The sequence below is a fragment of the Tinamus guttatus genome, unplaced genomic scaffold (genome assembly GCF_059628265.1).
Source record: "Tinamus guttatus ecotype Peru unplaced genomic scaffold, ASM5962826v1 Tinamus_guttatus_pri_ptg000370l, whole genome shotgun sequence".
Classification (NCBI taxonomy): domain Eukaryota; kingdom Metazoa; phylum Chordata; class Aves; order Tinamiformes; family Tinamidae; genus Tinamus; species Tinamus guttatus.
The window spans coordinates 53319-197497 of NW_028288904.1; the positions used below are offsets into that span (position 1 = coordinate 53319).

The 144179-nt window shown below is 44.0% G+C and overlaps 4 protein-coding genes and 1 pseudogene across 4 annotated transcripts; all 5 read right to left on the minus strand.

Annotated features, from left to right (window-relative positions):
• Positions 1–4205: 4205 nt before the first annotated feature.
• On the minus strand, positions 4206–5293 carry LOC148593579 (uncharacterized). The gene is made up of 2 exons (XM_088530389.1): positions 4366–5293; positions 4206–4255 (listed from the first exon to the last, which is right to left on the minus strand). The coding sequence occupies exons 1-2, from the start codon at positions 5291–5293 to the stop codon at positions 4206–4208; spliced, it is 978 nt and encodes a 325-aa protein (XP_088386515.1).
• A 3444-nt stretch (positions 5294–8737) lies between these two features.
• LOC148593580 (endogenous retrovirus group K member 24 Gag polyprotein-like) lies at positions 8738–10456 on the minus strand. Its single transcript, XM_088530390.1, has one exon. It carries the CDS (start codon positions 10454–10456, stop codon positions 8738–8740), a length of 1719 nt encoding a protein of 572 aa, XP_088386516.1.
• Positions 10457–11006: 550 nt separating this feature from the next.
• Positions 11007–12094, minus strand: LOC148593581 (uncharacterized). Its single transcript, XM_088530391.1, has 2 exons — positions 11167–12094; positions 11007–11056 (listed from the first exon to the last, which is right to left on the minus strand). Exons 1-2 carry the CDS (start codon positions 12092–12094, stop codon positions 11007–11009), a joined length of 978 nt encoding a protein of 325 aa, XP_088386517.1.
• Positions 12095–15538: 3444 nt separating this feature from the next.
• On the minus strand, positions 15539–17257 carry LOC148593582 (endogenous retrovirus group K member 24 Gag polyprotein-like). Its single transcript, XM_088530392.1, has one exon. It carries the CDS (start codon positions 17255–17257, stop codon positions 15539–15541), a length of 1719 nt encoding a protein of 572 aa, XP_088386518.1.
• A 4881-nt stretch (positions 17258–22138) lies between these two features.
• LOC104578076 (E3 ubiquitin-protein ligase RNF180-like) lies at positions 22139–98671 on the minus strand (annotated as a pseudogene).
• Between the last annotated feature and the right edge of the window lie 45508 nt (positions 98672–144179).

Sequence of the window (144179 nt, forward strand, 5' to 3'; positions counted from 1 at the left end):
AGCAGCCCCAGGCTGATCCATCTCCTTTGCGATGGGCAGCAGTGCTCATACAGACCTTACTTCACTAGTGCTACCCAGGGACCACTTTATCTCTTTATAACACTAAAATGAAGATTATTGATTTATTTTTTTGTATTTCAGTGTGTGATCTTTTATGTCCATAACATTGTAGGTGCCAAAGGAAAAGCACACACACATACAGAAACCCTGTTTTGCCCGGAGCCTGGGGACACTGAGCTGGCACTTCTGTGTGCAGCTGCACAGACTGCTGCTGTAACATGGCCAACCCAGTGTCCACCTGGGGTCTGGATGCTGCCCATCTTGTCTGCTCTGAAACCGCTCTTAGGCATTTCCTGCTCTTTTCCTGGGAATGGAAGCTCTGGGATGTGCGCTCGTGTTGATGCACACACTGCCACGACTCTAAGCAAAGCTGAGCAGCCCTTGCCAGCGCTGCTCCCGCGGATGCGCTACCCACTCCGCAGCGCTCGGAGCCGCAAGCACTTCCAGGGCACAAGTGCTACTTTAAGGGCACCACTTTTTCTTTTTGTGACAAACAATTGTATTACTGATAGGAAATAAATGCTTCAATTTGGTGCTGCACACAGGGTTTGAGCTAGGACAGCACATTGCTTCCCTAGACAGACAAAACACTACCTAATGACAGAAAATATGCAAATACTGGTAAAAAACAAGATGAATGCCTCTCCTCCTCAAATGATCTATGCAAAACAAAGGAGCTTGTCTTTAAAGGGAAATCAGAATGTACTGCTATGGCACATTAATGCTAGTGTTTTAATTTTGCTGCTATATCATTTCATTCATATGTTCTAGTAATCTAAGGTCTCTAAGAACTACTGTAATACTGATAATGAAAATAATAATAATGATAATAATAATAATAAATCTACCAAAGAGCACAGTGTGTTTGCTTGTACATGACCTATCTTGGCTGAAGACCTAGTCCCTTGAAATTTTTAGTAAAAGGGAGCCGAGTCAGAGCTGGGTTTTGCCCTTTGGCCAACATCTGGGACCGTTTTGAAAGCTCATCGATCTGCAGTGTATTCAGTCCCATTTATTTCTATTTTCAGTGTTGTCTGGTAATTCCCCTGGTAATTCAGGAGTCTTCATTATTTTTTTCATAATTTTTCCATATTTTTTCCAGCTGACTTCTGAAATAATCATGGAGCATTATGGATTTAATGGCACCCCTAGGGTGCCTTGGGAGAAGCAGGAATGACAGGGACAAGGCACGCAGGGATGACGCAGCAGCCATGGGTTCTGAGCATCTCTGCCCGGGCTTTGGGAAAGAGTTGCAAGCTGGACTATTAAATGCTGCCTTGAGGCTGGCAAGAGGAATCAGTTTCAGTCTGAAAGTATATAACGACCACAAAGCAACATGCTCACCTAAAAAAAAGCAGGTATTTATGCTGCAACTTTTTTTTTTCCTGAAAAGGGAGATACAACGATTCTTCCCCTTGCCTGAGCTAGAGTCCCTGTCACAAACAGCCTTATTTTAACTTTGTCTCCTGGTATTTAATGGATTGCAACAAGCAGGGGCCTTTCTTCCTCCTGCGGCATCCTCCAAAGCTGCCAGGCAAGTGACCTTGAAATACATTGACAAGGAGCGTGGCCAGTTATATAATCAAATTCTGGCAACTCTGGAATGAAATAGAAGGAAATATATAGGCTTTGCTATACATTACCTGAACTGTAATTCTACAAAAATGAAGTAAGAAGAAACTTTTTGCTTGGGAGCCTCTTTTGTTCAGTTTTGTTGTGATCTTTGTCTCATATGTTTATTTCTCTGGCTCTTGGTTTCTGGCAAGATTTCGCCAATGTGAATGAAATGCAATGTGCCAGATAAATTATGAAAGGGATGCTGGTTATCGGAGAAATTTGAGGCGAACCCTTTGGAGGCAAAAACAGTGAAAATGCAGGCAAAGAGATAGAGAGAGCAGAACAGGCTATTTCTGTAGAAAGAGATGCAGGGAGAGAAGAGAAAAACAAGAAACGAGTACCTGAGAACAACACCAGATAGTAATTCTACATGATCTCCTTGGGGCAGAAATAAAGAAGTTTTAAAGTTATTTTGAAAGGAAAAGCTTAGCAATAACAAAACAGAGATTTTAGAGAGAACATAAACATTTTTGTAAATCCTGTTGGGTCAGTTCCAGCAAGCTTGCAAGTTTACTAGGAAACAAATGTCTGTGCAACATATTAGCAGAGGAGATGCTGAGGAAGAGGTTTCTTTTGCTTTCAAAAATGTAGTCATTACTGAGCCTGTCTGCGCTTGTCACACTCGGCATGTAGCTCCTGGCTATGGATGGTGTGAAACAACATGCTTGAGCTAGCGAAAAAGGCAAAATGGTTTAATCTGTTTCAACTTGCATTTTCCCTAAGTGTTGCAACAGCCACTTTGGGTATGCCCTGGGGGTGCCAAGGAGGATTTCTGTGAACTTGCTGGTACTGAAGAACGGTTGTGTTCCTAAAATCTGAGAGTCAAGGAGAGGCTAAATCAAATAATGAGATATATTCCCACGTTCCCTATTCCCTTTACGATGTGTATTTACATATATAAATAGCATACATAACATGAACTTATATGGAAATAGTCGGGGGAGCACTTCAGGTAGCCAGACAAGTGACTGGTTCAAATTTCTCCAGATGTGGCCGCCAAGATGCAGGGTTTGATGACAAGAAAAGTGAAAAAAAAAGGCCAAGAAAAGTGAAAAAAAAGGCCTATATATACAACTAGATATTTTTTATGTTTAGGTCTATGAGAATAAATAGTCCAAACATAATATCATTTATAAAATAATGGCTAATGCCATCAGCACTTATTATTATGAGAAAAAAAAACTATTTTCAAAAATAATCAGAATTACAAATCTTTAAATTATAAAAATTATTTATGAAATTATCATTCTGAAAAGAGCAAGGCTAACAGTTTCTCATTATGAAAGCATCAATATGGGTTATTTATCTTTAGCATTAGCATTGTCAAGATAGCAGAGAATGAGTACAATAAATATATATAAATATGCCTTAATTTCTTTTTGGCATAAAAACAAACCTAAACAGTGAATGAAAAATAAAAAGGACCACAAATAAATTCTCCTATAAATATGTATAAAATGAGCCAAGATAAACAAAGGTCATGAAGAACAAAGACTCTTAATAATGAAAAAATACTTTTAAGAACTAATGTTGTCTTTATGAGATTATTTAAATTCTGTATTACTAATATGTCCCATTACAAATTTTATAAATGACTGCGCAGTAAAATATTAGAAAAATATACATCATAAATTGATACATGGTTTATAGCAAGGTGAAGATTAAATTCTAAAAGGAGAACATGGCTATGAATAAAAGTGCAGTAGGATCAGCTATGCAAATGAACACACTATGTAGTGCTGAGGAGCTGTAAGACAGGAGTGACAGAAGAGAGCTCCAGCCAAATGAATGCTAATGGATTTACTGTTAGTCCGCAATCTCAATGATGACCCGCACACTCAACCTGGTGGGTTGAAAAGCAAGCTTTTATTAGCCAGACAGCAGCGGACCTCTTACAGTTTGCCTGAAATCCTCCCCATCTTGGGAAAAGTTCGTGTTTTTATAGACAGCTGCAACTCCTGCATACGTTATTTGCAGTTACCAGTTCTTCACAGCTGATATCTTATATCATGGTTGCAGCAAGAGCAGGGTGACTCAACATAAGTAGCAAGCTATGTTCACAGAAGCAAATAGTGAAATTAGGTACCTAGTCACCTCAACCTTATTAACCTCTTATATGGCCCCTCTTTGCACAGGGTCCTACATTTGCCCACTGGCTGTTGTCCCCTGTCGGAGAGAGGGAGACTGCAGACACCCGTTGGTCATCAACAGAACTCGTTTATTAGTCGTTTTAGCTTGCTTCTTATACATTTTGGTTGTTTACTCGACCGGTATTTTGGTTGTTTATTCGAAAGATAACTTCTGTCTGGCCAGCCCAGATTACGGTAGATAAGCAAGCAGCTTCTTCATTCTTCCGGTACCAAACCGGTTCCTGTTTGCCTTTGTTTTGTGCAGCTGCATCAACTTCTTTATCTCAAGGAAACTCTGTCCTTTGTCTTACTTAAGCCCTCCGTATCAGCTCTGCCTGGCTATGTCCTTTTTCCATTAACCAGGTTTGAACAATGCTCTCTACACTTCCCCTGTTTTCTTTATGAGCTAAGAGGCTCATACGGCCTTCGACGGCTCGCATTAGCATCTGCTGCAGACAGCGAAACATACAAGGCATAATAAGCAAAAGTAACACTATCATAAGAACCATAGTAACCAGACCTCTTAGTGCTGAAGTGACCCAAGGACCTAGACCAAAACCTTTAAGCCAATCCTCAAAACCAAAACCAGAGGACACTTGTAGTTGATTAGTGAGATCTCTTAGGTTTTGGAGGCTACGGTGAATCGATTCAGAATGGTCGGAGAGATTCATGCAGCACATCCCCTTAAAGTCCTCACACCCATGCCCGTGGGCCAAGAGCAGAAAATCAATGGCAGCACGATTTTGCAAAGTAGCATGTCGGACAGAGTCCACATCCATTAAGAGATCAGAAATTGCTCGGGATGTGTCGTTTGTTTGTTTCGCAAGCCAACATCCCATCTTTCTGAGAGTAGTGAGGGCCTGTGCTGCTGCGACCCCGGGCGCCAGGATGGATGCTGCAATTACCTCTCCCTTGGACCAGAACTTTGCCTCAGAATCACATTCCTTTTGAAATTGGTGAGAGTAAATCCCTCTTTTAACTCTTCCAAATTTACGATGCAGGTCGAGGATCATGGAAGTATTGGGGGTGAGGAGCGTTAATCGCCCTAGGGTGCAGGGACCCCCTATCATCCTGGAAGGTATGCCCTGCCAGGCCCTATCACCGCAAATCAGAAAGATTCCCGATGGCAATTGCAGTGGGGCATTATTTGATTTTGATATATTGCTAGAGGTGTAATTACACCATAAGGTTTCGTTCCCCCAGGATGCAGAAACATTCACGGGTAATATTTGGTTCATGCCGGTCCCTCGTAACACACTAGTCCAATTGAACTTAACGCAGACGTCTGCATGCAAGGAGCCTAAGATTTCCAACTCTTGGGGTTCTAGGGGAGCCCGGGGCAGGTGCGGGATCCAAGTATCCCAATCATCCATCACCTTCTTCCCTTCGCTACTCGCATTTAAGGAGCCAACCTCCCTCGGGATTGGCCATTGTTCTAAAGGGACTCCCACTAAACACGTTGAGAAAGGGTTACCGGGTGTGGACATGCTTAGGCATATTGAATCCTGCCCAGTCCGATTAGCCAATGTTACCCATACATTTGCTTTAGGCTGGGGGCGTACATAAATTGCGAAATTACTACAACAACAATAGTAAAGTATTAGTAGCAGAAGCATTGTTAGTCGTCGTCTTGTCTTCCTCCTTCTTCACTGTCGACCGCTTCTTCCTCAGACGGGGTGCTCGTTTTTTCCAAGTGTCGATTCAGAGCGGGCTTGGTCCACCGGGCTGGTACCCAGACGGTTCCTGTTGGTGTGGAAACGCAGAGGTAACCCCTTCCCCAATAAAGCACCTTAGCGGCTTCCTGCCAAATGCCTGTACGTGGGTCCCTGTACCTGACCCATACTGCCTGATCTTTCTCTTTGTCTTCCTGGGGGGGCCGGTGCAAAACAGCGGCAGGGGCCCCACCTTCACCAAACACACACAGATGGTTGACCACATACATTGCCTTGCTGAGTCGGGTTTGGGGGTCTAATTCCTCATCTTGCTTGAGAAGGTACCGTTTTAAGGTTTGATTTGCTCTTTCTACTATAGCTTGGCCTGTTGGGGAGTGGGGGATTCCAGTGGCATGTTTCACCCCCCAATTCTCCAACCAAGTTCTTAGCTTTTGGCTGACATAAGCGGGTCCGTTATCTGTTTTAATCATTTTTGGAACTCCCATGACAGCGAAACAGCTAGAGAGGTGTCTTATGACATGAAGCGCCCTCTCTCCCGTTTGTGCTGTAGCCCAGATGTACCTGCTGTACGTGTCAATTGTTACATGCAAATATTTTAGCCTCCCAAAAGTAGCAAAGTGAGTGACATCCATTTGCCACACTTCATTAAATTGGGTACCTCTTGGGTTAACACCACACCCTAATCCTACACCCCCATTGTGTTGACTGCAGACCGGACAGGCTCTGACTATGGCTCTAGCACTGGCTATGCTGATGGAGAATTGCCGTGCCAGACCCTTCGCATTTTGATGATACCTATCGTGGGCCTCCCTGGCCAAAACCATTTTTTGTTGCCCTACGTCGAGGGCCGACATTACTAGTCTATCTGCTAATGCATTGCCCTCTCCCAGTCCAAGGTCCCATTTATGGCTTCGTATATGCAGAACCGCGTATGGCGAGGTTCTGGAGCGCAGGGCCCTTTTCAATTGTAGAAGCAGCTGGTATAGTCTCTGGTTGTTAACTTCCTTAATTGATGCATCTTCAATCCGGGCAACCACTCCCACTACATAAAGAGAGTCCGAGACCACATTCAGCGGTCCCAAAAGGTGGGTTACTGCCCACACGACAGCCAATAGTTCAAGAGTCTGTAAACTGTCCGTTGATTCCGCTTCCAGTATCTGTTGCTCCCAGCGGCCCATCCTTTTCCATACAATAGCAGCCTTTCGAGATTTCTTTCCGGCATCAGTAAACGCTGTCGTGGCATCGGGGATTGGTCTATCCTCCCTCAAAGGTTTCGTTATCCAGTCCCACTCCCCCAGCCATTGTAATGCTTTTGGCTGCAGAGGGCTTGTTTGCACCTTGGAACTGCTTCCTAGGAGTGCTACTGCCAATTCCTGAGAGTTGAGCAGATACCAGTCGAGGGTGGCCTTCTCCATGGGTATATTTATTGTTGCAGGATCCTGTCCATCTATTTCGTTGACATGTAGGCGACCCCTTTTTATTAGTTCTGCTACGTCTTCAATTTTTGTTGTTAATGTTTTTCTATGTTGTAAGGGTAGGGCCAGCCATTCCAACACCCCTAGTTCCCCCGTTTTCTTTAATTGAGTCAGTGCACCAAGTAGGTGATCGTGATTAAACCATATAGTGAGATCAATAGGTGCAAGTTGACGACGGCATACAAAGCCTTCCGACACGCGTTGGCTAATGAGGCGCGTTGCCGTCACCTGTTCTTCTGTCAAGTGGACCGGCGTGCAAGGATCTACGCCTTTTAGCAGGGGTTGCAGCTTCCGCAAAAGGTGATTGGGAATGCCAACGACGGGCCTTAGCCATTGTAGGTCACCAAGTAAACGTTGTGCTTCGTTAAGTGTGGTGACCTTTGTGTCGATTTGCAGTTTCAACGGTCGTATACACTGCTTCGTTATGGCCCAGCCCAAGTATTTCCAGGGAGGATCGCGTTGTATTTTTTCTTGTGCAATCACTAGTGATTGCCGGGCGAGCATATCAGTAATGAACTGCAGTTGTTTGTCTGTGAACTGGTGCGCTTGTGCGAACAAAATGTCATCCATATAATGATAAATTAGAGTTTCTGCCATAGCTCGGCGGATTGGTTGAAGAGCCGCATCCACAAATAACTGACAGATGGTAGGGGAATTGCGCATACCCTGTGGTAAAACTGTCCATTCATATCTTTTATCTGGCTCGCCCCTGTTTATGGCAGGGAGCGTGAAGGCAAATCGCTTGGAATCTCGAGGATGTAACCGTATAGTATAGAAACAGTCCTTGAGGTCTATTATCAGAACGTCCCACCCCTCAGGAATCATGGCTGGGTTTGGAAGTCCAGGCTGCAATGCCCCCATCGGTTCCATTTGGGCGTTAACAGCCCGTAAATCGTGGAGCAAGCGATATTTGCCCGATTTTTTCTTGATCACAAATATGGGCGAGTTCCAGGGACTCGTTGAGAGTTGTAAATGTCCTTGTTTAAACTGTTCTTCTACAAGCAAATGGGCCTGCTCCAACTTTTCCCGTTTCAACGGCCATTGCTTAACCACCACCGGATCATCCGATTTCCAGGTTAGTGGCAACGGGAATGACCAAGCAATGGCATTCAGATTAAAGGGTGTTCGTTGGTTAGTATAACCCCCAGTTGAGCCAGTATATCCCTGCCGATTAGACATTGTACGGACTGGGGTAGCGGAACTACAGAGAGCGCCGCCCTGACGTGGTTGTTTTCCAACGATATTCCTACCAAGGGGGTTTTTCTGGCTAGTGTAAGGCCGCCTACTCCCGTAATGGTATGACCTGATGCCAAGGTAGGCCAGCGACTGGGCCAGCTTCCAGGAGAGATAAGGCTTGTATCGGCTCCGGTATCCAATAGGGCTGCGATTTTTATCGTTTCCCCCTTAAATGTTATCCGCACCTCCTTTTTGGGCCGTTCCGATAGATCGACAGTGAGGAGCGTGAGCCCTGTGGAGCCAAAAGCTCGGTCACCCCGGGGTTGTTCATCTTTGGGGGAAATTTCCGCCGCTAAATGGGGTATTGGAATCAGTTGCCCGATTCTTTGTCCTTTATCAATTGTAATGGGTGGAAAGGGTGTGTATACCATCAGGCATATTTCTCCGGTATAATCGGCATCGATGACTCCAGGTAACACAAACAACCCCAACATCGAGGTAGACGAGCGTCCTAGGAGCAAGGCACCGGTGGGCCTGCCTGCTACGAGCAGCGGTCCTCTTATTCCGGTAGGAACCTTTTCCGGGCGATCAGTGTAGAGTGTTGTCTTTACATCTGCTGCCACGTCCAAACCGAGGGATCCTGGGGTTGCGGGCTGCAGACCGTAGGAAGCGCTGTTTGCTGCTTTCTGGCTACTTGTGTCTGGGCGCGGCCAGTCGCGCTGGGTCTCCCGTTTCCCGATAGCTTACGACAGGCTCCGCTGGAGTGAGAGCTGGCTTGGCATTGAGGACACCATACTTCAGGAGCTCGGCACTCTCGTCGGATGTGCCCCCGTTTGCCACATCGATAGCATTTCAGGCCAGGAGCAGAATTCTGCTTATTTTTCATGAGCCCCCCCGAAGCCTGGAGAGGGGCCAAAGCTGCCAGAACTTGAGTCTGCATACAGGCAGCCTGTTCCTTTAAGCCTTCCCCCAGTCCCTTGATTGCATCCACCAAAAATGCCTGATTTCCCGAGGGCATGGTGGCGGCCCGTTCTAAGAGTTCTTCTATGCTCCACCCTCCTGGCAGGGTCCCAATCAATTGTTTAATCTTCTCGTTCCCATTTTGAATGGCACATTGTTTTAACAGTGCTCCCTTCATCCAGGTGGGAACCCCGGCTCTATCTATAGCCGCCGCCACCTTATCTATAAATGTCCCCAGTGGCTCCTCCCTACCCTGTTTGATCCCCATATACGGTGGCGCTCCCCCCGGCTCTCTAACACGATCTAGCGCTGCCCGGAACAACCTCATGGCTTCTCGCGCCTTATCAGGTCCTATAAGGATCTGGGCTTCCGTACGTACGTACGGTCCTACCCCCAAAAGTTCGTCCATTGTTACCCCATGGAGGGGATCCCCGGGTTGCCGATTGACCGCAACTGCATCATGGGCCAACGTCTGCCAGTGAGCCCCGTGGAGCATCTGCTGATGTGCCGTCAATATGAGCCGCTGTAGGGCTCGTAAATCGTTTGGTAACAAGATGGTCGTATCAAACATATAGTCCAGCATTTGCTTTACGGGTTCACTTTTTGATCCATATTGTCTAACTGTATCTCGTAATTGAATCAACATTTTCCAGTCCATCGGAGTATACTCCGCCCTCATCTGTTGATTTCCCTGCGGGTCTACAAAGGGTGTATACAACACCGGGCAAGCCAGCATTCTTAACTCCCCTAACTCTGGATCCCCCTCTTCTGCAGCGTGTTTGGCTAATTCCTGCCATGCTTCGCCCCGTTTTCTGGTGAACTCACTCCATGCTCCCTCCAAGGGGCGAGCGCTAAGGACGGCAGCGGAGGCTGCGCCTTTTGGAGACATATTCGAATTCAAAGTGGCGGAATCGAGATCGGGAGGGGCCGACGGTGGCGGCCGCTCCACGCTCCCTTTTTCTTCCTCACTCTCCTTCGGCTCGCCCTTCTGAGGGATGATAAATGTACGTGTCCCAGGAGCTAAGGGCTCGTCCCCGTATTCATAGCGAGCATTATTATGCTGCGCGGCAAGCGCATGACTAGCCGCTCTTTTCTCCGATTCCCGCCGTAAAAGAGCGTTGTGTACGGCTCGTCCCTGCTTTTTCGCGCTTTTGTCCTCATCTATAGTTGCCGCCCATAAAAGCTCCCCAAGTTTTCGCCACTCCGTGAGCTCATGTACTGTATGTGGGTTCTTAAAGCATCCCTTGTTAAGACCCCACTCAAGCAAACCTGGCAATTCCTTTTTCCAATCCTTTGTTTCATACCCCTCCACATTGCACTGTTGCAACGTGCGCATAAATAATTCATACGCCACTTGCCTATCCATTTTTATCGCTAGCAGTTACTTTTTCTCCAGGCTTCGGTGGCGCGTACGGCCCCTTACTCACCGATGTGGCCAAGGGGGGTGTCGTTCCTCTCCGCTCCAATGGCGGCTTCGGCACCGTCCCGGCTGCGCTGCGGAACCCGACTCTCTAATACTTCTCTCCTTCGTGGCGATCACGTCGGGGTCACCATTTGTCGGAGAGAGGGAGACTGCAGACACCCGTTGGTCATCAACAGAACTCGTTTATTAGTCGTTTTAGCTTGCTTCTTATACATTTTGGTTGTTTACTCGACCGGTATTTTGGTTGTTTATTCGAAAGATAACTTCTGTCTGGCCAGCCCAGATTACGGTAGATAAGCAAGCAGCTTCTTCATTCTTCCGGTACCAAACCGGTTCCTGTTTGCCTTTGTTTTGTGCAGCTGCATCAACTTCTTTATCTCAAGGAAACTCTGTCCTTTGTCTTACTTAAGCCCTCCGTATCAGCTCTGCCTGGCTATGTCCTTTTTCCATTAACCAGGTTTGAACAATGCTCTCTACACTTCCCCTGTTTTCTTTATGAGCTAAGAGGCTCATACGGCCTTCGACGGCTCGCATTAGCATCTGCTGCAGACAGCGAAACATACAAGGCATAATAAGCAAAAGTAACACTATCATAAGAACCATAGTAACCAGACCTCTTAGTGCTGAAGTGACCCAAGGACCTAGACCAAAACCTTTAAGCCAATCCTCAAAACCAAAACCAGAGGACACTTGTAGTTGATTAGTGAGATCTCTTAGGTTTTGGAGGCTACGGTGAATCGATTCAGAATGGTCGGAGAGATTCATGCAGCACATCCCCTTAAAGTCCTCACACCCATGCCCGTGGGCCAAGAGCAGAAAATCAATGGCAGCACGATTTTGCAAAGTAGCATGTCGGACAGAGTCCACATCCATTAAGAGATCAGAAATTGCTCGGGATGTGTCGTTTGTTTGTTTCGCAAGCCAACATCCCATCTTTCTGAGAGTAGTGAGGGCCTGTGCTGCTGCGACCCCGGGCGCCAGGATGGATGCTGCAATTACCTCTCCCTTGGACCAGAACTTTGCCTCAGAATCACATTCCTTTTGAAATTGGTGAGAGTAAATCCCTCTTTTAACTCTTCCAAATTTACGATGCAGGTCGAGGATCATGGAAGTATTGGGGGTGAGGAGCGTTAATCGCCCTAGGGTGCAGGGACCCCCTATCATCCTGGAAGGTATGCCCTGCCAGGCCCTATCACCGCAAATCAGAAAGATTCCCGATGGCAATTGCAGTGGGGCATTATTTGATTTTGATATATTGCTAGAGGTGTAATTACACCATAAGGTTTCGTTCCCCCAGGATGCAGAAACATTCACGGGTAATATTTGGTTCATGCCGGTCCCTCGTAACACACTAGTCCAATTGAACTTAACGCAGACGTCTGCATGCAAGGAGCCTAAGATTTCCAACTCTTGGGGTTCTAGGGGAGCCCGGGGCAGGTGCGGGATCCAAGTATCCCAATCATCCATCACCTTCTTCCCTTCGCTACTCGCATTTAAGGAGCCAACCTCCCTCGGGATTGGCCATTGTTCTAAAGGGACTCCCACTAAACACGTTGAGAAAGGGTTACCGGGTGTGGACATGCTTAGGCATATTGAATCCTGCCCAGTCCGATTAGCCAATGTTACCCATACATTTGCTTTAGGCTGGGGGCGTACATAAATTGCGAAATTACTACAACAACAATAGTAAAGTATTAGTAGCAGAAGCATTGTTAGTCGTCGTCTTGTCTTCCTCCTTCTTCACTGTCGACCGCTTCTTCCTCAGACGGGGTGCTCGTTTTTTCCAAGTGTCGATTCAGAGCGGGCTTGGTCCACCGGGCTGGTACCCAGACGGTTCCTGTTGGTGTGGAAACGCAGAGGTAACCCCTTCCCCAATAAAGCACCTTAGCGGCTTCCTGCCAAATGCCTGTACGTGGGTCCCTGTACCTGACCCATACTGCCTGATCTTTCTCTTTGTCTTCCTGGGGGGGCCGGTGCAAAACAGCGGCAGGGGCCCCACCTTCACCAAACACACACAGATGGTTGACCACATACATTGCCTTGCTGAGTCGGGTTTGGGGGTCTAATTCCTCATCTTGCTTGAGAAGGTACCGTTTTAAGGTTTGATTTGCTCTTTCTACTATAGCTTGGCCTGTTGGGGAGTGGGGGATTCCAGTGGCATGTTTCACCCCCCAATTCTCCAACCAAGTTCTTAGCTTTTGGCTGACATAAGCGGGTCCGTTATCTGTTTTAATCATTTTTGGAACTCCCATGACAGCGAAACAGCTAGAGAGGTGTCTTATGACATGAAGCGCCCTCTCTCCCGTTTGTGCTGTAGCCCAGATGTACCTGCTGTACGTGTCAATTGTTACATGCAAATATTTTAGCCTCCCAAAAGTAGCAAAGTGAGTGACATCCATTTGCCACACTTCATTAAATTGGGTACCTCTTGGGTTAACACCACACCCTAATCCTACACCCCCATTGTGTTGACTGCAGACCGGACAGGCTCTGACTATGGCTCTAGCACTGGCTATGCTGATGGAGAATTGCCGTGCCAGACCCTTCGCATTTTGATGATACCTATCGTGGGCCTCCCTGGCCAAAACCATTTTTTGTTGCCCTACGTCGAGGGCCGACATTACTAGTCTATCTGCTAATGCATTGCCCTCTCCCAGTCCAAGGTCCCATTTATGGCTTCGTATATGCAGAACCGCGTATGGCGAGGTTCTGGAGCGCAGGGCCCTTTTCAATTGTAGAAGCAGCTGGTATAGTCTCTGGTTGTTAACTTCCTTAATTGATGCATCTTCAATCCGGGCAACCACTCCCACTACATAAAGAGAGTCCGAGACCACATTCAGCGGTCCCGAAAGGTGGGTTACTGCCCACACGACAGCCAATAGTTCAAGAGTCTGTAAACTGTCCGTTGATTCCGCTTCCAGTATCTGTTGCTCCCAGCGGCCCATCCTTTTCCATACAATAGCAGCCTTTCGAGATTTCTTTCCGGCATCAGTAAACGCTGTCGTGGCATCGGGGATTGGTCTATCCTCCCTCAAAGGTTTCGTTATCCAGTCCCACTCCCCCAGCCATTGTAATGCTTTTGGCTGCAGAGGGCTTGTTTGCACCTTGGAACTGCTTCCTAGGAGTGCTACTGCCAATTCCTGAGAGTTGAGCAGATACCAGTCGAGGGTGGCCTTCTCCATGGGTATATTTATTGTTGCAGGATCCTGTCCATCTATTTCGTTGACATGTAGGCGACCCCTTTTTATTAGTTCTGCTACGTCTTCAATTTTTGTTGTTAATGTTTTTCTATGTTGTAAGGGTAGGGCCAGCCATTCCAACACCCCTAGTTCCCCCGTTTTCTTTAATTGAGTCAGTGCACCAAGTAGGTGATCGTGATTAAACCATATAGTGAGATCAATAGGTGCAAGTTGACGACGGCATACAAAGCCTTCCGACACGCGTTGGCTAATGAGGCGCGTTGCCGTCACCTGTTCTTCTGTCAAGTGGACCGGCGTGCAAGGATCTACGCCTTTTAGCAGGGGTTGCAGCTTCCGCAAAAGGTGATTGGGAATGCCAACGACGGGCCTTAGCCATTGTAGGTCACCAAGTAAACGTTGTGCTTCGTTAAGTGTGGTGACCTTTGTGTCGATTTGCAGTTTCAACGGTCGTATACACTGCTTCGTTATGGCCCAGCCCAAGTATTTCCAGGGAGGATCGCGTTGTATTTTTTCTTGTGCAATCACTAGTGATTGCCGGGCGAGCATATCAGTAATGAACTGCAGTTGTTTGTCTGTGAACTGGTGCGCTTGTGCGAACAAAATGTCATCCATATAATGATAAATTAGAGTTTCTGCCATAGCTCGGCGGATTGGTTGAAGAGCCGCATCCACAAATAACTGACAGATGGTAGGGGAATTGCGCATACCCTGTGGTAAAACTGTCCATTCATATCTTTTATCTGGCTCGCCCCTGTTTATGGCAGGGAGCGTGAAGGCAAATCGCTTGGAATCTCGAGGATGTAACCGTATAGTATAGAAACAGTCCTTGAGGTCTATTATCAGAACGTCCCACCCCTCAGGAATCATGGCTGGGTTTGGAAGTCCAGGCTGCAATGCCCCCATCGGTTCCATTTGGGCGTTAACAGCCCGTAAATCGTGGAGCAAGCGATATTTGCCCGATTTTTTCTTGATCACAAATATGGGCGAGTTCCAGGGACTCGTTGAGAGTTGTAAATGTCCTTGTTTAAACTGTTCTTCTACAAGCAAATGGGCCTGCTCCAACTTTTCCCGTTTCAACGGCCATTGCTTAACCACCACCGGATCATCCGATTTCCAGGTTAGTGGCAACGGGAATGACCAAGCAATGGCATTCAGATTAAAGGGTGTTCGTTGGTTAGTATAACCCCCAGTTGAGCCAGTATATCCCTGCCGATTAGACATTGTACGGACTGGGGTAGCGGAACTACAGAGAGCGCCGCCCTGACGTGGTTGTTTTCCAACGATATTCCTACCAAGGGGGTTTTTCTGGCTAGTGTAAGGCCGCCTACTCCCGTAATGGTATGACCTGATGCCAAGGTAGGCCAGCGACTGGGCCAGCTTCCAGGAGAGATAAGGCTTGTATCGGCTCCGGTATCCAATAGGGCTGCGATTTTTATCGTTTCCCCCTTAAATGTTATCCGCACCTCCTTTTTGGGCCGTTCCGATAGATCGACAGTGAGGAGCGTGAGCCCTGTGGAGCCAAAAGCTCGGTCACCCCGGGGTTGTTCATCTTTGGGGGAAATTTCCGCCGCTAAATGGGGTATTGGAATCAGTTGCCCGATTCTTTGTCCTTTATCAATTGTAATGGGTGGAAAGGGTGTGTATACCATCAGGCATATTTCTCCGGTATAATCGGCATCGATGACTCCAGGTAACACAAACAACCCCAACATCGAGGTAGACGAGCGTCCTAGGAGCAAGGCACCGGTGGGCCTGCCTGCTACGAGCAGCGGTCCTCTTATTCCGGTAGGAACCTTTTCCGGGCGATCAGTGTAGAGTGTTGTCTTTACATCTGCTGCCACGTCCAAACCGAGGGATCCTGGGGTTGCGGGCTGCAGACCGTAGGAAGCGCTGTTTGCTGCTTTCTGGCTACTTGTGTCTGGGCGCGGCCAGTCGCGCTGGGTCTCCCGTTTCCCGATAGCTTACGACAGGCTCCGCTGGAGTGAGAGCTGGCTTGGCATTGAGGACACCATACTTCAGGAGCTCGGCACTCTCGTCGGATGTGCCCCCGTTTGCCACATCGATAGCATTTCAGGCCAGGAGCAGAATTCTGCTTATTTTTCATGAGCCCCCCCGAAGCCTGGAGAGGGGCCAAAGCTGCCAGAACTTGAGTCTGCATACAGGCAGCCTGTTCCTTTAAGCCTTCCCCCAGTCCCTTGATTGCATCCACCAAAAATGCCTGATTTCCCGAGGGCATGGTGGCGGCCCGTTCTAAGAGTTCTTCTATGCTCCACCCTCCTGGCAGGGTCCCAATCAATTGTTTAATCTTCTCGTTCCCATTTTGAATGGCACATTGTTTTAACAGTGCTCCCTTCATCCAGGTGGGAACCCCGGCTCTATCTATAGCCGCCGCCACCTTATCTATAAATGTCCCCAGTGGCTCCTCCCTACCCTGTTTGATCCCCATATACGGTGGCGCTCCCCCCGGCTCTCTAACACGATCTAGCGCTGCCCGGAACAACCTCATGGCTTCTCGCGCCTTATCAGGTCCTATAAGGATCTGGGCTTCCGTACGTACGTACGGTCCTACCCCCAAAAGTTCGTCCATTGTTACCCCATGGAGGGGATCCCCGGGTTGCCGATTGACCGCAACTGCATCATGGGCCAACGTCTGCCAGTGAGCCCCGTGGAGCATCTGCTGATGTGCCGTCAATATGAGCCGCTGTAGGGCTCGTAAATCGTTTGGTAACAAGATGGTCGTATCAAACATATAGTCCAGCATTTGCTTTACGGGTTCACTTTTTGATCCATATTGTCTAACTGTATCTCGTAATTGAATCAACATTTTCCAGTCCATCGGAGTATACTCCGCCCTCATCTGTTGATTTCCCTGCGGGTCTACAAAGGGTGTATACAACACCGGGCAAGCCAGCATTCTTAACTCCCCTAACTCTGGATCCCCCTCTTCTGCAGCGTGTTTGGCTAATTCCTGCCATGCTTCGCCCCGTTTTCTGGTGAACTCACTCCATGCTCCCTCCAAGGGGCGAGCGCTAAGGACGGCAGCGGAGGCTGCGCCTTTTGGAGACATATTCGAATTCAAAGTGGCGGAATCGAGATCGGGAGGGGCCGACGGTGGCGGCCGCTCCACGCTCCCTTTTTCTTCCTCACTCTCCTTCGGCTCGCCCTTCTGAGGGATGATAAATGTACGTGTCCCAGGAGCTAAGGGCTCGTCCCCGTATTCATAGCGAGCATTATTATGCTGCGCGGCAAGCGCATGACTAGCCGCTCTTTTCTCCGATTCCCGCCGTAAAAGAGCGTTGTGTACGGCTCGTCCCTGCTTTTTCGCGCTTTTGTCCTCATCTATAGTTGCCGCCCATAAAAGCTCCCCAAGTTTTCGCCACTCCGTGAGCTCATGTACTGTATGTGGGTTCTTAAAGCATCCCTTGTTAAGACCCCACTCAAGCAAACCTGGCAATTCCTTTTTCCAATCCTTTGTTTCATACCCCTCCACATTGCACTGTTGCAACGTGCGCATAAATAATTCATACGCCACTTGCCTATCCATTTTTATCGCTAGCAGTTACTTTTTCTCCAGGCTTCGGTGGCGCGTACGGCCCCTTACTCACCGATGTGGCCAAGGGGGGTGTCGTTCCTCTCCGCTCCAATGGCGGCTTCGGCACCGTCCCGGCTGCGCTGCGGAACCCGACTCTCTAATACTTCTCTCCTTCGTGGCGATCACGTCGGGGTCACCATTTGTCGGAGAGAGGGAGACTGCAGACACCCGTTGGTCATCAACAGAACTCGTTTATTAGTCGTTTTAGCTTGCTTCTTATACATTTTGGTTGTTTACTCGACCGGTATTTTGGTTGTTTATTCGAAAGATAACTTCTGTCTGGCCAGCCCAGATTACGGTAGATAAGCAAGCAGCTTCTTCATTCTTCCGGTACCAAACCGGTTCCTGTTTGCCTTTGTTTTGTGCAGCTGCATCAACTTCTTTATCTCAAGGAAACTCTGTCCTTTGTCTTACTTAAGCCCTCCGTATCAGCTCTGCCTGGCTATGTCCTTTTTCCATTAACCAGGTTTGAACAATGCTCTCTACACTCCCCTACCTCAAACCATTGAGGTAATACTCTTCTCCTGGGAGCAGGTCATAGTACGTCCTCGTGACCATTATTTTTGCCTCTGAAATTGTACTAGCGATATGAGTGCAGAAGCATTTTAAGATGCAAGGGATAATGATCATAAAAATAATTAATATTACGGGACCAGCTATTGCGGACATTAGGGTGGTGAGCCATGGGGACAAGTCATACCACGACTGGAACAGATTCTGTTCTTGTGTCCCGTTGTAATATTTTTCTTTTAGATTTCTGCTCACCATGGCTAATGTTTCCCTAATGACTCCTGACTGGTTTGCATAAAAGCAGCATGTTTCTCCAAGAGCTACACATAGGCCTCCTTGCTTCATAAAGAGAAGGTCTAGTCCCCTTCTATTTTGGAGGACTGTTTCAGCTAAAGAGTCCACTTGATTTTCCAATCTTCCCACTGTCTCTTCCATATAACCCATATCTTGGTCTACTCGTGAGCTTAAGTCCTGCAATCCCTGTTTTTGAATGATTAACGCAGAAGCCCCGACCGCGGTGGAGTCAGCTATTCCTGCCCCAACCAGTAATGGAATTAAGATAGGGGCAGCTCTTTTCTCTCTCCCATGATGGTGTTCAATGTAGCTCAGGTGGGCCCTTCCGTTATCCCCACCATACGAATACACTTGGGGTAGAACATATACTAATACACAGAAATCAGGCCCTGCGCCCAAGGATTCAAGTTGCTGGGTGTTTACACAGTCAGTCAGCCCGCTCACACAGGCCCACCACGCCCCTGTTGGGGCCTCATAATACCTGGTTCTCGTAACATTAACTCTTAGTGTTCGGTTACAATTTTTCTGGTACAAGGCGGGTATCTCTCACCCTGCAGCGATCAAGCATAGTCCTGCTCCCTGCACATCCCCAAGGGTCAATCTGGGGTGATCCCATGTACACTTGTCTGAGTGCTTCCTGGGAGTAGGTGCTCCTTCAGTAGCTACGCCTATATAGTAAGGGGGTCTCGGATCTAGGCATAGCCAGGAATCTTTCTCAAAAGTAGGGGAATGCCTCTGTATTGTTATGGAGACCCCTGGGTCAGGCCCGTGGACATACAGCCGTAGTCCCCACGCCCTGCCCGTATCCCAGGTTGTTCCGTATTGGCCCCAATACTGGGGTTTAAAAAGGATTGGTTTGCAGGTTCCGGGTATACTGCATTTACCCTTCAGACCCCGCTCTATTCTTATGAAGGGGTCATGATGCCCCCAGGAGGATTCTGTTTCACAACCCCATTTGGCACAGTGAAACTGGCCATCCCCTTGACACCCAGGATTTCCTGTAGCAGGACATACGTAGTATTGTACCTCCTGTAGTAATTCCTCCCCCAAAATGGGGAACACATCCCTGAGCCGCCGCTGCTGCCATGACCCCCTGTTTGGTACCCTGTTCCTCCCGTTGCCGAGGCTCGTCATATGGGTTTCCCTATTTTGCATAAATCAATTGTTATTTCAGGGGCGTCACTAGTGTTTATTGGATTGTGCTTCCTATTTACAGTATCCCTAATTTCCCATTTCCAGTTAATGGGGCAATAAGGACTGTGGTCATATCTTAACCCCAAAGCTTGCATACACACTGTTAAAATTAACCAGGCTCCCCATATCTGTCTACTCATTTTCTCCATATTGTGACCCTTAGTGGGTTACTAGGGTCCTTGGAAATAGTCCACTTATCTGACTCTAGATTCGGTTGAGGAGGAGTTGGTTTCACGTGGGAGTGATGAATCCATGCAGTTTTTCCGGCGACCTTTACCGCTGTTGGAGTGTGAAGTATCACTTGGTGTGGCCCTGTCCACCAAGGTTCCAATGATGCTGTTCGGAACCTTTTGATGTACACCAAGTCCTCCGGTTGGTATGGGTGAGCTGGCTCTTGTATAGGCTTCTGGCTCTCATAGTGATCTCGCAAGCCTCGGTGTATTTGCTCTCGTACCTTTTGTAATGCCTGGAGGAACACTGGAGAGCTGTTAGTAATGCTCATGGTTTTGGGGAACTAAGGCGGGGGTCTCCCACAGAGTATTTCATAGGGGGATAGTCCTATCTTATATGGGGTGCACTGTGCTCGTAAAAGAGCCATTGGGAGTAAATCGAATCAGTTAGCCCCTGTTTCAATATTCCATTTAGTAAGTGTTTCCTTTAAGGTACAGTTCATTCTTTCTACCTTTCCTGAACTCTGGGGGTGGTAGATACACCTCAATTTCCAGGTGATTTCCAAGGCTTTTGCTACTAACTGTGTAGTAAACCAAACCGAGGAATTAATTATTTCTTGCATGAGCTTTTTCGCAGTTATAGCGGCGGTTTCTGCTTTTGTTGGGTAAGCCTCCACCCATCCCGAGTATGTGTCCACGAATATCAGTAGATACGTATATCCTAACTTTCCGGGTTTTATCTCGGTAAAGTCTAGTTCCCAGGGAACCCCTGGTGCGTCCCCCACTTCTTTAGTCCCCTGGTTTGGTGAGGATATTTTTGGATTCACTTGAGCACATGTAGCACATCAGGCAGAGATCCTCTCCAACTTCTGACACGGACCTGGCATCCAGAGGTGAGGTCATACCAACTCAAGTGCCTTTTTAGGGGAGAGGTGCATGCTGGAGTGCAAGTCTCATAGCCAGGTTTCTGCCATCTGTTCGGATAAACACAGTATTCCTCCTGGCAGCTACCACCATCCTGCATCTCCCTCTTCCCCTTGATGGTCCTTTAGATAAATCTTTCTCAGCTTCAGTATATTCGGGGGGTGTTTCAGGCCATTGGGTCTGAGGCATTAATGTTAATATTTGTAGTGGCCCCACTGGCTGTTGAGCCACCTGTTTTGCTTCTCTATCGGCTAGAGCGTTGCCCTGTATCTGGGGACTATTTCCCTTTTGGTGTGCTGGCCAATGGATAATGGCTACTGCTTGGGGAGGCCCACAGAGCTTCCAGTAGGGCTGAGATCTCTTCTTGATTTTTTATGCCTTTTCCTTCTGATGTTAATAGCCCCCTTTCTTTGTATATCTGCCCATGCACATGGGCAGTGGCAAAGACGTACCGGCTATCAGTATAGATGTTTACCGCCTTTCCTCTTGCCCACCGTAGTGCTCGTGTCAGAGCAATGAGTTCAGCTCTTTGTGCCGAACTACCACACGGGAACAATTGGGCCCATATTACTCGGCCTTCTTGTGTTACCACTGTGGCCCCTGCATACCGGACTCCGTCTTTTACGTAACTGCTGCCATCCGTCCGGTGGCACCCTGTACCCTAGTTGTTTCTTGGGACAGGGGGCCTAATGGTTCTTTAAGTTATTGAGTGTGATGCTCCGGTTCCAATAAGGAACGACACAGGTTGCCCCCAAATCTTCAAAGTTACCCTGGGCTCTTAGGGCTGCCAGAGCCCCGGCCCCGTCAGTTGTTTTCTTTTTTCATAAATAGAATTTCTCGCAAGTTTGGTGGCTCATTTCGGTAAGGACACTCATTTTTCCAATGTCCTTTCTTTTTACAAATCATGCACTGATCTCAGTCAAGAATGGATCGTCTGGGGTGGTTCCCCATGTTATCCTTCCTTTCCCTTCCTTGGGGAAGCTTCCTATCTATAGGACGATGGGGTGGAGTGGCTTGTAAAGCTGCCACTGTTGCTATCGTTGCCTTGGTGATTTTTTTTTCTTCAAGGCATCCTCAGGTGTTTCCCGACTATGAAATACTTTCTGAGCAATTTCTACTAGCTCGGTTCTAGTTTTTCCTGCAAACCCATCTTGTTTTTGTATCTTTTTTCTTATGTCTGGAGTTGATTGAGACACAAAGGCCAGATTTATAGCTTTTTGGTTTGCAGGGTCCTCTGGATCAATAGGGGTATAAATTCGATATGCCTCTAGCAGGCGTTCCAAGAATGCAGTTGGGGATTCAGAGGATCCCTGTTTAACTTCTGCTACTTTTGAAAAATTCGTAGGTTTTCTGGCTGGTAGGTTTTTTTGAAATCCTTGTGTCAGAAACTGCTGATGCAACTCAGTGGACCTTCACCCATCCACTGTATGGTAATCTCACTCTGGCCGTTGGAGGGGCACACGTTCATCTTGAACGTTTCTACGACCATGTTCGGTCAGGTCTTCTATACCTGGTATCAATTCTCTAGCTCCTCTTAATATTCTCTCCCTCTCTTTCAAAGTAAATAGAGCATGGAAGAGCTGCTGACAACCATCCCATGTGGGTTGATAACTATACATTACAAATTTAAGAAGGGATATCATGCTCCCACAATCTTTTGAGAAGGGAGGGTTTTGTTGCTTCCAGTTATACAGGTCCGTGGTGGAGAAGGGCGCGCTCCCACTTCCTCCAGGGACCTGCCTTAGCGGTAAAACTGATACCAGGGAGCTGGTGGAGTCAGGAGGGATGGTTTCACCAGTTCCCACCGGGCCATAAGTTTGACCCCTTCTGATGTGGGTGGAGATAAAGGGTCATCCTGGACAGGACCACCGTGTTGAACCAGCATCACAGGGGGGCTTTGTGCTTCTTGGGGGCTATAGGGTGGTAAAAACGGATCTTCGGGTGGCTCCTGGAGAACAGGGAATTTTGGCATGGATGGCACAGATGGAATGGGGGGCTTCTTTCCCCCCCATTCTCATTGCTAGTACTTTGTGCCCATTTCCACATTTTTACCATACACATTTGTAGCCAAATGGGGGGGTTCTTTTAGGATATAATTCCACGGAACGATATAAGGTATCTGATCGGGGTGGCCAGGATCCCCCATAACGATAAAAAGTACTCTTCGGACTACGTCAGGGTCGAAAGGCCCCTCGGGAGGCCAACCCACTCCAAAAGTTGGCCATTCACTTTTACAAAAAGATTTTCAATTTATCTGCCTTAATATTAAACCCATAATTTAGGAGCGTCCATCTCCTAAAATTTTGAAAATTTGACAAAAAACAATCAAGGGGTCCTTCGGGAACAAAACTCGATTGTCCCATTCTGTATGGATCAAAGCAATATAGAACACAACACAAATGACACAAATAACAATTAGCATGATAACTGATACAAATAACAATGACCACGATACTACTGCGGAACGTTCCAACCTATTCCAACCTTTTACCCAGGGTACCGCAGTGGGGTCCCACGCGTGCCGGAGGTGGGGAGTTATTGTCTCGTTAGACCTCCCACAGTCCACCACACCAGAAATCGGGGCACCCCTTAACCTCCTGAATCGTACGATACCTTACCTCGAGGTTTTTCGAGATCTGGGGACCTGGAACGTCATCAGGTAGCGCTCCCCCCTGGACCTTGGAGTTCCCCTAAGCTTGTGAGGTGCCGCCCGGTCATCAAGGGAAGGCGGAATCCGGGGACCTGGAACATCATCAGGTAGCGCTCCCCCTGGAAGGGTTCCCCCGGCGAAGTCGAGCGGCCCTTCCCAACCAGGGAGGGCCTGGCGATTACTGAGCTCCCGGACGAACCCCCAAAATGTTAGTCTGTAATCTCAATAATCACCCGCACACTCAACCTGGTGGGTTGAAAAGCAAGCTTTTATTAGCCAGCCGGCCTCTTACAGTTTGCCTGAGATCCACCCCGTCTTGGGAAAAGTTTGTGTTTTTATAGACAGCTGCGACTCCTTCATACCTTATTTGCAGTTACCAGTTCTTCACGGCTGATATCTTATATCATGGTTGCAGCAAGAGCAGGGTGACTCAGCATAAGTAGCAAGCTATGTTCACAGAAGCAGAGAGCATAAAGCAAGAGCACGGTGACTCGGCATAAGTAGCAAGCTGAAGAACTGGTAGTGGTAGTCACTTGAAGTGACTTAATGCCTGAGATCTGCACAGAATAGCCGTGGAGTAGCACTGGATCTGAAATTTTGTATTTTATCCAGTTTGAACCTGGAAACATTACTACATCTGAGCAATATTGGAAAGCTCATGGTAAGAAACCCTTGGCATCCCTCTGCCTCTTTACTACTGAATTCTTGGGAGAATTAATTTATTTTCTGACCTATGAAAATGAATGTTGCCAATATAGGTTTAAAGAAGGCATCTGAATTAATTAATGCCTGAAATATCTACTTATTCAGCAGTTAAAAGCAATGTTTGTACCTGGATGGGCAAAAGACTGCAGCATTCTGTAATATTCTTTTTTATGGATGCTGGCACTTTCAAATTGAAATATCACTGCCTATAATGACAAATGTCTTTATTATAGGTATTTGTTAGTAACACTGCTGTGGCGCTATGGTCCCTAGAACTTACTATTTAAATGCCTTATTTAGTTATCACTCAGCTCGAGCTGTGTAGTACATTCACGCTATGTATAAAATATTTCTGACAAATTATTAAACTCAGATAAGTTATTTCCTCTGATATGCAACACTCCTACCACTGAAATCTGCCAATCAGTGGTAGATTTCTGTATTCTTGGCTGTTTGTAGCTGTCTTTGCCATAGTGTAGTAGTGCATCTGCTGTGCTCGGTATTCCTGAGGGGACTCTGGGGATCACAAGTTAATTTTAATTAAGTCATCTGAATCCAAAAGAGACATTAAAAATGATCACAGATTATAGTAAAATATTTATGACTGTTAAGAGGTTGACACTGAAGTTTGATTGTAATCCCCAATCACTTAACCTTCCCTAACAACAGGTTCTATTGATGGTCATAGGTATCAGCAGTAAGTGCAGATGAATTTGCTTTGAATTTTATATTATGAATATAGGTAACTCAGAGAATAGCTAAGAAAATTCCTCAGGAAGTGCAAGTGACTGAAGGTAGCTCCAAAAGTGGATAACAGCAGCAAGCTGCAACCTATTCATTTGATGTACATGGTTATGGACTCTTTCCATATATACTCAAATTCTGGCTAAATTCTTCTCAGTCTTCTAGGATTTAGTACAATCTTTTAAAACCCTTTACCTTTCCTTTTGTAAACGTAACACAGCATACACACATGGAAAAGTCTGACTTTTCGAAGCTCACAAATAAAATCCCAGTTATCCTTAGATTTTGAGAAGTGGTTTCCTGCATGTGAACGTACTCCCCTATTTCAGTCACCTGCAGAGTAATCTCCTGTCATCCAGTCAAGCCTTTTGCCTAAGGACAAGGTTGTCTGGAACTGTTGCAGCTTGGAGCGGGTCAGGAATGCCAGACAGCAACTTCATAGAAGCTGGAACTGACTTCGTTTATTTCGCGTTACGTATCACAGTATATAGCAATTTGCATAGCAACATCTGGGTAGAGCATCAGTAATTGGTTACAAGCATTAACGTGCTAACATATCATAGGTTGCTAAGCCGTATCCAAGGGCCTAACCGCAAGATTTAAAAACAGTATCTCAGCCCTAGGAACTTCCTCAAGTACAGGAGGTACTTCCTTAAAAGTTGTTTACCGAAATTCAGTGATTCTGCACGTCAGCCTTTTCAGTCCAGGTTAAGGACGGTCAAAGGCACCCCCCTGTACAATGTCCCCCTACATGGAACTGTATCTATTACTCTGCAAAACTAGCTCTGTTTTAATATCTCAGAGCTGCTCTCAGTCAGTTCTGCAGTACACTGTCACTGGAATGTGTAATTTATTTGTATATGCTATAACAAGAAGAAATACTAGATTGGAATTCCATCTGCTTAGATGTATTTTGTAGCTTTGCTGGTATTGTCAGTTGCTCTTAAGTATATGTATATATAGATAGAGAATGGAAGCTAGGTGGATTTGGAACTATTGGTACTAATCAAGGCCAAAACAAATTGTTTTGGTAATCTGTTCAGATTTCTGGGATAATACACCTTTTTCATATCCTTCTTTTTCTACTTAAAATTATAAAACCATTTATAAAACACCTGATTTTGAAACAGCTTTTGAGCATTAAGGAAACATTTGTTGCAAATAAGTAAAATGTGCTTTTTTTTAACCTTTTCTTAAAAGTCATTCACCCAGTTGACACAGAATTAGATGGTTGAATAACCACTGTAAGAGCAGAAAGCAATCTGGGAGATCTGAGAACCAGTGCAATACTAGAAGCTGCTCGTGCTAATGTAGCTTAATTCAGGTCATCATTTAGAACATATTGTTAATAGTACAAAATGTCTCAACTATTTTACTATTTAAACTTAGAAATATGTCTTAATTCTTAAGTTTGAAGTAATCCTTCCAAGATATTTGAGTAAGAACAAATCAAGAAATTTGGGATTTGTAACACAAGAGCAATGGAAGCGTTCCAAGTTAGTTAGTTTAGAGGAAAAAAAAAAAAAAAGAGCCTCTGAAAGAATCAGAAAGCTAAAAACAGCAAAAATTTCTAAGAGTAAGGTTTAATGCTGGATATATCAAGGAATATACTGGAAATATCAGCATGTTAAATGTAAACTAAGCATATAAGATTTACTGGTTTAAGAACCTAACTGCTTGGGGTTATGTTTGAACTACATACTTGTACATATATAAGCACACATAGGCTTAGAAAAAAAAATATTTGATTGATATTTATAGCTTAGATGATTGTTACAGAAACTCCTTTTAATACATCACTTAAAAGGTCTGTTTTTCCTTATTCTATTTCATGTCCTTGTGTGTGTGTGCAGGAATCAAGCCTATTGTGTTTGAAGACCAACTATGATAAGAGCAAAGAACAATACTTAAAGTACAGTGGTACTTTAATGAGATAAACTAGCTTGGGTGAAATGCTAGTCGTAGTCTCAAAGGCAGCATATATTTATAGTTATTTCCACTCCCCAACCAAATAAGAACCAAATTGAGAACATATTTTTCTTAACATATATAAAATCTTCATCATACTAAATCTGCAGAGCGATTGGTTTTGCCAAATATATTTTAAATCAAAATGCTATAGAACTGTTTTAAAAATGAAAATGCCTAAAAATCTACAAATACAGTCAGCTTTGTTGCGGTTGCACTCTCTGTTTTCCTGTCATTATTTTCCTAGATAATGATTACTGTTTATTAAAAGCATTTTTTATCTGGTGGCCAAATGGCTTTAGTTTTATATTGGTTATATTATTATTTTACAATGAAAGGGACTAATCATGGGATTTGGCTTTTCCATCCACCCATGTATAGGATATTTAAAACATCTATAGCAGTCATTAAATCAGCATGCTTACTTAATTTTCTAAGAATTATTCACCATGTAATGGTATGTATGGATGCAAATCTTTGCAGCATTGTCTGCAGTATTGCAGTTATTTGGACAATTTTTGCATACATCCTTTCTTATTTACATGCCTAACCTCAAATCTTAAGTCTTTAAAACAAGCAAATGTATTATATAATCAAATGTTTATGGAAAAAAAATACCTTACAGGAAATATCTTTATTTTTTGTTATGACTGAATACCTATATGTATATAACAATATTAGTTGTCCCAGAAAGTTAAAACTTTTCACGGTTTCAATTAATGCTGATAATGGTGTCACAAGCCATGTGCCATATGTGTACAATGCACAATGTCTGCTTCTTTACAAAACTCATTCCTCATTCTTATATGATACCAGTTTAAAAGGGGTAGAAACATATCACATAGAGTGTATGTTTTCTTTACAAAATAAAGGGAGTACTTATCTGGGAAATATTTATTTTTTATTTTGAAAAAAAAGCCTTCAAAAGAATGACATTTTCATATTGTGGGCTATTGAGTAATAAATTCATCAGTTAGCTTGATTTTCCAAACGAGTCACATATTGATTTAGTTAGCACTGAAATGACAGGTCATATGTAGTCCAGATTTTCCATTCAGCAAGGCAAGTGACCACAACTATGTCAGAATAACCAGATACCTTTCCTTTTTTTAGTGTCTTAATGTACATGATCAGTTCTGGCCCAAGTTCTGGGCTGCTGGCAAGAAGCCTAACAGCTGCAGCCTCCAATACTTTTATATTGTAGGCTATTTGGTGAAAGTATGATCTTCTTAATCTTATTTTAAGTTTGTGTTGAGCAATGTCTGGCTTGCTCTAAGTTTAGCTTTTACTGCATTGTTCCAAATGGTTCATTAATTTAATTTATTCCTCTGTTATTCAGCATTTGTCTTCTTAACTTCTATATTTCCTCAAGTAGCAACAGTAGAATTTGGATTTGATCCGAGATGCAGAATGAGGGCACAGAATTCTAATTCTGCAAATTCAAGGACAATATCTGAAGTAAAATAGGGTCTACCTGCTTGACATTAAGGATGAATTGCCTAATATATGTTCTGATATATTTACATACCATTTCATAGAATACTTCATACCCATGAAGCATTATTTCCATAAAATACAACCTTATGGTGACTGCTAAATTATGGGAGTACACTGGTTTATGATTCAATTCTTTTCCCTTTTGTCCCCATCAGTTTTCAAATGCTTCCACTTCTTGCCATTCCTATCCATCTTAATTCTAATTAATATTCCTGCCATCCTGCAGAAGATTAGAAAACAGAGATATCAAGTTTGTTTTTTAAACCATCTTAGTTTTCTACTAAACTTCATCTATGAAAATACTATTTTTGCATGTTCAAATTAAGGACAGCTATTTGTAACCACAATCTTTCCATCCTATTTGCATGCAAAATGTATATGTTCAGTCTGGAAGTTATTTAAGAAGGTGGCTCCAAGCAATTTCAAATTATTTTTCCAGCAAAAGACAATACTTGTAAAAAAATACATAAATTCTTTTGCAACCTCACAGTTCAAAACAATTTGAAAAAGGCATTAAGTGCTTATTTCATAGGCACTTATGGCAAATGCCATAAGGCATTTCTGTATGAACATGTTCGTTAGATAAATATGATGACTCCGATTTTTCAGGGAAAATATTCAGGGATGCAGCAGTACAGAAATATCCCAGATGTTTGATAAAGAAGCTACACAGACACTTTCCGTAGCTGTTATTAATCATTTGAATCTATTGGAGTAGTTCATAGCTTCACAAATGTCTTTCAGAATGAGCTGAATAAGAACACTAAACTGTTATGTAGAGTTAAGATTATTGTGATGAGTGAAAAATATCTTTATTATTATATATAATAGATATTGCTAGTTTATGGGGAGTGGTTCCTAAGGTAGAGGCTACGGGCCCGCCTAATTCTGGGAATAAAGGAGAAATGCTCGGAGAGCTGCAGCCACTGAATTTCCACTTTTCCCACAGTAGTCACCTGGAGCCTGTTGTTCTGGCTGGATCGCCCTGTCGCCTGGCCCTGCTCCCTGCCATTTGCATGTGTGCCTAGTGTCAAGTGCTCCTGCACACGGCCAGCCTTGCCAGCCCTGCTCCATGCAAGGAATTCTGCATTAGAAGGGGAAAGGATTGCAGCAATACCAGGTGCGGGGGAGGCGGTGATACAGAAAAAGGGCTACTGAGAGGACAGATTTGTCCCATATGGCCCGTACAAATAGGAAACAGATTTTTTAGTTTAATGGGGGTTTTACTCAGTTAAGAATACTATTTCTGTTTTCACTTAGTATTTATAAAGCCTGCATTCTGAACACAAAGAGTTAATTCTACCACATATTCTCATTAATTCCTTATAAAACTGGAATTGGCCAATTCACCATGGTATAAGGAACAAGAAACAGTGAGTAATCTAAAGAGAAACAAATGTTAATCCATGAAAACACAATGAAATGAAATAGGCCAGAGACCAACAGGAGTTCTTTCCATGCTTGCTTCAAAGTGTCTGACTTTGAGGGCCTCCGTGTGATGAGGACCATCTTTAGAAATTAAGGAAAGGTAGGACTTTGCAAAGGAGGGTGGCATTGGAAGTGGGCCAGAGGTTTTATTTAGAATCAGCTCACTAGGTGCATAAAGTGAAATGTTAAAGTCATCCACAATGAGAATTTATAGAAAAACATTCTTACAAAATAACGTAGGAGTGGGTGAATACTGTGCCAGTGTATTATCTAACTAAAGGAAAGCTTTAAGTAAGAGCGACATCGAATTTATCTTTAAGCTGTAAGCGAGTCTGAAGGAAGTTTTAGACTATCTGATCATACCTCTGCATCCTTGTAAGCCAGGAGGCTTTTGTAGAGAGATTTCAAAACTATTTAATTTCTGTTCATCACTGAAGAGTCCAGCAACAAGAACGAGAGCCCTGCAGCAGAGACTCGTGCCACAGGAGCACAGCTGGGGCGGCAGGTGAAAGCAAGTACGCCAGTCTTGCTACCCCCTGAGGTGAACGAGCAGCTTGTCTTCATCACTGGGCACTGCAGAGGAGTCTGCTGGGACGAACGGCTGAAGCTTTCTCAATGTGAGTGATGAGGTAAGATTTAAGAACCTCTACCTTCATTGTAAATCTACCTCTAAAAGCTCCTACTTTATTGTTAAGGTCAGTTCATCTCAATTTTCAACTTTTTGTGCATAGCATTTATCCAGGCTTTGTCAGACTTCTATCAGGCTTTATCCAAAGAGTTGAGTATAGGAAATATTCAAAAAATACCAATCAAAAAACCCAAAATAAACAAAAAGACAACAAAATTTTCATAGAAAACCATTCTGGAACAAACTCGTCATGTCAAATTTAAAATCTCATTTTTCATGTAGGAGAATATCTGAGGTGCTTGAGAGAGAAATCCAGTAGGTTTAAACAAAAAGACCTATGAGTTAGACATGATGGTGGAGTGCAGGCAGGACTGCTCTGAGGACCCAATGAATAAAAAATGACAGAACATTAATATGCCAGAGCAACCTGAGGAAACCTTCACAAATTTTCAGACAGCAATTAAATCATTTAAGCTAATTATTTTTTTCTTCTTGAGCTGGTTTTCTGCTACTATTGCTGAAGCCATCAGCATTCAACTTATTTGTGGCTGTTGTGGCATCGATTGCTGCTTTTCATCAGATCGAGATTTGTGTTGGAAAGTGTAGGAAATCAAGGCCAGATTCAGCAAAACACTTGAGCTTCTAGTTAACTGTTAGCATATCTTTGTATTTGCAGATTTCACTGCTGGAAGATGCTTCTCTAAAACTTGACATTTTAGTAATCTTGATTTTAAGTGCTTGGTAATTCCTGTTACTGGATGGTGGTTAGAATCACTGCTTTTCCTTTCAAGAAAAAAAAAATTAAAGGAATCACAGTTGCTATTGTATTTGAAGATTTTTTTAGACTATAATTACATTCATTACATTTGAAATAGTTATTTGCCTGCCTTTCAGATCTATCCATTATACAATGTCCAAAGCATGACTCATTTCAAAAAAGGTTTTGTGTTCGTCATGTATTAGCTTGCACTGCTTTATTCTTGCAGTGTTTCTCAAAGAAGTAGCTCAACGGTCTTTACAAGCATCCTGTTTTACAGCCAAAAATATTGGTGCAAAAGAGTTGCCTGACTCACAGAGCAGAGCACTGATGATGACAACTGAGGCTTTTTCACTCTTAGGCTTGTGTAATGACTTGATTACTTACAATTGATTGAAAGGTGAGATGTGCAGTTAAACTCATCTTTCAAGTAAGCAAACACTCAAAAATGATAAATCACACTGTAATTTACATTGTGTTGCCTGAAGCAAATTGCTATGTGCACTATTTAAAGGCTTAAACATTTTGACTACTAAGAATACTTGGCTAAGCAATATGTGGAGGAACGTTGCTAATGGAAATCTTCCAGAGCTCTCTTCCTTTCCAGAGGGTCATAGACAAAATCCTGAAGAACCTTTTGATATTAAGTTTTCCATAAAGAGGTATGTGCTCAAGCAACTTTTTATTTATTTATTTATTAGTCAATAAAGAACTACACAAACTACATTTGTGTAATTGGATGTCCAGTGATTTAAATGATAATTTAACAATAGTTTAGTTACTGTTGCCAAAATATTTTGTTGGATTAACAGTGTAATACTTGAATACCATCTTTTGCTTGTATAACTGCCTCTCATTTGAGGAGCTCTAAGTGCTTTGTACATTTACTCACTGTAGGCAAATGGAAGGTTTGAAGGATTACACCTCGCTATTAAAGATTAAAAATAGTTGGAATTTAAACCTGTAAATCACACTGAAAATAGTGCGCTCGAGGAATAACAGATTAGGGAAGAAAAGAACTCAGATATCTTGGTTCATGCCATTGTTATCATTATCCTGTATTCCTGTCTTAAAAAATGTGCCAGTAGAGTTTGGTAACCTAATGGCATTGTAATTTATTTTGTGTAGTTCAGAAACTAAATCACCGTCTAGATGATGAATAAAAATGAGTTTGTGTGTCTCTTTTTAATTCTTCTTTGAATATAATACAAAACCATCAAATGGGTCTGTAACATTAGTTGATTGTCTGTAACATTACTTCCTCCCAAACATGCTCTGCTTCATAAGATGCAAAAGAAAATGAACATATTCTTCCTTCCCAGAAAGTCTGATCCCAGTTCTTGCAGCAGCAGTTTCAGTTTTGGCAGCAGAAACACATACATTAGCTCGCTTGAGCCATCTTCAAGGCACATGCGCTCCTACCTCATCTGTTCCCAATTGGAACGTTTTGTCTTTCAGGCATGATCAGATGCCATGCTAGCACTGGTAATTAATTTGGGAATCAAGTACATCCCAAGGGATTTAAAATCTTCGTGGATTAAGGAGAGTCCTTTGTGAGCTTTGGTTATTTTCCCACTTTGGCTGTAAGTCTAAACAATATTTCTTGGATAGCAACTTAATTATACGAAGAGCTGATATCCCCAGCAGAGGGATTTTTTAGGCAGGTTGGGATTACATAAGAATTTTTAAAAATATTATTTTTCACTTGTTCATTTGAATAGGACAGATTTTTATGTCAATATCCAACATCATTTTTTTTGGAGAGATAATACAGTGTGGCTACATGCAGATTTCCCTGCTGCTCAAACTGAATTCCATTCTCTAGAAGAGAAATAGTGGAGTACAGTGCAAGATGAGCATTTTAATACGCATTTATTATGACAGAGTAAAACCTATTTTATCTAATTATTTTTTCATGCTTGTATGAATATCAAATGACCTAATATGATCTTTCTATTGGTGGCATTTACTTTTTCTGCTTCACTCTCTTGTTTGAGGATAAAAGATTACACATGCAATATATCTAAGTGATTGTCTTATTACATTTTTTATGCCTTATTGGAAACATAGAAAATTTCATCTGAAGAAAATGTTTGATGGAAACTAAAATAATGTATTATTAAGATATCTTTGCAAAAAGTTGTAATTACTGCAGTTTTGTCATCCTAAAACCAAACTGCAAACCTTAAATAAGCCATCACTAATATGGTATCATATAGTGATGTGTATCACTTGGACGCATTGATTGATGTATCACATTGATCAATCAAAATAGTTTTATTTCACTTTTAAATTAATATAGGGATATGGAGGGCACGAGGCTGAAGGATTCTTTCCAAATTCTATACAGGAACAGGATGAATATTTCATAACATAGCTGAGCGATGGCAGCACCGTTGATGGCTCTAGAGGAATAGCTGGTTAGGATATGCCATGGAACTGGATTTTAGAATATTTTACAATCTCAAAAAACTATTTGGTCAAGTACAAACAAGATACTGCCTGCTGCTGCAGGAAGTGGTAATAGATAAATTCAAAGTTTCAAACAATCCTACCTGTTTCTGAGTAGTAGCATTTTTCAGGTATCATAAGCAAGGGTGAATGAAGGACTGCACTTCCCCACTCATACACTTCCAAGTGTGCACAAAGCCCCTTTCCCTGCCAGAGCAAACTGCTCAGTCTCTTCCTGGATTTGTGCTGCTGTCAGTGGTGCATCCATGTGGACTAAGAACACCAGCACTGGGTGCTCTCCATGCCCTGGACAGGGTAAGTAAGTGCCCCACGTCACCCCACAAGGATTTACTGCAGAAGCCATTCCCTGGAGACTACCAAAACAAATCAAACATTGCTAGTAAGAAAAGAGGTAACCATAGTAATAAAAAAAAAATCAGTAAATCCCTGCTGCACCCCAAAGAATAGAGTAACAATCGTTGATTGAAAAAAATATTAAAATTTAATTCCACCAAGAAAAATCTATGAAATGAATGCAAAATATTACAAACAACTGAAATTTTCTTGGAAACATTTTAGTACCACTGTAAATAAGACAAGATTGCAGAACAGGATCAACAGAAATTGTTAACCAAAAAACTGCTTACAAAGGACCTACTCTTGCTCCCACAGATATCTACATCATTTCACTGGCAGGATTCAATGAAAAAACAAGTTTGAGCCTTCAAATTCTTACTGTATTTTTATAAAAGTATTTATTCGAAATGCCATACAAAATCGTTATCCTGACTAAATTTAGGAAAATGTAGCCTCGATTATCAATTCTTGCTGTAAATGTATAAAAAGGGCCAATATTACATTGGATTTTTGACTCTCCTTGTTTTTTTTTCACAATAAATCCATGCTATTAAAAATGAAAGAAGCAAATCTATTTCTATTAGTGATTAGTGATTTCTATTAGTGAATTAGTGATATCTATATTATGTTTCTTATGTCTCAATATATTCCGGAATATTAAGGATATTTATTAGATATCCCAAATTGAATTATTTTAAATTATTTACAAAGTTTCGGACTATCAGTATATAAGTTAAGATTAAAGAGAGACAAACAAAAAATGCAGCTAGAATCCCAGTCCTGGTAGAGATGAAAAAAATGTTTAAAATTTTTGATAATTTTTGAGCATATGGTGTTACATCAAAACATGAAACTATGAAACTATAAGGTATGAAACTATGAAACTATAAAGTATGAAACATGAAACTATAAGGATGGAAGGTCCCTTCCAACCTTAAGCATTCTGTGATTCTGTGACAATAAAAAAACTAGCATTTTAAAGACTTGTTTATATCAATATAAAGAAGAAATTTGCCATAAGCTTTATTACAACCTTAAACTTATAATATGCTATGTCTAATGCCACCAGTAACAGAGCCAATCTCTTCTATGTGAAGTAACTGGATATACTGAATTTACATAAAAATTATTTCTCTCATGATCATGCCCACAGCATGATTGTGAGTTTAAATTATTACATTTCCTTTAAGTCTGTGTGCATTAAAGAAATGATGCTGAAAAGTATTTACTTAATGTAGCTAGACTGGTAATTTTTACTTCTGCACATATATTCTCAAAGAGATAAAGAAATTATTTTTGCAGCCTACAAGGAAAACTAAGTAGCAGCCTGACTGCTGTTTTTCAGGTTAGATGGAAGTCTCTAGTCCTGATCCCTTCGTAGCCTATAGGAGCCTGAGCTCACTGGCCTTGCTTCAGCACAGAAGCATGAGAACATGCTCAATGTTCAGCACACTGATAAAAGCGCTGATCTCACTCTGTGCCATCGCAGTTGGCAGATGGCATCTTCCACAACACATTTATTTGTTCTCTGCTTGAGCAAGGGAGTACAACACCTACAGAGAAACCACAGGTCTTCCACACAAATCTTCATACCAAGGAGCTACATACATACGTGCACATGCTTCTCTAGACCAAACTGCAGTGCTCATTGTTGAGTTATGCCCCTTCCTTGCACTTTCATGAAAAATAAGCTCTTTAACTGACGTGTGCTGGTCTTTGGCACTTGCTGTCTGCGAGGATGGACCAAATGCTGAACCGGCTGCAGTTCAGTACTGTAACTCTGCGATCTTTACATACACAAACTATAAAGTGCTTTAGAATCAGTTTACATAAAAGGTGCAAATAAATACTGTGTTCTCTTGAATGATTTCCTTAGAGACACACAGTACTGATGAGCCCACACTTGGGGTATCCTCAAATTGTTACAGTAATTAAAGAAAGGTATAAATTCCATACGGACATGCACAGGCTGAATTAAAACCAAAGAACACTTATTTCTCCTGTATTTACTGAGGTTAATGGCATCATGGCCACTCCGTTAGTTCTGTGTCTTCCTAAAGGTAAAAAAGGGAATAGTGCTACTCTGGAAACCTGGCAAAAAGGGTCCCCTTAATGTGCAGAACTTGGGATGATTAGTTGATTTACTATAATTGTCATTTGTTGAAAAGATGAACTGTTAGTAAACTGCGTGGTATCATTTCTCTTCTGGGTTAGCAAGCTCAGAATATTGGGCACTGAGTGCAGTGATCCCCAGAGCAGAATGGGGACAGGTGTATCAATTGGCAAAATTTCCTTGAATTTGGATTATGCCATAAAAAGAGCTCTGACAAATGTCTATATAATGTGCAGTGCAGCACTCCTGTGCTTATACTCTACTATCCCCAAAAGATCCGACTATAAATGGAGAGCATCTTCTTCATTTTGTATATATGAGGAACTAAAGCATCCGTGAGATGATTTGCTTAAGGTTGCAAAGTGCCAATAGTTAACCCCCCAGATGACCCCATGGATCATGTTCTGTTGCAATGGACAGAACTTCCCTAAGAACAAACAATACTGTTTATTTCTACATAATAATTATCTTATACATTAGGTGCAAAACTCTCACTGAATTAAGTATGATCTCATGTTATATTTGGAACCATATTCAAATACTTTGTCACAAATAGCAGAACTATCAAGCAGATACCCCTACAGCATGCTTGATGCAGTCTATTACAATTCTTAATGATCAAAATGCAATGTCAAACATTTTTGCCTTTTTTAGATTGTTTTTATTCACTTTATCATGGTTCACATGACTGCTCTTTTCTTGAACTGTAATGAATACAAACTAAAAAGGGAAAAAGAAATAACAAAGAAAACAGAACACCATAAATCCTATTACCCAGTTGACAGAATAAATGTAGATTATCACCATGTCCATATCAAACCGCCATCCACGGCTATCATCCTCAAAGTCCATGTAGTCCATCCTGTGAGCAGCATGGGGGAAATGCCTCCTTGTTATAGTAGCTGAGCGTCTTTGAAAACCTGCTGCAAAACAGAACAGCATATAAAGAACCTTATAAAAGCAATTACACTGAGTACCGAATAAGAAGTTAACCTCTCCCAATCATTTACAGAACAAGGGGAAACAGGCAACTTACACCTCACTGCTGGCTTTCCTCACTTTATCAGGCAAGAAGCTCTCTGGGGATTTGACTTTCCAAGATCTAAAAGCAAACAACTTCTGCTCCCTCAACTGAAATTGTTTTTTTGGATTTAGTGCTATACTAATGTTATATGCTTGTGTCTCCAAATCTACGAACACGTCTCTCTTGGTGCCCACTTCCACTGAATTTGAATCTGTAATCTGAAAGTAAAAGGCTTCATATACTGTAATTAATATCTTGTCGTTAATCTCTGGATTCCCTGAGCCTACGCATCTGAATTCTTCATTGGTATAGTCACATCCCTATGCATACACAAAAACCTAATGACCACACAGGTCAACAGTGCAAAAACATTTGAAATCCTATTGAATTAATTGAATGTTGTATTTGAACTTTTTTTCAAAACACTCTTGAGACCAGGATCTGCTTGCTTTAATATTATTTGAACTTGCGCTGATCGATGGCCAAGCATGTTTCTCTAGATACATACCAGATGATTAAAACTTGGTTTCAAAATACTGTTTGTATGCTGATAATTCTCTAAATATAAATTGGAGCGCTGTAAACACACACTTTCAAGTAAATGTAAAAATCTAGTGTAAAAAGCAAAATTCAACATACTTAATATAATAAATTTAAATACACACTTTTCTACTCTTAAACTCTTCTATCGTGAAACCGATTTGGTGGATCTAACTGAGGAACCCAGAAAAGAATTAATCATCCAGCATGCCACTACGAAAGCCAGTTCTAAATAATAAGCTTTTTAATAAATGGCTCATTAGATTTTATGTTTTTATTTTTAAATGGAATTAAGCTGCAAATTCCTGTATTATTTTCTTCTTAGCTGCATTATTATTGTAAGTATTTAGGATAATCCTTCTGGCAAGACAGAAGCAGAGAAGATGACTACAGAGACTGCCACAGTGGGCCAGGGCAGTGGTCTGCTCCATCCACCAGTCTCTCTCTAATAGCAAGTAGCAGATGATATGGAGAGATGCAAAGAATCCTCTTTGGAAGAGTCACATGAGAATCTGATCCAGAGGAAAACTAATTTTAATCTCCAAAACAAGAGGCTTGATTTTGCACTAAAACTGAGGGTTTGTGTGTACTGTTACTCTTCTTTTTTAGAGAGCTACATTTGCAAGGCTACTCTTCATAACTTTGCAATCCTAGCTTGAATCCTATAAAGCCCTTAGCCTCAAAGATCTCCTAGGCAGGTCATGGGCTAGTTGTTCAGAAAAAGTATTTCATTCATTTAATTGCTTTCTCTTCTAAATGTCTTCACATATTTTTTGGACTTTTGCCAGGAGGAAAGAAAATCACTGGGTAACAGGACCCTACCTATTCTGACTGGCAAGTTTCATTAATTGAATTCATTAAATTAATTCATAATTTCATTAATTCCTTCTCAGTTGAGCATAATGACTGTTTCTTTGTATTATTATTATTTCTTTTGAATTATATTTTGTTCAGAATTTGTATGGCACAAATTTTTCTATGCCTTCCAAGAATAAACTTTTTCTCTTTAGTATCCTATTTAAGATAAATTGTAAGGGACCTTTTGACTCCCAATAAAATAATTCAACTAATTCTCCTGTGTTCATTTAATGGCTGATTTGCAGTGTGACTAGACTACTGACACACAGATTTTCATTGGAGAACCAGTGCTAGTTAGATATCATGATAACTTATTTGGATGAATTTTATTTTTAATGAAAATAGGGATCAGTTTGTCATGTACAAGTATTAAGTTTCTAGGTGTGTATTTATCAGAGTTGCTCTATTGCTATTTATCTTATTTTGGAGAGTATATATGAAATCTTCATGCCAATGAAGAGACTGGTGAAATTTTGTGATGGTTTTCAATGACTCCAAGTTGGCTAAGATTTGCCTGCAGCTAAAAAACCTATGGTGACTCTACAATAAAAAATGCAGGTTTTATAGAGTTTTAGGTTGGAATACCACAAATTTTATGCAGGTGCACAAGCATGATACAGACTTTTAATGTTATGTTTTCAGTTATGTTAATTTAAAACAATATCTTTGCTTACTGAAAAATAACATTAGTAATTCTGTAAATTAATACTGGTCTTCTTTAATATTCTTTTCCTGCTATGAAGATGTAATTTATGTGAAAAATACTCTTTAAAAAAACCTATCTCAACTTCAAAACTCATTTCTTCTTAATTTCTTTTGTAACACTTGTCAAATATTGTCAAATATAAGTCTGAATTTATATTATTGTGTTCTTTTTTAAATTTAAATTGCAAATTATGTTAAATTTTATCACTTATGTTATAAAGTGACCTTTGCTTTTTACACATGAATTCTGGTCTATATTATCCCCTCTGGAGAGTCTCAGTCAAGACTTCTATCTGTGTTTTTTTTATTTATTTCTATATTTTTAGCAAATATAGCAATTTAACAAAATGCTATTTTTGCGACGTTTTCAGATCATCTTCCAATCACAGAATTATGTAAATATTTAGGTACAGTAGGTAAGACTTGATAGTCCTCACCTCCTAAAGGACTTGGACAAAAATTATCTGTGGTTTGTAGCTTTGTGTAATTCACCTTAAGCAAACCTGCATTCAATTTATCTTAGATTTGACTTTGTAATGTAATCATTCTACATTTAAGAACAGCAGTTTCAATATAGCAAACTAGTTATTCTATAATTGCTCTTGATATAGAAAGCCCCAGAAATACTGCTGGCACTGTACTCAAGATATGAATGCAATCAGGAACTGCTTACTGTACAATATGTGTAATCTCTGTGGCTTTTCTAAGCATAACTTAAGCAATTTAAAGTTGATAGCCAATAATGTGGATTTTAATACCATTATTGAAATAGTCTCTCTTCTACCATCTATAAATTGATTAAGCTTTGGTTGAAAATGTCAGTAGTACAACTAGGTATAAATGGAATTCTGGAAATTATATTTTATATGACTTTCTTATGCATGCCTGTGTTGCCACTCTGGACATGAATTTCCAGTCAAATCACATGCATAAACATGCACAATGCCAGCAGAGTCTGGCAGACTTAGTGGAAATCTATAACTGAAAAACAAAACAAAACAAAAAACAAGGCTGTGAGAAAATTATCCTTTTACACTGATAAATGAGTACAAATCAAAAAGGATTTTCACCAAATCATGAATAGGCACATTGCTGCGTGTGTCTGTGCTGAAGTTTTGCAAGCTGCTGTTAAGATGCTAACAATATTCAAAATAAGATCACAAGTATTTTAAAATATTCCCCTATTTTACAAATTGACTGATTTTGCTATGACCAAAGGTGAGCTATGGGATATAAAATTTAGCTCTAAAAAAGTGCCTGAACGAATAATACACAAGCTACAATACCACTTACATTGTAAGTGCTCATGTAAGATCAAGTTCCCTAAAGGTAAGTTTATCAGTTCTACCCAGGTCATTTTGACCTGACTGCTTCTTCCCGATACAGCCAGAAGCAGACAGACAGATCTATTGAAAGAGTGTAAGAAAAAAGCCAAGTACAGACTGACACCTTCCCATATGTGTCTGTGCAGAAACAAGCATTTAGGCCCCCTGTGATTTGGAAGCTGTGCTCAGAGCACTCTGTTAAAAACTCACTGATGATCCTTCTTCCTGTAAATTTGTCCAATTGCATCTTTATCCTCTTACACGTCTGGCACTCAAAATACTCAATGGCAATGAGCTTCTTAATTTAACTAAGTGCTTTGTGGAAAACAAACAAACAAACAAACAACAACAACAAACTCCTTTTGTATACATGCAGCCTATTGTCTTCATTGGCAATATTCCTTGGTGTGTCTAGATTAACATTTCCATTTGGATCAGAATGCATGCTGTTGAACCAGATCTCATATTGCCCACACTTATTGCACTTCTGCCATGTGGTGGAATGGTCTCAAAGCAAATAAATTAAGCTAATTTCAGGTGAAACTAAACCAGATGATAAGCTCCAGGAGCTCAGGCAATGTGCTCCACTAATGGCCTTTCATAACTTTACAGACCACTTCAATCTGCCTCCTGTAATACACTTTCCCAACTAAAATGCTGTAGATTCCTTTCGTATAGAAAAGCTTCCATACCCCCAAATCATCCCTTCAAAAAGATGCTTCACTCTATTTTTCTTTGGGATAATGTAATCAAAACCCTATGTAAAACCAAAGATGTGAGCTAATCAAAAATCTAGCCAATGACATAATGTCTCCCATTTTGTTATGTTCCTGATAATTCTACTTACTTTTCTGACTACGGCTGTGCATTGCATGATTTCAGAAAACCAAGCAAATCCCACATCTTTTAAGTGGTCATAGCTAATTTACACCTCCTCATTGTGAATATTATATATATATGGAGCCAAAAAAGATAATTCTTGGCTGACAAGTTTGTCGTTACTATCATCAGTGAGCTGAATAATTTGTTATCATTAGTCAACTTTAGCAGCTCATTCATCTCTTTTCCTAACCACAGATGCTGGAATGCAGTGGGATTCCCATGACAACTCACTGTCATTTGCTAGATGTTCTTTTCCATTGTATTTTCCATCACATATTTCATCTTTTGCCTTAGTCTGGTTTTATGTTTATGTACCTTGCTGAAAGAGGCTGTTATTTGCTGATGGGTCAGCATCCCTGCTTCCCACATGAAGTTTCCCACTGTTTGTCCTGTCCCTGTTTCAAGAACATGGTGTTTCTACATGGCTTTCACAGGGGAGGTATTATCCCAGGCTTCCTGCATGTCTACCAGCCTTCTCCAGTATGTGTGTAAGCTGTTTCGTTTTCGGCTTATGCTAATATAATAGTTAAATTGCAAGATTTGCTACTTAAAATGAACTGTGAGTCTTGTATTTTCAACAACAGAAAGGAGCATATATTACCAGAGAGATTTCTGAGACACGGCAGTCATCTTGTATGAATGTCTGCATGTCACCCTGATTCCCAATCTCATATTTCAATCCCTAACCCAGTCTGAAACCCTCCACCAAACTCAAGTACCAAAGGCATCTAATTCCTTCCCAAAGCTAAGGCTGCTCAAACCAGTCACTGTCCTTCTCAGAGACACATGTTCAGCTTTTTCTCCTTCTCCTGACCCCAAATCTCCCTACTCTCCTACTTCATATATCTCAGCTACAGAAACCTCTTGTTTCAGAGGTCAAAATCTCATTCTTTTCTACAGCCCTCAACTTCCAAACTCCTCTTTCCCTGGGATCCACACTAGAATTTCCTGTTTTCCTACACTCAACCATCCACCCTCCTGTTTCAAGGCTTTTTTCATTGCAATGCCCATCTTCCAGATCTCATCGCCCATCCTGCCCCTATTCTCTCACCTTCCCTCTGCTCTTTTTGGGTACTTTTCAGTGCTTGCCCTTTTGGCAACTATCTGCCAGCACCTCAGATCCGCATGTGACTAAGCTTGCATGATGGCCTGGAACATCTCCCCACCTCCTTTTTCCTCCCCCTGCAAAATCAGAAATCCTACTTTTTGCTAGAAGTTGGCCTTTAAAAAAAAACTTGATGTAAACTTAACCTGGACATAAGCCTCACCATAAACCATTTTTCTATTCACTCTCCTGCCTGTTTTGTTGGCTGCAAGGCCTTTGGAGTTTAAATGTTGAAATTTGGAACAGTCCCAGACAGATAAATTGTGTCTGAGCAGTTATGGACACATGCAGCAAACTGGATCTGTTGAACTCGATGTGTGTGTGACTGTGATCAGGGTAAGGGCAGCTTACGTGGAAGTGCACAGTGAGTGCTTTTCAGGGTGTCCAACAACAAGTCAAGGCTCTAAAAAAGCAACTTATTGCTGTGAAAATTCAAAAAAGACCTGCCCCAAAGACTTAAGTATAGGACACAAGGTCTGATTTCCCTTTTTAGAAGTGAGAGTGGTTTAGGAGCTGCTGTTCTTCATTGTTATAATTAGGTTTTTTTTCCCCTTTCTTTTTTTTTTGATATTTTTGTAAGGCATTTGACATAAGAAGCTATTGTGAAGCTCTGGAAGAACAATGCAAAAATCCCAAAATGTGATGATGCCACTAGCTGACATACGTTTCATCAGTTGAAGCAAGCGGTTCCTAAAAATTTTAGCCTTAAAGAATCAGTTCTGAGGCAAATACTGCTTCTTGCTGACCAATGTCAACGTAACTACTCGAGCCACCAGTATTCTCTTCTCAAACTCTGTAAATCCTACATGGATGTGGGAATAGAACATACAAAATGAACCAGAAATCACTTCATACTGCTCTATCTGCAATAATTTTTTTCAAGGTCAGAAGTAGGACTATCCTTTTTCCTTTTTTTTTTTTTTTAGCTATTCTCTGCCTTTTTTACAGCTATAGATAAACCCATATGTTTTAAAGCTTATATAGAACACATACAACACACAAAAGCCCTGCTTGAATTTAACATTAATTTGGTCATTATCATTAATCACTACAATAACCTCTCTCAGGCTTTCAAGAGAGAAAGGAGGCAACTTCTCACTTGAAGTTTGCTTTTTGAGATATTGAAAATTGCATTCAATCAAAGTTACAAATGTTTAAAATTTACATAAAATACTTACAGTTTTGTACTAGGCAAGAAATGAAGATGAGATATTTTTCCATTCACACAAAACAAATTGGAACTCAGTGGGGATTATTATTTACAATTAAAATTTTTGCAAAGCAAGTGTTCCTACCATTAGTTTGAATTCAAAGATATAAATTATGAGAGAGTGCCTCTTTCATTAATTAACAATATTCTGAATATTAAATAAATAACCAAATAAGAATTTGCAAAGACTGATTTCATTGACTAACAGTTCAGCAGTTACTGATTAAAACACAAACCATAAAGCTAGCTAGCGTATCTCATCAAAGAAACAGGTTACTAAAAAGGATAAAAAAAAGGAAAAGAAAGCTTTACAAAAGCACATTAAATGCATGCAAGTACATTTTTATATTCGGTGTTTCACATAATTAAGATATTGCAGATTAATTAAATATGAAATTGCATTTACCAAATTTATGAAAACTATTCAACTCCTACTGTGCCAAGTCTTCCTCACAAATTCCCAGCAAAGCTAGAACAACTTGTGTGTTCTATCTTGGGCTGTTTATTTCCCTGGAAGTAAATGAAGCACCAGGACTGTGGGAGGGCAGAATAAGCTTAGAAAGCACACTCTTCCTCTGTCCAGACATCTGTGATTATTCTATAATTATCGATACTCGAATATAAGATACTTGGCTAGTCAGAGTGCTGGGATGCATATTAAAACTGGATGCATACTAAAACTGGGGCAACCTTCAAGTCATGAAGGAATTAGATGGACAGTCTGTAAATAGATTCTTTTTTAAAAATGATCAAATGCTTTTTTGCTTCTTTGCTTTTTCTTCTATTTTTTTATTCTTTTTCTACCTTCCCCTAAACTATAACACACTAAACGCCAAATGGGCAGGACATCATATAATAGTTCTAAAAAATGATTTATAGCAAACCCTGTTCTCCTACCTTAAAACTGGATCACTTGCCTCATTCTATTAATTTTCTCATCACATTTTTTATCTGTTACACATTTCTTTCCACTGTCTCTCCACTGACTAAAGTGCTTAATTTTCTTTATGGTCCTTTGTTCATCCTCGGAACTCTTCATTTTCAGTACCCTCTTTCATTTCCCTTATCACTGAACACTTCTATAAATCATGTTGCAAAAGCATTATTTTTCTTCAAGTTTGCCATCTTCCTAGCTGGCCAAATACTGTATTTCAGCTGTCATAAATTCTTGTTGAAATATTCTTTTGTATGATACTTTCGTATCATATTACTGTAGTGACATCACATCCTATTAGTTTCATTCCTCCCCTATAACTGCTCCCTAGCTACTTACTGGCCTTCTGGTTTCTGTGGTTCAGACAAAATGCATAAAGGCAAAAAACTATTGACATTTATAGGTTAGCTTTATACAATAAGTTAAATAGACTGAATAAGGATAAAATAGTTATTAAAAGGAAGAGCACACTGATGGTTTCTGGCCTGAATGCTACTTGGCATACTGCTCAATCCTCTTTAGACACTTGTTTCTTGAATTGCATGATTCAATATAATATTGCAGATCATTTAATAAAAAGCTCCAAAGAGTTTTGCTCTATACTACTGTATAGTAGGATGTGTTCAGAGCAGCACAGCTGGGCTCCTTAGGGCTGCTTCAGTACAAACGGCTCAACCATGGAGGGTATTTCAGGGCTAAGTTGGTACAAAAGTGTCTGACATAACCTCTGCCTTTCAAATATAATTAGTTCAAAGCTTAACTAACATTCATAACTTAAATTACATTTTCAAGGTTTACCATTTTTATGTCCAGAGCACTAAACCCACATAACATATTCTGGTAATATGGAAAAGCTTGAACCATATTAAATTTGAAAACAGCAGCCAGGTTTTCAGTGACCTTTACGCCTGTGGGCTGTGTGCAGGACAAAAGACCATGCTTTTCCAGCAGGACCACACCATTTGGTTTTTGACAGTGCAGCACTGTCGAATCAGTTATCCTCACAGTCAAATCTCTGCACTTTTCTGTTCTCTCTTTTAAGCAGCGTAATCATGTCCCTTTTCACTCCAGTCGCTCTACTAGTGGAACTTACCCCTTTCAGCTCTTTTCTTCTTCCCATTCTGCATATTTTGCCTTCTGCAACTCCATTCCAGCTCTCTCCTGCTCAAATTCTCTTCCTTCAAATTCCTCCCTGTGAGGGGGTTATATGCTACCCTTCTGAGATATCTGGATCCTGCAGTCTAAATTACTTTTGTGAGACAACTTGCCTGATTTCCAGGTAGTACACAGCTTAATTGGCATGAAATTTCTAGATTTCTCCTTTAATCCATTCTGTTTGTATGAAGTTCAAGACCAGGAGTCCTCAAACTTTTTAAACAGGGGGCCGGTTCACTGTCCCTCAGACACTGTCGGGGGCCAGACTATAGTTTGGAAAAAAATGAACGAATTCCTATGCACACTGGACATATTTTATTTGTAGTAGTGCACAGAAAACAGGAAAAAGAATGCAATATTTAAAATGAAGAACAATTGTAATCAACAAAAACAAATAATATTTCAATGTGAACTATGGGCCTGCTTTTGGCTAATGAGATGGTCAATGTTAGGTTCCATATTTGTCACTGCTAGTCGTAGCAAGTGATGCAAGTGTTCATCAGTTAGTCTGGATCTGATTGGAGATTTCAGATGTTTCATTCGGGAAAAAGTCTGCTCACAGACATAGGTGCTGCCAAAGACGGTTGCAATTTTGAGTGCATGGTTCCTGAGATTATGATATGTCTCTGAGGGGAGAGATGCATAGAAATTAGTAAGGCTGCTTGATTTGAATGCATCTTTCAGCGAGTCACAAGTCTGTAGTTCGGCCAATTCCATTTGGTAAATCGGATCAACAGTTTCAATGTCGACAGAAAATGGGTTCCGGAAAAGCTGTACGTCCTGTTCATGGAGACGAAGCTCTTTAAATCTAATTTGAAACTCCTTTTGCAACATTTCTAGTACATCCATACATGTTTTGTTTGGGAATGCAACTGCTGGTTTTTCTGCAGACAGGTTTTGAGTTGTGGGGAGATGGCAGAAGTTTTCCTCCTTTACTTGGTTAATGAGCAGGTCTAATTTGACTTGAAATGCTTTCACATGTGAATACATATCACAGATGAGCTTCCCCTTTCCTTGAAGTTGGACATTGAAACTGTTGAGTAGCTCTGTTACATCTGTCAGAAACGCAAGGTGCCATTTCCATTCTGCATCTTTGAGCTCTGGTACTTCCTTGTTTTTAGAAAGCATAAAATCATAAACCTGTGGAAGTAAGTCATAAAATCGTTTCAAAACTCTCCCTCAACTCAGCCAACGGACTTCTGTGTGGCACAGAATATCTTCATAGGCAACATTTAGCTCAGACAGAAATTCCTGAAACTATGGTTTAGTGCATGAGCTCTAATGAAGTTAACACAAGAAACTACAATTTTCACGACAGCGTCCAGCTTCAGTGATTTACAACACAGTGCTTGTTGGTGGATGATGCAGTGTATGGCTATTGGATGTGAATGGTTGCGTTTGTCCATCTCTTTGTTAATGCGTGCAACCACTCCTTTCATGGACCCCACCGTGCTAGGAGCACCATCAGTTGTCACACTGAATAGTTTACCCCAGTCCAGCTCCAAATCATTCATAGTTTGGCAAACTTTCTCATAGATATCCTCTCCTGTAGTTGTTCCTTTGATGCTTTTCAGTGCAGCAAGCTCCTCTGTGACTTCGAAAGAATCATTTGTCCCACGAATGAAAATTAGAAGTTGTGCAGAATCACGAACATCATTGCTTTCGTCAAGTGCCAATGAGAAATAGCAAAGTTTTCTTGAGGAGTTTTGCAACTGTAGATTCAAATTTTCCCCCATTTCTTCAATCCTTCGTGTAATTGTAGGTCCCAAAAAACTCACTGTACTAAATAAATCCGCCTTCTCTGGACACATCTCTTTGGCAACAGAAAGAAGGCATTCTTTAACAAATTCTCCCTCTATGAATGCTCTGCAAGTGCGCGCTATGAGCTTGGCAACTTGATAGCTTGCTCAAAGTGATGATATATTGAGCTGCTTTTGCTTCACAGAAGTATTTTGCTGAGGTGTCAATCCATGTTTCAGTCTTAATATTTTATCTTTTCTCACTTGTCCGACCAAAGAATCATATTTATCTTTATGTTGAGTTTCGTAGTGTCGACGCAAATTGTATTCCTTGAACACAGACACTGAATTCTGGCATATCAGACAAACAGCTCTTTCTTTGTACTCCGTGGAAAAATAATCAGAAGTCCACTTTTCTTGGAATACCCTGCACTCGGAGTCAATTTGTCTTTTTTTTGACATGATGGTGCGCGCGCTTCCCACCGGTGCTGGCTTGCTTGTCCTGCCTGGGAGCTGGAGGGAGGGAGGGAGAGACGGGGGAGCCGCCCACCTCGCTGATGCCGCCGCCCCCCTCCTCAGCCCCGGCCGCGCAGTCCGGAAAAGGGTGGCCAGAAGGGACCGAAGGAACTTTGCCGCGCCGGGGCTCTGGCGATTCGCCCGAGTTGGCTGGACCTCGTAGTCCAGAGGCTGCCGACTGAGCTTGCCCGGCAGAGGAGATGCCCGCGCCTCTCGCCTGCCGCGCATCGCGGAGGAGGAGGAGGAGGACGAGGAGGAGGACGAGGACGAGGACGGGGCGGCGGCGGCGCGGTTTGTAGCCGAGAGGCGCCCCCTGGAGGGGGCAGGTCGAGGACGAGGCGCTGGTTTCAGCCCAGTCCCGGCGGGTGCTTGGGGGCTGCGGAGGCCGGCGCGCGGATTAAGTGGCAGGAAGTCATCTGCGGCTGCTTGGTTCCCCCCCCAACCCCCGGCGGGGGGATTCTGTAAATACCGGTGGGCCGGATTGAGGACCCTGGGGGGCCGTATCCGGCCCACGGGCCGTAGTTTGAGGACCCCTGCTCAAGACCATAGCTTTTCATATATATGAAATGCATCTTCCTATGACATTATAACACATACATGAAACACGCCATATATACAATGCAATAGATTACAACAAAACAGTAAGCTCAGCATCAACATCTAAACTGCCCTTAGAGAAAAAGAAACATTTTTTTTCCTGCCAACAGCTTCCACCCCTGGGCAGTACCAAAGAACATCTGGCAGTTCTCAAACCTCTCAAGTCTGTTCATTTTTGATAGCTCATAGCATTCCTTGTTATTTTCAGTATCAAATCATGATGCTCTGTGCGACTCTGTGTTTTATAAGCAGCAGACCAGATTTATCAAATTTGATCAATAAAAAGGCCAGTGTAGACACATAAAGAGGCTATAAGAAGAATGCTGATTTTTTTTTCCACATGCTTTTATAGAAGCAATCTATATTGTTCTTATGAACAGGAAAAATAGATTTCTTAGCAAGATTCAGCACTACAGAAAGCGACTAGATCAGTAAACACAGATGAGACCTGGTGAAGAAAAGCCTCCTTAGACTGAAAATGGGGAACTTGGATAAACAGTGAATCATACATTTCACTCCTCTAGCCAAATGTTTTTCTGTTAACAATCATTTAAAATCATGGCAATGTTTAACTACTAAAGTCTGCTTCCTTCATATAATAAATAGAAAATAAGTTAAAACTAGAAAGAAAAAGAAAACCCTCTTATTCCATTTTGTATGTATAAAAGGATAATATCTATGAGAATAATTCCAACTATTTTTTAAGACCTCTTTCATAAAAGATTGATTCTGGATTTTTTTTGTGTGTTTCTTTCTTGACCACAATTAGAAATGGTAACTTTTCTTCCAGGGTAATTTTCTTCACTCCACTATGCAGATGAACCATTATAAACTTTCCAAACAAAAAAATGCACATAACATTATCTTGATAATATGCACAAAACTAAAGACTAAAGATTAAAAAAAGGTTACACAGCCAAATTTCCATTTTAAAATTTGCAGCTTATCTTTTGATTCAGAGCTTAAGGAGAAATTTTAACTTAGCTCTACTCTAGTAGTCATCCATCTCTGATGATTAGTTAGACATTTATTTTCACATACTGTACTCAAGTGTGCGTGGAGATTAGAGAAAAATAGAAAAAATACCCATTTAAATCTGAAAATTAAATTCTTCATGTCTGAAATGATATGGAAATTATTTTCTTACCTTCAAAAACTCTTAAAGTTTTCTTGCAGCTCGGTAGAGGCCATTTTGCAGAACTTGATTTTTGAAAACTTTCTTTTAATTTCAAATATTCCGTAGGAAAAAAAGATTTGGTAGAGTTGTTCAGTTCTAAAAAAATTAATGGGCAAGAATATTAATTAAGCATATTAATGCTGCAATTACAGCAATAATTTTACAATGTTAATTCTACAAAATGAAGTACCTCATCTTCTGTGTAATACTTTTTTGATTGTTACATACCTTGAGATCGCCTCAAATTTTTGAAAATCACACAAAAAGAAATATGTCCAGATATAGCACAAACAAGTCTTAAACATGCTCTTCTAATTCTCTACCTCCAGACTAAGATATTTAGCAAAGATAATGTGAAACACTATGTGAATGAAGTATGTTATAAATAGGGTATTTAAATTACAAAACAATGAATATCTCTATGAATGAATGAATCTGTGATATTAATTTTTTGTTCATGCTGTTCTTTGCTTTAACACCATCAGTCAATAGCAGCTGACAATAATGGAAAGAGATGGAAAAGTCTGAAAAAAAATTATACTGTGGATTAACAGGAATTAATACTTAACATACTCTTAGAAAGATTAATGACACAGTGGAATATGTGAGGAAACAGATAGATGGACTGCAAGACAAAAATGGCAAAATGAACCTATCCATAATCATTTATCTATGGAAAATAGATTTAAAAGATGAACATATTATCCTATCACAGAGAAGTGATTTGATGATAACAGTTAACAAATTAACAGGAAAAAAAAATAACCCTAATTTTAGTTGCTTGAATGAACATTTTCCCTTCCAACTATCACGGCTCCATATAAATATAATAGTGGTTGTTTTCACAAGTCGTTGTGTATCTTAAAAAGAGAAAGAAAAGAAAGGGCCTTCATAGATCTTTGAAAGGGCTTATATATTATTACTATAATTATTATTACTTTCGTGCATTTTTGCATATCTCTTTCATAATCAATGTTTATTATTTTTTAAGAGATGGATCCTCTGACAAATCTGAGAAAGGTGAAGTTTTTGTGAAAGGAGAAAAAGAAAGACTGACAGAGAGCTACTGAGCCCTTTTGTTGCAGTGGCTCTTGCTATGTAAGAGGAAGGGGTTACCAGACTCAAAGTCAAAAAAAAAACCTGCTCTTACTCTGAAGTCTTCCAATGTACCCTTCTGTATTTCACTATGTCTAAATGCAGATAGAATTGGTCACACAGCATGCAGAAAGTGGGAAATGCCCAAAAGCTTCTACCTCATTTTGTGAGAACAGTGCTACTGCACCTACACAAAGCCAGTCAGTGAAGGGAGTGGGGCCATTTATTCTAAATATATCTGAAACAAATTCAGTACTTTTTTCACTAGTGGTTTTCAATTTCTATGGAAGAGCTCTATATGGCATTGAATTTATTCTGATTAAGTACTATCAGGATTCAGAGATATAGTCTCTGGTAAGACTCTGCTCGCCTCTTGCAGGATCAACGCAGAGTGTTTTAGTTTTCTTTTAATGGCTATAAAAATTAACTCAATTCCTTGAAATTGACTTTCCAAATTTATCCACTAAAATCTCTGGTGAGGAATCTAATTCCTTTTTTTCAGCAAAGGCAGTGATGACAACTCTACAGGCTTTTGCAAGGTTGCTTGGTTAGGCTTTCAGATCGGCCAGACTAAGTGACCTTTCCGTAGGGGACCCCTTCCCTGTTGTGTGGCCAACTTACTGTGCACAAATAGTACCCTCACTCTGGTTTTTAGAAGTGGTGGGTTTATTACATATGGGTGCCAGATCTGGCACTCCTCAGAAATATTTTACATGAATCAAAACCACTTGTTTCAAAGTGCACAAGCCCATCCCAGGCTCATTCTTTTACCTAGTATGAGAGATATTTAAAAGATAAGAGTTTCCTGGAAATAGATTGCTGTAACCAGATCAATTTTTGTCCTTTTTCTCAGGTGAGTCCCTGGCACTCTGTCATCTGACCAGAAGTGCATTTATCCTGAGGGGAAGGGCCTTCTGTCCTTTAAGGCAAACGGGAATGTGCCGCAGGCACTGCCAGAGCAATGTGTCTGCACTGGGACTCATGCTCCTGGGGGTAGTAGAAAAGGCTCCCTTGATATGGGCAACAGGCCAGATTAAGCTTCCTCATGAGTCACATTTGTCTTCAGAGCTCTGGACTTGGCACTTTTTTCTTTATAATGAACCTTTTCCTTTATAATTGGTCGTTAATGGATTTTTTGGCCTTCATCTTTTTTTTGCATTCAATTTGCAAAACTGTACAAGCTAAAAATTGACCTTCTGAACACATCCTTGTTTTTATATATATATATATGCTTATAAAATAAAATACGAAAGGAAAGTAAAAGAAAGCATCCAGAACAGATTAGTTAAGGAAACAAGACAGCCAGGCTGTAACATTAGTGGTAAACGTAAAGAACGCCAGCAATTCTGCTTCATTGGTTGCACAGAACAACAGCAGTGACTTTACACAACTTTTAAAAGGCTTAATAAATCTCACCAGTAAAAAATATCAACTTACATTTATATTAGTCCTGCACTACTTGTATTCCCTAATATGTTGATTTTATTAATTTTTCTAAGGGTATGATATCATCATCAATATTCCTTGGTTGAAATATACATCTTATAAGCTGTTCAACATGCTATGCATTGGCAAATTAAAAGTATTTTTCTTAATAGATATATAGTAAAACAAAGTCAATTTAGTGTATCTATTTTCAAATATATTGCTAAGCCAAGTATATACTGCCATAAACTATATAGCAATATGCAAATAGCTGTGGTTAGGTCATATGGATTTCTCTGATCTGACGTTGTTAATTCTACATACATATCGTATACTTGCTATGACTCTCTATTTTTGGCACTGTATTTACAGTTTAGCCATACAAATCCATTTATCTCAATAAAACTACATGCCTTCTTAAGTACTCAATTGCTACAAATAATCCTAGAAATAGTTCACTTAGCTGATAGCACTTCAGAGTTGTTATAAAGGTTTGCAAATACATTTTAGCAAGCATCCTTATCCTCTTTCTGCTCTCCCAGTGATACTTTAGCGCAGAAACCCTGTTAAATAGCTTTTCTTTATTCAAAGCCCTACAGCAGTTAAAAGCCTCAAAGCCCTACAGCAGCTAAAAGCCATTCTCTAGTAGTGAAACGCACTTCATCTGTACATCGAATCCAAAGTAGCATTGAGCATTAAGAAAATGAAGTGAGAACAGCTTGAAACCTCTACATACCAGGCAGGCATGGTGCTGCGAGTGCTCAGGCATCAGTTTCACATGCAGTTTTTCTGCCACAGTGCTAGTTTAGTCAGTCCTTACCCATGGCCATTGCTCCTGCCACCCGCAGCACTCAAATGAACCTTGCTAGGGAAACTAGTATGGCTGAAAAATGCCTCTTTCCCACTCCAAGTTCTTTTTCAGACAGTTCAGTTCCTCGAGTTAGTTTGTCATATAATTATACAACATTGTGCTCTTCAAATGAAGAGTCTGTGCATGATTAGAAATAGAAGCTGGGTAGCTCTGCTGCTCAGTGCAAAATCGTAACTTAATTCCACATTATCTGCATCCCCAACCTGTCATCACCACAGCACTATCCCTGTTTAAGCAGGATGTCTGCATGATCTCTGCAGCATTCAAAAATAAACACGTGTTCCCTCTGGCTGAGTCATTTCCATTATTTCGTGACCATCGATGCAGAGTTTAAGAAGTGCTGTAATCTGCCTGATTCCATATATCATAGTGAAACTTTATCCACAGTGTCGTAATTTACCTTTTTAAGCTGTAAGTATAAAGACTGACCCATGATGTTCCATGTATAGTATCAAAAGGACGACTTAACCTTTCTTATTCCTACATCCTTTCTGACCTCAAACAACAAACCCTACCACAAAAGTTTTCCTACTGCAAGAAGTCAGGAGTACTAAAGATGAGAGTGTAAGAGGGGAGGAGGGCAGAATTTTAAAACAATATTACTTAGAACTCTATAATTTTGTCAGCTTTTATTTTTACCTACAGCTAACAAAGTCCTAAAACCAAGAAAAGAAAAATTTTTGTCATTAATTTATTAATTTTAAAATGCCTTTTTAGTGAGGTAGTTTGAGGAAGTGCATGTTTATAATGTTTGGAGTTTGTGATTATTTAGTAAGAGTAAATATGAATTTAGTATGAATTCAGCAAAGAAATATGAAATATCAAAACTTCACCTGAAAAATCATTTTTTTTAAAATATACCTCCAGAGTAATTTCTTAACGTTTATGAAGGCCTGCATGTAATAGTTCTAGGAAAAAATAAATGGAAAGAAACCCCCACGATAGGTAAAAAGACCAAATTATGCTCTGCATGGATTGTGGATTTACCCTAGTACATATTCTTTATTATTTCTTTGGGCAGGAGAATATTTTTTGTAGCAGGGAGTTACTATGCTTTCAGCTACATATTTATTCAGACCAGAAATACACAAAGAAAGAGTTATAAGTATTTTTCTATACTGTAAAAAGTTTAATGTTTATACCTGCTTGGAAAAAGACTCTGGCAATTGTAGTGCGACACAGTGGGCATGGAGTGCTGGCTGGATTGTCTTTGGCAAGTGTCCTCAAGCAAGGTTCACAGAAGATGTGGTGGCAGGGATAGCACATGTAAGGATTGAAATAAAGATCCAGGCACACTGCACACAGATAGCTTGCTTGGTCTCCTCTGAATTCATGCTCATCATCTGTGTGCAGGTTATCATTTGCAGTCTGCAAGAAGAGAGAGAGCACATTTCTTCACAGCTCAGCTTATAACTATTTTGGATAAATCAATCAGCAAGAAGGTGGCTTTAAATACAGCTGAAGAAGTCAGTACACTGTGTGATATTCTTAACTTTTAAAACACATTACTTTCAATGAGATAATGAAACATATGGACAAGACAGGAATGTCACAACAAGCATTGAGGAGGTGGAGAACAAAAGTCAGTAAAAGAAAGTACAAGAAACAGTAAAAAAAAAGAAAAAAAAACCCAAAAAGCTTGACCCAAACTATAATATTATAAGATTTCTTATTTTAAAACAAATTTTAACAATTTGTAATTTCATTATCAAAATATCTGGCAATTTTCCTAAGAAAGGCAAAATGAACAAACAAACAGCCCTAAGTTCTTCTGCCTTTGAAAGGTAATTTGTGAAGAGTATGTTTCTGCAAGAGTCACGGTTTAGAACAAACCACAGCTTTATCACTAGAGTGGAGAACCTGAACCTTAATGTAGAAAGGAAACCCTTCTAGATTTTCCTTCTAGGAAACCCTAACAACCTGACAAATGCTTGGTTTTGCTAGCATTTGTGCTATGAATTTTCTTGAAGTGATGTATTTGTAGGGAGGTGTAACTGGAATTCCATATTGTGTACATGCCATTTGAGTATAAAAATGTTTATATAGTACTACCAGATTCCTACTTTGTTCTTGTAAAATAATTAAACCTTTCCATGCAATTTGAAGATCTTATACTGATGGCACCCAAAGTTTCTGGCTTAGGAAAAGTGTATTTTCTTCATTTCTATGGGAACAAAACAAGAAACAAATTTACTTGGCTCTGTTTCCTCTAATTCTACACTGTTTCATAGCTAACAGAACCCAACATATCCAATGGGATCCAATAGACTCACAAGGAGACACCCAAGAGAGGGGAGGGTGTCAGACTGCTGTGTCAAAATTCTTCTCAGATGCCCCTTATTCTAAACTTTCCAAACCTACCTAGTGGTTCCCCATTTAAGCATCTTAATTCCAAGCTGCCTTATAGTATCAGTGACTTCTTGTAGGCTCCAATACCCACACTTAACCCCCTATGCTCAACTACTTGCTCAACCACTACCCCATACCCACCTCCTTGCCAGGCCTGCAGAAGTCCTTATAGACACCTATAACCAACACTAAGCACACCTCATGACTCACCGCTACCCAATATATACTGCTCAGGGCCAGAGCAGCTGCATGATTAGCATCTAATCTGCATAATCACCAGCTACCTGTTAGACAGACCACTTTTGACACTTGTAGGCCATGGCAGACTATCACTGCTACTTATATACCAAATATTCAAAATATTTTGTGGCTATTCAGAGACATGGGAGTCTCTATGTCTGTCTCAGGGATAATTATGTTTATGGCTTTCTGCTTTGGATTTTTGCTCTCTCTCATTACAGTCAATCCTCTGCTATCTGGGTTACTGAACACAGCAAATAAGTCCTAACAGTATTATTATTAAAAAATAAGCCCTAACAGCCTTCTCCTGAGGACTGTTCTGCCATTCAGAGGGACCTAGACAGGATGGAGAGTTGGGCAGAGAGGAACCTCCTGAGGTTCAACAAGGACAAGTGCAGGGTCCTGCACCTGGGGAGGAATAACCCCAGGCACCAGGACAGATTCGGGGTTGACCTGCTGGAAAGCAGCTCTGCAGAGAGGGATTTGGGAGTCCTGGTTGACAACAAGTTAACCATGAGGCAGCAGTGTGCCCTTGTGGCCAAGAAGCCCAATGGGATCCTGGCCTGCATCAGGAGGACCGTTGCCAGCAGGTCGAGGGAGGGGATCCTGCCCCTCTGCTCAGCTCTGGTGAGGCCGCACCTGGAGTATTGGGAGCAGTTCTGGGCTCCCCAGTACAAGAGGGACATGGAGCTTCTAGAGAGGGTCCAGTGGAGAGCCACAAAGATGATTAAGGGACTGGAGCATTTGTCGTATGAGGAAAGACTAAGCGAGCTGGACCTGTTTAGTCTGGAGAAGAGAAGGCTGAGAGGAGATCTGATCAACATGTTCAAGTACCTGAGGGATGATTGTTAGGGAGAATGGGGCCAGGCTGTTCTCCGTGGTGGCCAGCGACAGGATGAGGGGTAATGGGTGTAAGTTGAAACATGGGAAATTCCACCTCCATATGAGGAAGAACTTCTTTCCTGTGAGGGTGACAGAGCCCTGGAACAGGCTGCCCAGAGAGGTTGTGGAGTCTCCTTCTCTGGAGATCTTCCAAACCTGCCTGGACGCCACCCTGTGCCACATGCTCTAGGTGTCCCTGCTGAAGCAGGGTGGTTGGACTAGATGATCTCTTGAGGTCCCTTCCAACCTTAACTATTCTGTGATTCTGAGTATGAGTACTATGGAATGCATTTGAAAACCCAGAGCAGAAGTATGTCTCCGGGAGGATTCATCAGTTCTAGATAAGCATAATTCCTAGTAGCTTGGGTCCAGCACTGTCCAAACATGAACTCTTGTGCAACCCAGAGTGTCAACCCTTATGTAGCTCTTACCTCAGCACTTACTACTCCAGCTTGCTTTTCTCTTTGCCAGATCTGAGAAGGCTCCAGAAAACCAGAGCCAGCTTTGCTTTGGTCTGTTCTGAGCAATCTGGAAATTTACTGTGGACACAACCAAGCTACTCTGACATGTGGCCACCTTGGGTCTGCTTTGGATTATTACTTTTAGCTCCAAGAAAGCAATTGTGTCTTTTTTTTTTTTAAGGAAGTCTGCCCCAAAAAGAGCTTTAGAGCATCACTGTATTATAACTAATCAATAATCCTGCTTGACCCAGGCTGTCTCTACACTTAGGAGTAGCCAACGCTACAATGGTATGGCAAAAGGTAATTGAAAGTTGGCTCTAATTATGTAATTTTATAAAGAAGGAATGCTTTCTTTGACAAAAATCAGAGAACAGACTGGCTCGGAGAGTGAGGAACGTAACGTTTGTGCTTGGTACACAGCAGAGATGACTTCAGCTGAAATTAAAAAGCACTAATGCATTTGGCAATGAAAAAAACCCATAACTCAGCCAGGTAAGGACAAAAGTCAGAAATAAAAGCTAGCACAAAACCAAAAGGTAGGAGGCAAAAACAAGCGTTTGTAGACCTGCTTTGAAAGGAATGGAAAAATAATGGGTAGAGGAGCACCAGTCTGACTGCGTGCACATTAAACACTGCACAGGCCAATTTAGCACATAAGAGAGTGGAGGCAAAACGGCTGCAGGACTCCAGGGTGGTGGAAGGCTCTGAGGTGGGCTTGTAACCAGGATAACATGAACAGACAGGAGAATCTCAGTGTCTACTGAAATTAGTAAGATCTAAATTATTCTAACATGCAAGCTATATTCTATTTAAAAGTAATTTGATTAGTGGGTGAGAGGGAGAAAAGCTGCCCTTCTCTGATATGCTATCTACTCAAAGCGCATCAGTTAGTGCAAAGCTTAAATCACATCAGTTTCCCTATGCAAGAAACTAATGTTAAATAATTTAAATGAGTATTATTTTTATTTGCAACTAAGCAGTCCAACAACCAAAGCTTTGGTGTTTGGGAGATTTACAATCATAAAGCAGAATGTTGCCCTTGCAGAAAGATTATAATACAGGCAAAATTGAGGAAGGCCATATGGATGTAAGGGACAGTGAAAGGAATAAAAGACTGCAGAGTCCAACAGGGAAACCTCTTAAGCAGTACAAATTCTATTACTACTTAGCAATGAATGAAAGGTCCTAAAAACTTCCACATTCCCAAATCACATAGGAAATGCTAATACTGACTGTATCACCTTACCGTGATCACTGATATTTCACTGGATGAATGTCATGGGATGTAAACAGACAAACAAACAAAACAGGCAGAAGAACAAAGGATCAGCTTTGGCTTGAAAAGCCTGTAAGCATGTGAAAGAGAGACATTATCATCTGTGCTGATGCTATATGCTTGCCTTCCAGGAACGGCAGACAGCAATTGGAGTCGACGGCACGCCTCACCAAAGCTTTTGGTGATCGACTCCCTTCGACGGCAGCCTGCACCGGACGACTGATTGGGTTCCCGAGACTGTCCAGAGACAGACGAGAAGAGGATCAGGGGGATCCGCAGGTAGGACCAGGAGGGGGTCCTCAAGTGGTCTGACAGAAAGGACTAGGTCTGAAGGAAAGGACTAGGTCTGACGAAAGGGACTAGGTCCGACGGAAGGGACTAGGTCTGACGGAAAGGACCTCCAGGTAACGCTAAGTCCGACGGAAAGGACTAGGTCTGAAGGAAAGGACCTCCGGGTAGCGCTAAGTCTGACGGAAAGGACCAGGTCTGATGGAAAGGACCATTGAAATCTCACTGGTGAGTACTATGGGACAGTGGGGAACAAAAGGGGTGACGACCCCGACATGGACAACCAGGGAGAGCATCAAAGGGAAGCCAAAAGAGGGTGCTGGGAAAAGGAATGACGACCTCGATTTATACCCATATAGTCCCTTGGGGAGACTTTTGAGGGTTTGGGATAACTTGTGCATTCCCCCAGAAATAACCAAGGAACTAATGATAAAATATTGTTTTGTTTGGCCAGAATATAAGTTACCAGGGGGATTTAGGTGGCCCCCTGTAGGGTCAGATGACGATCCTAGTCTTTGTCAGGTTTTGTGCCAGTATCTCAGTGATACTGAGAAGGGTCTCATTGAGAAAGAATGTGCGTCAATATGGTTAAGGGGAACATCTAGAGGAATCTATGTAACAAAAGAGAGAGGCAATCTGCTGAGGGGTTGGAGTTGATGGCTGGATTGGGAATGTCAATTGATATTGTCGGGGATGATAAAGAAGTTAGCACTACTGTAACTTTGTGCAAAGTGTCTGATAAAGCTAGGCTGAAGTGAACTCAGAAGTGTGGGCAGTTCCAGGAAAAATGATAAAACAGCAATTGACATGGACAGTCCTCTTGCAAGGATACACCAAGGCACCGGTCCTATTTGGACAAGCCTTGCAGAAAATACTGAAGGAATTTATCCCACCCCCAGGAGCCAGGTTACTGCAGTATGACTTGCCCCTATCAAGTGAACAAGAGAGGGTGGTGAAGGAAACTGCTGTGAAGTTACTCAATTTCTTGGCCCAAAAAGGGTTCAGGGTGTCGGGGAAAAATATATATATATATATGTATGTATGTATGTATATTATATATATATTTGGGGCATATTTTGGCTGGAGGTTTAACCCAAAACAGCCCCAATGTTGTGGTATGGACATGAGAAGGAGAACAGAGCTTTAGAAAATATTAAAAGATAAATTGACCAAGTCTTTGGCTTTAGCTCTTCGGGACACAGAGAAAGACTTTGAATTATATGTGGATGTCAAACAGGGCCACGCCAAGGGAATTTTAGTACAAAAGCACGGAGGCATGCGAAGACCAGTAGCTTATTTTTCTAAAATGTTAGACCCAGTGACAGACGAGAAGCGGATCAGGGGGATCCGCAGGTAGGACCGGGAGGGGGTCCTCAAGGGGTCTGAAGGAAAGGACTAGGTCTGACGGAAAGGACCTCCGGGTAGCGCTAAGTCCGACGGAAAGGACAAGGTTTGACGGAAAGGACCATTGAAATCTCACTGGTGAGTACTATGGGGCAGTGGGGAACAAAAGGGGTGACGACCCTGATATGGACATCCAGGGAGGGCAGCAAAGGGAAGCCAAAAGAGGGTGCTGGGAAAAAGGTATGACGACCTCGACTTATACCTATATAGTCCCTTGGGAAGACTTTTGAGGGTTTGGGATAACTTGTGCATTCCCCCAGAAATAACCAAGGAATAAAATATTGTTGTTTTGTTTGGCCAGAATATAAGTTACCAGGGGGATTTAGGTGGCCCCCTGTAGGGTCGGACCACGATCCTAGTCTTTGTCAGGTTTTGTGCCAGTATCGCAGTGATACTGAGAAGGGTCTCATTGAGAAAGAATGTGTGTCAATATGGTTAAGGGGAACATCTAGAGGAATCTATGTAACAAAAGAGAGAGGCAATCTGCTGAGGGGTTGGAGTTGATGGCTGGATTGGGAATGTCAATTGATATTGTCGGGGATGATAAAGAAGTTAGATTTGGACAAGCCTTGCTGAAAATACTGAAGTGTGGGCAGTTCCAGGAAAAATGATAAAACAGCAATTGACATGGACAGTCCTCCTACAAGGATAAGGAATTTATCCCACCCCCAGGAGCCAGGTTATTGACTCAATTTCTTTGCCCAAAAAGGGTTTAGGGTGTCGGGAAAAAAAATATATATATATATGTATATTATATATATATTTGGGGCATATTTTGGCTGGAGGTTTAACCCAAAACAGCCCCAATGTTGTGGTATGGACATGAAAAGGAGAACAGAGCTTTAGAAAATTAGAAGATAAATTGACCAAGTCTTTGGCCTTAGCTCTTCTGGACACAAAGAAAGAATTTGACTTATACGTGGATGTCAAACAGAGCCATGGCAAGGGAATTTTAGTGCAAAAGCATGGAGGCATGAGAATACCAATAGCTTATTTTTCTAAAATGTTAGACCCAGTGGCTAAGGGGTGGCCTTATTGTAGGGGAGATTTGAGAGAGATTCCTTGGCCAGATGGGGACAATGTGTTTATTGATGGATCTTCAAGAGTAATAGAAGGGAAACGGGCTACAGGATATGCTATCATTAAGGGAAGGGAGCTCCTGGAGGGAGGAAAGCTGCCGTCTACCTGGTCAGCCCAAACCGCAGAATTGTATTCTCTAATAAGAGCCTGTGAATTCTAAATATGCATATGGGGTGGCACATATGTTTGAAAAACTATGGGAAGAAAGAGGTTTATTAACTTGCCGAGGAAAGGCATTGGTGCATAAGGATCTGATTGCTCGCCTGCTGGAGGTGGTGAACCTCCCCAAAAGGGTCTCAATAATTCATATCAGGGGACATCAGACAGGACACTCAGAGCAGGAGGTAGGCAATCGATTGGCTGATGAGGAAGCTCAAAAAGCAGCACTCCTACCAGAAGTATCTAAGATCCTCCCTCTCCTACCGGTAGTGCAGCCATTACCAGAAAAGATGTCTTTTCCGACAGAAGAATTAAGTATCTTCTGGTAATAGTATGTCAGTTGACGGGATGGCTCGAGGCATTTCCAACTGCCTCAGCAACAACTGGATCTGTAATTAAGGTGTTCTTAGAACAGATCATTCCAAGATATGGGTTGGTAGAGGCAATAGATTCAGGCAGAGGCACTCATTTTACAGGAAAGGTCCTTCAAGGTGTCATGACTGCCCTAGGGATTCGATGGGACTTGCATACCCCTTGGCATCCTCAGAGTTCTGGTAGAGTGGAAAGGATGGATGGGAATATTAAAAAGCATCTTTTGAAATTGGTGTTAGAAACTAAGATGCCGTGGACACGACTTCTCCCATTAGCTTTAGCAAGAATAACAGCAAAACCGAGGGGAGACATTCAACTGTCCCCCTTTGAAATAATGTTTGGGATTCTCTATCCTGTTAACACCCAACCTGGCAAGGAGGTGGAGATAAGTGATATATATTTAAAGCAAATGTGGCCAGAATACATTCTCTTGTGAAGTCTCTCCGACAGGAAGCCCAGCTAGCACAGACCCTCCCCTTGGATTTTGCAGTCCATGATATCCAACCAGGGGATTGGGTCTTGGTACATCAATCAAGACAGTTGAGCATGGATGGACTCATCACACCAGAGTTAAGATTTCCAAGACTCCAGAAATCTGGACTTCTCAGTAGATCTGTACCGCTGGCTGGGAGTGGGTCTGGAAAATAAACTCTGGGTTGCTGGGTCTGTGGGAGTCCAGGAGGATATGAAGACTACTCATGGGTACTAGACATACTGAATGCAGGTTGTTAGTTAATAACCTAGTTTGTAAAAACAAATATTGTCCAAAGGAGGAAAAAAAAAAAAAAGAAAAAAAAAAAGAGGAGGGATTGAGCAGAATGCTCAAGTTTCTGTATTCATCAATAAGGGGGTTTCTCCACAGTTTGGCTGAAGAGCAGGACAAAGGGAGGGGAGACTGAGCGGAGCCATGAGCCAGTGGGACAAAAAGAGCCATCTGCAACGAGATGGGGGCCTTTACAAAGGAGGGAAATAGGGCAATTCCCCCACATTCTTCAGCAAGGGGGACAAAGGAGTTGGTGAGCTCAGGTGTATACAGATGGCGGGAGGCAGGAGTTCGGTGTAGGTGTAGATTCGGTGTAGATTGTTAAGAAACCATGTCCTTTTACACATTTACTTAAGTTTTATTCTTTCTACCAAAGCAAAAGATCGCCAACAAGTTACAGCAAAGCACTTGCTATCTGTATGCTGACAGCTTACATATATAAAGACTTAGAGAATTGTAGGACCCTGTGCAAAGAGGGGCCATATAAGAAGTTAATAAGGTTGAGGTGACTAGGTACCTAATTTCGCTATTTGCTTCTGTGAACATAGCTTACTACTTATGCTGAGTCACCGTGCTCTTGCTTTTCGATATCTGCTTCTGTGAACATAGCTTGCTACTTATGCTGAGCCCCCCCTGCTCTTGCTGCAACCATGAGAAAAGATATCAGTCGTGAAGAACTGGTAACTGCAAATAACGTACGCAGGAGTTGCAGCTGTCTATAAAAACACGGACTTTTTCCTAAGACGGCACAGATCTCAGGCAAACTGTAAGAGGCCGGCCAGCTAATAAAAGCTTGCTTTTCAACCTACCAGGTTGAGCGTGCGGGTGATTATTGAGATTACAGACTAACATTTTGGGGGCTCGTCCGGGAGCTCAGTAATTGCCAGGCCCTCCCTGGTTGGGAAGGGCTGCCTGACTTCGCCGGGGGAACGCTTCCAGGGGGAGCGCTACCTGACGAAGTTCCAGGTCCTCAGATCTCGAAAAACCTCGAGGTAAGGTATCGTACGATTCAGGAGGTTAAGGGGCGCCCCGATTTCTGGTGTGGTGGACTGTGGGAGGTCTGACGAGACAATAACTCCCCACCTCCGGCACGCGTGGGACGCCACTGCGTTGCCCTGGGTAAAAGGTTGGAATAGGTTGGAACGTTCCGCAAGTAGTATCATGGTCATTGTTATTTGTGTCGGTTGTCGTGCTAATTGTTATTTGTGTCATTTGTGTTGTGTTCTAAATCGCTTTGATCCATACAGAATGGGACAATCGAGTTCTGTTCCCGAAGGACCCCTTGATTGTTTTTTGTCAATTTTTCAAAATTTTAGGAGATGGACCCTCCTAAATTATGGGTTTAATATTAAGGCAGATAAATTGAAAATCTTTTTGTAAAAGTGAATGGCCAACTTTTGGAGTGGGTTGGCCTCCCGAGGGGTCTTTCGACCCCGACGTAGTCCAAAGAGTACTTTTTATCGTTATGGGGGAACCTGGGGACCCCGATCAGATTCCTTATATCGTTCCGTGGAATTATATCCTAAAAGAACCCCCCCATTTGGCTACAAATGTGTATGGCAAAAATGTGGAAATGGGCACAAAGTACTAGCTATGAGAATGGGGAAGGAGAAAAGCCCCCCATTCCATCTGCCCCATCCGTGCCAAAATTCCCTGTCTTCAAAGAGCCACCCGAAGATCCGATTTAACCACCCTATAGCCCCCAAGAAGCACAAAGCCCCCCTGTGGTGCCGGATCAACACGGTGGTCCTGTCCAGGACGACCCTTTATCCCCGCCCCACACTAGAAGGGGTTAAACTTATGGCCCGGTGGGAACTGGTGAAGCCATCTCTCCTGACTCCACCAGCTCCCTGGTATCAGTTTTACCGCTAAGGCAGGTCCCTGGAGGAAGTGGGAGCGCGCCCTTCTCCACCATGGACCTGTATAACTGGAGGCAACAAAACCCTCCCTTCTCAAAAAGATTGTGGGAGCATGATATCCCTTCTTAAATTTGTAATATATAGTTATCAACCCACATGGGATGATTGTCAGCAGCTCCTCCATGCTCTATTTACATTGAAAGAGAGGGAGAGAATATTAAGAGGAGCTAGAGAATTGATACCAGGTATAGAAGACCTGACCGAACATGGTCGTAGAAACGTTCAAGATGAACGTGTGCCCCTCCCAAAGGCTGGAGTGGGATTACCATACAGTGGACGGGTGAAGGTCCACTGAGTTGTATCAGCAGTTTCTGATACAAGGGCTTCAGAAAAAAAAAAAAAAAAAAAAAAAAAAAAAAAAAAAAAAAAAAAAAAAAAAAAAAAAAAAAACTACCAGTCAGAAAACCTACAAATTTGTCAAAAGTAGCAGAAGTTAAACAGGGATCCTCTGAATTCCCAACTGCATTCTTGGAACGCCTGCTATCGAATTTATACCCCTATTGATCCAGAGGACCCTGCTGTAGGGTACGGCGCTCGGAAGATCTCACGATGTACGGGAAGAATAGGGAACTAAGGCATATGCCATATTAGGTAAAGAGCAACGCTTATTGGCTATATAGGCATGCTTCCGCCTTTGCTACCTTTATAAGATCCAGCCTGCGTATATTAAACGCCATTTGCAGCATCCTCATATTGGTGTCTGTGCTCTCTGGCCCGGGCACGGGTTGGACGTGCCTGGCCGCCTCGGCGGACAGAGTCGATTGCCAATGTCAGGCAACAAGTGGTGACCCCGACGTGATACTCCGAGGCGGCGGACCGCAGGCGGTCGAGGGATCCGGATCATGGAAGGGATAATCAAGGTCGTATTATCGTGTGCTCGTGAATGGGGGATTTCTATGAAATCGAACGCAGTTAAGAGCTGCATTGAGCGGCTCCTTGAAGAAGGGGCGGTTAACAGTGCCGGGGAAGTTTTATTCCCTCAGCACTGGCAGAGATGTACCACCGCGTTAACGGAATATGGTATGTCTAAAGGGAGTGCGAAAGATCTAAAGACATGGGGAGTGATACGGCAGGTCCTCCAGAGAGCAAGGGAGGAGAGGGAGACTTGGAGGGCAGCACGGGAGGCGCTCGGAAAGAGCGAAGCAGTGGGAGTGCAGACAGAGGCTGATGATCAGACCCTCTGCAAGCTTTCGATCTGGTGCAGAGAGAATGGGTTCAAAGCCGAGCCCCACCTAGTATTCAAACCTGATGTGAAAGCCAAAAGCAAAGTGGCCATCGGAGCCACGGCAGCCTTTGCAAGCACTTCAGGACCGGGACTGCCACGCCACTGAAAACCGCTGGCGTTTGGAGATCCATCGCTAACCCCCCCGCCCGTGCCTGCCTCTGTGCCTGCACCTGCGGCGCCTACACTGTCTGTGCCCCCGCTTCCGCTTGTTAGATCGCCTTGAAAAAAGGAGAAAGGGGGGCTGGGGAAGAGAAGGCGAATGAGATCAAGGAAACTTATGTTGCTGAAGGCTTGATGAAAGCCAGGAGGGAGGTGCAGAGGAATTTGATCTGTCTTTAAAAGTGGGGGTTGAAGAACTGTAATGCTTTAAGTGAGGACGGAAACCGTTATTAGGGCTATTATTTCTATTTGCTATGTTCATCTCTATTATGTGTTGTATCCTTTGTATATTGATGCCGACACGAGGTATGGTTGAAAGGTGGAAATTTGTATGATCTGTAGAGTCATAAAACTATTGTGAAAAATAGGATCCAAGACCCTGAGAAAGAAGATGTTTGCCTGCCCAGGCTGAGCGATAAGGAGCGCGGAGGCGGCTGCCCAGCCAGGCTCAGAGCCGACCTCCTCCGAAAGCAGCTGAAGGCGGCTGCTCGACCGGGCTTGTAGCCAACTTAACTGCAAACATCCTCTAAATTAGTTTGAAGGTCAAACACCCGAGAGGGAGGGAGATGAGAAAGGCAGGACCCTCAGACTGACGACTGGGACAATTTACTGACATGCGCACCTGCGCACCCAGGAGGGAAGATTATGTGACTGAAGGCGGAGTTTGTCCGCCCCCTGGTCTGCCTGCTGGCACGTACTGGCCCTACGTGGCAGGATGCACCGGGCATAAACAGAGAGTGCAGAGAGAAAGGAGGGGTGAGACTCCTAACACTGAGACCCACGTTGTCTCTGCGGGGACGCCCACCGAGTTAGGAGCCTGTCAGCAACCCTCTAATCTGCCAACTTGAGAGAATGTTCAGTCTCAGTGTCCTGCCGACAAGTATTACCTCACGAGTAATTAGGCATACTTTGCTTCTCTAACGTGCTTTCACCTGAATAGCCATAGCCACTTTGTTCTGTGTGATTATTGCCGAATCCCAAACCCATTCGCAACCTAATTGGCAGCGAGGATGGGATTAGGCAATTGAGACAGTGGAACTCACTAGTGGAGTGCACAGCTACGTGAGGTCGTGCCACTGGATGGAAATTGTGTTTGTGCTGTTTGTATCTGTGGTTTTTAGATCTTTATTGTGTAATATATATATCAGCAGAGAGGGCTAAATAAGCACAACAAGAAAGTCCAGAATTTGAAAGTGGGAAAGTCAGGAATAACTCAGACTACGGCGTCCCCCCCCCACCTCCCCCGCCCACCCACCCCACCTATGGAGGACTGGGAGCGGTACTCTGACTTGTATCCTTGGAAAGAGACTAGGGAAGTACTTCAGCATGGGAAACAAGAATGAAGCGATGGCCAAGCTCCAGTGCAACTGACACGGAAGGACCTGCAACAGTCCTTACAAATTGTAAAAGCCTCAATGCTACTGGAGCGGGCGCCTCCTTAATATACAGAAATCCCAAGCAATTTCTGGGGAGGAAACCAAATTGAAGCTATGCAAACATAAATAGAAATGGAAATCGAGAACCTTTCAAAATGATTCGGACATCTTAATAATCGATTTAAAAGATTGTTTTTTCACCATACTATTACATCCTGAGGACCATGACATAGTGGAACATATGAACCAAACGCTGAAACGCCAGCTACGAAAAACGAAAAATTGGCAAGAGCAGAATATGTTTTAAATTTTTGAGATTGCCCCAGGATAGCCTAGTCCCTCTGATGGTCAAACACAGGGCTGGGCTAAAGGGAGGCCTGACAGAAGTAAAGTCGGGTCCGTGTAAGGTGATGCTGAGAGACTGGAACACGGGAAAATGGACGGGACCCTTGGGCTTAATAACCTGGGGAAAAGGGTATGCTTGTGTCGTTACAGATACTGGAACCAGATGGGTGCCAGCAAAAATGGGCGAGACCTTGGCTGGAAGCAAACTCGCATACATCAGATGTAGCAGGCAGGCAGCTGGTACCCTAGCTGTGGAAAGTGTGAGCCTGCAGAAGAACAACATGGGAGGAAGAAGTGTTACTGTTATTATTAGCTGTATATTGTGGCTTTTAGGAGGTAATATTACTTTTAACGCTATTATAGAAGCTGATGCTACTTTTAACACTAATGGATATGTTATGCTACTTAGGCGTATTGTTAATTATACCCAAATTAAGAGTTGTTGGCTTTGTGGGACAGCGGATCAATTGATGCACTGGTGTTAGGTATTCCTCAAAGCAACTGGACAGACCTGAATCCATATAGCCTACTCAATACATCATATCAGTGCACACAGGAGAATGTATGGGCGGGCACGCCAATAGCCATCATGCTGGAGGAGGCGCTGCAACAGCGCAGCACCACAGCCTCCATAGTTCATGTGAGAAGTCATGCCAGTATACAGGGATATTATCAGGAAGGCAACAATAAAGCTGATGCAGCAGCCAAGGGTGTATGGACAATAACACAAGCTCGTGCTATACACGAGCACCTCCACATAGGAGCGAGAGCCCTCGCAAAGCATTGCAACATTCCCCTTGCAGCAGCCAGGGATGTGGTAGCCACTTGCCCGTATTGCCAACGATCGACTCTATGGGGTGCTGGGGTAAATCCCCGTGGCCTAAAGGCAAATCAAATCTGGCAGTCAGACTTCACATTATGCCCTTTATTCAGACCACGACCCTGGTTAGCAGTTACAGTGGATACATGCAGTGGACTGATCATAGCCACACAACACCAGAGGGTTACTGCGCGTGCAGCTCACCAGTATTGGATAACGGCTATAGCATGGTTAGGCGTTCCGCGAATAATCAAAACAGATAACGGCTCCTGCTTCACAGCTCAATCTACGCAAGACTGGGCTGACAAATGGGGAATTCAACTGCAGCACGGAATTCCCCACAATAGCCAAGGACAGGCAATTGTAGAGAGAGCAAATCAAACCCTCAAACAAAAAAATCAAGATCCTTGGGGAGGGGGAAGGTCATACCCAAAGAATTCCCAGTATGAAGCAACCAGAAATTTTGATGCGAGCGCTATATTCGCTGAATCATTTCATTCGTGGAAATGAGAACGAGGCACCAGTGGATAAGCATTGGGCGGTCGCAGCTATAGAGGATGGGCCCCCAGTTCTGGTCAGGTTCCCAGAGAAAGGGATATGGGAGTCTGGGTGGAACTTGGTAACCCAGGGAAGGGGCTACGCGGCCGTAAGACAGCAGGAGGTAGTGAAATGGGTACCCACAAGGTGGATAAGACCGAACCTCAAAACTCATGGCAACTATGAGCTTCCCCCTACAGGAACGGCTGGTGGGACGACCCCCACAACCCATACACCTCAGTGATGGAGGATTCGACTGGACCCCGACCTACTAAGAAAGCACCTTGTCCGGTTGAAAAGGAAATATTGGAGAACAGCAAAACAAACGATCGACATGGCAAGACGAGGAAAGGGTCTCTTTGCGTTATCCTGCTGATACAGGTTGTATGGAGTCGACCAGGAAACACAGAATCCTAGGCCCGACAATGGGCGAGGGCGAGAGGCGCATCCCATTATTGCCTCCCCACCGGGGTGGAAAAAGGGGAAAGTCCTGATCTCAACCTGTGTTGAAAATGTTGCAGTTTGAAAGCCGTAGTGGTAATGGTGGTGGGGGGGGAAGGAGGTATCAAAAAAGGTATCGGATTCACGAACAGTCTGTCAACTGTAGGTCCGATTGCCCCCCCCCAAACAAATAGTCGAGTTCACAAACAGTGTGATTTATTCAAGTGCAGCATTTACAAAGCAGGTTTCGGATGTTAGTACAGGAAATTCTCTACTAGAGCATGGGGTTTTTAGCTAGCTCTGATGTACAAATATGCAATCATCACTCACCCCAGAAAATGGGAGAAGACGTCCAGTCTCGAGTCTCCTCAGGCAGCGTCCTGGCGCAAGGGGAGGGAAGGGGGCTCAGCCTCTCAACTGACCCAGGAGTTACGATGAATTCTTCCCTCCAGACTTTTCATCCTTAGTTCACCTTTTATACTTTTCTTTACATTCAGGTGGAGCTTGAGTGACTAAAGTCATACTTAACCTTGTTGTTGATTGGTGGAAAAGTTTCTCGCTTTCATTTAAAGGTACAGTCAACCGAAAATCTAAAGCGCATGCTCAGTGAGGGGTGGTCGTACCTCGGAGGCGGGTAACTTCTGAGATGGAGGTACGGTTTTCACATTATAATGAGCAAAGTTCAAGCAAAGTTCATCATTTGCCACTTTTGCTGGCTCAGCACCGGACTTGTTATCGTATATCTCTCATTAGACAGCCACTGTGCAGCTTATCAGCAGCCCAGCAAAGGGAGTGCAACAGAGTTTGGCCGTGGAGCTTTCATCCCGCTCCATCCTCCGTTACTCCCTTTCGCAGCTGCGAGGAGGGCAGATTGCGTTGCCCAGGGAACCGTGGAGGAGCAGAGTCCGTGCGTACCAACCATCCTGGAAGTGGCAACTGTGTAGCACCCCAAGCAGGCCTCTGTAATGCTAGAGCTATGTGAGGCCCTAGTTTTCCTCTCAGTTCCTGCTTTCAAACAATTCTTCTACAAACGCTCCTTCCACACAATCCACTAACATGCTTTGCTTTTGTAAGCTTTGCGGCTTCGCTAACAGATAACGTTTTATGCAAATTAATGGCACAAAGAGCAGCAAATCTCACAATACTGCCTAGTGGGACAGTGTATGGGGAATCATGGTCACCATATGGGTCATATGTTAATGTGACATACTGCTCCCATCATGTGAATTTCACAGGGTACCTAGAGATAGTCACTCAGAAGGCTCAGAAATGGGAGAGAAAGATTACATCAGACCCCTCTGCCACCTGTGAAAGTTATAATACAATAAATATAGACAGAGGTGTGGGAAGATTTAGCTGCGGGGATGATGAAGGAAACAGGGAGTGGATTATACCCGAAGACTTGTTTAGACACTCAGGTACAAGATGGACGAACGGTACTATAATTCTCCCCACCTGAAACGTTTCCTGCTCTAGCGCGCTATGCTTGCTGGCTGCTGCATACCTACCACCAGACAAAATACCCCCAACCCTTGTAAAATTTTTGCCCCCATGTCACCTGGTGTCTTTTTACCGGGTAATATGAGCGAGGCACCATTCCTCGTCCTGGTGAATGCTAATATTACTTGCCTCGGCCCGATTTTAGGATCAACAGGGCTATACAAAATTCAAAGCTCGACCTGTCACTTGTTGCGGACGAATAAAGCAGTAAACACGTTGTCTCAACAGATAGCGGCAGGTTTTAGGGATGTCAACAAGATACTCAAAGCACATCACGAGGCCATCAACGTAATCTTCGAGATTCTCCAGGTGGGGGGAGGCCGGTCCAGAACATTAAAACCTAACATTTTGTTGCCTGACCACAAAAGACTACGAGAAGATCGACAAGAGGTCGGAGGCCATTCAAAACGTAGGATCAGATCTGCTACAGATGATAAGACGTAACCCAGGAAACTGGAGATGGCTTGAGAACATAGGCAACAGTATCTGGGCATGATTACTATCCTGGTTCAATTGGATTGATTGTGGAAGCTTGGGTTGATTATCATTATGGTATTGATTGGTGTCTTTTGCGGCATGTCTATTTTGTCATGTATAACCCACTATGTATTGCATCAGCTACGACGCTCACAGAAACAAGGCAGTCACAATGTACGCTATCAGCAGCTTGTTCAAAGTAGTGATATTTAGGATACTTAGATTAACATGGGGAGGGGGAGATGTAGGGTACGGCGCTCGGAAGATCTCGCGATGTACGGGAAGAATAGGGAACTAAGGCATATGCCATATTAGGTAAAGAGCAACGCTTATTGGCTATATAGGCATGCTTCCGCCTTTGCTACCTTTATAAGATCCAGCCTGCGTATATTAAACGCCATTTGCAGCATCCTCATATTGGTGTCTGTGCTCTCTGGCCCGGGCACGGGTTGGACGTGCCTGGCCGCCTCGGCGGACGGAGTCGATTGCCAATGTCAGGCAACACCTGCAAACCAAAAAGCTATAAATCTGGCCTTTGTGTCTCAGACATAAGAAAAAAAGATACAAAAACAAGATGGGTTTGCAGGAAAAACGAGTAGAGCTAGTAGAAATTGCTCAGAAAGTATTTGATAGTTGGGATACACCCAAGGATGCCTTGAGAAAAAAAAAAAAAAAGAAAAGAAAAGAAAAAAAACCCCACCAAGGCAACGATAGCAACAGTGGCAGCTTTACAAGCCACTCCACCCCATCGTCCTATAGATAGGAAGCTTTACCAAGGAAGGGAAAGGAAGGATAACATGGGGAACTACCCAGACGATCCATTCTTGACCGAGATCAGTGCGTGATTTGTAAAAAGAAAGGATATTGGAAAAATGAGTGTCCTTACCAAAATGAGCCACCAAACTCGTGAGAAATTCTATTTATGAAAAAAAAGAAAGCAACTGACGGGGCCGGGGTTCTGACAGCCCCAAGAGCCCAGGGTAACTTTGAAGGTTCGGGGGTAACCTGTGTCGTTCCTTACTGGCACCTGACCGTCACACTCAATAACTTAAAGAACCATTAGGCCCCCTGTCCCAAGAGACAACTAGGGTACAGGGTGCCACTGGACGGATGGCAGCAGTTACGTAACAGATGGAGTCCGGTATGCAGGGGCCACAGTGGGAACACAAGAAGGCCGAGTAATATGGGCCCAATTGTTCCCGTGTGGTAGTTCGGCACAAAGAGCTGAACTCATTGCTCTGACATGAGCACTACGATGGGCAAGAGGAAAGGTGGCAAACATCTATACTGATAGCTGGTATGTCTTTGCCACTGCCCATGTGCATGGGCAGATATACAAAGAAAGGGGACTATTAACATCAGAAGGAAAAGGCATAAAAAATAAAGAAGAGATCTCAGCCCTACTGGAAGCTGTGTGGGCCCCCTGAGCAGTAGCCATTATCCATTGGCCAGCACACCAAAAGGGAAATAGTCCCCAGATACAGGGCACCGCTCTAGCCGATAGAGAAGCAAAACAGGTGGCTCAACAGCCAGTGGGGCCACTACAAATATTAACATTAATGCCTCAGACCCAGTGGCTGAAATACCGCCCCCAAATATCCTGAAGCCGAGAAAGATTTATATAAAGGACCATCAAGGGGAAGAGGGAGATGCAGAATGGTGGTAGCTGCCAGGAGGAATACTGTGTTTATCCGAACAGATGGCAGAAACCTGGCTACGAGACTTGCACTCCAGCATGCACCTCTCCCCTAAAAAGGCACTTGAGTTGTTATGACCTCACCTCTGGACGTCAGGTCTACGTCACAAGTTGGAGAGGATCTCTGCCCGATGTGCTATATGTGCTCAAGTGAATCCAAAAATATCCTCACCAAACCAGGGGACTAAAGAAGTGGGGGACGCACCAGGGGTTCCCTGGGAACTAGACTTTACCGAGATAAAACCCGGAAAGTCAGGATATATGTATCTACTGGTATTTGTGGACACATACTTGGGATGGGTAGAGGCTTACCCAACAAAAGCAGAAACCACCACTATAACTGCGAAAAAGCTCATGCAAGAAATAATTAATTCCTCGGTTTGGTTTACTACACAGTTAGTAGCAAAAGCCTTGGAAATCACCTGGAAATTGAGGTGTATCTACCACCCCCAGAGTTCAGGAAAGGTAGAATGAACTGTACCTTAAAGGAAACACTTACTAAATGGAATATTGAAACAGGGGCTAACTAGGTGGATTTACTCCCAATGGCGCCAATGGCAAGGCTTGTCCAAATAGGACCGGTGCCTCTGTATCCTTGCGGGAGGACTGTCCATGTCAATTGTTATTTTATCATTTTTCCTCCCTTCTCTGAAATAGGATACTGCTTTTAGAGACTGTCTGGCCTGGTTGCTTTAAAGCAATTTGAAGAGATTCCATGTCTAATTTTCCATATTTTCCTGGAACTGCCCACAGTTGTGAGTTCACTTCAGCCTAGCTTTATCAAACTCTTTGCACAAAGTTACAGTAGTGCTAACTTCTTTCTCATCCTCCACAATATCAACTGACATTCCCAATCTAGCCATCGACTCCAATTCCTCAGCAGATTGCAATCACAATTTGGGACAAAAAGAAAACCACGCGTCTCAAATTTATTACCCACATCCACTATTTACGCTGGATAAGATGCACTTGCTTTTCTTTTCCACTTACCCCTTGGATAACCAAGGAGCCTTTTGACAATTGCCCTCCTCTTGGCATAAAGTTCAAAGTGGATCGAGAGGCCCCTGTGTCTATCCAGAAACACACTTCCTCTCGGTCCGGAACCGCCCTACGTGTCATCAAGGGCTCCCGCATAGTGGGTCCCTGGTATAATGGAAGCCCCCGACACCTCTAACAATCCATTTAAAATTCAATCAGTGAATTTCCTTTTCCTGATGATATACTGGCCTCTGTGAGCATTCCCCCAAAAACCTTCCTCTCTCCTGAAGACAGGCTAAACTGCATTTTGGACCTCCCATAATTGACAAGCTTTTTGCAAGATTATCCTCTTCCCCTGGGATCCAAAAAGGATTCCTAAAAGAAAATCCCAAACCTTCCAAGTGTAATCTGCATTTCTTAGATATTCATCTATCTTTTCCCCCACTCCATAGGATCATATAAATAAGGGGACAGTTCTTTAATCGCCTTATATCTTGTGTGATTGGAGCACAACCACAAATCCAAGCTGTGCCCCCACCCCATCCTGGCCTCGCAGTGGAACCTGGTACAGAGGCATTTGGCTTTGGGGGCTTTTGGCACCTCGTACTACTGGCTTCCTTTTCTTGGTTTGAAAAGGACAAAATGTTCCATTCCTCCTCCTCTTCACTGTCACTAGAAGCAGGAGGTAGAGACAGGAGCTGTGTTTCCTGATGGATTTTGATGATAAGATGGAAAAAGGTACTGGAGGACATCCCACGCCTCCTTATCTGTTTTCTTTTCCCCTTCTTCAGATTCCTGCTTCCCTTTTTCTCCTCTCTCTTTTGGCTTCCCTTTGCTGCCCCCTCCCTGGGCGTCCACATCGGGGTCGTCACCCCTTTTGCTCCCTGCTGTTCCACAGTACTCACCAGTGAGATTTCAATGGTCCTTTCCGTCGGACCTAGTCCTTTCCGTCGGACTTGGTGCTACCCGGAGGTCCTTTCCGTCAGACTTATCACTACCTGGAGGTCCTTTCCTTCGGACCTAGTCCTTTCCGTCGGACTTGGTGCTACCCGGAGGTCCTTTCCGTCAGACTTATCACTACCTGGAGGTCCTTTCCTTCAGACCTAGCCCTTTCCATCGGACTTAGTAGTCCTTTCCGTCAGACTACTTGAGGACCCCCTCCCGGTCCTACCTGCGGATCCCCCTGATCCGCTTCTCGTCTGTCTCTGGACAGTCTCGGGAACCCAATCAGTCATCCAGTGCCGGCCGCTGTCGAAGGGAGTTGATCACCAAAAGCTTTGGTGAGGCGCGCCATTGACTCCGATCGCCGTCTGCCGTTCCCGGAAGGTGGAAGGATCCCGGACGAGCCCCCAATTGTGCGGAAAATCTCACTGTCAAGAACTGAATGTCCAAAAAAGAGACAGAGGAGTCCTAAAACTTTATTCGAATAAAGGGAGAATCCACTGGGCATATCCCTGTGGGGTCTCCCCAATTGCTGGAGGACACAGCCCCCCTTTTATCCTAATTTCCCGACCGAGGGACGCCCTCTCCTTTTCCCCATTGGCCAAGGTACTCAGAAGTTACAGCCTTCCGGGCCCGCCTACACCGAACTCCGGCCTCCTGCCATCTGTTCTCACCTAAGGTCACCTGACTCCTTTGTCCCCCTTGCTGAAGAATGTGGGGGAATTCCCTTTTTTCCCTCCTTTGTAAAGGCCCCCACCTCTTGGCAGATGCTCTTTTGTCCCACTCACTCCTGGCTCTGCTCAGTCTCCCCCCTCCCTTTGTCCTGCTCTTCAGCCAGACTGTGGGGAAATCCCCTTATTGGTGAATACACAAACTTGAGCATTCCGCTCAGTCCCACCACTGAATAATACATTTATTCTTGCAACAACCAGTTGAGGAATCTGTAAGTAACCAGAGAATACATACATATATATAGTAAATATATATATATATATATATATTTACTAGCAGCATCACAACAGGGATGTCTAAAGCCCACTGCACAAACACATGATGAGACACCTGAAGGATTTATAGCTTAAATACAAACATAGGAATGCAAGAAAAGGAACTTTAATCCAATTTACACATGAAAGAGAAACACTGATGAAGTGACTAAGATCAGAAGTTAAACCTTCCATATCTAGTGTCTTTGCTACCAGACTGTCAGTTGCTAGAGATCAGCACTGTAGATATGAAAAATTCAAGGCTGCAGGCCAAGATAAGAATATTCAGCACAGGATGGTGTGGTGAAACATATTTTAGACATCTGTTTATCCTTAGTTCTGATTAACACTGGGATCTTTGCAAACAAACTTACTTCTGGAAACTGAGCACCGGTCCCCTTTTCAGACACAAACTTCCATGTTTTAGAAAACATACAAAAGCCCTGGTGATATCTCAAGCTATAGAGTGAAGCAAATACCTAATAATATTTTCTTCTCCCATACATAATTTCCAAAAGGATACTGCAAATTTCAAGCTAGCTGTAGAGTCTTCCTTTACATAAAATGTCTGCAAACAGGAACTAAACATAACTGGGAGAAGCAAAAGATACTTCTTTGACTGAGTTCTTTCAGAAAACAAGTTTCAGATTTCAGCACATAATGCAAACACACAAATTCCCTTCTGTGTGCCTCTTGTTATAAAAGAAATACTTCATATTCTTAGCTATCACAAAAGTAACAAGAGCCATTATTTATACTGGCTAGGCATGTTACTTCCCATTACACTCTAACAATATGCATTGTACATATTGTTAGTACATTGTATTAGTATTTGTTAGTACATGGTATGGTTTTGTAGCGCTCACTCTACAAAATAAAAGTGGAGAACCAGCCTGTGTGTCTGTAAGGAAAAAGTAGTGCAGAGTCTGGAAAGGTTCATCCTCTTGCGCTGCTTCCTAGCAAGGGTTTAATTAAAGGTAAAAATGAGATGTATAGTAACTTTAATAAAGATAACACACACACAAACATCTGTGAGCTATGTTTTACAGAAGATTTACATCTCACTGTACTGTAGCTATGGAATATTTTAAGCCTGTAACAATGACATGTTAATCAAAATGGGAATGATTTCTTAAGTAGATCCTACTTTTGCCATGTGAATTACTTCATGTGTACGCTCTATCTGACCATGCAGTCTTTTATGGCAGGAATTTTATGAGAACTTTGCTTTTGAAGACATGTGTATTGTTCATCTTTCTATTTAATTTCCTCTGTTTACACGATAACTGTGTTATTCATTTTAAGATATATTCCCGGTCTCTTTGCTCCTCTCCTTCCCTCCCCCAAATCCAAATCTCATGACAACCAATAGTCTTTAGTACTATTCCTATTTAGATGGTTTGAAGAAGTTAACAAATGAATGCTTAACATTTTTGTTATATTTGTATACAAAATATTTAGCTACTAAATACATAGTATTAACAACAACCATCAACTCATTATTCAAATAAAAATATTTCTGTTATGATCAATAATACAAACATCTTATAATAACAAAATATGCATAAAAGATACCCCAAAACAACATTACTTGTGAATTAGGAAATCCTGAATGCTAGTGTTTCCCATTTAGAAGACACAAATGTTCTGATTTCCTTTGATCCTACTGATTAAGTTTTACAGTATTTCTTCCCACTTCAAGTTTATTTTAACATTACAAAACAACAAGAAGTCCGTCAGAAACTAGTTGAAAGAAACATACTTATCTTTATCCATCAAGATATAATTCTACAGAGGAAGAACTATTTAGGTAGAATTAAAAAAGCTTCATGTACTAAGAGATCAAGGATTCTTGTTTGCAGGATACCTAAACCTAGACAGTACCAGTATTAAGAGACAGGAAAAAAAAAAGTCAGAACAACTTACAAAAGCAACTTTACAGGCATAATTCATCTTAAACACCTACCTGCTTCTGTAGCCACCGTTCTCGCCTTCTTTGTTTTCTCCTTAAGCTTTTCAACTTGTTTCTTTCTCTCTTGCTCAGCTTTTGTTTTAAGGAAATATTTGCAGGTTGCACAAGATCAACAGGTGCCACGTGCTGTTCCTCTTCTACAGCACTTGTAGATGAAGAAAGGTTCATCGCAAAAGGTGACTGATCTGCAATGGCACTCCCAGAATATTGCCCAGTAGCTTCAAAATCACACTCACTTTCTGTTTCTCTATGTACTAATGCATTAAAGGAGGTAACTTGAAACCTTTTCTGTACTTCATCAGCATTTGAACTATACTGGTCCTGAAAAACAGTCTCACCTTTCTGACGAGACCCTAATTGCAAGTCACATCTTGTGTAAACAGGTGGATTTTCATTTTGGCCACAGCAAATAGTTCCCACACTGGAAGTTCCATATAAAGCAGGCAACAAAACAAGACTCTCTCTGATATTTAAATCCCAACTGTGCGATCTTCTGTGAAAAGCTTTTACAGTACATGCACCATTCACAGGCCAGGCAGCAGAAGGATTTTGTCTTTGCTTTAATGCATCTAAGGGAAGCCTTTTACTCTTCATCTCAAAACTGGGTGATCTTACTTCCAGACAAAGTGCTTCTGTTAATCTTCCACTACCATTATTATTTCTGGCCATGTATGAAAACCCTTGATTTTTGATTTCCAAAGCTGCAGATATCAGTTTGTGGTGGGGATCTGTGTTAAAATCAGATTTAATTTTGCAGAGCATCAAGCGTTTGGCTGATGGTTTTGCCACTTTAACAGCAAAAGCTGCCTGATAGTCAGCCCGACTCTTGCAGAAATGTATATTTACAAACTGTCCTCAGGAGCACTTTGTGTTGCAAAGTTAAAGCCCCCTAAGCGGGCCTCACAAAAGGGACAGTGCAGTTTTCCAATTGTCCACTGTGCCTATTAGCAAGAAAAGAAAAAAAGAACAACAGACTCATTGTAAATGAATGATTAAGAAGCCATTACTAGCTTAACTTTTCTCCTTTAATGAAAAACAAAAAGTAAACCATTTTAAACACAGAAAAAGAGACTGCCCAGAGGAAAAGAAAAAAAGAAAAAAGGGGGGGGGGGGGAAGGCCCGAAAAAGGCCCGTTTTCTCAGTGGATATCTGGAAGCTTGTTCCCTTAAACTATTTTGTGTGGGCGGCATAGTGCAACTGCTGAGAAGCTCAATAGGGCTTTTCACAGGCTTGAATTATCATGTGTGTAAAACAGAGACATAACTTAAGACAATGCCAGAATGACAGGAGAGTTGTTTTTCTGTTTGCCCCTTACTATGGTCTGATGTCACTTTGGTCTTTTCTGAACTGCGTCAAAAGGCTTGACTTTTTGCGCAAGCTTTTTCCAATGTTCTTCTTTCTAACAGCTTCTGTTTTTATCCCCTTGTGCTAGCTATACACAAAGAAACCTTTTACATTTACACATTCAACTCAAACGTTATGCTATAGTTATACATACTCCGACTGCTGAAGTGTACAATACTAACTGTCAAGGAAGCTGTGCCATAAAAATTGAGTATTAAAAGAATTTGTGCTCTCCCACACTCTAAACGTCTGATTCTGCAATCAATTTAACAACTACACTTTTATTTATTTTTCACTGACCAAAAAACTTGAGATCCTCAACCTAGACTGCCTGCACAGCAGTTTGACTAAACCACATAAACCACTGATGACAAGTTATCAGTGACATCTGAAGTGATGCAAACTTCTCCCTATCTAAATAGTGTCCAGCAAGCAATCACTGCTTTACAGCAAAATAAAAGTCTTTTCTTTAATAAATACTTTTAAAGTATTTACTTAGTTGTGCACAGACCTTTCAAGTAAAAATACACTTTAGTAACAGAAAGGAACGTATAATGCATAATAATCTACATAGCATAGGTTGTATTTTGTGTAACCAAGAATGCTGATAGTAAATTATAAATTTAAAAAGCCTCATAAAGCACAGGTAATCCTCAACACAGTGTTACAGGAGGTTGATGTGCTCTGGCCTAGCGGAATTTGAAAGAGGAAATTCTTGTCTATTACAATTCTGCACATTTGTGCCTCTCTGCAGTTCTTACAAAGGAACACTACCATTGCACATTAATACATTGCAGAGGTTTTTACACATACCACATTAGAAAACAGCAAATTCTGATTTGTTGTATGAGCATTCTTATTTTCATCTGCACAAGGGTAACTCAAAAGCACATAAACACTAAATAAAATTTAAATACAGTGTCCTGGATATATTTTTATAAGTTTTTATCCTGTTTGCGTTTTAAACTATTATAAGGCCTCTTGTTCTCACCTTGCTTTGTCTTTTAGCAAAAATACCACCATCAAGGCTACAGATTCCACTTTGAGAGCCAGGCACACAGAAACTAGAGTGTTGCCCCAGTTGCCCTTTTTAGCTTGGCACACGACCATGTTCATTGTAGCTAAACTGTTTCCAGATCAGTTGGCCCGTGAGCTCATGTTTACCTCCAAAATAGCATGTAGACATATTTGAGTGTCAGAAAGTCTAGGTCCCTCTCTGACTCTGTTTTACGTCCTTAAAATCTTTTTCTATGATTCAGTCCCAGAAAAGCTATCCTTCCCAAGATAGACCTCAGTCCTTGTTCCTGAAAAACACTTATCTGACCTTCTCTTAGAGACCATCCATGGATTTTTCACAGCCTTCTCCAATGACTTCAATACCTTGTTATCTTTAGCATTATAACTTTTCTCCTTAACACGCAGCCTGAATTTTCTTGCAATTTAAGCCTTACTCTTTCCCTTATCCACCTTGAATAAAGAGAACAAAACATCTCTGTTATACTCAAGCACATTTTATAATTTGAAGCGCTTATATATTAGCTCCCCTTCAAACTTGTCTTTGGGCCAAATAAATGCAATTCTTTTGATCTTTCCTCATAGATGAGGCTTTTTTGATCTCCAGCTGTCACTGCTATTGTGAACTCTTTTAAATGGGTCTTACACCACTATAAGTGTAATGTTCTTCCACAACAGTGTTCAAATATGTACACAGAACTTGAATTATTACTAGCACTGAGTAGCCTGGATAGATTATATATATTTTATATATATACATATATATATATAATATATATAATCTATTATATAGCTGTATATATAGCTATATAGCTATCCCAATATGATGTCACGTCACTAAGTAGGTGAACAACATAACACTGATTCAACAACAACAAAAAAAAAGGGGGGGGGAATGTCTTATAAAGGTGAAAGCTAACACAAAATTCATCAGAATTCACTTCTGAAAAAGTTGCTTTTTATATTTATAAGGACAGGAAAGGTGGGAAGATTAAAAAAAGAAATCTAACGGCAAACAAATTTAATAAGCAACTTCTGCATGAAATCTTCGTAGGTTTCTGATTCATACATGCTCCTGGAGACGTTATGGGGAAATGAAGCAGAGATCACATTTCCTCCACCCCTCCTTTATCTGGAAAGCCTATTAACAGCACCACAGAAAGCTAATGGAGCCATTCACAAAGAACACCCTGAGACATAGGTGAATGATTAAGTGTCAGACACTGCAACCAGCAAAACTATTCAAGCTTTCTGTTTATTCATCTCTTGAATGGGACTATTTCCCTTTGGACATCCTCTCACCAGTGGAAGGTTGTTGGTTTGTTTGTAAGCTAGCTCCCTTTGATATTTACGCTGAAGTTCCTTTTGCGGTCTAAACTGTATAGTGTATTTAGCTTTGTTCGTTTCTTGTCAAAAAGAATTGCTAGAAAACACAAGGTAAAGCCCAAGAAAAGTTTTTTTTAAGTGCACAAAGTGAAGGACAAAACATAAAAACCTATTTCTGTTGAAAGCCTAGTCCAGAATTTCTCTTTGACTAGGTTCTTCCTCCCCTCCAAAAGCATAAAAAGAGAAAAAGAAATAAAGCAAACCAAGTGGTTCTCAGTGCTTCTTAGTTCAAGGCATCCATGACCGCTGCGCATACTGCAGCCACCAAGGTGGCAACAGTAATTAGGTACAGCAAGAAACAAGGACACTGGAAGCTCTGCTTTAGTCACTGGGAGCTTTGAAAAAATGATAGATGGGTGGCACTATCAAATTAAGCGGGCAAAGTTACATGAGCTGTCCTAGCCAGTACAGATCTGGACCAGAAGTTCCTGCTCCCAGAACAAAATGACCTGACACTTCATTCCCTGAGAAGTGATCACGGAAACTATTAAGGTACATGCAAACAATGGCTGCTAAGTTCTCATCTCCTGACTATTTTTCCTCAGGGAGACACCATTAAAAGAACACTTCACCCACACTTCTCAAAGTCTGAAATAAAGTGACACTTTCATGCAAAAGCAGAAAAAAAAAAAAAAAGGTTTAAAGAATTGCCTTCAGAGAGCCAGAGAAGCAAAGGAGCCAGATGAGTAAAAGGCCTCACACCTGCTCTCGTGCCAGCGCTGGCTGAACTATGACCCCTATTTTGTTCTGCCCTTCCAGCTAGCGGGGAGCAGCTTTCAGACGATGATGATGACAATGGACCGCCAGGTGACGAGGGCTAGTGATTCCCGCCTGACGCTATTCCTCGCGCAGTGAGAGTGGCCCGTCCCTGCAAGCTCTGAAGGTAACCGGAACCAGGCACACACATGACGCGCAACACAGTTTTCCTGCGCGCTGCCGTGGCCGACAGATCGGCCAGACGCAGCAGGGAGGTATTCAAGCTGCCCTGGCGAGGACCCAGCGCCACCAGCGCGCGCGAGGACACGCAGCGAAGCGCCGCCAACCGCCACCAAGGGCAACGCTGCGGCCACCTCGGCCGCCACCCGCCACGGCGCCAGCGCTTGCCCGGCCACCTCCAGCCGGGGCCCTGCGCTCGACCTGGGCTAGGTGGGCTCCGCGCGCGGACAGGCAGCGGGGCCGGCACCAAGCGGCTTTGCCGCGCCCGGGAGGAGACACCCGCTCCGCTCCGCGGAGGCCTCGCCTTGCCCTCGCCCGCCCAGCGGCGGCGCCGCCCAGGTGCCTACATCTCGCCACTTACCGCGCCGCAAGGAACCCGCTCCCCTGCCCGGAGGAGGAAGAAGGGGCGAGGGGGGAGGGGAGGGAGTTGCGCTGCTCCAGCTGCTCTAGCGAACGGCAAGAGACGTGAGACAAACGACAGCGGAAAGCGCTGCGCTCCGCCCGGCGCGGGAGGCGCGGCCCTCCACGCCACGGGCAACAGCCCCCCGGGCATAAAGGGGGAGGGGGGGAACAACGTGATCCCTCCCCGAGGTGAGGGCGAAATGGCGCCGTCCAGGCGCGGGCCGCGCTCGTGCCATGCGGGGCAGGCGGTACCATGATGGGGGGCGGGGGGGAGCAGTGCCACCCCGCGCACGCGCGCGACTCCCAGGAGCCTCGTGTGAGGGATGGCAGCCTGCGAGTGCGAGGCTCCGAGTGAGCCTGGAGTGGGCAGAGCGAGCCCGTCCTGCATGGCAACAGGTGACTTGCTGTGTTTTAGCGTACATTTCCTCTAGGTCAGGATAAGCCTCTGTTATCGTGTGCACAAGTGTATGAAATAACAGGATAATAGCACTCTGTCAGAAGGTTACAGTTTTCAATAGTTATTGCTAAGTAATCATTGAAATTAAAGATAAGAGTTGGTCAGTTCTGTGCTTAAATGCTACAAATTTAGCTGTAGAGTTTTCTCCAGTTTTTAAAAAACATAATTGAAGCTGTGGCAAATGACTCTTCTATCTTCCCATTTACATTTGTACTGTGCCCTGACAGCCCTTCCAGGGAATCTACCTGCTGGTGCAATGTGCTCCTAATGACTCCTGCTGCTTGCTTTATAAAGCAGATTTGTGTAGCGATGCTTGCAGGTGGGATGCTCGCAGTCGTTAACCTCAGCTCGTCTCTGCCATGCCTCAATAGTAATCTTATGTAGAGGAGAGAGACAATTATTTTGGAAGAATTTTTGATAAGATACAGCATGTTCAGTTCTAAGCTGAGTGCATCAATGACAAATAGTTGCAGGTTATTGTGAAATGTTGCAGTTTGAAAGCTGTAGTGGTGGGGGGGGGGAAGGAGATATCAAATCATTATCGGATTCACAAACAGTCCGTGGAACGTAGGTCCAATCGCCTTCCTAGGAGCAAATCGAGTTCCCAAATAGTGTGATCAACTATAAGCTCGACTCTGGCAGCATCGGATTCACGAACAGTCCGTCAACTGTAGGTCCGATCACCTCCCCCCAAACAAGTAGTCAAGTTCACAAACAGTATGATTTATTCAAATGCAACATTTACAAAGCAGGTTTCAGATGTCAGTACAGGAAATTCTCTACTACAGCGTGGGGTTTTTAGCTAGCTCTGATGTACAAATGTGCAATCATCACTCACCCCAGAAGATGGGAGAGGGCTCTCAGTCTCAAGTCTCCTCAGGCAGCGCACCAGTCTGAGGGGAGGAAAGGGGACTCAGCACATCAACTGACCCAGGAACTACAATGGATTCTTCCCCCCCACCTCCTTTTCCTCCTTAGTTCACCTTTTATACTTTTCTTTGCATTCAGGTGGAGCTTGAGTGACTAGAGTCATACTTAATATTGTTATTGATTGGTGACAAAGTTTCTCGCTTTCATTTAAAGGTACAGTCAATCGAAAATCTAGAGCGCATGCTCAGTGAGGAGTGGTCGTACCTCGGAGGCAGGTAACTTTTGGGATGGAGGTGTGGTTTTCACATTATAATGAGCAAAGTTCAAGCAAAGTTCATCTGAAAGGAGTGATTTGCCACCTTTGCTGGCTCAGCACCGGACTTGTTATCGTATATCTCTCATTAGACAGCCACTGTGCGGCTTATCAGCAGCCCAGCACAGGGAGTGCAACAGAGTTTGGCCGCGGTGCCTTCACTCCACTCCATCCTCTGTTACTCCCCTTTGCAGCTGCGAGGAGGGCAGATTGCGTTGCCCAGGGAACCGTGGAGGAGCTGAGTCCATGCCTACCAGCCATCTGTTCGGATAAACACAGTATTCTTCCTGGTAGCTATCACCATCCTGCATCTCCCTCTTCCCCTTGATGGTCCTTTATATAATCTTTCTCGGCTTCAGGATATTTGGGGGCGGTATTTCAGGCCAATGGGTCTGAGGCGTTAATGTTAATATTTATAGTGGCCCCACTGGCTGTTGAGCCACCTGTTTTGCTTCTCTATTGGCTAGAGCGTTGCCCTGTATCTGGGGACTATTTCCCTTTTGGTGTGCTGGCCAATGGATAATGGCTACTGCTCAGGGGGCCCACACAGCTTCCAGTAGGGCTGAGATCTCTTCTTTATTTTTCTATGCCTTTTCCTTCTGATGTTAACAGTCCCCTTTCTTTGTATATCTGCCCATGCACATGGGCAGTGGCAAAGACATACCAGCTATCAGTATAGATGTTTACCGCCTTTCCTCTTGCCCACCATAGTGCTCGTGTCAGAGCAATGAGTTCAGCTCTTTGTGCCGAACTGCCACGCGGCAACAATTTGGGCCCATATTACTCGGCCTTCTTGTGTTCCCACTGTGGCCCCTGCATACCGGACTCCATCTGTTACGTAACTGCTGCCATCCGTCCAGTGGCACCCTGTACCCTAGTTGTCTCTTGGGACAGGGGGCCTAATGGTTCTTTAAGTTACTGAGTGTGATGCTCCAGTGTTGTTGCCTGACATTGGCAATCAACTCCGTCCGCCGAGGCGGCCAGGCACATCCAACCCGTGCCCGGGCCAAAGAGCACAGACACCAATATGAGGATGCTGCAAATGGCGTTTATTGATGGATAACAAGGTGTTATATAGCTAAGGTTTACAACGTCACATCCGCCTGCTTACATCATAGACTAAACACTATTGGCTATTAAGGGCCCTATCTTTCCGTACAGCACGATATCTTCCGGCCACCGTTCCCTAACTATCTGCACCATCTCCCCCCTCCCTATGCATAACAAAACTAGCTAAAATATAACTATCTTATTCTTACTTATTCTTATCTTATTCTACTTACTTACTCTTATTATTATATTACTCTTACTTATTCTTAATATTATATTATTCTATGCTTATAGTTTATAACAATCTTAAAATTATGTATCATAAACTTGACATAAAAACATAAGGCACAAAGTGTAGAAGGTAGGGGATGACAGGTAATACCGGGGTGTAGGAATAGGGTGTACCTTGGGATAACTTGGGAATAATACTGAGTGGATATATTCTTAAAGCAGTTGTCGGTGTTCCACTAACATGATGTTAACCTTCTCTAGCCGACTCTTGACAAACGGCATGAGCTTATTCAATATACAGGGTCCAAAGATCAGTGTCATCATGATCATTGCTATCAGCCCTATCAAGGTGGATATCAGGGTGGTTAACCACAGCGAACCGGCGAACCAACCCTCGTACCAGCTGCGTTTGGGTTCAACGGGTGCTGGTTGGCAAGGCATGGCACTGAAAATTGGTGACCCTGTAGTTACTTTTGTACTAATTGCTCGAGATTGTTCCATCTGTTCAAGTACCCATTTAAAGGGCTGATGTGATTCTACCTGTCCTATAGTGACAAGCTGCAAAATTAAGATAACGCAAAGGCATCGCGGCCCCCTCTTGCGGAGGCTGTTTTGTTGTTTTCTGGATTCAGTCGGCATGGAACTCACAGGCTCGAGCGGGACGCCTGTCACCAGGGCGTCCGATGATCCGGTCCTGTGAACAGAAACTCACAATTTTCATTAGTTTTATTTTGAAGGTCTGGTTTAATAGACTTAAGCAGGCACCACTTGACTCTGCCATCTTTCCTGACAGTGACCTTTGGGTCGATCTTGGCATGGGGGGAGCGCTGCCAGCGAGTCCCCCAGCCAAGGGCAGTTTACTGCAACGTGGCCTGCCTGGTCACATTTAGAACATGTCATTACGTTGGCTATTGCGGCATGAACAGCCGCCTGAATTGGGGTCAGATGCTCTTCCTTTGCAACATGCTTAACCATGTCTGCGATACTTGCCCCTACCGGCAATGATCGCAGGATTTCTTTGGTTGCGGAATTGCATTGTTGGCGTAAACATTCTGCTACGACCGGGCCTTTTGCCTCCGCAGGCAGGGCCGAAGAGCCGACCGCTGCTTGGAGACGATCTACAAATTGTGTAAAGCTCTCACTTTCACTTTGCTTTATTGAGGACCATGGTGATGGTCTGGCAACGACTCTACAGGCTGTGCGAATAGCTTCTCTGGCCGCATGAGTAGTTGCCATAACTTCATGGGCCTGCGCCTGGGGGGTGATCATTGTTGGATCTGTACCCATTAACCGCTGCAGGCTGGAGCCGTGTAATGGGTGATCTGCCCCAGTTACTTGGGCTAAACACTTTGTACAGTTGTCTTCCCATTCTTGTCTGAAAACGATCATCCCTGCTCCATCAAAGATTAGTCTACAAGTTTGCTTTATATCAAACGGGAGCATATCGTCCCCCCCGAAGATACCATCTATGAGGGTTGAGACCATGGCAGAATTAATCCCTTTATCCGCAATTGCTTTAACGATCGTTTGCACATCCTTAGATTTTATCGGCGAGTAGACCCTCTGTCCCGCCTCCGTCACCCGGACTGGGAACGCTAGCGCGGCCGATGGGGCCCACTCGGCACACGCGATCTTTATTTCCTTCCAGTCCGTGAGAGGGGTTTCTTCCTTTCGCGGTTTTTCTTTAATTCGAATGGGAATATTTTGGCTCTTAGTTCTTTGGCTCTTAGTTCTGTTTACCTTCTTTTTCTCCTTCCTTAAATTTGAATCAGTTGTGGGCCACTCATCCTCACTAGTGTCCGAGCCGGAGCTGGAACTCGACTGACTGGTCACTTCCGGGCTCCGGTACTTTTTCGTTGGGCTCCAGCCCCGCCTACTTTCCCCCCTCCTTGGCTCGCCCCGCCTCCTACTCACGGAGGCGCGTTTTTTCAAACGGTCGCTCCGATTGGTTCTCGGCCCCTCACTCGGTCCTCCCTCACCTGACCAGTCATTTCATCATAGAAGGCTATCAGGTTAAGCATCAGAAAGCATCGGGCAGACTCACTGACATAGGCCGGACCGTTATCTGTCTTGATGTGCTCGGGCGAGCCTATGACTGCAAAAGATGTGGTTAGATGCCTGCAGACATGTAGGGCCCTTTCACCGGTCTCCGCTGTGGCCCACACAAACTTAGAGTAGGTGTCTATGGACACGTGGACATACTTGAGGCGTCCAAATTCAGGTACATGTGTGATGTCCATTTGCCACATCTCTAATGCCTTCAGGCCCCCTGGGGTTCACACCAATGTCCAGACCTGGCCCATGATGACTACACTGGGGACAGGCCTGCACAATTCCACAGGCATCGGATACAGTTATATCATACATCCAGGTCAGGCCTTTGGCATTAGCGTGGAACTGTTCATGAGCAATTCGGGCGATTTCAAAACGATTCAGTGGCCCATGTTCACGCACCAAGCTCACTAACTGGTCAGCCCGATTGTTACCCTCTCCCAAACCTAGTGTCCATTGATGACTCCGGACATGGATGACACAGAATGCCGTCGAACGCCACCTCACAGCTCTTTTGATTTATAGAAACAGCTGGAACAATCGCTGGTTACGAGTTTCTTTCAAAAGAGCATCCTCAATTCGCTGTACTACTCCGACGACATACAGGGAGTCCGATAAAATATTCAACGGGGTGTCCTTCCAGTGCATCAGCGCCCATGCGACAGCCGCCAATTCTAAAGTCTGCAACGAGTCACCTTCCACTGCTTGTAGGGTGTGGGCTTTCCATAGGTCCTTCTCCTTCCAGGTGATGGCCGCCCTTCTGGATGTTTTCTCTGTATCCGTGAATACCGTGAGGCCATCGCACGGAGGTCTTTCTACACACTTTGGTCTTCCTACCCACGAATAGCTGGTGAGGAAGTGGCCAAGCTTTCCTGCAGGCCTTTCCGAAGTCACCTCCCCAGGGAACTCCAAGAGCGCTAACTGCAGCGCAGTGGAGTGCCACAGGGCCCATTCCAGATCTGCCGCCTGCAGGGGAAGGTGGATCGCTGCTGGCTCACCCCCCGAGACTGCCAGCACCCGAGTTCTCCCACGGCAGACCATGTGAGCCACCGCTTCCAACCGAGGGGTCACGCTCTTGCGCGGTTGAACTGAGGAGAAAATCCATTCTAAAACTGCAAGGTAGTCTTCTCCCCCTTTTTTTCTTTTGCCACTGCATGATGAGGGCAAACACCGAGATTGGGTTGGAGACGACCATGAGGTGCATCGGGAGTTCAGAGCATTCCTTCCATTGCGACATTCTCCTGTGTGCACTGGTATGATGTATTGAGTAGGCTATATGGATTCAGGTCTGTCCAGGTCTGTCCAGTCGCTTTGAGGAATACCTAACACCAGTGCATCAATTGATCCGCTGTCCCACAAAACCAACAACTCTTAATTTGGGTATAATTAACAATACGCCTAAGAAGCATAACATATCCATTAGTGTTAAAAGTAGCATCAGCTTCTATAACAGCGTTAAAAGCAACATTACCTCCTAAAAGCCACAATATACAGATAATAATAACAGTAACACTTCTTCCTCCCATGTTGTTGTTCTGCAGGCTCACACTTTCCACAGCTAGGGTACCAGCTGCCTGCCTGCTACAGTTGATGTATCCGAGTTTGCTTCCAGCCAAGGTCTCACCCATTTCGCTGGCACCCATCTGGTTCCAGTATCTGTAATGACACAAGCATACCCTTTCCCCCAGGTTATCAAGTCCAAAGCTCCCGTCCATTTTCCCGTGTTCCAGTCTCTCAGCATCACCTTACATGGACCCGTTTTTACTTCTGTCAGGGCTCCCTTTAGCCCAGCCCTGTGTTTGACCATCAGAGGGACTAGGCTATCCTGGGGCAATCTCAAAAATTTTAAAACATATTCTGCTCTTGCCAATTTTTCTGCAGGCATAATTCCCAATTCTCTCTTTTTTTTTTTTATTTTTTATAGCTGGCATTTCAGCGTTTGGTTCATACGTTCCACTATGTCATGGTCCTCAGGATGTAATAGTATGGTGAAAAAACGATCTTTCAAATCGATTATTAATATGTCCGAATCATTTTGAAAGGTTCTCGATTTCCATTTGTATTTATGTTTGCATAGCTTCAATTTGGTTTCCTCCCCAGAAATTGCTTGGGATTTCTGTATATTAAGGAGGCCTCCGCTCCAGTAGCATTGAGGCTTTTACAATTTGTAAGGACTGTTGCAGGTCCTTCCGTGTCAGTTGCACTGGAGCTTGGCCGTCGCTTCATTCTTGTTTCCCATGCTGAAGTACTTCCCTAGTCTTTTTCCAAGAATACAAGTCAGAGTACGGTTCCCAGTCCTCCATCGGTGAGGGGGGGGGTGGGCGGGGGAGGTGGGGGGGGGACGCCGTAGTCTGAGTTATTCCTGGCTTTCCCACTTTCAAATTCTGGACTTTCTTGTTGTGCTTATTCAGCCCTCTGCTGATATATATTACACAATAAAGATCTAAAGACCACAGATACAAACAGCACAAACACAATTTCCATCCAGTGGCACGACCTCACGTAGCTGTGCACTCCACTAGTGAGTTCCACTGGTTGTCAGCAGGACACTGAGACTGAACATTCTCTCAAGTTGGCAGATTAGAGGGTTGCTGACAGGATCCTAACTTGGCGGGTGTCCCCGCAGAGACAACATGGGTCTCAGTGTTAGGAGTCTCACCCCTCCTTTCTCTCTGCTCTGTCTGTTTAAGCCCGGTGCATCCTGCCACGTAGGGCCAGTACGTGCCAGCAGGCAGACCAGGGGGCAGACAAACTCCACCTTCAGTCACATAACCTTCCCTCCTGGGTGCGCAGGTGCGCATACCAGTAAGTGGTCCCAGCTGTCAATCTGAGGGTCCTGCCTTTCTCATCTCCCTCCCTTTCGGGTGTTTGACCTTCAAACTAATTTGGAGGAAGTTTGCAGTTAAGTTGGCTACAAGCCCGGTCGAGCAGCCGCCTTCAACTGCTTTCAGAGGAGGTCGGCTCTGAGCCTGGCTGGGCAGCCGCCTCCGCACTCCTTATCGCTCAGCCTGGGCAGGCAAACATCTTCTTTCTCAGGGTCTTGGATTCTATTTTGCACAATAGTTTTATGACTCTACGGATTGTACAAATTTCCAGCTTTTCAACCATACCTCGTGTTAGCATCAATATACAAAGGATACAACACATAATAGAGATGAACATAGAAAATAGAAATAATAGCCCTAATAACGGTTTCTGTCCTCACTTAAAGCATTACAGTTCTTCAACCCCCACTTTTAAAGACAGATCAAATTCCTCTGCACCTCCCTCCTGGCTTTCATCAAGCCCTCAGCAACATAAGTTTCCTTGATCTCATTTGCCTTCTCTTCCCCAGCCCCCTTTCTCCTTTTTTCAAGGCGATCTAACAAGCGGAAGCGGGGGCACAGACGGTGCAGGCACCGCAGGTGCAGGCACAGAGGCAGGCACGGGCGGGGGGGTTAGCGATGGATCTCCAAACACCAGTGGTTTTCAGTGGTGTGGCGGTCCCGGTCCTGAAGTGCTTGCAAAGGCTGCCGTGGCTCCGACGGCCACTTTGCTTTTGGCTTTCACATCGGGTTTGAATACTAGGTGGGGCTCGGCTTTGAACCCATTCTCTCTGCACCAGATCGAAAGCTTGCAGAGGGTCTGATCATCAGCCTCCGTCTGCACTCCCACTGCTTCGCTCTTCCCAAGCGCCTCCCGTGCTGCCCTCCAAGTCTCCCTCTCCTCCCTTGCTCTCTGGAGGACCTGCCGTATCACTCCCCATGTCTTTAGATCTTTCGCACTCCCTTTAGACATACCATATTCCGTTAATGCAGTGGTACATTTCTGCCAGTGCTGAGGGAATAAAACTTCCCCGGCACTGTTAACCGCCCCTTCTTCAAGGAGCCGCTCAATGCAGCTCTTAACTGCATTCGATTTCATAGAAATCCCCCATTCCCGAGCACCAGATAGTACAACCTTGACTATCCCTTCCATGATCCGGATCCCTCGACCGCCAGCGGTCCGCCGCCTCGGAGTATCACGTCGGGGTCACCACTTGTTGCCTGACATTGGCAATCGACTCCGTCCGCCGAGGCGGCCAGGCACGTCCAACCCGTGCCCGGGCCAAAGAGCACAGACACCAATATGAGGATGCTGCAAATGGCGTTTATTGATGGATAACAAGGTGTTATATAGCTAAGGTTTACAACGTCACATCCGCCTGCTTACATCATAGACTAAACACTATTGGCTATTAAGGGCCCTATCTTTCCGTCCAGCACGATATCTTCCGGCCGCCGTTCCCTAACTATCTGCACCAGGTGTCAATAAGGAACGACACAGGTTGCCCCCAAACCTTCAAAGTTACCCTGGGCTCTTGGGGCTGTCAGAGCCCCGGCCCCGTCAGTCATTTTGTTTTTTCATAAATAGAATTTCTCACGAGTTTGGTGGCTCATTTTGGTAAGGACACTCATTTTTCCAATGTCCTTTCTTTTTACAAATCGTGCACTGATCTCAGTCAAGAATGGATCGTCTGGGGTAGTTCCCCATATTATCCTTCCTTTCCCTTCCTTGGGGAACCTTCCTATCTATAGGATGATGGGGTGGAGTGGCTTGTAAAGCTGCCACTGTTGCTATCGTTGCCTTGGTGATTTTTTTTTCTGAGCAATTTCTAATAGTTCAGTTTCGTTTTATTTTTTTCCTGCAAACCCATCTTGTTTTTGTATCTTTTTTCTTATGTCTGGGGTTGGTTGAGACACAAAGGCCAGATTTATAGCTTTTTGGTTTGCAGGGTCCTCTGGATCAATAGGGGTATAAATTCGATATGCCTCTAGCAGGCGTTCCAAGAATGCAGTTGCAGTTGGAGATTCGGAGGATCCCTGTTTAACTTCTGCTACTTTTGACAAATTCGTAGGTTTTCTGGCTGGTAGGTTTTTTTTTTTTTTTTGAAGCCCTTGTATCAGAAACTGCCGATACAACTCAGTGGACCTTCACCCGTCTACTGTATGGTAATCCCACTCCAGCCTTTGGGAGGGGCACACGTTCATCTTGAATGTTTCTACGACCATGTTCGGTCAGGTCTTCTATACCTGGTATCAATTCTCTAGCTCCTCTTAATATTCTCTCCCTCTCTTTCAATGTAAATAGAGCATGGAGGAGCTGCTGACAATCATCCCATGTGGGTTGATAACTATACATTACAAATTTAAGAGGGGATATCATGCTCCCACAATCTTTTGAGAAGGGAGGGTTTTGTTGCTTCCAGTTATACAGGTCCGTGGTGGAGAAGGGCGCGCTCCCACTTCCTCCAGGGACCTGCCTTAGCGGTAAAACTGATACCAGGGAGCTGGTGGAGTCAGGAGAGATGGCTTCACCAGTTCCCACTGGGCCATAAATAAGTTTGACCCCTTCTGGTGTGGGTGGGGATAAAGGGTTGTCCTGGGCAGGACCACCGTGTTGATCCGGCACCACAGGGGGACTTTGTGCTTATTGGGGTCTATAGGGTGGTAAAATTGGATCTTTGGGTAGCTCCGAGAGGACAGGGAATTTTGGCACGGATGGGGCAGATGGAATGGGGGGCTTCTTTCCCCCCCATTCTCATTGCTAGTACTTTGTGCCCATTTCCACATTTTTGCCATACACATTTGTAGCCAAATGGGGGGTTCTTTTAGGATATCATTCCACGGAACGATATAAGGTATCTGATCGGGGTCCCCAGGTTCCCCCATAATGATGAAAAGTACTCTTTGGACTACGTCGGGGTCGAAAGACCCCTCGGGAGGCCAACCCACTCCAAAAGTTGGCCATTCACTTTTACAAAAAGATTTTCAATTTATCTGCCTTAATATTAAACCCATAATTTAGGAGGGTCCATCTCCTAAAATTTTGAAAAATTGACAAAAAACAATCAAGGGGTCCTTCGGGAACAGAACTCGATTGTCCCATTCCGTCTGGATTAAAGCGATTTAGAACACAACACAAATGACACAAATAACAATTAGCACGACAACCGACACAAATAACAATGACCATGATATTACTGCAGAACGTTCCAACCGATTTCAACCTTTACCCAGGGCAACGCAGTGGCGTCCCACGCGTGCCGGAGGTGGGGAGTTATTGTCTCGTCAGACCTCCCACAGTCCACCACACCAGAAATTGGGGCGCCCCTTAACCTCCTGAATTGTACGATACCTTACCTCGAGGTTTTTCGAGATCTGGGGACCTGGAACTTCGTCAGGTAGCGCTCCCCCTGGACCTCGGAGTTCCCTTAACCTTGCGAGGTGCCGCCCGGTCACCAAGGGAAGGCGGAATCCGGGGACCTGGAACGTCATCAGGTAGCGCTCCCCCTGGAAGCGTTCCCCTGGCGAAGTCGAGCGGCCCTTCCCAACCAGGGAGGGCCTGGCGATTACTGAGCTCCCGGACGAGCCCCCAAAATGTTAGTCCGTAATCTCAATAATCACCCGCACACTCAACCTGGTGGGTTGAAAAGCAAGCTTTTATTAGCCGGCCAGCGGCGGACCTCTTACAGTTTGCCTGAGATCCAAACCATCTTGGGAAAAAGTTTGTGTTTCTATAGACAGCTGCAACTCCTTCATACGTTATTTGCAGTTCTTCACGGCCGATATCTTATCTCATGGTTGCAGCAAGAGGAGGGTGGCTCAGCATAAGTAGCAAGCTATGTTCACAGAAGCAGATAGCAAAATTAGGTACCTAGTCACCTCAACCTTATTAACTTCTTATATAGCCTCTCTTTGCACAGGGTCCTACACCTCGTTAATCATTAATCGTTGATCTCGAAGGGAAGGGCTCTGGAGCGGATGCTCATGCCAGAGCACCTTGTCTAGAGGTGAACAACTGGGGCAAAAGCCGCTGAACGAGAAAGCCTAGAGAGCGAGAGGCAGCCCCAGCACCAACCCCCGACCCCCTGCGGGCAGTGCGGAGCTCCCAGCCAGAGGCGGCTCTGACTCAACGGGGGCGGAGCCAGCAGGGCAGGCGGGAATTCAAAAGCTGCCCCCAGGGAGGAGGTGTAGGGAGTTTCCTTCCAGGTGTGGAAAAGAATTCTCTCCACAGACTCTTCCAGCAGTGGGAGGTTAGGTGAAGCCATGGTCTCCACTTGGCAGAGAGCTTCCACCAGGAAGACTGTGGCGACACAGACCGAACCACCACAGAAACATGCAGCGGTCCAGGTTTCTGGCTGTGGGGAATGCCTGAGCCTCTCCATGTTACTGGGGAGTAGTGAAAACACAGCCTGCCTTAGGTGTGAGCAGGTGGATGACCTGCTCAGCCTGGTGGCGGAGCTGAAGGAGGAGGTAGAAAGGCTGAGGGCCATCAGGGAATGTGAAAGAGAAATAGACTGGTGGAACTGCGTTCTGCAGTCTTCTCAGGAAAGCCACTCTGAGAACCCCCCAATTCAGTCTGTAAATCCAGTACCCTCTTGCCATGGGGCAGAGGGAGCAGAATGAACAGTATCGAGGGACGATCAACAATGGAAACAGGTCCCTATTCGAGGTGGCAGGAGAACCCTTCTACGGCCTGCCTCACCTCCACCAGTGACCACATCCAACAGGTACGAGGCCCTGGAACTTGGGGATCAGATAGAGGAGGTCATGAACCAAGGCCCATCTAGGGGGCTGTCTACAGAGAGGCAGTCAGGTCCACGCCCTGAGGCTGCTCTCCCTAAGGAGAAAAGGAGCCCCGGAAGAAGTGGCGGGTGATCGTCGTGGGTGACTCCATGCTACAGGGTACGGAGGCATGGGTATGTAGACCTGACCCCTTATCCAGAGAGGTCTGCTGCTTGCCAGGGGCCAGAAAGGCTCCCAAGGCTTGTCCAGGAGTCTGACTATTACCCCCTGGTACTGTTTCACATGGGCACAAATAATGCCACGGGGAAAGTGAGGGATATCAAGTGTTACTTCAGAGCCCTAGGGATGGCTGTCAAAGGTATGGGAGCCCAGGTAGTGTTCTCCTCTATCCTATCAACAAGGGGAATGGATTCAAGGAGGAGAAGGCGGATATGGCAGATCAACAAGTGGCTGCGCCGCTGGGCTTGGCAACAGGGTTTTGGCTTCTGTGAGCATGGGACTCTGTTTTATGACCACCAGCTAGTGGGGAATGATGGGAACCATCTCAGCAAGAGGGACACACGTCCAATGGGATCCTGGGGTGCATTAAGAAGAGTGTCTCCAGCAGGTCGAGGGAGGTGATCTTGCCCCTCTACTCAGCCCTGGTGAGGCCACATCTGGAGTATTGTGTCCAGTTCTGAGCCCCACAGTACAAGAGGGATGTGGAGCTGCTGGAGAGAGTCCAGCGCAGGGCTACAAGGATGATCAGGGGCCTGGAACATCTGCCCTATGAGGAGAGGCTGAGGGAGCTGGGCCTGTTCAGCCTGGAGAAGAGAAGGCTGAGAGGGGATCTGATCAATGTCTATAAGTACCTCAAGGGAGGGAGTGAGGAGGATGGTGCTGGCCTCTCTTCACTGGTGGCCACTGATAGAACTAGAGGTAATGGCCACAAACTGAAGCACCAAAAGTTCCACATGAACTTAAGGAAAAATTTCTTGACAGTGAGGGTGACAGAGCACTGGAACAGGCTGCCCAGAGAGGTTGTGGAGTCTCCTTCTCTGGAGATCTTCAAATCCCGCTTGGATGCAGTCCTGTGCCACGTGCTCTAGGTGACCCTGTGTGCGCAGGGGGATTGGACTAGATGACCTCTAGAGGTCCCTTCCAACCCTAAGCATTCTATGATTCTATGATTCTAATTTTCCTTAGGTCATGTAACAACCACCACTTACCCGATCTTTTCAGAATGGTAAACACTGGGGTATTCCAAGGGCTGGTTGTTTATGTGGCCTTTTTCCAACTGCTCCTGTACGAGAGTTTCGAGACGGGCGATCTTTTCTGCTGACAGCAGCCATTGATCAACCCAAACAGGATCTTCTGTTTTCCATGATAGCCTTAGGACTGGTCGCCCCTCACCAATGGCCGTGTTCAAAAAACCTTACTACCAGTAACTAGCCGCGCTCCCAACTGGCTTAATGCATCGCATCCTAATAGGGAAATAGGTGCATTCATCACATACGGATGAATGGTACAAATACTTCCATCTTTTACGGCACATTGAATCAAGTGCCTGCTCAGTCTAGTAGACTGGGTACCTCCAACCCCCATTACTGGTATTAGAATCACCTCCAGTGGCCATGTGTCTGGCCATACCCCTTGACTGATAACAGTAATGTCTGCACCGGTATCGTTCAACATGTTTACCTCGTGAGACTGCCCTCCAGGTTCTTTTAGTGTTACCTGTTCCATGGGTTTCTTTTTCCCAATTTCCATGGTCAAAAATACTTCTCCCGCACCAGTGGAACCAAATCCGCTTGCCCCTCTAGCAACACTTTTCACAAAGGGTACAGCGGCTTTGAATGGTACAAGCTGCCCAATTTTGGCTCCCGCAGGCACAACAACAGGAGGATTTGGAGTCCAGACCATCAAGGAAACGATCCCTGTAAAGTCTGCATCAATTACTCCGGGTAACACAAAAAGACCTTTACGGATAGTAGATGACCACCAAGGGTGACTGCGCCCTAGGGGACCCTTCGTGTTAGTTGGGACACATCTCACCTGTGTGTCAGTCAGAGTTGTTTCTATTGCTGTAGCAACATCTACTCCAGCACTGCCTGTGGTGGCAGCAGCGACACCATCGAGGCAGCCTGGGACTGTGCTTGTGTCGTAGCGCGCAGTCCCGTCGCGCTCGTCCCTCCGTTTCCCAAAGGGGTCCCATTTTTGTGGAACTGTGATCGGCAATCTGCGGCTTGGTGCCCAAATTTACCGCAACGATCACATGTCCCAGAAAAACCCTCTTTATTATTCTGCTTACCTTCACTCTTCCCCTTACTCCCTGGACCCACTTGGCATTATACCTTGATGTGTCCCGGCTTCCTGCATTTGAAGCATCGTGGGATGCGATCACCTCTTCCTTGCTGGACCAATGGCTTGACCGCAGCCGTGAAAGCAGAGGCTAGATACCCGGCATGTTCCTCAGCCGATCCTATTCGCGCACATGCATCCATCATTTGTGGGATACTAGCGTCTTTGGGCAGGGCCTGTAAAACTCCTTTGCAAGCCGGATTAGCATTTTCTATTGCTAAAGACATTTGCAGGGCTTCCCACACCTCGTCCGTTAATGGGATTCGTTCTAATGCGTCACGGAGGCGATCTAAAAACTGCATATAGGATTCCGCGGCCCCCTGCTTGACCAAAGTATACGGTGGCGTCGGCTTACCATCCTCAGGAAGGGTCCTGAGTGCCTCTCACACCAGGGTCGCTGACAAGCGCAAAACCTCTACATTTAATCGAGCTTGCCGTTGTGCATCAGCCCACTGACCTCCCCCAATGAGCATGTCTGTCGAGACCAGGCGCAACGGGTCCCCTTCAGCTCTATCCAAATTAGCGAGAGCGGCAGCTGCAGCCGCGTCCTGCCACCGAGTGTGCCATAGCACTTCCTGCATAGGACCCAGCAGAATGGAAGCCAACTGTCTGATATCATGAGATGTTAGCAAATGCCCCGTAAATATGTTATTAAGCATAGCTTGCGTAAAAGGCCCATGTAAACCGTATTGTTGTACCGACTTACGAGCTTCCTTAATCATATCCCATGACAGGGGCACCCACTGATTTGGCTGATTTTGACCCCCCATAACTACCGGATAGGCATTAGGAAGGAATTCCCCTTCTATTATTGCATTTTGAATAATTCCTTTCCAATGTTTCTTTGGGTCATATCCTTCAAACCCGCCTCCTCCATCCCCCCGTCGTTTCCTCGACCCCATCTTATGCTTTCCTCCCAACACGCGAGCACAACCCTTCCTTCCTCTTGCGAAACTCTCTCCCGAATCAGATCTCTTTCCTTTTCCCCTAACTTTCGTAACAGTTCCATTTGCCCACTCTGCACGTCCCGAGTGCGCGAGGGGCGGCTGAGGTGTAGGAGATGGAGGTGGTGAGGGCGGTAGGGGTGGATAAAACGTTGTCCTGCTGCTATCGGGCAGTTGGCATGGCGGTATTGGCGGTGGATCCTTTGGACCTTCGGCTCCTGCAGTTCTTTCAGGAGCTTCTTCTCCTGAAGGCGGAGATGACGGCCAGGGCTCATCAACCTCCATCTCCCCCTCTTCCATCCCTATCTGCTCCTCAATCAGGGGTGCTGATGATGATACAGGGGACGGGACAGGAGGTTATTCGAATACTCTAATATGAGCCGGATATGCTGCTGACCCTGACAAAGGTCTCAGGGCAGCAAACGCCCCAGCAGCCGCAGATCTTTCTGCTTTTAAACTTTGCAAGGTTGATAGCACCAACCTCCAAGTGGTAGCTAAGTTTTCTGCTTCTTTACTACCATTGCTTACTCTGTCCCACAGTTTTTCTCCGAACTTTTCCCATACTTCAACTTCAAAAGCGCTTTCCGGTTCAGCGGGAAACCCGTTTTCTCAACACCAAATGAGTAAGTTCCGGAGCATAAGCTCATCGTACTTAATTCCTCTCTTAGAGAGTATATGCAGGAGAAGTTTAACAATTGCACCTTCATCTTTTGTGACTCCTTGACCCATCTCCTGCCCCAGCTGCTCACCTCACAGGGTGTCCCGTTGCAACGTTCATTCTTCTTTGTCCCCGGGCCGTCCTCCGACCCGTCCCGGTCTCAGTCCCACTAAGCCGTCCTCCAGCTGGGCCTCTCCTTCGGGGTTCCCCACGCACCTCTTCAATTTGAAGCTCCGTGCTGTGTATCACGTCGGGGTCACCATCTGCAGAGAGAAAAACCGTGGGCTCAGCACGATCCAATGTGAATCAAGCTGAAAGACCATTTATTGAAACAAAGCCGTCCCTTATATGCTAGTTTCTTTCCCGCGCGCGAGCGCTCCCATCTCCTCTGATTGGCTAGAGCTTTTCTTCTCTCTGGTTGGTTGTTGTCAGGCTGCGTCCATCTTCCCTTAGGTCACAGGTTCAAGGTGACCTTTTGGTCTGCGCCAGGTGCTTACTCCAAGGCGATTGGACCTACGGCTAGAGATAATTGGTCAGATCCTGAAAAGGTTTTGGAAAGAATAGAGGAGTGCCATGCTAAGTTTAAGGACGGCAAAGGAAAGGGTGTTATTTGTGCCATTCTGGGTGCTTGCCTAATTCAGGCACAGAAGGACTATAAAATAAGGGAGAAATTGAAAATAGATTATCAAAGTAAGAATTCAGAAATTGGAGTATGAATTAGAGAAGGAAAAGAGACATATTAAATTATTGGGACAGTGAATTGAAACAATGCCGATGCAGGCACCCCGACCCCCTGATGTGCGACATAAATAAGGTAATTACTAACACTGAGCCTGAAGACTGTGATGGAGACATATGGGGAAATTCAGCTAAGGAGATTGAAGATGGCTCCTCAGAACCAGTGGCTGTTTCGCCACTGATCAAGATCAAAAGATCTGAAGGACCCCAAGGTCGGAATCCCCGCACAACAATTTGGACTGCTCTTTATTCAGGTTCAGAATTAGGAGAACTGCAGGCTAAATTTTCAAGAAAGCCTGGGGAAACCGAAACCGAATACTTGTGGAGAGTTTCTCTTTCAGATGGCGACAGAATATTGTTAGACAGAGAAGAATCTTTAGGCTTCTGGGGACCAGGAGTGTTTCTAGATGAGGGGTTCCCAGATGATAATCGATCTACTACTGCTCGAGTTGCTTTTTGGGCAGGGGGAATAGACTCCAGAGAAAGAGGCGAGCCACTAATAATCAAAGTTCGGGGATTGTCTGGCTTATCAGAGGCAATGCAGAAAGCTGCTTGTATTCAGGCAATGTATGATCGAGGGCATTTTGATGTTCCGTTAATGGCTCCAGTAGACCCAGTCTAAGGCCCCTTATTAAGGGTCTGCCTGACACAGCAAAGATGCATCTGAAAAATTTGAAGGAAAGAGTCATTCGGGCCCAACAGCATAATGATCAGAACCTTCATGCCCCCCCTGCACACATCCCTACTTGGGCAGAGCTGTTACATGACATGGTGAGTCATGGACGAGAGGTGGCGGTCAGACTTTGAACCTCTGTCATAACATTTAGGGAGAGGTAGGAAGGTGTTTCACACAACAAAATTGGAGGGTCAGCCGTACCCAAAACATAAACAGGAACCCTTTCAGGGTCCACCAGGACCTGTAAAACAAAATCACAAACGACGCAGTAATTTATGGCAACAAACATTGGCTTTAGGAGTGCCCCGCTCTATGCTGCATGGGCAATCCACTGACTGGATCAAGAAATTGGTTGAAATCCTGGAACATAAAGTGATTGAACCTCCTCCTTCAAGCAGGCAGGACAAGAACTCTCTCCCCCCACCCCGCCTCTGACAGAGCAAACAACCCATTTGCCCCTCTAAGGGAGAAGTTGAGGAGAACAAAAAAAACGAGAGCACTTTTTTTGGGGGGGGGAGAGGGACGCCCAAACCGCGTGATACATATTTTTCAATGGTCCAAGAACAAAGAACCCTATATAGCAATTCCTGTTGGTCCTAAAAAAAAATAGTGTAGAATTTTTGATTGATACTGGAGCACAGATTAGTGTTCTGAACAAGTTGCAAGCAGAATCCTTAGGAATTAAACCTTCTCAAAAATCTATTGTGATTAGTGGAGTTACAGCTGCTAAAGAAAAATGCCCACTTGCTAAGACACAATTATGGTTGCCTGGGGAAAAGAGGATGACAGCTGTGGATGTGGTACTGAGTTCACACCCAGGGAACATTCTAGGATATGATGTGCTTAGAGGAAAGCGATGTTATCTGCCTGATGGTAGCGTTTGGAATTTTGGAGGAAAGGAGCGGGAAAGCATCACAGTAGGACTACTGGAAGTAGCTCGCGCCCTGCCTCCATCTCATGTGAAAAATGTTCCCCAGTACCCTTTGCCTGCAGCTGCAAAGGGAATAGCCAAAGTAATTGTGGACTTAGAAAAGCAAGGCATAATTGACCGAACACACTCTCCGTATAACTCCCCGGTGTGGCCTGTCAAGAAGCCGGATGGCAAGTGGAGAATGGCAATTGGTTACCGAAAACTTAATCATAACACTGGCCCACTAACAGCGGCAGTCCCTAGCATAGCTGAGATTGTCATGGCTATACGATCAACAGCACATCCCTGGATGGCCACCCTAGATATCAAAGATATGTTCTTTATGGTACCCCTAGATGATAAAGATAAACCACAGTTTGCATTTACATGGGATGGTGTACAATACACCTTTAATCGATTGCCAGAGGGATATAAACACTCGCCCACCATTGCACATAATGCGCTCGCAAAATTTCTAGCCACAGTAAAGAAATCCCCTGGAATGTGCTTTTATCAATATATAGATGATATATTAATAGGTGGGAGTGACAAAGAGAGTGTAAGAGAAACTGCTCAAACTGTTTGGCATCTATTAACAAACCATGACATGGAGGTACCACCATCCAAATGTCAAGGTCCAGCACAAGAAGTTAAATTCCTGGGAGCTTTGTGGGTATCAGGAGCTGTAGCTGTGCCTGATGATACATTAATGGAGATTGAAAAGGGACGCCTACCCCAAAACAAGAAGGAACTTCAACAACTAATGGGAACACTAGGATATTGGAGGAAACGTTCCTGGGTTCTCTGTAATTGCCCGTCCTCTATATGATTTGCTGAGAAAGAACAAACCATGGGATTGGACTCCGATCCATGCAGAAGCTATTAGAACCCTAAAGGATGAATTAGTTATCAATCAGAGGCTAGGCCCCCTAAATCCAGTGGACCATTTTCGTGCCGAATGGGGTTTCTCTGAACATGCCTCCCATTGTGGCATCTTTCAAAAAGGAGCTTCAGGTCCTTCACGACCCCTGCTTTTCTCATCTACCTCCTTTAAAGAGACAGAGCAGCGTTATTCTGAGTGGGAAAAGGGACTTCTCTCCTTAGTTCATGCAGTGAGAGGCAGAAAAACTACAAACCTCACAGGATATCATCGTTCAGGGGCCTTTTCCATTGTTAAGCCCTATCCTTAAAGGCACTCCCCCTCCTGAACATGTCAGAAGGGAACGATCCGCAAAAAGAAGGACCAACTAAGACCTCCAAATTACAACAGCCAGTAAGCTCAGACATTGCAATGTTATGTCTTCCTTATAAGCCTTCACCTATTAAACTAGCTCCAGAATTCGCTATATCCTCTAAAAAGGACAGGGTATAGTTTACTGATGCCTCTGCCCAAAGAACAAGCACGGGGTGGAATTATAAGGCAGCAGCCCTGGAAATAAGCTCAGGACGGTCAGTAACTGAGGAGGGTGAAGGTAGTGCCCAGGTCGGGGAACTCCGAGCCCTGCTGCTAGCTGTGGAAAATGGAGCTGAGGTAATTTATACTGATTCCTATGCCACATTTAAGGGAGCAACAGAATGGATATGTCCTCGTGTATTGGAGATGGAAATTTCTGTGATCTGTAGAGTCATAAAAATCTCCTGTGGGAAGCAGAGGCCAGACCTTGAGAAAGAAGATGCTTGCCTGCCTAGGCTGAGCGATAAGGAGCAGGGATGCAGCTGCACAGCCCAGTTCACAGGCAGCCCCCTCCGAAAACCAGTTGAAGGCTGCCGCTCGGCCGGACTTATAGACAACTTAACCGCAGACGTCCTCCAAACTAGCTTTGGAGGTCAAACACCCAGAAATGAGGAAGAAGAGGAGGAAGGCAGGACCCTCAAATTGAGGGCTGGGACCCCCGACTGGTGTGCGCACCTGCGCACCCAGAGGGGAGAGTTGCGCAGCTGAAGGTGGAGTTTGTCCGCCCCCCGGCCTACCTCCTGGGTCGGACTGACCCTATGTACCGGGATGCACTGGGCATAGAGAGGACAGTGCAGAGAGAGCAAGGGAGGGGAGAAACTCCTCACTCTGAGGCCTACGCTGTCCCCGTGGGAGCCGGTCAGCAACTCTCTCTCTCCAATCTGCCAGCTTGAGAGGATGTTCGGGTCCAGTATCCTGCCGGCAGGTATCACCTCATGAGTAGTTATCCATACTTTGCTTCTTTTATGTGCTTTCACCTGAATAAATGCTTGATGTAGTCGCCTCATTCTGCATGATTATTGCCGAATCCTGAGCCCATCCAGAACAGACCTATATCATGGATGTGTGGCACAGGGATGGCCTGTGTCAATAGCATTAGTTAGTGAAATCATATCAGTTTTTCCCTCAACTCCGACTAAAAATGAACCATTCCAATCAAGCCCCCCTCAGCACATTCAAAGAACCAAAGTCTTATGGAGCACCTGGCAAATTGATTATGTAGGACCATTAAGACCCTCTCCTGGTCAAAAATATATCCTGGTAGGTGTGGAAGTAGTATCCAGACTAGCCATGTCTACGGCAGTAAGCGCAGCCACTGGTGAGAATACTGTGAAAACCCTGCAGGACTGGTTTAGCAGCCTCTCAGCACCAGAGTGCATACAAAGTGATAATGGCAGTCACTTCACTGCTACTGTGGTGCAAGATTGGGCAAAACAAGAAGGAATAAAATGGGTGTTTCACACTCTGTATTATCCCCAAGCTAATGGTATAGTGGAAAGAGTCAATGGCATGATTAAAAACATGCAAAGGTGTCACAGCCCAACTGGGATCTGCGGCTATCCCAAGCAGTCTACATAGTAAATGGCAGGTGGGGGACATATGGAAGCCCCCCAAAACAAGCTTTCTGTCACACGGGACCTCTTGCTACAACTTTATCAGAGCCCTCAAAGTCACAACATCACACACCTATTCGAATGCAGGTGGGACAACCCATGATGGTAAAATTGCCCTCTATCTGTGTTGTTCCTTTGATTTTGGCTAAACCTCGAGGACTATGTGCGTGGGAAGCCACTGATGCTAGTGGGAAAACGCACCACATAAGCCGTCATTGGATCATTCCAGACTTTTGATTCCTAACCAAAACCTGGACTGAATATAATCGCCTGTTTGTGCTTGCAAAATCAGTAACAACCCAACATGTGTCGGTCAAGACAGAGACCAAGCAATTCTTCCTTTTGCTTTTCAGGATATCAATACCCCAGAACGTTGGAAAATTGTACCTGGACCCAAGAACTCTCCTATACTGAGCTCGAGCGTCCACAAGGGTTGTTAGTTTTCTGCACAGAGTGTCTTGGTGCTTTGATTGGTGTATAAACTGGACAGTTGTAATATTGTTATCTCAAATAGGATAAAGCTATAGTTAGGATCAGCAAACATGGTATTTACAACTCACATTGGGAAGATATGCTTTGGCTTGATATGTTTAATTCCCTGGAATCAAGGAGATACTCAAAGTGAGAAAAGGCAAGCGTTATCCATCCCTGACTCTGCCAAACGTGGTTCTCAGGATAACTTAGTCCTAACTTTAATAAAGGGGTTTGCAACTGCTCTTAATGAATCTAGCACTACGGCTTGCCTACCTCTACCTAAATCTGTAGAAGACCCCCTTCCTATGGGTATTCTTCCCACTGACACAACAGGGAGCTTGCTGAGATTGTGGAATACACCGGTGTATTGGAGATGGAAATTTCTGTGATCTGTAGAGTCATAAAAATCTCCTGTGAGAAGCAGAGGCCAGACCTTGAGAAAGAAGATGTTTGCCTGCCTAGGCTGAGCGATAAGGAGCACGGATGCAGCTGCTCAGCCGGGTCCACAGGCAGCCCCCCGCGGAAACCTGTTGAAGCCGGCCGCTCGGCTGGGCTTGTAGCCAACTTAACCGCAGATGTCCTCCAAACTAGCTTTGGAGGTCAAACACCCGGAAATGAGGAAGAAGAGGAGGAAGGCAGGACCCTCGAATTGAGGGCTGGGACCCCTGACTGGTATGTGCGCCTGCGCACCCCAGGAGGGAGAGTTGCGCAACTAGAGGCAGAGTTTGTCTGCCCCCCAGCCTGCCTCCTGGGTCGTACCGACCCTACGTGCCAGGATGCACCGGGCATAAAAGTGGACAGTGCGGAGAGAGCGGGGGCGGGGAGAGAAGAAACTCCTGACTTTGAGGCCTACGCTGTCTCCGCGGGAGCCGGTCAGCAACTCTCTCTCTCTCTCGTCTGCCAGCTCGAGAGGATGTTCGGGTCCAGATCGGCAGGTATCACCTCGTGAGTAGTTATCCATACTTGGCTTATTTTATGTGCTTTCACTTGAATCAATGCTTGATGTAGTCACCTCATTCTGGCGTGATTATTGCCGAATCCCGAGCCCATCCGGAACAACTGGGTACTCTCCATGTAGTGAATCCTTATTCTACAAAGAGAGAGAGAGTTGCTGCGCAATTTAGTCAGCCATTTAATTTTTCTATGATTGATAAGACCATTTGCACTTATTATGAAAACAATATTACTTCAACTCTTCCTTGTAGCTGGATTTTATGGGGAGCAACAGATTTGCAACCTTGGGGACGAGCAACCGCCACCCTGCAATATAGTCAACCTATAAATGCATCCTGGTGTATACAGTGGAAGAGAGGGCAAGATTGTCCCCCCCAACATCATCATATCTTAAATTGCTCTTGGTTTGGAGAATATCAGGACGTCACGGATTTTACACCATTTGGCCCAGGATTTTCTTTCGGTTCAGTATCAAACAAGTCAGCGTTGTGGTATTGCCAAAATGTGATAAATTGCTCCAATTGGGTCAGATATTATTGGCCAGTTTACATTTCCCTAAAAAATAGTCTGTCTGTGCCATAATCACAGCACAAGGTACAAATCAGTAGGTGTAAACTTTGCGCCTCATAATGATTGCTGAATTGCTTCTGGTGACGCTCCGGCTGGTTTGATCTGGCCTGCAGTGATGGCAATATGTATACCTCCATATGGACTGGATTACCTGAACTCCGGTGTACTTTGGACCTTCCAACATTGTGCCCCATGTGGAGGAGGACTCCACTCCAACTCCACTGGATGGCTCGAGCAAAACGGGCAAAAAATAGAACTGTCGGAACATATAGAGGGGTGGCAGGACCCAGGAGCAGCTACCCGCATAGCCTGGGGAATGGAAGGATTTTTTGGATTTGGCCGTACTACTGTGCAAATGCGATTATGGTTAAGTAAGCTAGCCTATCAAGCAGAAAAACTAGCTAATGTCACTGATACTAGTATACAGTTGCTAAATCGTCAATTACAAGCTACGTGGAAAATGACTCTTCAGAACCGGATGGCACTGGACTTGATGCTGTTACACCAAAATGGACTTTGTGGCTACCTGAACCTCTCCAGTATCGACTGCTGCATCCAGCTAGAGAGGATACGACAGATGGTGAAAGACACCCATGAACTCCAGGAATCAATGAACACTAGTTGGCTGGTGAAGGTGTTTAGTTGGTTTGGATTTGGTGTCACTGGTTGGATCCAAAGTTTAATAGACTATGTGGTGATGTTCATTGTGATGATAATTATCCTAAGTATAGCAATATCCTGTGTAAAATCAGTTATAATGAAAGCGATTAATGTAAGGATGATTCAGTTCACCACTTATACCCCTTTACAAGCAGATGACTCATTCAACATCCCGGCTACTAAGACTCTAATTTGAAATGAAATTTCAATATGCAAAGGTGACTGGAGTCACGGGGTGGTTCCCCAAAGTTTGTTGCAAACATTACTTACTATTGTAACTGCAATTGTTGTATGTATTCCTATTAAATGAAAATGGTAAAACTATACTCGCCCCCCCCTTTTTGTAACTCCCCTCTGCTAATGTACCAATGTGCAATCATTTGCTTAATTGAATGTCTAAATGCCCTCATGCGAAGCTTGAGTGACTATAGTCACGGGTTGGATAGTGTGAGAGAATTGCTCGAGAAAGGGGAACTTTGAGAAAACTAGAGCCTAACAGAAGGTATGGCATTAGAGGCTTGCTCGAGGTGAGAGACAGTAACCACTTCCAGGATGATCGGTATGTGTGGAATCTACTTCTCCACGATTCCCTTGGCAACACAATCTGCCCTCCTAGCACACGCTAATAAGAGTAAACGAAGAGTGGAGCAGAACGGAGACACCGTGGCCAAACTTTCTTGGCTTCCCTGCAGAGGTGGCAACCTGGTGGTACCGTGCAGCTGATGGGCCACATAGTGTGATGTCTGGTGCTGGGCCAAAAATGGTGGCAGATCAGTCCCTTCCTATAGGCTTTGCTCAATCTCTCCTCCTTCTAATCTCATTATAATACCGACACACAACCCCATCCCACTGAGCACAACTCCGCCCTGAGCATGCTCTCTCGATTTTTGATTAACTCGGGAGACTTTTTTAAATCAATGAATAACAAAAGTAAATATGACTAGAATCACTCAAGCTCCACCTAAATGTAAAAGAAAAAATATAAAAGGCGAACTAAGGAGGGATATGGTAGGAAGGAAGAATGGGGTAAGAACTAGGAAGGAAGAATGAGACGGTAAGAATGGAGGAAGAGGAACTAAGGAAGAAGGAAGAGGAGAGAGGGAAGATTCCATCATAACTTCTGGATCAGTCGACAGGATGAACGCCTTTCCTCCCCTCGGGTCAGGACACTGCCTGAGGAGACTCCTCAAGATTGAGAGCCCTCTTCCATCTTCTGGGTGAGTGATGATTGCACATTTGTACACTAGGCACTAGGTAAGGACCCCACACTGTAGTAGAGAATTTCCTATACTGACATCCAAACCCTGTTTTCCAAATGTTGCATTTGGATAAATTGTGCTATTCGTGAACCCGACCACTTGTCTTGAAGGCAATCGGACCTACAGCCGACAGACTGTTGGTGAATCTGATACTGCCAGAGTTGAGCTGATAGTTGATCACACTACTGGGGAACTCAATTTGCTCCTAGGAAGGTGATTGGACTGACAGTCAGCAGACTGTGGGTGAATCCAATACTGCCAGAGTTGGGCATATAGCTACCACAGTATTGGGTATCCCTATTAAGAGATGAGTCCAGATGCCCCCTGTCCCTCTAGCCTTTGGGGATCGGCTGGAACACAAAGGGATTCATCTCTTACCAAATTTGCCCCCCCATCCAACCTAAACAGATACTAATTGTCTTCTTTCTTACCCTGCAACCTTGTGACAGGCCCTTACTTCTCCAGGGAAATAAAAGCACATTTGACTTCATCCTTGGCAGAATGTTTCTAGCAAGGGTTCTTTTGGTATCAGGCATCTGTTGAAGTAGCTGCCTGAAATGTAGCAAGTTGATGAGGGGAATGATGAAGAATAGGAGCGATGGTGCCGCAGCTTGGAATGAAGAGATACATAGCAAACACCTGTCCAGCTGTCCACCCAAAAAGGGTTCCATAAGTTACCAACTCTCTTATGGATTTGGCTGTTTATCCAAATGTTAATATTAATGCTAATTTTGCAGTAATGTTCTTAAAAGCCTATAGTGGCCTTTAACCCCTTCTTTGGAGATTGCAAATCCCAGTGTACTGCATATGAAAAAATACATTACTAAATCAATAGTTAAATAAGACAATTTCTTTCACTTTTGAACCTGTACTATCTATGCATTAAGGATGAGTGCACAACTCATTTCTCTTTTGGAACATGACGAGATTCATCACATCAAGCTCTAATCCTCCTTGCATTCAAACAGAGTTGTATCACTAATCAAAACAGAAGGATAGTAAAATAGAAGCAGCACATATGGTAATAAATCCCATGGAAAGAACACAGACTGTAGCATAAATCTACCATCTGCTGTAAGATTTATAGACTCTCTTTTTGCTTACCAGATGACAAACAAATAGATTACCCACCCTGTTAGCCCACACTGATGGGATTTTTTTCTACTGTGTGGTATTGCAGTTAGCTTGGGCTGAAATTTGCCTCATACCTAGTGTTGTTCGTCTGAAATTCTTTGGTATATGGAAGAAGCCTAAGGTGTTAGTTTTAGCTAACAGTCTCTCCTCCCCAAACTGAGATACTACTGAGGGCAGGAATGCCCAGTGCTAAGCAAGCAAACTGCATCCAATAGTTTGACATCTCAACTGTCTGATGTTTAGACTAGAAGTGGCAGTTGTGCTCTTAGCGAGGCATAACACCCTCATGTCTTGCTGTCCCCCAGGATGTCCTTTCAGATGAATTTTTTTCAACTCTGAATATATAGCTGACGATATTTTAAATGTCTGTGACTCCAGATTTAAGATCTCAGAGATAAATGAGGCACCTCAGCTGTTCTTCTCAGAACTCCTGTTCCACATCTCCAGTTTTCATTCTCTTTTGGATGGTACAGAGGTTTCAAGGACAGAGCAACAACTGCAGAGAGGGGAATTAGAATCTGAAAGGCCTGATCCGCAGAACTGCTAAGCACACAAAATTTAAGCAAGTCCTCATAGAAACCTTTGAAACTTGAAAAATATGGGGAGAAATTCAGTTCTGGGCTCCACAGTACAAGACAGATGTGGAGCTGCTGGAGAGAGTCCAGCGCAGGGCTACAAGGATGATCAGGGGCCTGGAACATCTGCCCTATGAGGAGAGACTGAGGGAGCTGGGCCTGTTCAGCCTGGAGAAGAGAAGGCTGAGAGGGGATCTAATCAGTGTCTATAAGTACCTCAAGGGAGGCAGTGAGGAGGATGGTGCTGGCCTCTTTTCAGTGGTGGCCACCGACAGAACTAGAGGTAATGGCCACAAACTGAAGCACCATAAGTTCCACAGGAACTTAAGGAAAAATTTCTTAACAGTGAGGGTGACAGAGCGCTGGAACAGGCTGCCCAGAGAGGTTGTGGAGTCTCCTTCTCTGGAGATCTTCAAAACCCGCTTGGATGCAGTCCTGTGCCACATGCTCTAGGTGACCCTGTGTGTGCAGGGGGGTTGGACTAGATGACCTCTAGAGGTCCCTTCCAACCTTAAGCATTCTATGATTCTATGATTCTATGAAATGTTCACCTTTAATAAGAAAACAAAAAGAAAATTGAAAAGCGAAAGAGAAGGAATTTTATCAGGCACCTGGTACAATTTTAAGAGATATTAAAAATGCACAGATAGGCCATACATTTGTTCTGTTGAACTGGATTTCCTTCATGCTTTATGCTTATCTTTCTAATAAGGTTTTCTCATTGATTAAGAAGTCTTGTACACTTCCAAACAGAAAAATTATTGTTCACTAAGACAATGTTTTTTCATTCATCTGCTAGAAAGCTCATTTCTTCCATATTTTTCCTTGTTTGAGAGTTCTCAGGCTCATATGAAACTGGAATACTCTCTAAAAGATGGAATAAATATATTCTTTTAATCTCCAAGACATGTTTTTAATACAGATTTAGCAGTAATGCCCAAAATACTTTTAACTGTTAGATAAATAGCAAGGGCACAGATAGCAGACTTAGCAAATACTTCAGTCAGTCTCCTCTAATTTCCACTGTTTCCTTTTGTTCAGAATTTCCTTAAGAATCCTGGATTCCTCAGATAAAGCATCTCCCTCACCCCCGCCCCCACTATTTGCAAATTTTGAGGACACTCTGGAGTGCTTTTGCTTAATCAGAAACTGACTGACTCTCTAGAACTCTTGAAAAGTGTGAATAGGAATGCTGGAAAAAAAAAAAGACCCTGATACTGTTTATTGTATAGCTTTCTTTTACTGTCACACACAAATGGTGGGGAATTGCTCATACATTGATTAAAATTATTACTTTATATGAATCACTTTTTTTTTTTATAGAGAGAAACAACTAGCAATTCCATTTTTCTTTTGGTGTGCTGATCATCTACTGCATCCCTTCTCTTAATGACTGTTATTCTGTTATAGGAAGTAGATGTAGCTGTTACGCTCCAGGTACATAGACACTAGTATCACTCACTAAATTATACCAGTGCTTAACCAAGCAAGCCATCTCAAACAATTCGAAGGTGCACAAGAACCTCACTTTTGTCAATCTTCTTACCGCAACCTACTAGTAAATTAAACAGTGCAGGGGAGCTGAAATTCAGTTGCGCCTAATGTGAAATTGTTAGCCTGGCTCCTAGTACTTCTTGGACCAGACTAGCCAGCACACTTCCAAACAAGTGACACAAGAGAGGCTCTGTCATTTTTTTCCTTAGCATAGGGAAGGCCTAGTAACAATCTCATATTATAAGTCTTGCCTATTCTCTTTCACAGTAGCCATCCAGAGTGACCTTGACTCATTATCTTGTTGGACTTCACAAGACCAGGTGATACAGAAATCTGTAATCCTTGCCTGAAATCTCAACCAGAAGTGAAAATATTCACTATAAAATCCTTGTGTACTAATGTATGGAAAGACTTGACTGTTCTCAGTCACAGGAGCTACTACTGTGAAGGCCCTGATCCTACTTCTTAAAATGCATGGGAAAGTACATTTTCCACTACCTAGACAATTAAAGGCAAACTAAAAGTGCAAATTCACACTGAAAATCATAAACAATATATATTACTGAAGGAAGCTCTGTTAGGCTTTGAGATGCAGAAAAAGAGGGTCAAGTACAAACTGTGTTTCACAATATCACTCTAAAACCTGCCGGCTCTGTATGTAAACACCCAGTTTAGACCAGTTGATGGGAGTGTTAGTAGTGCAGACCATTCTGACTTAAATGCACTCTGAGAAGATGCTTTAGTTTTGTGTGAAAACAACTGATAACACTGCGAGGTAGCTGAAGGAAAATGATTAACTCATATTCTCAGGGGCAATTTCCTCCTTGCTTAAATAGAAAGATATCAAAGAAACACTTGAACACAAAGAAGGCAAGATATTTATTTCTTAATCATACCTGTCTAAGTTAAATAGATTCAGAAGACGGAGATAAGTTGTCAAGCATTTCATGTCCTCACTATTAAGTATCAGTAATGGAAGTGGAATTCCCTCTTTAAGACCTATTGAAATCTGTTTCGCCTCAAATCCTAAACAGCACTGAAGCACTGACTATAGTCTTGAGCTTCATATCAAGCATAATCATACAATTAATATCCAGGGTTTAGTGCATGAAAATTATATTTCAGTAGTGGATCAACTGTCAGTGCAAGCAATCACAGGCCTAGGATTGTGAAAGCAAATCACACAAATAAGTGTTTTTCACTTCTGCTGTTTTCTGAAAGTTGTTTTCACAGAATCACAGAATGGTTAAGGTTGGAAGGGACCTCAAGAGATCATCTAGTCCAACCCCCCTGCTCCAGCAGGGACACCTAGAGCATGGGGCACAGGGTGGCATCCAGGCAGATTTTGAAGATCTCCAGAGAAGGAGACTCCACAACCTGGGCAGCCTATGCCAGAGCTCTGGCACCCTCACAGGAAAGAAGTTCTTCCTCATATGGAGATTAAACTTCCTGTGTTTCAACTTACACCCGTTACCCCTCATCCTATCACTGGCCACCATGGAGAAGAGCCTGGCCCCATCCTCCCTACAATCACCCCTCAGACACTTGAACGTGCTGATCAAATCTCCTCTCAGCTTTCTCTTCTCCAGACTAAACAGGCCCAGCTCGCTCAGTCTTTCCTCATAAGATAGATGCTCCAGTCTCTTAATCATCTTCGTCACTCTCCGCTGGACCCTCTCCAGAAGCTCTATGTCCCTCTTGTCCTGGGGAGCCCAGAACTGCACCCAATACTCTAGGTGCAGTCTCACCAGAGCTGAGCAGAGGGGCAGGATCCCCTCCCTCGACCTGCTGGCAACGGTCCTCCTGATGCAGGCCAGGATCCCATTGGCCTTCTTGGCCACGAGGACATTTTCTTATGAAATGTTTAATTAGAGAAGTGCAGATTTTTGAAGACGTTTATGCGTGGGTTTTCTGACAGCATTGTTTTCTATTGATTTCAATGGGAGTTAGTAGAAACCATCTATCCATTCTAGTTAATAGAAACCATCTTTCCCTTTTCAAAAAAATCCAAAATAACACTTGCACTTCTTAAAATCAAACCTAAATAATCCATGAGTATGGTCTTTCTTTAGAATTTTCCTTCCAGCTATTGAGGAGAGAAAAACTGTGGGCTCAGAAGGATCCAATGTGAATCAACCTGAAAAAAACCTTTTATTGAAACAAAGACGTCCCTTATATTCCAGTTCCTTTCCCGCGCGCGCGTGTGCGCATGTTCCCATCTCATCTGATTGGCTAGAGCCTTTCTTCTGATTGGTTGTAGTCAGACTCCGTTGATCTTCCCTTAGGTCGCAGGTTCAAAGTAACCTTTTGTTCTGCGGCAGGTGCTTACTCCAACATCTCGTACGGCTGGTTCATCGGGCGGCCATTTTCCTCCAAGAACGACTCCAAAATTCCCCCTTTTTGTTCTTGAACCAGCCAAACCTTTCCTAAGGCTTTTTCAATCATATTAAACACACATTTCAACAAGCAAGGCACAATTATCAGAATACAGCACAAAATCAACAACACCATCCCTGCACTTCTAATTAACAATTGTAACCATCCCGAAATTCCCAATCCACTTAATAAATTGCCCAATCATGACAGACCCTTCTCCTCTGTAACCTTATGCAAAATCTTTGCATGCTCCCAAGTGTCTTGGACATCCGTAAGTATTTTGCTGGACTGATCAATATAGCTGCCATAGTGACATTCTCCTGTGTACATTGATATGACGTATTGAGTAGGCTATACGGATTCAGGTCTGTCCAGTTGCTTAAAGGAATACCCAACACCAGTGTATCAAATTGATCTGCTATCCCACAAAGCCAACAATTCTTGATTTGGGTATAATTAACAATCCACTTAAGAAGCATAACATATCCATTAGCGTTAAAAGCAACATTATCTCCTATGAACCACAATATGCAGCTAATAACAGTAACACTTCTTCCTCCCATGTTTTCCTTCTGAAGGTTCACACTTTTCACAGCTAGGGTACCGGTTGCTTGCCTGCTACATCTGTTTTACGCGAGTCTGCTTCCAGCCATGGTCTCACCCATTTTGCTGGTACCCATCCGGTTCCGATATCTGTAACGACACAGGCATACCCTTTTCCCCAAGTTATTAAGTCTGCTGGCCCTTCCCCTGTCCCTGTGGTCCCATTTTTTACCGTGACTTTGCATTGTCCTTATTTTAGTTCTGCGAGATCTCCTTTTAATCCTGCTCCATGTTTTACCATTGGGGGCACCAGGCTGTCCTGTGGTAACCGCAGAAAGTTCAAAACATACAATGCTTTATATAATTGATCGTTGTGGGACAGTCCCAATTCTCCCCCTTTTTGTTTGTGAAGCAAACGCGCTTCAACGTCTGATTCATGTGCTCCACGATAGCTTGCCCTGTGGCAGAGTGAGGGATGCCCGTAACATGCGCAATGCCCCATAAGCAAAAAAACCCCTCTGTATTTAGAAATATAGCAGGGACCATTGTCAGTTTTCACTTCCCAAGGGACACCCAGAGCCGCCATCACAGCCCGCATATGGCGTTGTACATGTTTACTGGTTTCCCCAGTTTGTGCCGTTGCCTACACAACAAGTGAAAAGCAATCCACAGAGACATGCACATGCTTTTGCTTCCCAAATTCTGGAAAATGTGTAACATCCATTTGCCAAATTTCCAGAGGACCAGTACCCCGGGGGTTAACTCCCGTGACTAGTCCTCTGGTATGTTGCTGGCAGTCTGGACAAGATTTAACTATGCCTCTCGCATATGTTTCTGTTAAGCCAAATTGACATTGAAGGACGTTTGCAGGCTAGTGAAAAAATTCATGTGATCGCCTAGCTTGTATAAAGCGATCAACGGGTGGGGCTGCCCATGCGGGTGCCACGAGCATGTCCGCTCTGTGATTGCCTTCTGCTAGGCCGTCTAGGATACCCCTGTGGCTCCTAATATGTGTAATAAAATACCTGCACTTTCTTTCTTCTAGAAAAAGCCATAAATCCTTGAACAATAAAAACAGCTGTTCGTTATCTACTTCTTTAAGCAAAGTGCGTTCCATTCATTGTACTATTCCTACCACATATAGAGAATCACAGACTATATTAATAGGTTGTGTTTGCCACCGACGAAACACTTCCACCACTGCTCACGACTCAAGTTGCTGTGTGGAGCCCTGGAAATCTGTAATGACCACATCATGCCACTGCTCGTCCTCCCTCCAAGTTAAGGCTGCCTTCTGCGATTTTCCCTCAGCATCTGTAAAAACCGTTAACCCCGCAACTGGATACCGTAATTGCTTTGGTGGCTGCTCCTCATATTGCCCTAAAGATGATAGACTAAAAAATCAGCGAGGAAGCAAATGAACCTTCAGTTCCCCCTGAAACTCCAAAAGCACTACCTGTAAGGCAATTGAGTTCTCTACAGCCCATTGTAAATATTCTGCTGCTAATGGTATGACGATAAATGCTGGCTCCGTGCCTGCAATCTCCACAATTCTCTGTCTCCCCTTCATTATTAACTGAGCAAATGCCTCAGGCGCATGGTAACAGTTCGTTTTGGCTGTATGGACAAGAAGGTCCACTCTAAAATGTGGAGTGGGTCCTTATCCATTACCCACTGAATAATCAATGCAAAAGGATAACGACTGTGGTTAATAAGCAAAAGGCCAATATCATAGTCAGGATCCCAGCAATATGTATACGCTGCAGTGACTTTTTTTGCTTATTGTTTTTAAAGCTTGTTCTGCCTCTTCTGTCAATGCTCGAGGTGCGTCCGCTCCCCCTCCTCCGTTTAACAGTTTCATTAAAGGGGCTAGTTCCGAACTGGTAAGACCGCAAATTACACTTACCCAATTTAAATCTCCCGGTACCTTTTGAATGTCATTCAAGGTCTTTATGTCAAATTTTATTTCTATTTTCTGGAGTTTCACTGTTGTTTTGGTAATTTCCCAGCCGAGACATTTCCAGGCTGGTTGTGTTTGTATTTTCTCGGGAGCTATCTGAAGACCTCCTTTTTTCAAGGTCTCCTCTATTTCTGTCATCAGTGGGTCAAGCTGCAGTTTTTCTCCAGAAATCAATATATCATCCATATAGTGATAAATAACCAATTCTGGGTGTGCCTGTCGTACAGGAGCAAGTGCCCAAGCCACATACATTTGACACATTGTCAGTGAATTTTTCATTCCCTGTGGCAACACCACCCAGTGGCACCTTTTCATCGGTGCTTGTTTATTAACTGATGGCACCGAGAAGGCAAATTTTTGATAATCATCTGGATGCAGCGGAATCGTAAAAAAGCAGTCCTTTAAATCCATATTCAGTATTGTCCAATTGGCTGGAATCATGTTCGGTGAAGGTAGGCCAGGCTGTAAGGCCCCCATATCGGTCATAATCTCATTAATTTTCCTAAGGTCATGTAACAACTGTCACTTACCCGATTTTTTCGGAATGGTAAACGCTGGGGTATTCCAAGGGCTGGTTGTTGGTTCGATGTGACCTTTTTCCAACTGCTCCTGTACGAGAGTTTCGAGACGGGCGATCTTTTCTGCTGACAGCAGCCATTGATCAACCCAAACAGGATCTTCTGTTTTCCATGATAGCCTCAGGACTGGTCGCCCCTCACCAATGGCCGTGTTCAAAAAACCTCACTACCAGTAACTAGCCGCGCTCCCAACTGGCTTAATGCATCGCATCCTAATAGGAAAATAGGTGCATTCATCACATACGGACGAATGGTACAAATACTTCCATCTTTTACGGCACATTGAATCAAGTGCCTGCTCAGTCTAGTAGACTGGGTACCTCCAACCCCCATTACTGGTATTGGAATGACCTCTAGCGGCCATGTGTCTGGCCATACCCCTTGACTGATAACAGTAATGTCTGCACCGGTATCGATCAACGTTTACCTCGTGAGACTGCCCTCCAGGTTCTTTTAGTGTTACCTGTTCCATGGGTTTCTTTTTCCCAATTTCCATGGTCAAAAATACTTCTCCCGCACCAGTGGAACCAAATCCGCTTGCCCCTCTAGCAACACTTTTCACAAAGGGTACAGCGGCTTTGAATGGTACAAGCTGCCCAATTTTGGCTCCCGCAGGCACAACAACAGGAGGATTTGGAGTCCAGACCATCAAGGAAACGATCCCTGTAAAGTCTGCATCAATTACTCCGGGTAACACAAGAAGACCTTTACGGATAGCGGATGACCACCACAGGAGCAATGCGCTTAAACCACACTCTAGGGGACCTTTCATGTTAGTTGGGACACATTGTACCTGTGTGTCAGTCAGAGTTGTTTCTATTGCTGTAGCAACATCTACTCCAGCACTGCCTGTGGTGGCAGCGGCGACTCCATCGAGGCAGCCTGGGACTGTGCTTGTGTCGTAGCGCGCAGTCCCGTCGCGCTCGTCCCTCCGTTTCCCAAAGGGGTCCCATTTTTGTGGAACTGTGATCGGCAATCTGCGGCTTGGTGCCCAAATTTACCGCAACGATCACATGTCCCAGAAAAACCCTCTTTATTATTCTGCTTACCTTCACTCTTCCCCTTACTCCCTGGACCCACTTGGCATTATACCTTGATGTGTCCCGGCTTCCTGCATTTGAAGCATCGTGGGATGCGATCACCTCTTCCTTGCTGGACCAATGGCTTGACCGCAGCCGTGAAAGCAGAGGCTAGATACCCGGCATGTTCCTCAGCCGATCCTATTCGCGCACATGCATCCATCATTTGTGGGATACTAGCGTCTTTGGGCAGGGCCTGTAAAACTCCTTTGCAAGCCGGATTAGCATTTTCTATTGCCAAAGACATTAGCAGGGCTTCCCACACCTCATCCGTTAATGGGGTTCGTTCTAATGCGTCACGGAGGCGATCTAAAAACTGCATATAGGATTCCGCGGCCCCCTGCTTGACCAAAGTATACGGTGGCGTCGGCTTACCATCCTCAGGAAGGGTCCTGAGTGCCTCTCACACCAGGGTCGCTGACAAGCGCAAAACCTCTACATTTAATCGAGCTTGCCGTTGTGCATCAGCCCACTGACCTCCCCCAATGAGCATGTCTGTCGAGACCAGGCGCAACGGGTCCCCTTCAGCTCTATCCAAATTAGCGAGAGCGGCAGCTGCAGCCGCGTCCTGCCACCGAGTGTGCCATAGCACTTCCTGCATAGGACCCAGCAGAATGGAAGCCAACTGTCTGATATCATGAGATGTTAGCAAATGCCCCGTAAATATGTTATTAAGCATAGCTTGCGTAAAAGGCCCATGTAAACCGTATTGTTGTACCGACTTACGAGCTTCCTTAATCATATCCCATGACAGGGGCACCCACTGATTTGGCTGATTTTGACCCCCCATAACTACCGGATAGGCATTAGGAAGGAATTCCCCTTCTATTATTGCATTTTGAATAATTCCTTTCCAATGTTTCTTTGGGTCATATCCTTCAAACCCATCTCCTCCATCCTGCCCCATGGTCTCCTCCACCTGTCTTTTGTTCTCCCAACGCGAGCGCAGCCATTAACAGTTTGTTTGCCCACTCTGCACGTCCCGGGTGCGCAAGGGGCGGCTGAAGTGTAGGAGATGGAGGTGGTGAGGGTGGTAGGGGTGGATAAAACGTTGTCCTGCTGCTATCGGGCACCTGATGTGGCAGTTGATCCTTTGGACCTTCGGCTCCTACAGTTCTTTCAGGAGCTTCTTCTCCCGAAGGCAGAAACAATGGCCAGGACTCGTCAACCTCCATCTTCCCCTCCCCCATCCCTAGCTGCTCCTCCATCGGGGATGCTTGCAATGATACAGGGGACAGGACAGGAGGTTGTTCGAATACTCTAATATGAGCCGGATATGCTGCTGACCCTGACGAAGGTCTCAGGGCAGCAAATGCCCCAGCAGCCGCAGATCTTTCTGCTTTTAAACTATGCAAGGTTGATAGCACCAACCTCCAAGTGGTAGCTAAGTTTTCTGCTTCTTTACTACCATTGCTTACTCTGTCCCACAGTTTTTCTCCGAACTTTTCCCATACTTCAACTTCAAAAGCGCTTTCCGGTTCAGCGGGAAACCCGTTTTCTCAACACCAAATGAGTAAGTTCCGGAGCATAAGCTCATCGTACTTAATTCCTCTCTTAGAGAGTATATGCAGGAGAAGTTTAACAATTGCACCTTCATCTTTTGTGACTCCTTGACCCATCTCCTGCCCCAGCTGCTCACCTCACAGGGTGTCCCGTTGCAACGTTCATTCTTCTTTGTCCCCGGGCCGTCCTCCGACCCGTCCCGGTCTCAGTCCCACTAAGCCGTCCTCCAGTTGGGCCTCTCCTTCGGGGTTCCCCACGCACCTCTTCAATTTGAAGCTCCGTGCCGTGTATCACGTCGGGGTCACCATCTGCAAAGAGAAAAACCGTGGGCTCAGCACGATCCAATGTGAATCAACCTGAAAAAAACCCTTTATTGAAACAAAGCCGTCCCTTATATGCTAGTTCCTTTCCCGCGCGCGAGCGCTCCCATCTCCTCTGATTGGCTAGAGCTTTTCTTCTCTCTGGTTGGTTGTTGTCAGGCTGCGTCCATCTTCCCTTAGGTTGCAGGTTCAAAGTAACCTTTTGTTCTGTGCCACGTGCTTACTCCAACGTCTCATATGGATGGTTCATCAGGCGTCCATATTCCTCCAAGAACGACTCCACAAGCTATGTCATTTGACTCGGAATAATAAAAATAAGCAAGAATCTAATTTAAGATTCTACTGCATCCTCAACATTTGTTATGAGAGACCTTCCTGATACCGTAATTCAACAAAATCCTCTGTCTGAACTAGAGTAATTTTCTGAGTTAGAAAATGTGTGCAAACAAATTGGCATTGCATGTGCATAAATTGGCACTTATTCAAGTGGGGAGATAATCATGTTTTTTATTTTTATTTTTTTCTGTCTGCAGTGCTCAGGTTGACATTGTCATACAGAAAACTGATAGCAATTGTTCCAGATGGGGTTGGGGTTCAGCAATAATCAGTCAGAACGAGGTGACTACATCAAGCATTGATTCAAGTGAAAGCACATAAAAGAAGGAAAGTATGGATAACTACTCACGAGGGGATACCTGCCGATCTGGACCCGAACATCCTCTCGAGCTGGCAGACCAGAGAGAGAGAGTTGCTGACCGGCTCCCACAGAGACGGCGTAGGCCTCAAAGTCAGGAGTTTCATCTCCCCCCCCAGCTCTCTCCGCACTGTCCACTTCTATGCCCGGTGCAATCCTGGCACGTAGGGTCGGTACGACCCAGGAGGCAGGCCGGGTGGGCGGACAAACTCTGCCTCTAGTTGCACAACTCTCCCCCACCCCGGGTGCGTAGGCGCCCATGCCAGTTGGGGGTCCCAGCCCTCAATTTGAGGGTCCTGCCTTCCTCCTCTTCTTCCTCATTTCCGGGTGTTTGTCCTCCAAAGCTAGTTTGGAGGATGTCTGCGGTTAAGCTGGCTACAAGCCCAGCCAAGCGGATGCCTTCAACAGGTTTCCAGGGGGGGCTGCCTGTGGACCCGGCTGAGCAGCTGCATCTGTGCTCCTTATCACTCAGCCTAGGCAGGCAAACATCCTTTTTTTCTCAAGGTCTGGCCTCTGCTTCCCGTAGGAGATTGTTATGACTCTACAGATCACAGAAATTTTCATCTCCAATACATGCCACCCCATGATCTGTAGAGATCATAAACAATTATAAAGATTCCCACCTCCTACACATACCACCCCGCGATCTGTAGAGGTCAATTTATTGTAGCCAAGCACCCGAACAGATAATGTTTTCATAGCAGTCTCAACTATGCCTCGCGTCAGCATCATTATGTAAGGGATACAGCAAATGATAATATTACAAAGAGAAATAACAGCGCTAATAACAGTTTCTGTAGCCATGGCCAACCTCACGTCCATCATCCGACTAGAGTCCAATCACCATCCACTTTCAGTGGATGAATTAGATCCTGTAACATCTGGACCTGGGCATGCATAGATGTGGTGTGGTCGCTTAGAGTCAGGCAGCACATGCCCCCTGCCTCCTCACGCCTGTGGCCATGCATAAGCAGAAGCACAGCCATTGCAGCAAGGTTGCGTGCCGAGCCATGTCCACATCTACCAACAATGATGGCAAAACTGTCATTGCAGCATTGCTGGACTTTGCTAGCCAACATCCCAGTCTGCGTAGTGTGGTCAATGCTTGCTTGCGTGGCAGCAATCCCTGGAGCCAGTGCCTTCGAGCAATGACATTCTTGCATTTCTTGCATCTCTCTCTCTCTCTCTCTCTCTCTCTCTTTTTTTTTTTTTTTTATGAACCTGGTCTGTAAAATGCCAACCCGCCCTACTGCGCAGGCCTACATGTGAGTTATCACAAGCAATTTTCAGGCAAGTTCTGTGTACTTAGTCACAAGTTAATTACACTAGCTGTCACTCATGCCAGAAGCAGGCCGCTTGGCCTACACTTGCCTCCTAGATGTCCCTCAGAGAGAGAGGTGGCCATCACTCACATCAAGGTCTGGCATGGCATGTGTCCCCACCGCTCAATGCCTAACGTGTTGCAGCCAACAGCGGAGCTCGAGGTTCTTCTTGGTGGCAAACACAGAGGCCAACCCAGTCTTGCCCTTGACTATGGTAGGAGGTGCTTAGACTTTTCAGCTGGTCATCAAGGTAGTGTCTCACTTGCCTCATGCAGGAGCAAGCTGCTATTATGGCAACACACACACAGATTCTCATTAAATATGGGTAACATACACAAAATCACAGCCTCTAATAATAACTACATTGTGAGCACACATATTAGAGTCATTCAATACAGTCTGGTTATAACTTTCATTACTTAGCACGTATTTACATGTTGTTCTAGAACACGCACATCCTTTCCCTCCATAAGCTAATACGGTTTCATTATTACTCTGTGGATTAATCCCAAAAGGGCATACACCCTCTCTGGTATCAAAAGGAAATATTGCTCGCCTTAAGGGGGCTCATCTTCGGGGATGGGGATGGGGGTGGGTAAAGCACAGATAAACCTTCTCAATGGTGACATTTGCTAGGGTCAGTACGTAGATGATGACTGCACGGAGGACCTGGTCATGGGTGAAGTTCACAGGTCTCCATCACGCTTGAAGCTGTCGCTCTTTCTCTGTGGTCGTGTCTCACACAATTTTTTTTTTCAGATCTCGGTAGGGAGGACTCCGTTGTCTCCATCTCTCAATATACTCGCAACGACACTCTGCACCCACGTCTGGCCCTGGGTGCAACTAAGAACAAAGGACGCATTATTTTGTTCAATTCTCAGTGCTTGCAACACACCTAATGATATCTACATGGGGACGCTGGCCCTTCCGTGCCCCTCATACTGGAGTTTGGCTGTCTCTTCATTCTTGTATTCTACACTGAAGTTATGTCCCTAGTTTCTCTGCAAGGATACAAGTCAGAGTACGGCTCTCAAACCTCCTCCTTCCCCTGGAACATCTGGTCCACTTGGTGCGGGGGAAGCGGACGGGGTGGGCAGGTTTTGCCTTAATTTTCGAGAAGTCCTCTCCCGGGATCCCATTCAAGCATTCCTCTATGGTTTAATACCAACCCTTCCCTAGCAGGGAAGAGACTAGAGTTCGCTCCAGATTCATATGCTACAGTCGAGGTGGCTACCGCACAATTCACACGGGGTATCCCTCTTATCAGGGTGAAGGACGCCCACTCTTTGGTCAACCCTCTATTGTTGAGCACTCTGATTGATTGGATCACCTGGACCTTCCCTGGTCACAGCACCCCAGCAGCTTCAAGGGTCCGGTGTATGGCTTGATGGCAGTCAGTCACAAGTTTTCCCTTGACAGGCTGGTCACCCAAACTCCAAACAGGGATTACTTCCCCCTTGCACTTTTCTGGGTTCCCATGCACTATTGTGACCTCCGCTCCCATGTCCACCAAGGCATGAACCGTTTGTCTATTTTGCTCCGAACAATAAATGGCACGTGTAACGAACGGTCGATTGTCTTGACGAGCGATGTTACATTGGAACCCTTTGGCCACTGGAGCTTGACCACGCCCCTATTCTTGTTCTGTATATTTTGACCCCTCCTGAGGAGGAGAAACTGTCTCCAGCTTCTCCTTTCGGTCTGAATCTTAACACTGTCTGCTCTAAATCCTCCCACGGGTGCAACCTCTGTGATCTATCAGCCTTGGACATTATTCCTGAGCGCTGCTTCACAGCCTGGACCGCACGGACATTATATGGGCGTACTAGTTGGCGTAATACTTCTGTTGGTTACCCATCAATTTCCTGTCTATCAACGCCCTTCTGTAAAAGCAGACGGAAGATCCGAGCTCGCTCCCCGCATTCCGACCCCGTGTTCCCACTCAGCCCTCTTTCCTCACTGCCGCCTTCTCCATCCACCTCTAACGCCAATCCTGGAAGGTCCCCTATCTGTTGCAACTTTTCAATTGCGTTCTCAATAGGGTTTCCTTGTTCTGACATCAGAACTGGAGTTAGATAGGGGCTCCACGCTCCTGGGCATCCCTCCAACAACTTATTTCGCATCCCGGGTGTTGCAGATAGTTAGGGTCCGGCGGCCAGAAGATATCGCGCTGTACGGAAAGATAGGGCCTTTAATAGCCAATAGTGTTTAGTCTATGATGTAAGCAGGCGGATGTGACGTTGTAAACCTTAGCTATATAACACCTTGTTATCCATCAATAAACGCCATTTGCAGCATCCTCATATTGGTGTCTGTGCTCTTTGGCCCGGGCACAGTTTGGGCGTGCCTGGCCGCCTCGGCGGACAGAGTCGATTGCCAATGTCAGGCAACAAGTGGTGACCCCGACGTGATACTCCGAGGCGGCGGACCGCAGGCGGTCGAGGGATCCGGATCATGGAAGGGATAGTCAAGGTCGTACTATCTGGTGCTCGGGAATGGGGGATTTCTATGAAATCGAACGCAGTTAAGAGCTGCATTGAGCGGCTCCTTGAAGAAGGGGCGGTTAACAGTGCCGGGGAAGTTTTATTCCCCCAGCACTGGCAGAGATGTACCACCGCGTTAACGGAATATGGTATGTCTAAAGGGAGTGCGAAAGATCTAAAGACATGGGGAGTGATACGGCAGGTCCTCCAGAGAGCAAGGGAGGAGAGGGAGACTTGGAGGGCAGCACGGGAGGCGCTTGGGAAGAGCGAAGCAGTGGGAGTGCAGACGGAGGCTGATGATCAGACCCTCTGCAAGCTTTTGATCTGGTGCAGAGAGAATGGGTTCAAAGCCGAGCCCCACCTAGTATTCAAACCCGATGTGAAAGCCAAAAGCAAAGTGGCCGTCGGAGCCACGGCAGCCTTTGCAAACACTTCAGGACCGGGACCGCCATGCCACTGAAAACCACTGGTGTTTGGAGATCCATCGCTAACCCCCCGCCCGTGCCTGCCTCTGTGCCTGCACCTGCGGCGCCTGCACCGTCTGTGCCCCCGCTTCCGCTTGTTAGATCGCCTTGAAAAAAGGAGAAAGGGGGGCTGGGGAAGAGAAGGCGAATGAGATCAAGGAAACTTATGTTGCTGAGGGCTTGATGAAAGCCAGGAGGGAGGTGCAGAGGAATTTGATTCATCTTTTAAAAGTGGGGGTTGAAGAACTGTAATGCTTTAAGTGAGGACAGAAAACGTTATTAGGGCTATTATTTCTATTTGCTATGTTCATCTCTATTATGTGTTGTATCCTTTGTATATTGATGCCGACACGAGGTATGGTTGAAAGGTGGAAATTTGTATGATCTGTAGAGTCATAAAACTATTGTGCGAAATAGAATCCAAGACCCTGAGAAAGAAGATGTTTGCCTGCCCAGGCTGAGAGATAAGGAGCGCGGAGGCGGCTGCCCAGCCAGGCTCAGAGCCGACCTTCTCCGAAAGCAGTTGAAGGCGGCTGCTCGACCGGGCTTGTAGCCAACTTAACTGCAAACATCCTCTAAATTAGTTTGAAGGTCAAACACCCGATAGAGAGGGAGATGAGAAAGGCAGGACCCTCAGACTGACGACTGGGACAATTTACTGGCACGTGCACTTGCGCACCCAGGAGGGAAGGTTATGTGACTGAAGGCGGAGTTTGTCCGCCCCCCGGACTGCCTGCTGGCACGTACTGGCCCTACGTGGCAGGATGCACTGGGCATAAACAAGACAGGGCAGAGAGAAAGGAGGGTTGAGACTCCTAATACTGAGACCCACGTTGTCTCTGCGGGGACGCCCGCCGAGTTAGGATCCTGTCGGCAACCCTCTAATCTGCCAACTTGAGAGAATGTTCAGTCTCAGTGTCCTGCCGACAACCAGTGGAACTCACTAGTGGAGTGCACAGCTACGTGAGATCGTGCCACTGGATGGAAATTGTGTTTGTGCTGTTTGTATCTGTGGTCTTTAGATCTTTATTGTGTAATATATATCAGCAGAGAGGGCTAAATAAGCACAACAAGAAAGTGAAGAATTTGAAAACGGGAAAGTCAGGAATAACTCAGACTACGGCATTCCCCCCCACCTCCCCCGCCCACCCCCCCCACCGATGGAGGACTGGGAGCCGTACTTTGACTTATATCCTTGGACAGAGCTTAGGGGAATACTTGCTAATTGATTTAAAAGATCGTTTTTTCACCATACTATTACATCCTGAGGACCATGACATAGTGGAACGTATGAACCAAACGCTGAAATGCCAGCTATAAAAAAAAAAAGAGAGAGAGAGAATTGGGAATTAAGCCTGCAGAAAAATTGGCAAGAGCAGAATATGTTTTAAAATTTTTGAGATTGCCTTGCCCCAGGATAGCCTAGTCCCTCTGATGGTCAAACACAGGGCTGGGCTAAAGGGAGCCCTGACAGAAGTAAAAACGGGTCCGTGTAAGGTGATGCTGAGAGACTGGAACACGGGAAAATGGATGGGACCTTTGGACTTGATAACCTGGGGGAAAGGGTATGCTTGTGTCATTACAGATACTGGAACCAGATGGGTGCCAGCGAAATGGGTGAGACCTTGGCTGGAAGCAAACTCGGATACGTCAACCGTAGCAGGCAGGCAGCTGGTACCCTAGCTGTGGAAAGTGTGAGCCTGCAGAACAACAACATGGGAGGAAGAAGTGTTACTGTTATTATTATCTGTATATTGTGGCTTTTAGGAGGTAATGTTGCTTTTAACGCTGTTATAGAAGCTGATGCTACTTTTAACACTAATGGATATGTTATGCTTCTTAGGCGTATTGTTAATTATACCCAAATTAAGAGTTGTTGGCTTTGTGGGACAGCGGATCAATTGATGCACTGGTGTTAGGTATTCCTCAAAGCGACTGGACAGACCTGGACAGACCTGAATCCATATAGCCTACTCAATACATCATATCAGTGCACACAGGAGAATGTCGCAATGGAAGGAATGCTCTGAACTCCTGATGCACCTCATGGTCGTCTCCAACCCAATCTCGGTGTTTGCCCTCATCATGCAGTGGCAAAAGAAAAAAAGGGGGAGAAGACTACCTTGCAGTTTTAGAATGGATTTTCTCCTCAGTTCAACCGCGCAAGAGCGTGACCCCTCGGTTGGAAGCGGTGGCTCACATGGTCTGCCGTGGGAGAACTCGGGTGCTGGCAGTCTCGGGGGGTGAGCCAGCAGCGATCCACCTTCCCCTGCAGGCGGCAGATCTGGAATGGGCCCTGTGGCACTCCACTGCGCTGCAGTTAGCGCTCTTGGAGTTCCCTGGGGAGGTGACTTCGGAAAGGCCTGCAGGAAAGCTTGGCCACTTCCTCACCAGCTATTCGTGGGTAGGAAGACCAAAGTGTGTAGAAAGACCTCCGTGCGATGGCCTCACGGTATTCACGGATACAGAGAAAACATCCAGAAGGGCGGCCATCACCTGGAAGGAGAAGGACCTATGGAAAGCCCACACCCTACAAGCAGTGGAAGGTGACTCGTTGCAGACTTTAGAATTGGCGGCTGTCGCATGGGCGCTGATGCACTGGAAGGACACCCCGTTGAATATTTTATCGGACTCCCTGTATGTCGTCGGAGTAGTACAGCGAATTGAGGATGCTCTTTTGAAAGAAACTCGTAACCAGCGATTGTTCCAGCTGTTTCTATAAATCAAAAGAGCTGTGAGGTGGCGTTCGACGGCATTCTGTGTCATCCATGTCCGGAGTCATCAATGGACACTAGGTTTGGGAGAAGGTAACAAATGGGCTGACCACTTAGTGAGCTTGGTGCGTAAACATGGGCCACTGAATCGTTTTGAAATCGCCCGAATTGCTCATGAACAGTTCCACGCTAATGCCAAAGGCCTGACCTGGATGTATGATATAACTGTATCCGATGCCTGTGGAATTGTGCAGGCCTGTCCCCAGTGTAGTCATCATGGGCCAGGTCTGGACATTGGTGTGAACCCCAGGGGGCCTGAAGGCATTAGAGATGTGGCAAATGGACATCACACATGTACCTGAATTTGGACGCCTCAAGTATGTCCACGTGTCCATAGACACCTACTCTAAGTTTGTGTGGGCCACAGCGGAGACCGGTGAAAGGGCCCTACATGTCTGCAGGCATCTAACCACATCTTTTGCAGTCATAGGCTCGCCCGAGCACATCAAGACAGATAACGGTCCGGCCTATGTCAGTGAGTCTGCCCGATGCTTTCTGATGCTTAACCTGATAGCCTTCTATGATGAAATGACTGGTCAGGTGAGGGAGGACCGAGTGAGGGGCCGAGAACCAATCGGAGCGACCGTTTGAAAAAACGCGCCTCCGTGAGTAGGAGGCGGGGCGAGCCAAGGAGGGGGGAAAGTAGGCGGGGCTGGAGCCCAACGAAAAAGTACCGGAGCCCGGAAGTGACCAGTCAGTCGAGTTCCAGCTCCAGCTCCGGCTCGGACACTAGTGAGGATGGGTGGCCCACAACTGATTCGAATTTGGGGAGGGAGAGAAGGAAGGTGAACGGGGCTGGGAGCCAAAGAACTAGGAGCCAGGGTATTCCCATTCGAATTGGAGAGGAGCCGCGAAGGGAAGAGGCCCCTCTCACGGACTGGAAGGAAATAAAGATCGCGTGTGCCGAGTGGGCCCCATCAACCGCGCTAGCGTTCCCAGTCCGGGTGACGGAGGCGGGACAGAGGGTCTACTCGCCGATAAACCCTAAGGATGTGCAAACAATTGTTAAAGCAATTGCGGATAAAGGGATTAATTCTGCCATGGTCTCAACCCTCATAGATGGTATCTTCGGGGGGGGCGATATGCTCCCGTTTGATATAAAGCAAACTTGTAGACTAATCTTTGATGGAGCAGGGATGATCGTTTTCAGACAAGAATGGGAAGACAACTGTACAAAGTGTTTAGCCCAAGTAACCGGGGCAGATCATCCATTACACGGCTCCAGCCTGCAGCGGTTAATGGGTACAGATCCAATAATGATCACCTCCCAGGCGCAGGCCCATGGCCTGCGGGCCCATGAAGTTATGGCAACTACTCACGCGGCCAGAGAAGCTATTCGCACAGCCTGTAGAGTCGCTGCCAGACCATCACCATGGTCCTCAATAAAGCAAAGTGAAAGTGAGAGCTTTACACAATTTGTAGATCGTCTCCAAGCAGCGGTTGGCTCTTCGGCCCTGCCTGCGGAGGCAAAAGGTCGTAGCGGAATGTTTACGCCAACAATGCAATTCCGCAACCAAAGAAATCCTGCGATCATTGCCGGTAGGGGCAAGTATCGCAGACATGGTTGGGCGTGTTGCAAAGGAAGAGCATCTGACCCCAATTCAGGCGGCTGTTCATGCCGCAATAGCCAACGTAATGACATGTTCTAAATGTGGCCAGGCAGGCCATGTTGCAGCAAACTGCTCTTGGCTGGGGGACTCGCTGGCAGCGCTCCCCCCATGCCAAGATCGACCCAAAGGTCACTGTCAGGAAAGATGGCAGAGTCAAGTGGTGCCCGCTTAAGTCTATTAAACCAGACCTTCAAGATAAAACTAATGAAAATTGTGAGTTTCTGTTCACAGGACCGGATCATCGGACCCCCCGGTGATAGGCGTCCCGCCCGAGCCTGTGAGTTCCACACCGACCGAATCCAGAAAACAACAAAACAGCCTCCGCAAGAGGGGGCCGCGATGCCTTTGCGTTATCTTAATTTTGCAGCTTGTCACTATAGGACAGGTAGAATCACATCAGCCCTTTAAATGGGTACTTGAACAGATGGAACAATCTCGAGCAATTAGTACAAAAGTAACTACAGGGTCACCAATCTTCAATGCCATGCCTTGCCGGCCGGCGCCCGTTGAACCCTGTTCCAAAACGCAGCTGGTACGATGGTTGGTTCGCCGGTTCGCTGTCGTTAACCACCCTGATATCCACCTTGATAGGGCCGATAGCAATGATCATGATGACACTAATCTTTGGACCCTGTATATTGAATAAGCTCATGCCGTTTGTCAAGAGTCGGCTAGAGAAGGTTAACATCATGTTAGTGGAACGCCGACAACGGCTTTAAGAATATATCCACTCAGTATTACCCTCAAGTTATCCCAAGGTACACCCTATTCCTACACCCCCGGTATTACCTGTCATCCCCTACCTTCTACACTTTGTGCCTTGTGTTTTTATGTCAAGTTTATGATACATAATTTTGAGATTGTTATAAACTATAAGCATAGAATAATATAATACTAAGAATAAGTAAGAGTAATATAATAATAAGAGTAAGTAAGTAGAATAAGATAAGAATAAGTAAGAATAAGATAGTTATATTTTAGCTAGTTTTGTTATGCATAGGGAGGGGGGAGATGTTGCAGATAGTTAGGGTCCGGCAGCCGGAAGATATCGCGCTGTACGGAAAGATAGGCATGCTTGTCTTATAGTTACCCAGGAGGAGCTGGATGGGGGCCAATCGCCGTCATTAGTGTGGTGGTAAGCGAGACCCTCGGCTACCACAGCAATAAGACTCTTGCCACTTCCGTCCACTCTTCGCAGGGCGGACTGTACATACACGTCATTAGTTAACCCCCAAATCCTCGAGGCATCGACATTGTCAATCCTCACCGAATCGGCCCCTTCCTCCACTAATCTTACCATCCAGGACTGTGGTTTCTCCCTCGGTTGTTGTTTATATTTCACTAGCAGATTCTTAATATCTTCGGGGGTAAAATCAGTTGGTTCATCCTGTCGCACCACTTGTCCTGGCCCTGGCAGCACAGCTTTCCTTCATATTACCGGGGCAGCTCACCTTTTTGGTTTGTCCTGCGATGGGCCCTTCTCCTCTGGTGTGGGGACTTCCTCGTCTGATTCCCCAATATCTCAAGTTTTGGGGTCCCTGTCAGGGTCGAGGACAATAGTCCGCACCCGCCTCCCCTTCTGCCCCAGTTTTTTCCCTCACCTGTTTTTTACCACTCATGTTGCGTACTGTGTCACCAATTTAGCACATTTCTCCTCCAGGAGCTCCCTCTGATCACTGACCTCCAGCAGAGCCTGCCTCTGCACCACCTGGGTGGCCTGAACTGCCTGTAACTGCTCTTGGAGGAACTGATTCTTCTCCTGTTCCTCCTTTAGCTGCCCCGCTAGAATCTTACATGCACACAGCAGAGCACCTCCCATCCGATCAGCATGTTCCAGTCGGACCGAGTCCTTAGTACAGTCAGTCTCCCCAAACTGACCCCAATACTGTAACACCGCCATGGGGTCCTTCTGGGTCCATGGTTCTGGAGATACCCGGGTGCAGGTCTCCCATCGGTCCCATAGAGCATTCCATGGTTCTGGCCCCCATTCAGGACACTCCCTCGGAGGCGCAACCTCCCTGCAGTCGCCAATGCTGCCTGCGGCTCTCCCGAAAAAGAACCACCACGTCGCACACAGAATAAAGACCACAAACACAAACAGCACAAACACGATTTCTATTAAGTGGCACGACCTCACCTAGCTATGCGCCCTACTAGCGAGTTCCACTATTTCAATAGCCAATAAAGATCACAGACACAAACAGCACGAACACAATTTCTATCCAGTGGCACGACCTCACCCAAGCTGTGCACTCCACTAGTGAGTTCCACTGTTTAATTGCCGAATCCCATCCTCATCGCCAATTATGTTCTGGATGGGCTCGGGATTTGGCAATAATCAGCCAGAACGAGGTGACTACATCAAGCATTTATTCAGGTGAAAGCACATAAAAGCAGCAAAGTATGGATAACTACTCACGAGGTGATACCTGCTGATCTGGGCCCGAATATCCTCTTGAGCTGGCAGACCAGAGAGAGAGAGATTTGCTGACCGACTCCCGCGGAGACAGCGTAGGCCTCAAAGTCAGGATTTTCTTCTCTCCCCGCCCCCGCTCTCTCCGCACTGTCCACTTTTATGCCCGGTGCATCCTGGCACATAGGGTCAGTACGATCCAGGAGGCAGGCCAGGGAGCGGATGAACTCTGCCTCTAGTTGCACAACTCTCCCCCCCGGGTGCACAGGCGCGCATACCAGTCATGGTCCCAGCCCTCAATTCGAGGGTCCTGCCTTCCTCCTCTTCTTCCTCAATTCCGGGTGTTTGACCTCCAAAGCTAGTTTGGAGGATGTCTGCGGTTAAGCTGGCTACAAGCCCAGCCAAGCGGATGCCTTCAACAGGTTTCCAGGGGGGGCTGCCTGTGGACCCGGCTGAGCAGCTGCATCTGTGCTCCTTATCACTCAGCCTAGGCAGGCAAACATCCTTTTTTTCTCAAGGTCTGGCCTCTGCTTCCCATAGGAGATGATTGTTATGACTCTACAGATCACAGAAATTTTCATCTCCAATACAAAGTGAAAACACAACTTGGGTCAGAAAATGAGAATGTAGTTTTTTCTTCCAGTATTCAGTAAAGATACAGTTCTGTATAGGCCAAATTGATTGATAAGTAAAAAAAGGCTTCTTTTGCCTTTATAGCTGAGCAGCTCTATTGAGCTAATAGACACAGGAGAGCCTTATTACCCTTCTCTGTATGTTGGATAGTGTCATACTTGAGTGAATATGACCCTGTACAACAAGGGCAGAATTTATATTTCAGACTAATGAAATGTGTGCATTGTACACATCGGACACTGAAGGAGCTATGTTCTTTTAACAGTATTGAAGAAATAAGGAATTATAAAAGACTGCAGGCTTTGGTCCATTAAGGCAGTTTTCTTTCAGCGTCTTTCTACAAAGCTGCCCTGAAGGAAGGCTTAGAATTTTAAAGTTTCAGTTGTGTTGGGATGAATTAACAACATGCTCTACCAGGGACCTGTTTAATGAATTGAGACTTGATTCTAGATGCAAAAGTGTAGGCTGCTGCCTGCCAGTGGTGAGTAGACAGTACATTAGGCTGCATGTAGATACTTTCTCAGATCCACTTACATGTAAATATGTAAGAAAAGCCGATGTGAGGATTGAGAAACAAACAAGCAAAATGGTTTCACACTGAGTACAGCTCACCTAAACTAAAGAACATGTGTTACGTGGATAGGAGAGTATGAGTGAGACTATAGCCATCCTGCTTCTATATAAAACCGTAAGTGTATGTCATGCTAATTATAATAATAATTATCTACTTCTATAATGTAATAGCATGCTAAACATTCATGGGTTGCTGTTACACCAGTCTTGGACTTAAGCCTCACTATATGATTAGTCATAAATAAGAGAAAAGATGATTTTTCCCAGATGAGATTAGGTCAGGACACACAGAGGACGAACTATTTGCATGAAGAAAACTGTTGAAGAGGGCTCTTGTAGGATCTTTACTGAATACTGAAAGCAATGATGAATATTTATTTACCTCATTTGTCTCTGGCAAGATGTGTGAGCAAAATAAAAATTGCTGAATTTGTCTTTTCCACTAAATTGACTATGAAATGATACAAGAGAACTGTCATGTCATCTGTTCAAGTCACCACTCTTCACAAATAGTTTTTGAGGGATTTTTCTCCTTTCTGTGTATCAGCCAGTTCTACTTGCTAAAATTTAATATAACAGATTCTGATAGAATTTCTTCTTTTACTGAACTGGTCATTCAGCCATTGCACACTTCTTTTCAAAAGAATGCCAAAGGTGCCCAGGAGAGAAGTTAGTTTGGAACGTATTGAGCATTAAACCAAAATTTGAGCACTTAAACTAAGGGAAGTCAGTTGATGCTGCAGGAAGGTGGAACTTTTATGTGTCTGCATTTGGATATAGCCAGCATCCAAAGTTAGGCACTTGAAAATTTCTTTAGTTCCTTGACCAGGAAAGCAGTTAGCAATAGATTTGCCTGAATAGTTACATCAGTAGAAATTATATACAGCCAGTTGTCTGCCGATGGTTATAAGTTTTGTTAGTTGCCTTTAACAACATTGACCCTTCCTGCCTACTTGCATATACATTGCAGTCTTGTCTATATGCAGTTTTCTGTTCATGTCTCTCCCAGTATAGCAAAATTTCCATATAATGATAACAACTGCATTGCAGTTGCTGAGCTCAAAAGATAGGAAAGAAATATGTAATAAGAAATGCTGAAAATGCTGTACATGGCTATACATAACTTTTAAAAGTTTCATTTGGCATAGGGACAAATTTTAAGTATAGCAATGGAAAATAATGCTTATTCTTCTTTTTCTTATGTATTTTGTGAGCAAATGCCAATAATCTTTTGAAGTATGTTTTCTACCTTGCTTCAGAAAAAAAATCCAGTTAGAAGTTCTACGTCATGTTTTTTCAACATTTTTCATTTCTGTATAACCTTTAGCTCAACAGACAAAGGAATTCTTTGAATTTGTTGTTTAAAAATAGAAATGTATCAAAATCAGTCAATATTGTGGAAGCAATCATTCCCTTTATTCCACAGGCAGGACAATCTGAAATATGGAAAATAAATTGCATTTATTCAAATTTACACAATCAGTCAAGGGCAAAGCTACTAAAAGAATTTCTGTCTCCTGACTACCAGCTACTATATTATTCTCAAGATCATATTTTACTATATTAAGTGACTCTGTGTTGTTACAAAAGAGAAATAACATCTCTCCTGTCTTCCTGACAGACTTAATTCAGACTTAATCCATGGTAGTGGTTTGAGTTTTACCAACCGGTACCTAATTCCAAATCTGGATTGAGGCAGGTGCAACTAGTGCAGTTGTACTCAGAGACAGCCTCTGCCCTGCTACACTGACTAGAAGATCTTGGAGGGGAGACAGGTTGCTGATTGTACTCTTTTACAAGAAAATTTGTGAAACTATATTTTCACTCATGAAAACAGGCTGCCTGATACTGGAGCTAATCCAGCAAATTTCTTTTTTTTTTTTTTTCCTTTGATGCTGCATGAAAGAATAAAATAGAGAACTTGCTAAATATTACTTTTAGCACTTAAAAATAATTCCACTGGATTCACTGGGTGGTAGTTAATGTTTCAGCCTTTCTTGGTGTTTTTGGACCTGCTTGACAAGGCGCATGATCAGCCAAAATCTTTGTTACATGATGCATACAGGATGAGACATGCCACCAGAAACTGCAAATCATATGAGCATTATATAACGTGACAAAAGTAGGTTTAATTTATGCCATATCTACCATAAAATGAAGAGATTTTCTCCTTGGCTATTTTCCTTTTTTTTCCAATCTTTTCCGTCCCTGGGTCCACATGGCTTCTGTTAATGTTTTACAAAATTATAGAATATGACACTGATGATTTGGCCCTATTGGATGTGTTTGATATTGTTGCCCAGTATAAACACCATGCGCTGATTCTCAAATGAATCACTGTCACAGTGAGCACAAAAGTTTGTACAGAGACTGTGTCTCTTTGCCCTGCTTATTCTCAGTTCCCCATGAGGGTAAAATTATCAGAAATGGCATCCTGGGGGGTTGGACTAAATCTCCAGAAGCCCCTTCCAACATCAACCATTCCTTGTCATTCTGTATATGCTGCAGTATATGCATCAAGGGGCTTTAGGTGCAAGAACATAGATCAATATCTTTAGAGTTTAAATTGATTTAGATTTACTAATTATAGTTGTCTTAAGGGTGACTGGATTCTCAAAGTAACAAACTGTGTTTAAAACCAAACCTTTAGGGAAGCGTTTTCACACTTGTAGTAGTAAAGGAGAGGAAAAGCAAAAGGAAGATCTGCTTTCAAAAGCCAACATAATCTGGTTTTGTAATTTTATGATTCTCTGACAGAGAGCAACATAGGAGAGATTAGGATGAATAAAACACAGGGAAAGAAAACACCAGTGTACATCAGCCATGAATTTTCATAAATGAAAGGAAAATATGCAGAATCACATTTCTGTTAATGCATATGAAAATTCTGTAATAACAAGAAAGTTTAGTCAGCTATGATGTAAAGGGAATAAAATTCTATATTGTTAACATGATTAAGTCACTGCTAGGATTATAAACAAGGCCTATTTTGATCAAAAGTACTTTATTTTTTCCTGGAAAGAATTGTTTACAGAGAATATGCTACTGTTTGTTTGGGGAAATGTTCTCTTTATATCTTGACCTCTGACTTTGTGTATAAGTGCCCAAGTCTTACTGCAATTTACTGTGTTTTTTCTCTGTTCTTTCAGGCTTTATTTATTTCACTGAGATTTCCTTCTTCATGTCAGACACTCTTCCCTCTGATGTAGTGGTGCCATAAAAATCGTTAGCATTTGCTGGAGTCACAGCATCTACCTAGTCTGGTGATAAATATTAAGAGGGGGATCTCATGGCTGAAGAAAAAGAAAAGCCCCTGAAGTTCTTCTGGGAGCAGTAGATGAAGTGCATTAGCACACAGGCATTAGCTTGCTTCTCAGATCACAAATAATGCTGAAACTTTTCCTCACACAAAACTATGCCACTAATATGCTTATGTCAGTCATGAGTGAGAAAACTGACAAATATGTTTGGGACTTTGAGGCAAATTAGGTTAGTTAAAATTGTATAAAGCTAAGATTCTTAAAGTGATAAATGCTGGTAAATGACAAACTCGAGAATGCAGAGAGAAGATTGACAGAATGTAGCAGTCTAGGGATGGAGGCGAGAGAGGGCAAGTGTCTTCCTACAGATTCAACATCTTAGTTTGAACTGGTTTTGTTAAACATGAAACTAGCACTTGTGACGATGGGACTTTTTCTGAAAGAGTTGTGCCTGCTCCTAGAAGAAGATGCCAAGGAGAAGACACAGAAGATGATATCTCCCAGAGTTACTTAACCCACCTAAAATCCCCAGACATGCTCTAGAGGACCGAATGGCTGTTCAGAAGGGGTGGCTATAACCCATAAACCTCATACCAAGGCTGGAGTCATTAGCATGTTCCTTATGAATTTATACCTGGCAAATTTTAATGACCAGGAGAAGGGTCCTTCCCAAAGACCAAAGCTACTGGCAAATCACAGTGCTAGTGTTTTAATCATCTAAGACACTGGTTACATTTTGGGAGAAGGCTTTGGGGGATACTGATAAGACACATGGGGATCTGTGAATTCGTGAGTCCTGTCAAATACTTGGGCCCAACATGCCCAAAGGAGCTCCAGCCCACCTGGTCCATCAGCTTGCTGAACCCAGATGGGTTCACAGAGTGGCTGCTCTGCCTTGGAGGACAACACATGGCGTTTGGGATGCAGCCATTGAGGAGAAGGAGGAAGGAACAGTGTAAGGGATTTCTCCTCCCCCATTAATGCAATTGATTCTTAAAAAGCTTAAGTATTACTATAGAAAATGAGAGAAATGAGTACCTGGCTGTGTGAGTAGTGTATCTCCTATACTTAGATCACTACTGCTACATGAAATTTTTGTATTTATTTTCAATATGTGAGCTGTTTTTTCACCAGAGACGTTTAGTCATAGAAAAATATGGATAAAAATGAGACATATCTTTGATATTATATTTACTAGGTTTATTTGTCTGAAGTTTCAATCTTAGCTATTTATTTTGTTATTTTAGTGATTTCTTGAAAATGCAGATGGTTCCAGTAAAAAGTAATTCATCACTGAACATCGTTTCCATTGCAGATACTATTACAGAATAGCTGAGTAAATCTGCTTGAAAGACTGCAAAACCACTGATGTGATGCATTGGCATGCAGCTATATTTTATTTTTACAATCAGTAAATACTGCAGACTAAAACTAAAAGATTAGTTGTCTCTAAAAGACATTGTTGACAGCCCATAAGTGTTGCATAATGGGAGTGGTTGACAGACTTTGGAAGAAAAAATACAAGTCGAGTGTCAATTTTCTATTTACATTTAAGAGGTGCTGAAATAGAATCTTCTTCTTTATTGTATCATATAAAATAAGTCTATAAAAGAGTAAGTCCAAATTCTGTATTTCCTTGCATTATGTGGTATGCATCAAAGCAGAGGGAACACACAACTGATTTTGGGGGCATTTTAGCATTTGCTCTGTGTTAGTGTGGAGTAGGGATTTTTTTACGGATTAGGCTTGTATGATTTACATAGCATAAAGGGAAGTATGAGAGTATAAAAGCTTGCATTCATTCTGATAGCATTAGCAGGACCTAGAAATCTCTAGGTGGGGATGAGTAGTGTTTTAAGCTTTCCCTAACTAGATTTCTTGAAGATGAGTTAAAACTCAAGTGCTGCTAATGTTCAGACTAGCTCTGCAGAAGAGATATATGGATGGTTTTTCAGCCTGTCCACTGCTAAACCATGTCTTAATGTAATGGCTCCAAATAGCTGAAAGGTGCAGTACTCCCATGGCAGCTGAGCTAGATTTCCAAGATGGACTTCAGGTACTGAGATGTGTGTTGGCAGAACGATCACTCAAGAATCAACTCACTTTTCAGTTCAGCCTACTAAATTAAACCTCATTTCAGACAGATGCAAGCAGTTGGTTAAGAGTAATATTGCTTACCTCAAGCACCACATCAGAGCATCCTACCTATCAATTGTGTAATTGTTCACCTACTTTCTAGAGTAACACACATAAACAAACAAAAAAAGCCTGAGGATATATATTACCTTTTGGGTGGAATCATCTGTGACTGCAGGAAATATGGGACAATGCCATTCATGCTCTTATTTCCTTTGTATCCTCCCAACAAACAATCCATAGAGGTTACCTGATGGATGTATTAGAAGATGTACCAGAGAAAACTGTCCCTTGGGATGCCTCTGAGCCTTGTCCATTGCCAGAAGTGGTACAAAAGATTATTTTACTTAAAGAACCTATGAGATGATAATTTCCTGTAACTCATTTTTTATCACAGGCTATCAATCCAGATGATAACTCAGTCAAAAACATGTTGTATTGGAGATGAAATTTTACCTTTACTTATAACCTTCATATACTGGCCAAACAGCCAGTCAATAACTGATTTTACCTTTTTTCTCTCCAGTGTCTCTTTACAAATATTTTTGTTCTCTTCAAAGGTTATATTTGGAAACCTATTAAATATGTAATCTACCTAACATCCCTATATCACTTTGCCCCATCAACTAACTATCTACTGTTTAATATTAGTTCTCAAAATAATTTCTGTCTCTGAATCAATATTTTATACATCTTTCACAAAATAATACTCGTCCTTCTCAGTATGTGAGTCAATCCCTCTAAATGCCACAAAGATTCTCCCTAGTGACAGTGCAAAAAAAAAAAAAAAAAAAAAAAGAATGTAATAATGTAATATAATTGTCATGTAGGGCCTGAATTCTTATCTAGGAGGAAGCAATAGATAATTAGCAGAAAATTAACTGGATGGTGCTTGCTAATATGTTGTGTCAGAGAACTAATGGGACTAACATCTCATAGCAAGACTTTTGAGGAGAAAGAAAATATCTTAGGGAATAAAAACTATTAAACACAAAGTGAGAAGTGTTTAGATTTGCCTGTTTGAATATGGGCCAAAATACAGTTATTCTTATGTTCCTGCAAGGAAACCTGAAGGAATGCAGGAAAATGGTCAGTGAAGTCTTAGTGATCATTTCAAGGCATGTGTGAGAGAAAGTAATTATTGGAAAAAAACTTTATTAAAATCAAATGGCAAACTGATCTGCTGTGGAAGAGAGCATAATTGGGGGGAAATATGCCTGCATTTGCCATGCTTTAAGAGACAAGTAAGACCAGGTATTTGAATAAAAAATTGGAAGGGCTTAAGTGGAGAGTAAATGATATGAAAAGCAACACAAAGGAACGGGTGGCCTATTCAGTAATGGGGAGGGGTCAATACAAAACGATGGGTGCAGAGAAAGTGGAAACACCGTCATACAGAGCTTCTTGTCTCAGTTGATGAGCTTTTGTTTAACAAAGATAAACAGGTCAGAATACAAAGGAAAAGATAGTATTTGGATGTGCTCTGTGAATCCAGGTTGCAGGGGTTGGTGAAATTCAACTTGTCATGTTGAAGAAATTATTCTGAGCAATCGGTAGAAATTATCACTTTGAATCTGGAAAGGATAAGTTAAACATGGCATGTATCTTGAAAAAGGGGTAGAAAAGGACTTGAATAATTATAGATGACAGCCTAATGTCAGTGTTTGGTAAAGTGCTAGAACGATCAATTTCAGAAGCATCCGAGGCATAACAATGATGCTGAAGGTATCCAAGCATAGATTTGTCAAGATCAAATAGTGGAAGCCAATGTAATTTCCTTCTCTGGTAGGAACTAGTTTAGTAAGTGAGAGAGCAGCAGTATATATGATATACTGGTTGCAGTAAGGCTTTTGTCACTATCCTACATGACATTCTCATTTGCAAACTAAGGAAATATGGTCCAGGTGGAATGAAGCAGTCATCCACTGGAGAAACACTTAGAAAGCAATTCCCAGTGGTGTGCTCTCAAAATGGGAGGTCATTTTGAGAGTCCTACACAGATCTGTTCAGGGCATGATTCTATTCAAGACTTTCATTAATGGCTTGGATGGTGAAATAAAAAATGAGAAGGTCTGCAGATATCGCTGGACCAGAGTATTATTAATACTTTATTAATATTAAGATTAATATCCTCTTAAATACTTTGGAGGAAGGACAGAGGGCTGGAATTCAGAGTGTTCTTACTACAGTAAAGAGACCAACCTCAAAAGAACATCCCTTTTGCAAATCTCATTTGTAACACATACAAACAATATCTGCTTTGTATATATTCTATTTTTAAATGTTAGGTCGTCCTTTAAATGCATAACGGAAGTATTCTTTTCTAAAGGCTATCACAAAATAGAAGGTGAAAACCTGTTTATAAAAACTCAATGATATTTGCAGAAGTGAGTGGCTCTGGAATTAACAACAGCAAAACCCACAAAATGACAGAGGAAACATGTTTTTGGACATATGCATAAGAATTTTATAGTTCCTTGAGGAAACAATAAGATTAGAAGTTGTGTATACTTAAACCAAAGCAACAAACTAGATTGGAAAGATGAGATAAACATGGTGAACATTTAGGGACAAGCAGTCAAGCATAATCCCATATAACCTATATGAGGAAAATTCACAAACTAGTGTACTCTGAGGGGAGATACTGATGGAATATGATGGGAGTTTAACAGAGCTGATTGATAGAGTCAATTATTATAGAACTACTGTAAAAAAAAAAGTGAGCAGATTTAAAAGAACAGCTAATGTCATATTGTGCAGAACAGCCCATGTGAAAGCCGTGGTAAAGAGATCAGGCTGTCTAAACCGCCAGCTCTAGTTTGCATGGCAAGTAATATCATCGTAGCAGGACAAGATAGTCCGGATACCTATTTTCCCTCTGTGATTTTCACTGTGGAAAAGAACTCCTACAATAGATTGTGAGCTTCTCATGAGATGCACTGTACCAGTGTATTTCCCCATCTGTGCTTGGCATTGCAGACTGTTGGCTCCTGCCATGCTCTCCCAGTAGATCCATGGTAGAATTTTTAGAAATCCAATAGTTGAGACTCCAGTGCATTTGACCACTTGCTGGGAAATGGAGGAGTACACTCTGCAGTGACATTTCACAAAGTGCAACTCCAAAGCCTTCATCTGTAAAGGGATGGGGATATCCCATTAATATTCCTAGTTATTTTTGCTTTCTTCTGACCTGAAGGGATGGAGTACTGGTGGAATCGTATGGACTTTCTCTGTTGTAAGGCACTAGTTCAGTAGAATCCTTGATGTGTTCTTTCTGTTCATGCTGTGGAGAGAGAGATTTCACACCAAGAAAGTCCTGTCCATGCAAACTTCCCTTCAATCACTAGACAACACTCCTTTTTCAAATATAATGTGAGGAATAATTACCAGAAGGAATATTACAGGAGAATACTTTACCACAGAACACACGTGTTATTTAGATAACCCTAAAGAGGGTTAAACCCTAAAAGAGGGTTAAAAGGATGTAGCAGGACATTGTGCTGCCAGCACAATCCCAGCTCATGACAGATAACAGTCTATTAAACTCAGCCTGTTCTTGGAGGAGGCAGAGTAGATACTAGAAGCATATGCTGTGTGTATAGAAGAGGTGACATTTAGCTGAACCATCACCTGGCAACCCTACAGTCTGCATAACTTAGTGGGAGCTTTTTTGGAAACAGTCAACAGCAAAGCAGCCTCCCTGGGCCGGCAATTCACAACAGGTATCAGAGTTAACAAAACGGGGAGGTAATCGTGCAACTGATCTTTCGCTAGCGGCTCTTGTTTAACAACACTCTCACTGCAGAGTGAGGCTGTAGTTTCCCTATTGGCATCCAGACACAGATCCCAGATCTGGCCCCTAGGTACAAAGTCAGGCCATCAAAAGCTGTGTAAACCACATCTCAGGCAGCAGTGAGTTGCTCCTGAACCCATCCCTCCGTGTCATGTGTCAGGAGGGATTTTGGTCTGGTATTGGGAGCCCTAAAGCCAGACTCACTGAATTATGGAACCACAGCCTGAAGACATAGTCTGCAGATACTTTCCCAAATACATCCTAGCTGTTATAAAAATTCTACCTCTGCTTTGCTGTGGGTGCAAGTTCGTGTTTCTACACTGCGATTCATCATCATCTCGTTCTTGCCAGTGCCAGAATCTGTGAGCTGTGCTGCAGCCTGGGCCACTGAAGCGAAAACAAACAAACAAATCCTGCCCCCAAATGCTGTTGCTTCTCTATTCTCTTTTAAATCGGGATTGTTGCAGTGTGATCCTTGCAATTGCTATGCAAAACCAGCTGAGGAGTGGCGCCCTGTGGCATGAAGTGGGAATGAGCAGCCAGGGACAGCATTCAGCTTTGCCACATAGGAAAATGTACATAGGACATCCCCCACAATAAAACTAACAAAGTCTTCAAGGGCAAAAGAGAAAGATTTAATCTGGGAGTGTAAAGCCTTACATGACAGCTAAAAAGCACCAGAGGAAGGAAAAAAAAAAAGTTGCAGCATAACATAGCACTGAATATGAGTGTAATCTAATCCTCAGCTTTGGTGCGAGCCTACCAGCTCTCAAAGCGTCTCACATGATCAGTGCTCTGCATGAGAGCCAAAAGCTCCATAACTGAATTGCTGAACATTACAGATTAAAAATACATATTTTGAATATATATATATAAATACATGTATTTTATTTTTAAATACATATTTTAAATGGTGTAATAGTTATGTATTAAGAATCCATTTGTTATATTCAGCCAGCATGGATTTCATTTGTAGATGATGATATCATCATAAACTGAAGAGGCTTTGCTGAGGTAGAAAGTGTGCTATGTCTTGTTTTCTGTTTGAAAAGACAAAGGGATTTTAAATGTTTTAATTTTCAAAATGACTGCTTTTCACTGCAACGATCAATGAGGGGAAACAGAGCTCAGTGCTCATAAGCAGGCATAAAAACACCTCTCAAACTTCTACTAAACATGACTGGTAAGGGGAGATATAAAGTGAAAAAATGTGTCATAGCTTCTAAAGACATTTTCCAATCTGGGAGAGATGATTAGTGTAAAAGTTTTTTTAAATCTCTTCCTTTTTTTTTTTTTTAATTTGAAATATCCTACAGGTAAAATTCTCTGAGTCTAAAGAAATGTAAAGAACAAGTGTAATTGCTATAAATTAATACTCAAAGCTGAATTAAGACTAATTTAAGCTGAATATACTAATTTTAACATTGGGGGTGTAAAATATTGGAACAAACTCTCAAAGTCACTTTTTATGGCCTGATATCTTCAAATCAAGATTAGATGCCTGTTAGAAGGTATGCTTTACAGCAACATGAATTATTGTGGTCAGTATAGGGATAATTGGCAAAAATATGATGACTTGTGCTATATAGAAGGCAAGATTAAATGATCAATAATATCTTCAGAACTTATTTTTTTCAATCTATGAGAAAAGTCTCTCTTTGCTACTGCAAAACCTGCCATTTCACTAATTGAAGCATCTGCATAACCAGCTATTGCACATTTTCTCATTTTATGGATATTCCTAATTTCAGCAATATCCATATCAAGCCACCTGCCAAAGGGCAGTAATCTGCAGCCTAGTGCAGTGTCAGTGTCAAACAAATCAAGAAAAATAAATTCTGGGTGTGGAAGCGAAGTAGATTAACACAATTTACAACTACCTGAAACTTTTATTTGTTGAAATAAAGGAACAGTCCTCCATCCTCTAAATGTTTTTCCTACTGAGGATTCTTGAAGTGTGATGTGTTGCCAGCATGATGGTAACTGTACAGATTTGTACCTCTGTGTGTGCATGTGTGTGTTAGAGATCACACATCAAACAGTAAATGCAGGAATACATCTGGAACCAAAGGTGCAGCTAGAGTTTCCAGTTTCCCAAATTGCTAAGCAGTAACCCAAATATGCCAGCGTGCTGAAACACAGCCCCTTGTACGGGGAGAGCAAGCCCTGGCAGCCTTCAGCTCAGGTCTGTTGTCACTTCCAGGCAATTCCGGGGCCTGCTCTGGGACCCACCTCTGCGTGCTAAGCGTTTGTAGTGTAGGTGTGGGCCTTTGCACACCATTTCAGTTTAGTGCCCAAGGGCATTCTCCTGCACATTTAATTTACTAGAA

What these genes read in the sequence shown, in the direction of transcription:
- LOC148593579 (XM_088530389.1), bottom strand. Translation starts at nt 5,293, where the DNA reads ATGTCCACACCCGGTAACCCTTTCTCAACGTGTTTAGTGGGAGTCCCT. An exon ending in TTTTGAGGATTGGCTTAAAG is followed by an intron (nt 4,256 to 4,365) that starts GTTTTGGTCTAG and finishes CGCTGTCTGCAG; the next exon opens with CAGATGCTAATGCGAGCCGT.
- LOC148593580 (XM_088530390.1), bottom strand. Translation starts at nt 10,456, where the DNA reads ATGGATAGGCAAGTGGCGTATGAATTATTTATGCGCACGTTGCAACAG.
- LOC148593581 (XM_088530391.1), bottom strand. Translation starts at nt 12,094, where the DNA reads ATGTCCACACCCGGTAACCCTTTCTCAACGTGTTTAGTGGGAGTCCCT. An exon ending in TTTTGAGGATTGGCTTAAAG is followed by an intron (nt 11,057 to 11,166) that starts GTTTTGGTCTAG and finishes CGCTGTCTGCAG; the next exon opens with CAGATGCTAATGCGAGCCGT.
- LOC148593582 (XM_088530392.1), bottom strand. Translation starts at nt 17,257, where the DNA reads ATGGATAGGCAAGTGGCGTATGAATTATTTATGCGCACGTTGCAACAG.